The sequence below is a fragment of the Gouania willdenowi genome, chromosome 12 (assembly GCF_900634775.1).
Source record: "Gouania willdenowi chromosome 12, fGouWil2.1, whole genome shotgun sequence".
NCBI classification, from domain to species: Eukaryota; Metazoa; Chordata; class Actinopteri; order Blenniiformes; family Gobiesocidae; genus Gouania; species Gouania willdenowi.
The window spans coordinates 13,361,778-13,505,956 of NC_041055.1; the positions used below are offsets into that span (position 1 = coordinate 13,361,778).

The 144,179-nt window shown below is 41.0% G+C and overlaps 1 protein-coding gene and 1 pseudogene across 1 annotated transcript; one reads left to right on the top strand and one right to left on the bottom strand.

The window, feature by feature from the left end:
* Positions 1-10,971: 10,971 nt before the first annotated feature.
* On the top strand, positions 10,972-116,669 carry LOC114473685 (uncharacterized; annotated as a pseudogene).
* A 22,460-nt stretch (positions 116,670-139,129) lies between these two features.
* LOC114473687 (serine/threonine-protein kinase pim-2-like) lies at positions 139,130-140,230 on the bottom strand. The gene has a single exon (XM_028463453.1). It carries the CDS (start codon positions 140,228-140,230, stop codon positions 139,130-139,132), a length of 1,101 nt encoding a protein of 366 aa, XP_028319254.1.
* Between the last annotated feature and the right edge of the window lie 3,949 nt (positions 140,231-144,179).

Here is a 144,179-nt window from a genome sequence, read left to right on the forward strand (position 1 = left end):
TTCCCATCACTATGAACATAACTTACATCATCAGTGACTGCTGCACCACTGCAAACATTTCCACAGTCCAACGTAGTGAGAAAAGGGGAAACACAACATAGACACCTTTCAAAATAAGAGCGCACATTTCAAAATAAAAGCATCAGTACACATTAGTCTACAACTTGAAGAATTCTTAACAGATAGCATGTCAACAGGCAAAGCACCAGGTCCAGATGGGTTCCCTGCTAAATTCCTAAAACATTTCTGGTCAATGCTGGCTCCGCTCTTTTTCAGAGTAGTAACATAGATTAAAAATAAAGGTTTTGTAGGAGGCCAAATGAATACAGCAAACATTAAATTATTACTTAAACCAGACAAAAACCCCATGTTACCCTCAAGCTACCGTCCCATCTCACTTATTAACACAGACATAAAAATTATTTCCAAAGCACTCACTTCCAGGTTAGAGAAAGTCGTACAGTCAATTATATACCAAGACCAGACAGGATTTATTAAAAATAGACACTCCATGGACAATGTTAGAAGACTGTTTAATTTGATCAACATGGCACAGAACTCTAAAAAGAAAACAATAATCTTCTCACTTGACGCAAAAAAAGCATTCGATAGAGTCAACCGGTCGTTCCTCCTTGCTGTCCTTGGCAAATTTGGCTTTGGAGAATCATTCATACAATGGATCTCCACCCTATACTCTAAACCTAAGGCCTCAGTAACCACAAACAAAATAACATCCCAAAGCTTCACATTACAGAGGGGAACCAGACAAGGTTGCCCACTCTCACCCTTGCTTTTTGCAATATTTGTTGAACCTCTCGCAGCAGCTGTTCGTCAGAATCCTGCTATTAAAGTAAGCCACTCATCCATTTCAGAACACAAAATTAATCTTTATGCGGATGATGTGTTACTTTAGCCAGCAACCCAAAACCCACAATACCCCTCCCCAACAAAAATACAATTAAATATCTAAGCTTAAATATATCACCAAACCTAAATGAATTAATTAAACTGAACCTAGGTCTGCTATTGGATAAAGTCACAGAAAATCTGTGGAGATGGAACAATCTCCCCTTCTCACTCCTTGGCAGAAAAGCCTCAGTTAAAATGAAAATCTTTCCTAAAATAAACTATCTGTTGACTATGACCCCGCAGAAACCACCAACGCAATGGTTCAAAAGATTAAATTCTGCAATTACAAAATTCTATGCTAGGAATAAAAAACCAAAAATAAGCCTTTCAACCCTTCAAAAAAATAAAAGCAAGGGTGGGTTGGAAGCCCCTAATTTCACGCATTATTACCTAGCAAACCAAATTCTACATTTAACAGAATGGCTAAAACCAAAAGAATACCACAACACCCGGCTAGAAATAGAACAGCTAGACTGCAAGCATATTAAACTCTCTGATCTAACTGCCTGGTGGAAAGCCCTGGACATTACAAATGTTCAATTAAAAACTAGCATGCTGTCTCCAATCTAGCACAACCCCGACTTTAGAAACAGAAAAACACCGCTTTATCTAAAAACATGGGAAGAGAGCAGAATTATTCATCTCCAAGACCTCTTGGATAAGCTCAGGACATATAACAATCCAAACCAAACATTCAATATAAATAAAAGTAATTTTCTTCAGTACTTACAAGAAACAGAGACAATTAAGAAAAATACCGCAATAGATTTAATCACCTTGCAACCTCCAGAACTGGCCATATATATGAAAAAAATCTCAACAGAAACGAAAAAACTCTAAAATATAAAGAGCACTCTTGAACACCAACTCTAATCACTTACCAATCGCTAAATGGGAAGCTGAACTTTCAATTACTACGAACACAGATTTCTGGACAGAAATTTGTTGTAATACTTTTAAGATGACTAAAAACACAAATTTTCAGCTAATTCAATACATGGTCCTCCACAGATCCCACATTACCCAACAGAAACTGTATAAAATAGGCTTCTCTGTAACAGACATCTGCTCTCAGTGCACCCAGGGAACAGCTGATTCATATTTACATGCAGTATGGCTTTGTTCGCCAGTTCAACAGTTTTGGTTTCTAATCACTGAAAAACTGTCCTCCATTTTGGACTGCAGGGTTCCTCTATCTCCAAATCTATGTCTGTTAGGAGACCTGACTATGCTTGATCTTCCAGCATCCTTGCAGCACTCTCCATAGCAAAAAAACAATATTAGTGAATACAAAATCGTTAAGCATAAACCAATGGCGAAATGTCCTCATAGAATTTATTTCCATGGAAAATATGTCTGCTCTCAGAAAAAATAAAATAACCTGCTTAAAAAATAAAATAACCTTTCTAATTGCATTGAATCTTGATTTTTCATTTTTAGCCTGATGATCTAGCCTGCAAGCAACTGCCAGCACCACTCTTTACAAACACACTGATCTAACTGTAGTCCTGGACCTCCATGGGCTTGTGGGGTGGCCTTGACCTGGGTGGCTTGAGTGGGTTGCTGGGGAGTTTTGGGTGCCTCTGAGGGGGCGTGCGTCCCTTTCAGGTGCTCTCGTGGTCCCTGGGCGGTTTGGTGTTGCTCTCCTGCCCCCTTCGTGCACGTCTGGGTGGCCCTTGGGGCCTGCGTGTTTCTCTGCCACTCTTTCCTCTTGCTCTCTGTCCCCCTGTCTCATCCTCTCCCCCTCCTCCACCTTCGCTCTGCGCCTGCTCTCCCGTTGGGTTTTGCGTGGGGGGCTCCTGTCGGCCCGGGATGCTGATGGGGGGGCTGTGGCCTTCGCTTGGGAGGCGGACATTGTTGCGCCGGGTGGGTAGCTTGGGGGTTGGCTCGTCTGGGGGCCTGGGGTTCAGGGCTTCAGAGCGGGAGGGTCTGGGGTGGGGTCGGCGCTGGGGGTGGCTGCTCTTGGGCGAGGCGCTTGCGTCCTGAGTTTTCGGGTGGCGGGGTGTTGTGGTGGGTTGCTCCGCCGGCCGGTCTGGGCGCCTTGGCCTGGTTCCCTGGGGTGCGCCTTCGCTAAGGATGCCACTGGCGCGGTGGGCCGGCGTCTCGGGGCGTGCCCCCCCACCACCTGCCCGGGGACTGGCCGCGGTTCAGCGCCGCCTTGGGTGGGGTGGGGTTGGTGGCTGGTACCCGCTTTCCTCGGTGTCGGGGGTGTCTCATGTCGGCGCGTGGGCGATTGGGGGTGGCCTCCGTGTGGGGGGGGCTCTGCTGGCAACGTTGGTGTGGGGTTGCGGTGCCTGGCTGGGGGTGCATGGGTTCGACTGCCCATTGGTCCGTGGCTGACGGAGTGGCCCTGCTTGGGTGGTTGTAGCGTCCTCTCTTGTTGGGGGGGCCAGGGCAACCCACCTGTGGAGGGTGCTATGTCGTGGTGTCGTGCGGGCCTGTGCTTGCCCTGGTGTGGGAGCTGGCCTTTCTCCTGCTCGGCCGTCACTCTGGGCCAACTGGCGGCGAGGGTCGCCTCCTGGACTGCTGGGGGATGTGGCTGGTGCCTGGCTCCACCTGGGGGGGGGTCCCGCCGTGCTCCGTATGGCTGGCATGGTTCACACCACCCCCGGAGGGTGGGACCACCACTTCCACCCTTCGGAGCTATTGCACCACATACACATATACACATAGGCTGCATGGGGAGCACCGCTCCCCTCCATCCACCCTTTTTTAATAGCACTTCATACATTCACTAAACACATACATTCACTCAGGGGATAGGGTGGTGGGTAACGTCACACACTTGGGCCTGTCGGGTGGGGGTTCGGCCCCTCTGTTGATGGCTGGGCCGCCGTGTGGGGATCGGGAGGGTGCTGTCGGGCGTGGCGGGGGGGTGGGTCTCTGGGGGGCATGGAGGGGTGTTGCCGGGCTGGTGGGGCGTGGGGGTGCCCCTTCCCTACAGGTGGTGCTTGTCTCGTCTCCTGGTTGCCTTGGGGGCGCGCCTCGCAGCGTGTTGGTCCGGGGCGGCATGCCCCGCCAGTGTGGGGGGTGGGCGCGCTGGGGGGTGCTGGTGTCTGCGCCGGGGTTGGGCCTGTGCACCGCCATCTTGAAATCACGTGATTGATGACGTGGTTAGCCTCGGTTAGCACATTGTGTTCTATTGAAGTGAAGCATTCAGGATCATTTAGCAGCTTTTTCAGTCAAAATGACAACTTGTGCTGCTTTGGGTTGCTCTAAACCATCAGTAATGACATTTCAAAAGTTTTAGGCCACATTTGTAAAAACACTGGAGGATCTCTTTAACAGAACAGACTTCAGCCTGTCAAGTGCCAATGTGTCCTGTTAAATGCATTGTGGAGCATTTATATTATGACCTTTTTTGCAGGGTTAACCAGAGAGAGGACAGGTGTCTTCTTCCACAACCTTATTTACTTTGACTGTGTCATTCTGTTTAAGTTTTTTCTTCCCACTGTCGCTAAATGCTTGTTCATGTGGATCTTGTTGGGTTTTTTTCTTTTTTACTATGGACTTTATATTTTGTTCAGCGCTTTGAGATTAATTTGTATTTTGCGCTATATAAAAAAAGTTGAATTGAATTGAATCTAAAAAGATGACCACAGCTCCATTCATCCGCGATGCAGATTTAAAGCTGTCGTAACTAACAACTTTTCCCACTGCCAAACTGGCCTCCTCCACAGAACAGTTGACAGCCGGGACCAGCCTGATGGCATGACGGCGTATCACCCTGTCAAACCGGCCCTCGGCCTCAATCACGGGCATAATGCCCACAGACGCACACACACACACACACACACACACACAAAAAAAACACCTCAACTCCTCACCACTGACTACACAACACTTAAAAACAACAAAAAAAAAATGTTTGGACTCACAAACAAACAAAAGTTTGTGGTGGCTCTGCTCTGGTGGACAATTTTATTTATTTATTTTTTTCTCTTGTCTGCTCATGCTGTCAAAGGTCAACACTACAAGAAGTGCAATCATTATGAGACAGCAATGCATGTTTTGTTATTGCAATAAAATAAATTGATGTATTTTATTTCTTAATTGTGAACATCACCAGCCCTCCCTAAGGAAAGGTAAGAAATCTTTTATTATAGGGAGGATATAAAAAGGGAGAGCAGTGTTACACCTAAGTGGAGGGGGAGGGGGAGGGGAAAGGGAGCAGGGAGGAGAGACTCAAGATAGGAAAAAAAAAAGGGTGGGGAAGAATAGATTGTTATACAGTGAGGGTGAGATGTGAAGTTGTAGAATATATTGTGCTTATTATGTTGTGTAATCAAGCCAGTATAGTGACAAGTGTGAAGCTTAGCAATAATGGTGGTGGCTGTGGACAGGGGGAATGAGTGAGTGGTAGTACCTAAAGGTATTTGGGATTAACGTGTCTAAAGTTAAGCCCAGTATGAGTTTTATCCCACATCCCAAGGCGTGCCAGTGCATCGTATACCAGTATATGTGCAAAAACCGTTACCGCAAACCCAGGAACTGCCGAGCAACCCCCCAGACGCCCCCAAAATCCCAGGCCGAAAGGCAGCCACCGCCCCCACACACACATCCGAGGAAGCCCCGAGCACCCAGCGCATCCCGCCACCAACACCAACCCCAAGGCCCCCCGCCAGCATTCCGCCCCCCCCTACCCACCCACACCCAAGCACCCAACCCCCGAGGGAAGGGCTCAGAGAGCCCCCCGCCTGAGACCCCAGCAGAGGAGCCAAGGCCCAAGCCCAGCAGACGGCCAGAGCCGCGCCGAACGGGCAGCCAGCGAGCGCCGGCCGGACCCGGAACAAAAGCAGAACCGAGAGTAGCGCCCCCAGGGACAGCGACCACGCCCACAGTCGCCGAGGGCAACAAGGGGATGCTGCGATTGGGGCGCACCAACCAAGCACCCCAGAACGCACCAGATTGCCTTTCCATGATGCCGCCCGCGCGATAAGCCCTAGACCTGGACCTGATTCTGGAATCTGACTTGGTATTCAACATCTTGGCTTTTTTTTCAAACTTTATTTCAAAACACTGTTATACATAGACAAACAAAACAACAAGACCATAAACAAACACAAGAGAGCATCTGGATCGAGTATGCACAAACAAGTACAGTCTGTCATCTTAATATTAACAAATGAAACAAGAATTTAATTTATAATGAGGTACTCATTTTTAGGTCTATTTCTCCCAATACTCTTCAGCAAATCCCATTGGCAAATCATCCCCAAGTATTCTCTGAGTTGCTTTATTCACTTCTGACCCCCAATTTCCACTGGATGGGGCTCCGCTGCGTTACGTCACCGCGGCGTCACCGGAGCTGATAGGTTTCCATTTTAGTCAATGTGTTAATTAAGCACATACCCCGCAATAAAATATCGGGTTACTTTTCAAAATAAAACACCAGATTATATTTCAAGTAAATACATCACCAAAACATCATAATGTGTAAAAACAAATTCACATCCACTATATTGATTCCTCTCATACTGTAACTACACTGTAAATTGCAGCAACTTTGATTTAGTTCATGTTTTACTGGTGCAGTTTTATCTCTTTTCTGTTGGCTGTTGCTAAAAAATGTGTCTATGACAAATCCAGAGTCTAACCTTCTTGTTCTCCTTCGTTAGGAACACTGACCTGTTTATCTGTTTATTGTTGTGTTTATAACAATACATTTAACCGCGTTCTCGCGCGATTATATAAATATTGTGAGAACTGCTCTGTCTCGTGACGTCACACTCGTTCAACCGGAGCGCACCGCGGCGCACTCAAAACGCAACCGGTGTGAATTACTGGACGGCGGACAGCGGTGAAATACCGGATCGGTGCCGTGGCGCAGCGGAGGCGTATCCAGTGGAAACCCCGGGTTACAAGTAGGGGGAAATCCTGACGTAGTCCCAAAATATTTTAAAATGTCCTGCTTTGATATTCCCACAATCTTTCCAACATTGAGCTTTACCTGGATTATTGCCCAAGGCCAAGGCAGGCTGACTTGATAATACCGTATCATGTTTTTCTGCAGTCAATGCCTTTTCTTCCCCCTTCTCTCTCTGCTCTGTTTCAGGTGTCATGAAGCTGATGATGGCAGTTCCTGATCTGTGGTTCACGCCTCAACTAGTCTGGGACACTCTGATGTTCTATCTATCCTGTTCTGTTAGTCCTTCTGTTCACTAACCCCATCCAGTCGAGGCAGATGGCAGCCACCTCTGAACCTGGTTCTGCTGGAGATTTCTTCCAATTTCTTCCACTGTCGCTAAATGCTTGTTCATGTGGATCTTGTTGGGTTTTTTCTTTCTTTTTATGAATTTTATATGTTGATAAGCACGTTGAGATGATTTTGTTGTAAATCGCGCTATACAAATACAGTTGAATTCAATTGAATTTAATTGAATTGCACTGCCAACTCTTGATATAAGGTGTAACAAAAAAAAAAAAAAAAACACAATATTCTTTGATGGAAATTCCCTCCATAGACCAGAGCAGGAGGTAGTCATAGTAGTTTTGCATATGTTAAAGGCAACATATTATGAGAAATTCACTTTTGCAGTCTTTTTGAACACAAATGAGATAACTTGAGTGTCCACACGGCACACAAAATGTGAAATAAATCCATCCAGTTGTTTGTGGTCTGTGTAAGTCTTACAACACAGAGAAAACTGCTCCGTTTCAAATTTTCTACATTTGTGATGACACACTTAGTCAATGCATTTGACTAAGAACTGGCCTTTTGTTGCAGCCAATATTTTCACTCCTGGAAACAGAGGGCATTTTTGGCACAGGAGGAGAGGTCTACAGCTAAAATCTCAGCAAAATGTTTGGCTCTGTTTTTGATTCACACCATCACCATTATTTAAGCAGCACGCTTGCCAACACTAACTGCCTAATTAAGCATTCGGCATCACTTTAACTGACTTTGAGGTCATTTTCACTCTGGCTCCAACAATGCAATGATTTAATTTTTACAGATAGTACATCACCACACTATTGTTATGGATAGCAGCTCTTTGAAGGTGCTTCGTGAGGATCATTTAATCACAGAAATTAAACAGTACACATTATCTACAGTCAGTTTTTATAGGAATCTAATTGCCATACCATATCAGAGCTGGCTTCTCCAAAGTACATCTTTTGTGCTGGCACTATGTCGCAAATCACTAACAGAGGTTCTTGGCTGTTCTTGTTTATACTTTTTTAGATGTACAGTGAGGAACATAAGTATTTGAACACCCTGGAATTTTGTAAGTTCTCCCACTTAAAAGTTATGGAGGGGTCTGAAATTTAAATGTTAGGAACATTTCGACTGTAAAATACAGAATTAAAAAAACTGACCTCATACAAACTGGATACTGGATTTTTTTAACTGTAATCTGTTACAGTATATTAAAAAAACATGTAATTAAATTACCAGTATATTTTATAAAATTGGGTATGTGTGTATATAAATTGCAGCTGGGGGACTTGAGTTGTGGGTTGAGTCTTTTCTGTGAGCAAATTGAAAAACAGGGTAATTGGGTCTTCTCAGTATGGGCCGAAGTTAAAAACAGTTTCTGTGTTTCTGTCAGGTTTTGATTTTCAGATATAAAAAAAACTAAAATTGATAACATAGATACCCACCTTGTCCAGAAATGACAATCATAATGTACATTCAAGTATAGGCCTCAATTAATGAAAGGGTTACATACACAGTTAATTTTATTTTACTGCTGTTAAATGTAAAGAGTAATGTATACATCTATCTCCCATCATCATTGAATCTGTTCTTAATCCTTGGTGATGATTTATTAGATGCAAAAAAATAATAATTGCATATACGTGGTACATTTATCTTTGTATATCATTATATATCATAATAAAGTTGTATATATTTAAGGCTTAATAATTTGTCAGTTTTAAAGCACTGACACATTATTATTATTTTTTTTTTTAAAGGATTTTTTGGGCTCTAGTGGCCTTTATATGACAGTTGCTTGACAGGAAGGGGGTTGGAGAGAGCAGGGAATGACACGCAGGAAAGGGTCCCAGGCTGGGAATCGAACCTGGACCCGCTGCAGGTGAGGAACTATAGCCTCTGTACATGGGGCGGGCGCTCAACCCACTGAGCTACACACCACCCCACTGACACATTATTAATGAAATACAGTGCTGTGAAGTAAACTGCTGAAAACTTAAGAACGCACATAAGTGAGCCTATCATAAAATATATTGCCACACCTTTTGGCATTTTGCTGTTTTAACATTTTTAAATGTCAGATAAAAACAGCAGCAACAACAACAATGGTAATTAGACAGAAGAGCAATGCTTCTTCTTGAGGGGGGTCTGAAAAGTATCTAAATATAGCGACTAACACTGATTATACACCCTATTTGGAAAAAACAATGGAGAAGGATTTAGTCAGAGTTCAAGAAGAAAACCGCTTAATGATTCACTCAGCATTTAACAAGAAATTATAACAAATAAGGTTGACATTTGACGAAGTAATTGCAAATCTGACCAATTCATCGCGATTAATCGAATCTTCTGAAATTAGAAATGAAACCCTGTATCATCAAGTTATTGCACAGAAATGTTCTTTATCCCGAAACAGTTAAAACAAAATGTAAGTAGAATTAAATTTGTTTTCACAAAGAAAAATGTTGAGTGTGGACCATGCAAACTTCAAAGGTTTGGGCTTTGTTAAAGGCCTGTCATTACCAAATGTATAATGTATCTTTTTTTTTTCTTTTTAAATACCAAGATAAACAAATAATCTAATTTATAGATTAAGAAAATTTTATTGTCAAAATGAAATAACTGCAAACTAAATTTGAGCCTTGAACATTCAAAGCTGTTTCGACACAAACTATTGTACTGCTTAGGCACAGCAGTCTGTCCACATTACTGGAGGTAAGAGCAGCTTTCTATTTTATATGTATATTCCTCTTCTATTATTCAAAGTCTGGAAGTGTTGCACAGGAGTTTCTGCATAGATTCACTGATGGTCAAAGCAAATGGCTGCAGACGCCTGTCAGCAGGCCAGCTGGCAGCTTTGCTTGGGTCGAGGACGAGATATTGTAGATAAAATGCAGGATCGCTCAGATCAAGTGTCTGATAATCAGTCTCTGATCCTGTGACGCTCCAGCTGGCTCTCGTCTTTCTTACCGGCAGCCTGACTCTTTCCTCTTTCCCTCCATGGTGGGACAGTGGGCTCTTCCCGCGTCGCTGTCACATTACTACAGCTGGATCTCTCTTGTCTCTGCCTCATCCTTTCTGACGGTTTCTGCCAATGATAGCATTTCATGTCAGGCATTTATGTAAGCAAAATCCATAAGAGCCCAGTTATGACATAAATTTAGTACATCTTCACTGTCTTACCTGCATTTTCATGATAATGCAAATTGTTACTAGTTTGCCAAACTTTCTCAGTCTTGTGCATTTTTCAGTAAAATTCTTTTAAAGATTAATAATTGGTCTTAACAAATTAACGCAAAAAGTTAATGCAATATTATTCAATTGCCTAGATAATTTAGGCTTTTAAGTAAAAATCCTTTCTGTTTTAATAGAGAAGAAAAGTACTAACAATTATGTACAATCCATAGCAATTACCAAATAGGTTAAGAATGTTTTATTTTAATTTTTTAACTACACCAATATTGTATATTGGAAAAGGCAAATTCATGGAAAAACGGTCACAGTTGAAACAATTTACACTAATGTTTACTACAGCTCTCCACTACTCTCATTAATATATAAGCTATGTTCATACCCTCTAAAAACTTCAGCAGATTTTCCCGGATCTGGCAGCTGCTCTATTTTTTTTTTTTTGTCAAAGCCTCAAAACCCAACTGAGACATTTAAAGGTATAGAGGATTTTTCTGAAGTTTAGACAAGAAACGCCCTCTGAACATGCGCAAAACTCTACCTGCTCAAGAGGGAATGCCTATGAGTGCGAGAAAGCGAGCACGTGTCCAGTTTTCCTTGTGCACAGCTCTGTTTAAAAGTTGGAGTCGGCATTGCTCATACAAGCTTTCAAAAGAAGATTTGCACTTTTCCCATTATGTCAAATAAGTGAAAATCAATTTTCAAAGGACCCGATGCTCACCGGGCACAAGCACGGCCTTACGTAAACATATCATCAGAATGATTGACAATTAGAGAACCAATGGTTAAGATGATCCACCCGGAAGTTGAAGCCAAAATAACATTGTCTACAATACCTTTAAAATTCAGTTTTCTGAAACTTGTCGCCTCTCTCTAACACTTGTCTCTGGAGGAAAGATGATATTTAGGGAGACAGCTATTTGACAGCTTCCCCTAGTTTTCATGCATATTTATGGCAGACCAATTTGTCGTTAGGGCAAAAAGAAAAAAATTATAATTAGAGCCATTTTTAGGCATTTATGCTAACCCCTCCTAAAATAATTTCCAGACCCATAGACATCATCTGGTGTTATCCAAGATCTACACTTAAAGTTTTCCCTAAACACACCTAATTCAAATATACATACAAAGTGTTTTCTGTTATTAGCAGTTTTGAAACTTAATAATCATAGTTAAGGTTTGACAATAGAACAGAAGCCATTCAAACTGAAACCCCTCATTAATTCTGCTCCTCCCCAATCACCTCTGTTTTATTTTCTGGACACACCATTCCCCTCTCTCCCTCTGTCACGAACCTGGGGGTTAATTTTGACCCCCACCTGTTCCTTCGACAGTCATGTCACCTCCATTTGCAAAACTTGATTTTTTCACCTCTGTAATATTTCCAAACTGCGCCCCTCCCTCTCCCTTCCTGCTGCAGAGAAGCTCGTCCACGCCTTTGTCTCTTCCAGGCTGGACAACTGTAACGCACTCCTCATCGGGATCCCTGGCAGAAGCCTCCAAAAGCTCCAGTATGTGCAGAACAGTGCTGCCAGGGTCCTGATGAGGGTGCGGAAACACGAGCACATCACCCCCATCCTCCGTACACTACACTGGCTCCCCATCCAATCCTGCATAGAATATAAGATCCTCCTGCACACCCATCACTGTCTGCACGGTGTGGCCACCACTTACCTCGCTGAACTGCTCACACCACACACGTCAACCAGGACCCGGTCAGGCTAACAGCACCGTCTGGTCACGCTCAAGACACGGCTCAAAACAATGGGCGACAGGGCTTTTGAAGCCACTGCCCGACACCTGTGGAACGCCCTCCCAGACCACCTCAGGGCCCCGCAAACGGTTGACATTTATAAGAAAAAACTTATATATCACCTTTTTACAGAAACTTATTTTGACAGTTATTGTCTCTTTTTAGTCCTGTCTTTTAATATATGTTGTGTTGTATTGTTTTAATCCTGTAGCACCTTGGGGTTTGGCACCAATAGTAAAGTGCACTACAAATAAAATGTAGTATTATAATTATTGACTGAAGAAAAACATTCAATTAAAGCTGTAAATACACTTATCACAGGTTAAAGAATAATAAGTCCAGTTCTTGAAGCCAAGGACTTTGAACAATACTTTAAAATTTTACTCATGCTGATTTTTCATGTTTTATTGTATTAAATAAATTTCACACTGTGTGAAAAGCATTTAATGAATGAAATAAATGATGATAATGATAATCTCACTATAGCCCCAAATTGCTTATCGTGTGACATTGATGAAAGTAATGCAAATTTGCATTATAAGACGAAGAAAAAAAAAACTTCTTTTAACTTAATGTTGGATGATTGTCCCACTATAGTTTGCGGTGTGAGAGTTGAACATTTTATTTACATTGTGAAAATGAACAGAAACAAACAAAGTAAAAACAAGAAAACATATTTAGATGTGGCGACAAAGACAAGATTAGCTTTGTTTCTAGTAGTGCTCACTGTTCTGCCACCATTGATGTAGATTGTGTACTGATGTCTTACAAAACTGTATGTTGAGCTTATGTCTACAAGCACACGTATATTTAATGTCGATTAAATCAGCCAATGTCTCCAATTTCATAGTACTGTGAGTGAATATGATCATATACACAGCACTCCGAATGGTGCCTTTTTCATTTATTGTTGTTTAGAAGGAGTCTTGTTGGCTGCCACAATGGCTGTTGAGCTTTGAATCACTGGTCAGTCGAGTGATATAAATATTTTGGTTATCATAACCGCTCATTACGCTGTTAGGCTGTAAGCCATAATACATAATAAAGGATCTCTACGGAAGAAATGACAGCGCTTCACGTTTGGTCACACCCTGGGCTTGAATTTTAATCACCCTCCCATTACAAGTCATTAAAAGCAAAAAGTGATGTTTATTAGACAGTGGAGAAAAATAAACAAACCCTAATTGGCTCGCATTGAGTGCGCCGCTCTCTCCTTTGGCCCTGAGTAGAAGAATAAACCTCTGCTCAGGAGTGAGATGCAAAACTCAAGGAGAGAATAACCTTCAGAATTTTTAATTACAGTAGACATTGTAGACATTATTGGCATCTGAGATTATGACCAGAGTGAAGTTTGTCATGTTATTGAAGCTAGAATTTTTTATCTTCCTCATATCACTTATATGAGGAAGATAAAAATACTAGCTTTGCTTTAAAAACCTTTATGACTGCATTTTGTGGCCTTCAAATGTGGGGGTAAAAAAATGTTTTTAGTGACAGAGAAGCCTCATGGGAGAGCACTTTAGGGACTTTTTCTTGCTGAATGTTTCACAAATGTGTGTATTGTTTATCCTTTTAAAAACTACACGAAATAAGTGACATTATTGCATGAAGAGTCTTTGGGGCATGGCCCCACCAGATGTCGCTGTTGTGCAGAGGAGAATTATGCACATCTGTATTATACACAAACTTAACTTTGTTTGCCAAATAAAATGTTAAAGATTTCATTTGTAGTGTATTTCTTCTCTCGACTTTTTTGCATTGCTGTTCTGTGTTGATTTGTCTGTGCTGCTCGCCTGTTTCCACTAGATGGGACATGGCAAGAGATGGCCCTGTTTGCAACAATCTGAATTCAACACACTGCTGTGTGTGCATGCGCCTGCTCAACGTGCACTTCAGTTTGACTAGTGGGGCCTGACAGCCAGGGCCCCAGACGCTTTCCTATTGGTAGATTTGGTGTGAGGGCGGGTACTGGGTATTGCTAGCTTGTCATGTATTGCCCGTGTGCCTTTTACACCATGAGTTCTGCATTGTGTTGTTATTGTGATATTGTTGTTTCAATATTGATTATTTGATCTTGGGAGAGGTTAACACTGCTCTTTGGTGCTGGTGTTGATATAGGAATAGGCTATTAAGTCAGAGTGTCGTCATTATTGAGCTGGGATTTTATCATCAAATGGGTTGTGATCTCTCTTACCGCACTTTATATATTGTGACAGTATAGAGTGATAATATGTTTGATTGCATCAGATTTTCTTGCGTGAATATTGTGTGACCCCACCAAAATTTTGATACCAAAATTGATACTGTACATAAAAGATGGCATGTGGAGACACATATAAACATGTCTCAGGGAAACAATACTCCATCAGTGGGTGAGATTAGACTAGCATCAAACACTAAAGCACATTGTACAATGTCTGGCATTTTGATTGGAAAGAACGCATGCAACATTTGAACATACAACCTATTTTGAGACTATTAGACTAATGAAAATGATTGTTGCGTTTTCATTACATCAATCAATCTCATCAATCAATCTTTTATTTGTATAGTGCCAAATCATAACCAATGGTATCTCAAGACACTTTACAGTAGAGCAGTCTTAAGGACGGACTCTTCATTTTATGGATACACACATATGCATATATACGTATATACACATACATATGTATCCCACACCCAACATGAATTCATCATGGCGGCAAGGTAAACCTTCTGTTAAGCAGCAGGAACCTTGTGTGGATCCCATTCCTATGATGAACAGCCATCCACGTTATGCTGTGTTGGGTGTGTGGAGAGGAAAGGGTGGAGACAGAGTTGTTGAGACTCTGTAACTCCACACTGAGGATCCCACGGACCTACAAGACAAAAGCCAGAAGGAGTACAGGAGCAAACACACAAGGGAAGAAGCAGACATAGAGGGAGTGTTCGAGAGAGGAATGGGACCCTCTCCGGTCCCTCTCTAACCTAAATGACCTCTCTCTTAACGCCCTCTCCAACCTCTCTCCAACAGAGCATGCCAGACCCCCCCGGCAGTCTATGCCGGGGGGGTCTGTGTATTTCTGAAGGGAAATCACTTTATGTATACACACTTAATAATATAAATGTTGTCATTTTTTTACTCCCATAGAGAAGCTGATGGCCAAGTCAAAGTGCACAGATTTGGTAATTACAATGGTAAAGTAATTTATTTTATTACTGTCGGATTATTACTTGAAAAACCTGCATTGCATTAACATACATTGATTATAAAATGTCCACATTTTTCTTTCCATTTAATTCATAGTTAATGTTGTAGCACATTTTCACATTATCAATATTGATATGTAGGTTATGTTGCATAGAACATAAATGACTGTACTTTTTAAAAGATTAATACATGTATATAATGAAATAAAACAAGTTATATGCATTTAACCCATCCTCAGAGGTTGAATGAGCCTTTATGGTGGAACCTTTCCACCTCTTCCGTCAGGCAGCAAGGGCCTGAATAATAACTAGGATACACCGATTGGATCGGTCTGGCCGATATTTGGTATTTTGACGCATATTGGCTCAAGGCTTTTTTTTAATCCGACGGCCGATGAGAGATCAATTTAAATCTGTGTTATTTGCTCGATGCGGCTGTGCCTCTATGTGTGCAGTCACTATTGTCTCCAGCATTTTTCTACCCACAGCACCAACTGATTGATTACATGCAGCGCCATGGCACGGGTAACAGGAGCCAATCAGCAGTGAAAGCTGTGCATGCACAGGGCTGCTCAGAAACACAGCGGAGAGAGTGAAAAATTTGGTGGAGTGGAGAAGTTATGGAGACCAGATATAGGTGGGCGAGGGGAAAATCTGATTGTAGAAGAGCTTAGCTTAAACGTACAAAAAACTCCAAATTAATCTCAACCTGTACAAAATGAGTCTCCGTAAATTCAATGATGGCTTGTTCAAAGCAAGGTCGCAATACTTTTCTGAAATTATCACTAAAAACATCAATAACTCTCACATATTGTTTTATGTAATAGAAAAGCTACAATGCCAGAATTTATTACAGTGAACCCAAAAACACTAGAGGAAACTGTTCAGCAGCTAAATCCATCAATGTGTGGCCTTGACACTGTCAAACTTCTTTAAAACTGTTGTAAAATCAATTGTGATTGATTTGTGTCAGATAATTACCTGCTCATTCCAGTCAGGCACCGTACCAAAATCCCTGAAAGTAGCTGCTGTGAAACCTTTGTTAAAAAAGAGAAAACTGAATGCCTCTATACTGGCTAACTATAGGCCAACCAGCAACCTTCTTTTCATGACCAAGATCTTGAGAAGGTCATCTTCAACCAACTGAGTCAATTCTTAACCTTCAACAGAATATTTGATATATTTCAGTCAGGCTTTTGTTCTCGCCACAACATAGAAACCGCTCTTATCAAAGTGCTAAATGACATAAGGTTGAACACTGATTCAGGAAAAGTGTCTGTTCTAATTATATTTGATCTAAAATTATGTTACACAGATTACAAACAGGGGTTAGACTGAATGGAAAAGTACTGCAGTGGTTTAAGTCCTACTTTTATAAGCATTGGAAACTTGCAATCTGGCAGATTAACAATGTCCTGTGGGCTTCTTCGGGGTTCTGTTCTTGGACCCCTTCTGCTTAGCTTTCATATGATTCCTTTAGGACAAATTCTACAGAACTGTATGGTTGATTATCAGAGCTACATAGACAACACAGAACTATATCAGTCTGGCCCAGGGCAGCTGTGGCTACAATACTATTGCAACAACACATCATCAGTAGGGTAAAACTAGCCTGTCTCACGACGGTCTAAACAAAACCATAACAAATATTTCAAAAAAGGAGACAAAATGAACTTGCTGGAATTATAACAGGAATATCTCTCCGTTAGCTGTTTCCAGCCTGGCTCACCATGGCTGAGTATGGAGTGAAAGATTAATGTCTTAATTTTGTAAAGCACTTTGAGTGTCTATGATAAAGCGCTATATAATACCCAATGCATTATTATTATTATTATTATTATTATTATTATTATTATTATTATTATTATTATTATTATTATTAGTAGTAGTAGTAGTAGTAGTAGTAGTGGTAGTAGCAGTAGTAGTGGTAGTAGTAGTAGTAGTAGTAGTAGTAGTAGTAGTAGTAGTATTATATCTATCACTGAATCCAGATAACTATGGTGTTGCGTGACTGCTTAGAAAACTTCCTATAACTAAATCATGACAAGATGGAGATGAGTATCTTGAATCTTGATCTTTAAGCTAGTCCATGCTTTTATTTATATCTGGACTATTGTGAAGGTCTTCTGACAGGAATCCCCCAAAAGAGCATCAAACAGCTACAGCTGGTTCAGAAAGCTGCAGTTTCAAGTCTTAACTAGAACAACAAGGTACGAGCACATTACTCCACTTTTAAAGTCATTACACTGGTTCCCATTCAGCCTCAGAATAGACTTTAAAGTTCTGCTGTTGGTGTATAAATCTGTGAATAGGTTCGATTCAGAATACATCAGTGAGATGTTGGTCAGGTATGAACCCAGCACGTCTCTCAGATCGGGACAGAGGTCAGATAGTGGAGCGCAGAATTCACAGCAAACATGGTGACACTGCTTTTAGTTGTTATTCTGCAGAACTGGAACAAACTGCCAGCAGAGATGAAGTCAGCATTCAATGTGAACATTTTTAAATTCAAGCTAAAGAACCTGCCTCTGACTGAGAGGTAGATTTTCAGGCCGGGCGACCGGACTCAAAACGCCACTCACTTTGTTCTTCTTCATGTTGTGTACACTAGTTAAAATCAATACTCCTCTGTTATTTGTGAACGGATTGGGCTGAAATTTGGTAGGTATAATCTATGGATGGGTACAAAAAATAAAAATAAAAAACTAAAGTCGATTTCTTACTTATTTGCCAAAATGGGGCCCATTACTCCGTATGTGCCCCATTTTTCACTCCTCCGTTAATGCTAGTTGAATCGGGCTGTAATTTATTCTATGAGCGGATGTCAACAGCCTCTTGGACACCTTTTTTTTTACCATATTATTGATTATGCAATGTTTTTACTCCTGATTTTAATGTTCTTATTGATATTTGAAATGCTAAATGTTTTCTGATGCACTTTTTAATTATGTAAAGCAGATTTAATTGACTTGTGTATGAAATGCGCTATACAAATATATTTGCCTTGCCTTGCCAATGTAACACCAATAATTTACCCTTGGTGATCAATGAATGATATATTATTTATTTTTGCTAGATTACATTTCAATTTTCAAAGTATATGAGTTATTCACCTCTACAGCTATTTTAGACTCCTGAATAAATAACTTGTTTATGATTCTATTTTTCCAAACTTGCTTTGATGTAGAATCATTAAACATAGGACATGATGTTTAACCGTCCTTTGTGCCAAAAAATGGTGTAGTCAAAACTTGCTTTGATGTATATTGTGATCCTTGTCTTTTGGGGATTATTATCTATAGTTGGCCTGATATTTTTTTTTCCTGCACATCCCCTTCCTACTGCAGTTAAGACACTGTGAAACAATACATCATAAAAATTGGCTACACCGCCAGTTGTAGCTTTAACAAATAGCTTAATCATGTCTTTATGTTCTTTCCCCCTTTCTTGAAACTAGACATGATGCATAGAGCAGTATTCCACAGTTCACGTTAAGTTCGGTTTATCAAATAAACCCAGTGAGGTGGCCCAGCAGCTTGCCTCCAGGTGGCAGTATTTCAAAGGAAAGAGGGTGTCTCTTACTGATTTTTGGTTAGGCATGAACAGAGACAAAATAACATAAGTCTTGTTGAGGTGAGCAGATGTATCACAACTGCCAAAGATTCCTGTGGGAATAAAGAAAACAAACATTTCTTTCCTGGTGGACAGTCGTGTATTGCGGATCTAGAAAAAAATTCAATCGGGTGGCAAGAGGGGGGCAGGAATTTTTTAGAGGTTGCAACATATAGCAGACATACATAAAGCATAGTGAATTATATAGCCGGGAATCGTCAGGTACCTCACGCTGCGATATATCACGATATTATCGCGATAATCAATATATTGCAGGAAAATTAAACCACGATACATCACGATAACTGTCACTGAAGAAATTCAGAATTTATGAACTGCATTGAATCCATTTCAAAGGAATTACAAAACATTGTCAATCAATTTCACTTGAATGACAGCCAAGTGTACACAGCACAGTATAAGAAGTCTGAATGCAGTTTTATGGCCTGGTTAAGATGAGCCTGTGCAATATTTGCAGTTAAGAAGGGTTATGGTTCGGGTTAACCCTAACCATAACCCTTCTTAACACACACTGATAACAACTAGTTTTTAAGGAAAGCCTGATACAAAATATTGCTTCACCAAAATATTGTTAATGTTTGTGCAAATTAACTTTAAATCATTAAAAACAAAATGAATGCGGAAAATACTCATTTCAGTGCTAATATTATCAACTTCTCTGTAAACATGGACACATATCATTGCTGTATCTTCACCATGTTTTCTTTGACAGACATTGATTTATAGACACACATAAGTGAATGGACATGTATGGAGTGCCAAGTGTAAAAATGTTGTATCGCATTTTCATTATTTATTTCACTTTTCTCATATTTAGCCCATTTTCCTACATTTAACACAACATTTAACCACATATATAGAGGTAAAAAAAAAAGCATTAAATCTAAATATTTAAATCTAAATCTAAATGGTATATGTTATATCTAAATGTTAAATCTATATCTAAATTTTAAATCTAAATCTAAATGTTATATGCTAAATCTAAATGTTAACTCTAAGTCTAAATGTCAAAATCTAAATCTAAATATTAAATCTAAATCAAAATAATATATGTTACATCTAAATGTTTAAATCTAAATCTAAATGTTATATATAAGCAACACAACGCACAGGTTCTCAACCTGGTGAGACACAGGAGGGGCCATGCCCGGAGTCACCCCATAGTGCCCGGAACCTCCAAGTGTTAGAAGCTATTCCCTTGAGCATCAAGTCTGACAGGAGGTGGATCAAATGGCCGGCAGCTAGCATGACTTCAGAATGGAAGAAGTTTGATGATGACGTAGACCAAATTCTTGACGCAACGGTAAAGGGGGAGACTGACAGGAAGCTACAAGGCTTGACAACAATCATTGTCAGTATTGCAGCTGAGCGGTTCGGGGAGGAGGAGAAGAAAAGATCCGGAACAACTTACTCTAAAAATCAAAGAGCTGTGAGGATTCACAACATCAGGAAGGAGATGAAGGTACTGAAGTCCCATTACAAGGAGGCCGTAGACGAGGATCGCTCTGGCCTGGCTCAGCTAATGTGCATCCTACGGGAAAAGATCAGGGTGCCTCGCCGGGCTGAGTAGCATCGGAGGCGGTGCCGCGAGCCTTTATCTCCAACCCCTTTAAGTTAACCAAGGATCTGTTGGGGCAGAAGCGCAGTGGTAAACTTGCATCCTCGCAGGAAGAAATAGACCAACACCTGAAGCAGATGTACAGCGACCCTGCAAGGGAACAGGAGCTTGGAGAATGGAACATCCTAATAGACCCCCCTGAACCTGAGGTGCAGTATGACACATCTGAGCTGCAGCTAAAGGAAGTCAGGGATGTTGTTCGCAATGCAAGGGTAGGCTCGGCTCCGGGACCAAGTGGCACTTCATACAAAGTGTATAAGAACTGTCCCAAACTCCTGCTGCGTCTGTGGAAAGTCCTCTGAATTTTCTGGAGAAGAGGGAGGATCCCAGATCAATGGAGAGGAGCTGAAGGAGTGTGGATCCCAAAGGAGGAAAACTCCACCCAACTTGACCAGTTCCGCATCATCTCCCTGCTGAGTGTTGAGGCTAAAATCTTCTTCAGCACTGTTTCCAGACGGCTGAGTACCTACCTGGAACAGAACACCTACATCGATACATCTGTCCAGAAGGGCGGTCTCTCAGGAATGCCAGGCTGTCTGGAACACACTGGTGTGGTGACACAGCTGATCAGGGAGGCAAGAGAGAACAAAGGCAACCTGTCAGTGCTGTGGCTGGACCTGGCTAATGCATTTGGCTCCATTCCACACAAGCTGGTTCAGCTCACTTTCACAAAATATCATGTCCCGAGCAAGTGCAGAGACCTTATTGCTGATTATTACACCAATTTCAGGATGAGGGTCTCTTCGGGAGCAATAACATCACATTGGCACAAGGTAGAGATTGGTATTATCACAGGGTGCACTATCTCTGTGACACTATTTTCCCTAGCCATAAACATGCACATCAAGTCTGTTGAGCCAGAGTGCAGAGGACCCCTATCGAAATCCAGACAGCGGCAACCCCCCATCAGGGCATTCATGGATGACCTCACAGTCATGACGGAATCAGTCTCAGGCTGTCGGTGGATACTGAAGGGACTCGAAAAGGTAATGGACTGGGCCCGGATGCGATTCAAACCAGCTAAGTCAAGGTCCATGGTGCTGAGAAAAGGAAAGGTAGAGGACAAGTTTCGTTTTAACATCACTGGCACAGCCATCCCAACCATCACAGAGAAGCCAGTCAAGAGTTTGGGCAAGGTTTTTGACAGCTCCTTGAGAGACACAACTTCTATCCAGTTGACCTGCACTGCATTGGATGGCTGGCTGAAATCCGTGGGCAAGTCAGGACTCCCGGGAAAGTTCAAAGCCTGGGTATACCAACACAGCATTCTACCCAGGATCCTGTGGCCCCTCCTTGTCTATGCAGTCCCCATCTCAACAGTGGAGAGCTTAGAGAGAAGGATAAGCATCCACCTCAGGAGATGGCTTGGATTACCGAAGTGCCTGAGCAGCCTTGCTCTTTATGGGAACACTAATAAACTGCAGCTGCCCTTCAAATCCTTGGAGGAGGAGTTTATGGTCACAAGAGCGAGAGAAGTGGTTCAGTACAGGGACTCACGTGATCCAAAGGTGGCTAAAGCAGGGATCAAAGTGAGAACTGGAAGGAAATGGAGGGCAGAGAACGCAGTTCAAGAGGCAGAGGCAAGGCTGCGCCAGAGGAGCCTGGTGGGAGTGGTCACACGAGGCAGAGCTGGGCTAGGCTCTTTTCCAACTCCCCGAACAAATACCAGCGGGAAGGAAGGGCGCCGCCTTGTCCAGGAGGAGGTGAGAGCTGCTGTGGAAGAATCAAGAACCATCAAGGCAGTGGGAATGACGCAACAGGGAGCTTGGACAAGATGGGAGAACGCGGTCAAGAGGAAAGTGACTTGGGCTGAATTGTGGAAAGCCGAGCCCCACCGCATCCAATTCCTCATCCAGGCAGTGTATGACGTACTCCCAAGTCCATCAAACCTGCACACATGGGGCGTAGCCGAGACATCAGCATGCCCACTGTGTTCCAAGCGAGGAACTCTGGAACACATTCTCAGCTGCTGCACCAGGGCACTTGGAGATGGGCGGTATCACTGGAGGCATGACCAGGTTCTTAAGACCATCGCTGAAGTTATCAGCGAAGGACTTGTGTACGCGAAGCATGCCCGACCCTCCAAGGAAACCATCGCCTTTGTCAGAGCTGGGGAGCAGCCATCCCCGGCCAGAAGTACCTCTGCAGGAATCCTAACCTCTGCAAAAGACTGGCAGCTGTTGGTGGATCTTGAGAATCAGCTGAAGTTTCCCGGCCACATCGCAGTGACCACCCTGCGACCAGACATTGTCCTTGTGTCTGAGGCCAGTAAGCAAATAGTGCTGCTGGAGCTGACCATCCCGTGGGAAGATCGCCTGGAAGAAGCCTTTGAGAGGAAGCTCTCCAAATATGCGGGACTGGTCAGTGACTGCCAGCGGGCTGGTTGGAGAGAAAGGTGTTTCCCAGTGGAGGTTGGATGTAGGGGTTTTGCAGCCCGTTCCCTAACCAGAGCACTCAGCTGTTTGGGCATCGAGGGAGAGAGAAGGATGAGAGCCATTCGCAGTACCACCGACGTGGCAGAGAGGGCCTCAAGATGGCTGTGGCTCAAGAGAGGAGAGCCATGGAGTCATGGTAGCTAGTTAGCCATCTGGACACGAGCCGGGGCCTGATCAGCCACGGCTGGGTCACCTGGAGGAGGGCGTATTATGTTGAAAGACCCGAAACGCCCGATGAGACCAGGCACATAACTGATGATGTGTCCAGAGGCATCAGTAGATGTATGTACACAGTATATCATATCTAAATACTTAATCTTATATCTAAATGTTAAATGTTAAATCTAAATGTTAAATTTAAATGTTAACTCTAAATGTTAAATTTAAATGTTAACTCTAAATGTTAAATGTTAAATCTAAATGTTAAACTTAAATGTTTTAGTTCGAGCCCACTTTTTAATTTTGTCTTTTTGGGAATGTCTAGAAAGTTGTAAAAATTGACGTCGTCTCAACTTCGGGTCATCACGTCGTTTCAACGTTGGTCTGCTCAGCAGACGTATTCCAGACATCCCAAAAAAGACAAAATAAAAAAGGTAGCCCATGGTGGGATTGATCCTAACACCTTATGTTTTCAAGCACAGTGCCTTATCTATTCAGCTACCATAATCACTTGTAAACAAGGGCAGGGGTTCTCAACTCCTCTCACCCTGTGACCCACATTTTGCCTCGGTCATCAAATCGCGACCCACTTTTTTGTTTTTTAATTCAACCAACCAAATTTAGTTTTTTCAAAGATAGCTGTTGAGAACCCACATATATAATCTTTTTTAAAACATAAATCTATATATTTTGCGGTTTTTGCACTGTTGTGTTGGGAGTGTACTGTGAAGGGCAGCTCGTCCACCTGCCATAACCCCATGCTCGATTTCCGCCGCACGGAGAGAACGAGCCATACCTATGCATCGTAAAGGGTGAAGAGGTGGGTGGGATCGGCTGTGTGTGTCTCTGCTTGTGTATTGGTTGAGGTTACAAGGGGCGGGGTCAATTAGCATATGTGCAAAACATTTAAGTTCAACATTTAGATTTAGATTTAACATTTAAGATTTAACATTTAGATTTAACATTTAACATTTAGATTTAACATTTAACATTTAGATTTAACATTTAACATTTAGATTTAACATTTAACATTTAGATATAAGATTAACCATTTAGATATGGTATACAACATTTAGATTTAGATTTAAACATTTAGATTTAACATATATTATTCAGATTTAGATATAACATTTAGATTTAGATTTAATATTTAGACTGGAAGAAATAATTTTTATTTTAATATATTTTTGAAAACTATAGGGAGCCATTACAAAAAGAGTCAAAGAGCCACATGAGGCTCCAGAGCCGCAGGTCGCAGACCCCTGGACTAGCCAATAGCTGGACACTGTTAATATTTACTGTCATGGAGACTAACATCCACACAGAAAAACAGCTTCTGTCTATGAAAATAAACAGGACAATTGTCACATCCATCACATTGAAGAACCATTCTGTAACCAGATGGGGAAAAAGTGTCACTGCCATGTTATTACTACATATTATTATGTTTGATGCCATACTGTTATATAACTAAGTATAAAAACTTATTTTAAGATGTCTATGATGAAAAATAACTACACCATTTACTTGTTTTTTTGATTTGGTTTTAAAACGGAATAACCAAAGAACGAAGGGTACACGGATTATGATGCTACATATACCTATGCTCCCCAAACGTGTGCACTCTCAGCACACACTGGACACACTCACGTCAGTGCACATTGCCTCACACACACTCAAACCTACACAATCCGTGAACACACAAGCCGCAGTGCACAAAACACACTCAAATGAGCAAAACCTGTGCGCACACACACTCACCGATGTCTAAAGGCAGTGGATCGTCACTCACGGAGGGAGGGAGGGAGGGGAGAGAGAGTCCAGGGTCGTTACTCCGTTTTGGAACGATTTTGTTTCTGATACAAATACTGATACTTCCGCTTCTTCTTCATTGGAAGCGGCAGCGGGGCATTACCGGTCTGCGGACCGGTACTGTGCGAGACAAGAAGTATTGCACAGACAAATCATAAAATCATATCATAATTCCATCCATTTTTCAACCCGCTTGGCAAGGGTCTGCTGGTGCCTATCTTCAGCTTTCGTCATGCGCTAGGTGGGGGTACGCCGCGGACAGTGTAGCAGTGGGTCATATTTCACAAATAAATACTGACCTTATTCATGGTTGAACATACCTGTCAAGTTTTGGATTTGAAAATAAGGGAAATTTTCTTGCGCCCGCTACGAGCCGTCCCACCCGCCCAACCAAGCTCCAGTGTCCCTTATATTTTCAGACCGGTGTGCAAGAAATCTAAAATACCCACTTATCAAACACTTACTAAATACAATTATGTGATTAGAATCTGGTAGGTCAACCTTTATTAACATTAAAATGCTGTGAACATTCCTACTGGGCAATATGGACCAAAACTCATATCTCAATATATTTTCTCAAAATGTGATATATGATATAAATCTTGATTATTTATTAAATAAAGTCTGACCAGAAACACAATTCTGGGTTAAATTTGCTGATGCAAAAATCTACATATGCTCATTTATGAACAAACAGCTGCACAATATGTGCAATCCATCTAACTGAGCTTTACATGTTGTCTGAGAAGTAAAAGCAGCAATTCCTAAAACTAGTATTTTGTTTCATATGATATATGGCATATTATAGTTTTCTATATCGCCAAAATAGAAAACTCGATACATTTTGAATCTCGATTTATCGCCCAGTCCTAATTCCTAAATTATAAAACAGCCTAAATAAAAACATAAATGTGTATATGAAGCACATGTGTTTATTTAATATACTTACAGTTCATATACAAGTCAGCACATTGCATATTTACTGTTAATTTCACATTGCTTGTCTTTAAGTTAAAGATTAACATTTTGTTTTCATTGTATATTTTCTGATAATTTTTCCTGCTCACTCATGTGGTTCTCTGGTATTCACTAATTAGACTTATTAGACACATTTGTTGCAGACTTTACATCATTTAACACGTTTTTAAAGCAGTGTATATTTGTGGAGCTTGTGATTGGCTTATTTTTAATGGTGACTTACTTGTTCCTTCCTCTGTGGTAGACGTTAAAATCTCAGTTATTATTTTAACAGAACGTGTAACTGTGTCCCATCCTGCTGGTCTTTAGGAAGATAAACTCTGTCACATTTCACAACGTATTTAAACGAGTTCTTTGTTTTTTTTTCCTTGAACGTCTTCATTCACTCATCATCTCTTTTTTGAGTTGTTTCCGGGTTTGTTGCCGCTGTTGGCACCAATCTCGCGCAAACTGCCACTCAGGTCACTTCAGATGGCAGTTCTCGCAAGGTGAGTGACGGCGTTCAGTTTAGTAAGGCATCTTTTAATTATTATTACGTTAAAATACGGGACAATTACGGTAAAATACTAATGCGGGAAGATGGCGGGAAGGAGGGGTAAAATATGTGAGATTCTTGGCCAAAACGGGATACTTGTCACAATAATCTCAACAAAAGCGAAAGATCTACAGGACAGGATAGAATCAATTTCCTTCTACTCCTTTTGAAGGAATCACTGAAGTATTTGTATGGCTTTGTGTTTTTTTTGGACTGATTATAACTCTCTATAACGCACAATTACTAATGAATTGGTGGCATTTCCGAAGTCCTTACTACAACATATACGCATCACAGACAAAGGCGGTGGGGATTTCCGGACTCCAGATTTTATTTTTTATTTATTTATTCAGTTTATTTCCGACATGGTTACATTCACTTTTTTTTTTTTTTCACATTTTTTTTTTCTTTTTGTACATGCCGAAAAAGGAGACGAGAGAAGCAGTTTGCTTATCTGGGCCCCGTCCCCTGTTTTACCATCGCAAATTTACATGGGTTTACATGTCTCTCTGGTCAAACATTCTTGAGTTGTTCTGAACCGTCCTTTTTTGTGTATTCTCATCTGTAGTCAGTGTTGTCCTCCTCTCTATCGTTGTTTGTGTTGGCCTTGTTCCCTGCCAGACGTTGTTAGCATTCCTCCAGTTCAAGAACAGTTCCTCTTTCGAAGGTGTTTGGAAGGTTTTTCCCTTTTCATCCATAATGTCACCACTTGGGAATGTCTCTTTTGGACACACAAGTTTGCAGCTTGTTTTGTCTCTACATCAAGGCTACTCCAGCTGTTGTCAGCTCTATTGGCAGTGTTGTATTCTCCACTGTCAGATCCAACTTGTATAAACACATTATTATATCCTAGTTCACAAGCAAGGTAGTATTTTAATGTATTATATCTTAGTTCATAAGCGCGTTTCTAACTGCTGTTGTTAGTTTTATTGGCAGTGTTGTATTTTCCACTGTTAGATTTAACTTGCATAAACACATTATTATATCTTAGTTCATAAGCAAGGTAGTAATTTCATTGTACAAGAAAACGTGTTTCTAACTGCACATATGACAATAAACACTTTGAATTTATATTTAATGTAATCCTTAATCACCCCACCACCTAGCAATTGAAATGAATAAATGACAGACCTTTTTTACTCTTGGTTTCCACATTTAACTCAGTCTCCGTAAAATAATCACAGTCTGAGTTTTGTTTCCAGTGTTTATATAGATCTGGGTCCATATCCATGATTACCATCAGTAGTGTTGTTGTTTAGGTGGATCCTTCGTATTTTCCCAAGTCTTCCTTCGTTTTGATGAGAATTGGTTTTCCGTCCTCTTCTTCCAGGATATAAATCCTGCAGTTTTTTGACCACGTCCTCACAATTTTTCCTCCTTTTTTTATTTGGCGTGCCTTCCATGCAATGCTTGCATTTTGTTTCGTCAGGTTTTCATTGATGTACACCTTCGTTCCCTTGAGTTTATTTCCTTGCTTCAGTAGTTGTCCTTTGAATTTCATATTCGTGAAGGTTATTTTTACAGCTCTGTTATCATTTTTCTTTGGCAGGAGATGGCAGGAGTTGATGTTGTCAGGGTTCAGGACAATGTCCTTCGACTCCAGGTAGTCAATGACCTGTTGTTCAATCGATTTTGTTTCTTCGTCACTCGCGTAACTCCTGGGTTTTATCTTTAGGCCTGTGATGATGACATCTTTCTCGCTTTCCTTTTGTTCCAGATGTTCAATCCTGGCGTTCAACAATTTTATCTCTTCAGCATTTCTTTCATTCTTTTCTTTCAGTACCTTTGCTTCGCTTTGTAGGTTTTCCAGTGAGTTTTCCAGCGTCTTTTCCAACGACTTTATCTCGGCAGATAGGTTTCATCTCCTTGACCTCTTCCAAACCCGAATTTGGTTCTGAAGGGCCTCCCTGCGGTTTTTTCACCATTTTCCTTCAGTCTTGGGCCCAGTTTTTCAGGCTGTTCAGCTGTAGCCAGCTGTAGCCAAGGTCGTGTTATCGGAGCGAATGAAAAACACGTCTTCTCTCTAAAGACCAGAGAATTATGATTGTTTGCCCTGCAGTTATGTAGTAGAGAAGTTATTGAGCACTTATGCATCCAGTGGAAATCCAGTGGAAATCATACATCTTGTTAGCGTCAATTTCACATTTAAAGAAGTCCAAGGGTACCAAGGATCTGTTTATTGATTGAGGTTTTTTTTTAAAAATATGTATAATATAACAATAAAAAATCCAAGCATCCACAGCCACAATAGGTGAAGTTTAGATTCATTCAGATTTAGAAAAGCCAGGATAAAATTTATATTTCAACTTTTGCCTAAATCCTCTAGGACAGTGGTTCCCATTTTTTTTGTCCTTTGCATTTTTGTCAACTCATAAGTACACTCTCCATAATTTCATATGATGGAGAGTGTACTCCATATTGGCTGTTTTTCATTTGTGAAACAGCCGGTTTTCCTAAACCTAAATGCATCTTGAACTTCAGTTACCTCAGGCTTAATCTAGAAATGCAAAACAATGTGTGCAATTTAAAATAGTTTTTTTTTTTTTTTTTTTAATTACCAATGCAACTTTTATGTGATTACTTCAATAGTAAGAAAATGTGGCTTCTATGTAAAATGTAGCTAATTATTTTTTCCTATTGTCAAAAGTGTAATAAAATGGCCTCTAATGCATAAAATAATCCTGTTTCAATAAATTACAAGAAAATAAAGTTTTTTTATTTATTTTTTATTTTAGCAATGTACTGTTAATTTGTTGTGAATTTATACAAAAATAGGCTAAAAGAGAACTAGGAACATTTCCTGATTATTTTTTAATTAATTTTTAAATTTTTCTGAGTACCCCCTGCAATGCGCTTCTGTTCCCCTAAGGGTGCGCGTACCCCTGTTTGGGAACCACTGCTTTAGGATTAGATATGACCACATCCCCCTCTACTCACCTAATAAAACTGACATTCCAGGAAAAAATCAGCGATGGCTATACTCTCCCTTTCCCACATTGGCTGCTAAACTTTTTGAAGCCCTACAGTGACAGTACCCTGCAGACAACTTTAGGAGAAAATCATTACAATTCATTTTTAATTATTCAAAAAGTAATAAACTACTTTGCGTTGTGTTGAATGAGGATTAATTGCGACCATGGTTTAGATGGCAAGGGGTCATCTTCTAGTCTTGTGGTTGGGGGTTCAATCCCAGTGCTATACCTGTCTATGCATGGCAGCTTTGTCCCATTGGTTTGTGAATGTGAGTGTGAATGGGTGAATTAGCTAGTATTATGAGGGGCTTTTGGACAAACATGGTGATTTTAAACCACTATATGAATCAAGTCAATTTAAACATTTGTGCTCTCTTTGTAATCCAAGCAAATATGTTGTGAAACTGAATAATTTCTGACAGTAAAGTATTAATCTGCTTTCCTGATCCCCTTACTCTGTATTACTCCCCCTCTTCCAGAAAACATGATAAAAAAAAATAAAAATATAATAGACTTTGAATAACTAGAAAGCACTCGGAGAGCGCAGACCCCCACCAACCATCAAATATCCTCTTCACCAGTTATTGGCAGTTATCTCGATCAGTGATCCTGATCATGGTACCACGATCATTCATACTTTAAAAGCTTGTATGAAATTCCTAACATGTGGCTGTGCTGCTGTATCTCAAAGCGGAGGTGAAATGGAACTCACGACCAGACCACATAATGTACAAAGTCACCAGCAAGAGGACTAAACATAGGAATTTATGGATTATCTGATAATTGATCCAGAATCAGTATGTTTATCTGGATCTTACCCAAAATATATTCAGTTGTACCTTATCCCATTTGGAATACTTCCTGAAAATGTTATAAACATTTGTGTATTAGTTTTTGAGTTTAACTGTTGAATGTTCTCAGACAAATAAATTAAAAAAAACAATGCCAGCAAACCTTCTTGATGGAGTTATTTTTTTGAAAATCTGATCACAACTTTCAACGATTAAACAGAGTTTGTGAATTTGTAAACGGCACACTGAATCATCAAGTTATTAGACATATCAATCAATCAATTAATCAATCTTTTATTTGTATAGCGCCAAATCATAACCAATGGTATCTCAAGACACTTTACAGTAGAGCAGTCTTAAGGACGGACTCTTCATTTTATGGATACACACATATGCATATATACGTATATACACATACATATGTATCCCACACCCAACATGAATTCATAAATTGTTTTCACTCTGAAACAGCTACATGTATTGTGTCTAACCACGTTAAAAGCCTCTTGAAATGAAAATTCAGAAAAAAGGTTTGGCCTTTGTAATGCTTTTTTAAATATTACATTTAAAAAGAAAGTCTGTAAAAAAGAATTGATTACTTATTTTATTGCGATCACAATATTTTTTGGCAATATTTTATAACAACGATGTTAAAACGTATGTTTCATGTGCCATTGATAAGTTTCTGCCGGGTTAACTTTAACAGGTGTGAATATTTAAGCAGTTAAAATAAGAGTCCAAAATGTGTGATTAAAAATAGAAAAAAATATTGTTTACTGGAAAAATAATTGATAGATTAGCAAAAAATAATCAATAGTTGCAGCTCTGTAAAGCCACATGGCCCACATATTTGTATTCTCAAATGTAAATAGATATAATTCCCCCTAGTCAATTCACTCCCCCATCTGACAGAGATGAGTAGGTCACTTAACCTTGGGCATTAGGCGGTAGCTGCATGGCAGTGAGAATCTCATCTGCTGAGAGTTCAGCTCCAACTGGTAAATGTGCTCAGAGTAATTATAACATTATGCTCTGTAATTACCATCTCTGGTCCCGTGTGGCCCAGGGGAACAGAACAACAGCTAATGGGAGCAATTCTTCAGGTTTACAAAGCAGCTGCAATGACCAAGACCGACCCAATTAGGTTTGCACTTTTGAGAGGAAAGAAACATCACAGAAACATTTTCTTCACCAAACATTAATGTTAAACCCACATGGACAAAGTTCATCCACTGGTCGTTGTGTAGGAGTGGTGATTGAAGTTTACATTTGCCCACAAATTGTAAAGAATTCATTTGAAGATAAAACGTGCAATCTCATCACTGTTTGCTTACCATTTATTTCAATAAACAGAAAACAACTTGCTGTGGATGGTTCACTTTCACAAGTCTCATGATTAGTTCAGCTCATTAAAACAATTCTTACACTGTCATCTCATGCCAAGCCAACTACTTAGTTGTTTTACCCATTGGTAAGAAAAAAAAAGTCAGATGTTCTAAATCTAAATGTATAACATCATTTTAAATTTAAATGATACATAAAATTTCAATGCAAACACATTTCAAAATGTTTTTTTTTTTTTTTACCAATTTTCTTGGTGTTTTTGGTCATAATGTCATATTTTAGACCAAGTACCCCCGTTCTATTACTGTATTTCAGAATCAAAGTATCAACACACATCTTCTCTTTTGTTGAGGACCGTGAGAACACCAGGCCACACATTAATTTTTAGTGCTCTACAAGTCCATGCTATTGTTCTGACCAGCCACCTTAATCTGCTGAATTCCTTTACATATAATTACTCTTGTACTGCCGCTACTGCAGGTGGTTTTCTGGACTTGGCCACTGTCTTGTGGTCTCTGATTGGACCTTACATTTTCTGTTGACTTCTAGTAAACACTGCAACAAATTTTTTCTTTTGCATTTTCATGATATTGTCTCCCGCTTGCACAGCAATGTTTTTGTGACTTCTTGGGCCACTCACTCTCTGAAAGCTGAAGGAGATTTAAACCCAACTGGCACCAGATTCCTCAGTTAGGTCATCGGGACTGGCCGCTCAAGGGTATCTCGAGTGTATCTGCAATGTTCACTGGACCTGGAATCCAACACCAATCTCGACTGTTGCTATTGTTCTGGATCACACCAACTTGGTAAGCGTAAAAGGTTTTTGTTGCATTGTGCCCAAGATGGTGTGACTATTAACGTGATGGTCCCACCTCTTGACTTTGATTCGGCAGTATCTCTGGAAGTAGTTTTTCAGCCGGGCTGCAAAGACTGCATTGCACATCTCCGCTTTCACAGGGTCACCCTTGTGGTCAAGAGGGGTCAGCATGATCTTAGACTCCACTAGCCTTACAACGACACCATGGGTGCAGCTCCAGTGCTAGTACAGTACAGCAGCGTATGGGTGCTCAATGCCATCAGAGAAGGTGATGCTACTTGGTTTTGCATGATGATCTGGTGGTGTCCGGGCTCTGGTGAATCTGAGTTGGCTCACGTCTGTGTATTCTTCAAGGAGCTTCATGGTGTCTTCTTCAAGGTATTTGGACAAGGCAGCATCCGAGGTGTCCTCTTTGCAATACAATACTTTTGCTTCTTGAAAAGCACTTTTTATCAGGATGGCCCCCTTCTGTTTTGCTGAAGCTACAAGGCTACATGTGGATCATAGAGACCAGAAACTTGTATTCGTAATTCTTCTCTCCCCAAGTATTTTTATATTCTTCTTGGAGCAGTTCACTGCAACCATGACATATAGTTTGTCATCATCAATGGTGTAACCCCGACCAAGGATTTTGTTATCCCCTTCAGTAAGCTGGTTTGGCAGGATCATAGTCTCTGAATTCATCTCCTCACTTTTCTGACCCTTCCTCCCACTGTGATCGGAGTAGACCCAAGGCTTCATGAAGAATCCTATAGCTTTAAGAATCTGCTCGATGTTGAACGTGAGGACTTTCAAGTAGTCAAAGTTATTATGGGAAGTCAGGAAGTGTTTGACATATGTGTCTTCCTCCAGCACACATTTTTCTTCCTTGAAATGGCTGAATGGAGCCAAATTGGCGGTCTCTTGGATGGTGACTTGGGCTATGCAACCACCATCTCTGATCTTCAGCAGGACATCTCTAATCAGGTTTAGGACATCAGGTATGTCATTCAAGTTCAGACCCCTGTACATTTGGCTGCTGTTCCATACTAGCCTTACTAGGGTGGTGACTGAATGCAGATTTGGTGTGATAGAGTGACTTATGTAGCACACTGGTCCAGTCCAGCCCTGAAGATCGTCTTTGGACAGTTTCACTGCAGCATTGCAATTAACCATCAACTGCTTCTCCATTCTGAGAAATGTGGCTTCAACTGCTTTCTTGTTTTTGGGTAGAGATGCTAGATCAACTGTCCACGAATACTCGGTGTGCCAGCGTGGTCCAGGACTGTGGCAGTCTCCGTCTGCATACGCCAAGCCAAGCCAAGCAATTCGAACAGCGACATCCACCACATCGGATCACACAAGCAGCTCCAATGCTTTACCACTTCCACTACTTCAGAAAGTCTTTGCTGCTAGTGGTTGTATTGGACTGGGTGTGGGACTGATCAGGAGACAGTATATTCACTATAATTGACTGCTACAGTTCTCATGGATCTTGGAAAGTGTGTTTTTGATGTTTGTGGTTACTTCGAAGAGGTCTGGGTGTGCACCTCCGTTTGTTTTGGCAAGTGGGCCATCCCAGATCACCGACTGAACAAACTTTCTGTGGTACCAGCAGGCCTTCTTTGTGGCTGATTAGAAGCTGTATTTCACTGGGTTTTAGGTCTTTCAGAGAAACATCCAGGAAGATCTTCTGTAACTTGGAAGCTGGAACATGTCTGTGGACTTCTGCAATTTCATCAAGTCCATAACAGATTAGCTGGTGGGACTTAAGAGTACCTCTTGGAGTACTGACACGTATCTCTCGCATGGTCTGGGGTTGGTCCTGGATCTTCTGCAGAAAAACTGTTTCTTCCTGTGCTGTGGGTCGCTGCTGGATAAGCTTCTCTTTTACACGCGATGTAGGTTTACAAGTGATGTATCCCGTCTGTTCACATTCTCCCTCAGAAGCCAGTACATGGGGCATACCCTGTGCAGTCATGGGGATCTGCATGGATGCAATGCAGTCCAATCATTATGAGCTCACCGGTGACCCTTTAGTTTTGAGTCCGTTCGTGCAGTGCACGTTTCTGCTGTTCTTAGCTCCTTTGTGCACAGCCAAAGGCAGGAGTAAAAAACAACGTCAAAAACAGAGGGTGAAGCAGCCTTGAACATGGATGTGACTGGATCCCTCCCTCAAGGGCCGGCACCAGACGACCCAGGAAAGTTGAGGTGACATTGTTGGAAGTCCCTGATCAAGGATGGGGACTGGATTGGAAGGGATTGATATGACTGACATGGAATGTGGGGTGGATTCTCCACGCAGAAGGGAGTCTCCACCCGCACAGCAGCAGGGTTAATAATTTTGGACACTGGAAAAGGGCCTTTAAATCTGGGAATTAACTTACGGCACCCCACTCGAAGAGGTAGGTCTTGAGAAGACAACACTTGTTGGCCTGGCTTGTAAGCAGGCGCTGGTCTATGACAGCGGTTGACCTGGGTGCCGTAGCTATCTGAGGAGCAGTGCAGCTGGACAACGCAAGCAATGCCACACAACCGCTTTGTTTGTCCATTGGACGGGGTATGCTACGCCGAGTACAGGATGACCGTGGCCCCTACTAAAGAGCAGAACTCCTTCCAAAAACTGGGGAACGCAGGTCAGAGATGATGTCTGAGGGAAAACCATGCAGACGGACATTGTCATCTAGGAGATCCTCTGCTGTCTCCTTGGCAGAGAGCAGCTTTGGCAATAGAATAAAATGCACCATCTTTGAAAAGCGGTCAACCGCTGTAAGGACAGAAAGTAGGGATGGAGAGTCGATTGGGAGGCCTCCTGGGTGGCTTCAGTTCCCCGCCAGCGGCCTTGCAGATTCTGGATTCTATTGGCCAGCACAAGGCACTGACCAGAACAGAGGAAGAGAGAATATTAGTGGGTTCAAAAGAGGATTCATGATTGCCATTAATGTGAGAAGGAGCATCTGGATTACTGTTCTTGGAGCCTGACACTATAACAAGGTGAAAGTGAAGCAAAAAAAAAAGTGCACACCTAGCTTGTCAAGTGTTGAGTCTCTTAGCCGACTGCACATACCCAAGGTTGCAATGGTCAGTCCCAACCTAAAAGGGGTAAGTCACACCCTCTAACCAATGCCACCACGCTTTCAGTGCTACCTTAAGAGGAACGCACAGGGGTGGAGCTTCTTGTCTGCCGGTGATCACTGGGACAGAATTACTTCTATGCGCACTGAATCCAAGGGTCAGGCTGGGTGAGGATTGAGGCAGACATAAAGGCTGTCTTAAGTCTCCCGAGGAAGCATCAGTTGATCCTCAAGGTTTTTCCCAAGCAGTTTGCTCCTTGGCTCTGAAAAGGATCCCAGCATGACTAAAAAGTCTCTTACAGGCTGCAGAGACAGGCAGGCCGGTGTTGAGCTTGACTGACAATTGCTTACCTTGGAATGAGTGTAAAAGCTCCAGAAGTGATGAGAGTAGCCAAAAACAGTACTCGAGTAAAAGTAATGTTACATGTAATTTAAATTTACTGAAGTAAAAGTAGAAGTATGCCTCAATAAATTTATATATATATATAGTGTCTACAAAGTTGAACAAACTTTGTAGGCACTTTTTAGGGCTGCTTGGGCAACAAAAAATCAGCAGAAGCCTGGAAGACTGTCAATGAAATAAGTGACAGGAAAAGCAACAACAGAGCCAAGATAAAAGCCTCCACCCAGGAGGAGTGGTTACAACTGTGGCAGCAACACTTCCAAGACATGCTCAGTAAGCCACCTGTGATCTCTGCGGTGGAAATAACACAAATCTTCACTGAAGAGCTCAACATCAAAAGAGGCCCCTTTTTGCTGAAAAAGGCAGTAGACTCCACCCAAGATGGGAAAGCTTACTTGGGATGTGCAACATGTTGTATGGATGCACAAAAGGATGCTGATAACCCTTCCCAAAAAAGGGCAATCTTGTGATCACAAAGAACTATCGTTGCATCACGCAAACAGTAATCGCGTCGAAGAGCTACAATCTGATGTTGCTAAAACAATATAAGACTCAAAGTCAATCCAGTGCTGAGAAAAAAATCAAAATGGCTTTAGAACCAATAGATCAACCTCAGGACCGATACTTACCATCGAACGTATCTTAGAGGGGGTAAACATGAAGAACTTACCAGCAATCCTCCTGTTTGTAGACTTTTCCAAGGCCTGCGATTCCATCCGCCGCGGGAAAATGAAGGAGATTCTATAAGCGTATGGGACTCCGTAGGAAACAGTAGATGTCATCATGATGCTTTATAAAACACCCTGTCGTTGGTACGCTCACCTGACGGCGATAACAATTTTTTTGGTATCACTACTGGGGTTCTCCAAGGAGACACCTTGGCTCCAAAATTGTTTAGCATCTGTCTTGACTGTGCTAAGGAAAGCTCTCAACGAAAACTTAGAGCTTGGATTCACCCTTATGTAACAAAAGAACAGACATCATGCAGCTCAGAAGAAGTGCAGAGAAAACTGAATTAATGTGCCTTAACCAGGATGCATCCGCAGGCATGAAAAGTCTTAGCGGTGGTATGGTAAAGCAAGTAGATGATTTCAAATATCTGGGCAGCTACATTGCAACAACCAAACCGGACGTAAACATTAGACTTGGAAAAGCATGGGGAGCACTGAATAGCAGTGACGTGCAGTCAGGGTAGGCAAGGTAGGCAGTGCCTACCCATGGGTGAATTGATATTTTGATTATTTGTTTTAATTATAATATAATTATAAATTATTTATTTTTCCATTTCCAATAGCCTACAGTACCTATAAGTTTGAAAATGTCCGCATTTTGTGCATTTCATAGCCCATATTACTAAACAGCGCTAATACCTGGAATGGTTGCCGTCTCACTCCGCTGTAAGGCAGGAGGAGGCCACGCCCCCTCTCAAAGGCACGTTGCTGCTCTGCCTCTGTTCTCATAGCGTGTTTTTATGTGTTTGCGCATGCGCAGTCAGTTCTCCAAGATGACAACCAGCTCTCTTCGCTGCCTTTGGATGTAACCGTGCTATGCTAAATGCTATACGTAAGTTCACAGTACATTAGTGAATTGATTCCATGTGACCACTGTGAGTGGGCGGGATAACACTACAGGCAGGATGACAGCGCTAGAGACAATAGAGAAACTTTTTTTTTGAGGAAAAACAAAAGCTTTTAAAAGATGGGAGACAAACACCTGAGCTACCAGACCTTCAGCAAAGGTGAGGTCAGTAAATGTTTCATACTTTTCACAGTGAATGGTACAAAAGGAAGGATTGCCTTTGTAGATGCTCCTCACTGAGGCTGTTCTGAGTTGTTGTTGTTGTCATTTTCTCCATGTTTCTGTGTTTTCAACACAAACAACGGATGCGCTGCCGTGTCAAGAGATACATCTTGTTGGGAGAGTATGGAGGCTATATTGAATAATTGTTTATGTTTCTTTCATGGTGTTTTACGATGTTGATTTTGTTAGATGGCTCAATGCTTGTTCATGTGAATCTTGTTGGGTTTTTTTCTTTCTTATTAGGAATTTTATATTTTGATAAGCACATTGAGATGACTTTGTTGTAAATTGCTTTATACAAATACAATTGATTTGAATTGAATTAACACTTGCCAGCAGAAACATATAAAATTGCCATTAGTGGTCTCGATTTGCAACGTGCCTACCCAACCCTAGTGGTCACGGCACGTCACTGCTAAATAGAATGGACCAAATCTAGTGTTAACTACATATGTGTAGAACTGTACATAGAACTGCAACATGGTTCCCCAGAATTTTCATGGCAATTACAATTACAAAGTCAATTATCTCAACGTAATTACAATTTAATTATGATAATGACAGCAACAGATTTTTACAATTACAATTATAATTATGAAATAATTGTAATCAATTATCAATTACGCAAATACAGTTACAATTGAAACCAATCCTGACTGCAGCTCTATTATGAATGCTACAATCAATTAACACCACAAAATAGAGCAATGGAATCCATTCAGATAAAAGGAGAAGAGGAAGCTTCAGCAGTGATATACAAAAAGCAAGGCTGGTCTGACTTTTTGCAAAGTTCAATGTGTGGAAAAAGAGCCAAGCAGGGTTTGTAAATAAGACTCTACTCGAAACCATTTGTGCATTCAAGACAAAGCTAATAAAACAATGAGCTTTCAAATAGATGTTTATTAGCATCAAAGCACCTTTTCTTGTCATTGCATGGTGATATATTTAGGTGGTATTCCTAGTTTAATTAATTATTAGACTTGTGCTTGATTTGATTTATTGCTTATAGACTAGCATGGCACATAATGACATTGGCAGGAAATAATGAAGATCAAAGCTAACTAGATCTTTGTGTACCTGTTTGGGCATTTCACAAACAGTCCTTATGAAGTCACAGCAGACTATCTGCTCTGAAATGAGATGGATAAAAATTGATTGTGTCCCTGCACCGTAAAAGCTACTCTAAAGGAAATTGCACCAAGCCTGGCAAGCAAAAACAATAATTGCAAAACAAACATGTTTACTGCCTTTATGTTTGGCCCTTGTGCATTTTAGCATGCTGTCCTTGACAGGAGCTGCTGTTTATGTGATAAAATGGCAGAAGAGCTCAATCAAACCAATGACCAGAATAATTCAATCACAAAATAACCTTAATAAAGGACACTTATCTCTTTTAACCTTGCTAGGGTACGACTTGAATTATGCTTTTAGCTATATAAGGTAGAACTTCCCGGTTTTAATATTCATATATGGTTGTATTGAGTTGTTTGCATTGTTAAAATCATGCCTTTGGTAGCTTTGATACTGCATGAAAAAAAGAATGTAATTGTAAGCTGCATTTATACAACTCCAGGTTCCAACTTGAACATCTTCTGGGATTGAGTTGAAGAAACATTTATAGCTTCTTGTCAGAAGGTCTTGTTTATCTGTTGGGACTTTAAGATTGATCAACTGAACCCAAAAACAATATTGACAAAGCCTATGAAACATTTTTATATAACTTCAAATTATTATATGACAGAAACTGTCCAATAAAGAAATAGTATAAGTATAAAAACAACATGAAAAGCATTTGGAACATATTGAATATTGTCATTAGAAACAGCTAGAAACATTTTACTAATAATGAAAAGAACATTGGTAATATGAATGATGTGGTTAATGACTTCAACAACTATTTTGTAAATGTCGGACTGAATCTGGCAGAAAAAAAATAATAATCCTGGAGCAGATGATGGTTGGAAAGAAACATTAATTAATAGGAATCCAAACTCAATATTCCACAATGCAGTGGAGGAGAGAGAAATAATAGACATTGTATATAAATGTAAAAACAAGACGTCACTTGACTGTGTTGGTATAAATATGACAATAGTCAAAAAGGTTTTTGATGAAATTGTTCATCCTCTAACATACATCTGCAATATGTCATTCCCAATCTGGTAAATTCCCAAAAGAAATGAAAACTGCGAAAGTCATCCCACTTTATTAAACTGGAGAGCAACACCAATTCAATAACTACACACCTAGGCAGAAATGGGCATTCGGCATGTTATAGACCTAAAAAAAGCATTTGACACAATAAATAATGAAATTTAATCAATAAACTGCACCATTATGGTATCAAGGGTGTGGTGTGGATGAAAAGTTATCTAAGCAACAAGCAGCAGTTTGTGAAAATGGAGGATTTTCAGTCTTCATGCTTGGACAATGTTTGTGGTGTCCCCCAGGGGTCTGTGTTGGGACCCAAACTATTTATTCTTTATATAAATGACATCTGTAAAATCTCTGAAATACTTTATTTTGGTGACAACACAAACATTTTCTGTACGGGGAGAACTGAGAACAGCTCAGCAATGAAATCACATCAGAATTAAACAAATTAAAAAAGTGGTTTGACCTGAATAAGCTATCGCTAAATGTAGATAAAACTAAATGTATGGTGTTTGGTAAGTATAGGGGAAGACTGATATAAAAGTTATAATAGAGGGTGTAAAAGTAGAAAAGATTAAAGAAATGAAGTTTCTGGGTGTGATAACTGATGAAAACATCTGTTGGAAACCTCATATTAAACATATTCAAACTAAATATATCCAAAAGTGTTTCAGTCCTCAGCAATGCAAAATACCTCTTAAACAACAAAGCACTACATATTTTATACTGCTCACTAATACTGCTTTATTTGAATTACTGTGTGGAAGTGTGGGGCAACACCTAAATCATCACTCTGACCGTTGTGCACACTCCAGAAAAGAGCCATCAGGCTGGTTCATAAGGCAGGATTGCTGGGCCACACTAATGTCTTGTTTATTCATTCCGGCTTACTAAAACTCCCAGATCTGGTGAAATTTGAAACAGTTAAATTAATGCACAAAGCAACTACCAGACTACATACATACACTTTTTACTAATAGAGAGGGGGATTATAACTACAGGAGGAATCTGAACTTCAGAACGAAGAGTGTTTGAACAACTGACTTCAGTCAGTGGAGTAAGGACTTGGAACAAACTCAGTCAAGACCTGAAACAAAGTCCAAGCAGACTGTTTAAAAAAAGGCTCAATCTTAAAATATGAAACGAATACAGGTATGAAGTACGGTGAAGAAACTACAGGGTGTCTCTTACACTGCAAATGGGATTATACACTGGTGACTGTAGATATAATTTCACATATAGGTTTTGGGTGTTTACAGGCACTGTATGAATGAATGTATATGAATGCAAACTTGACATTTTGTGTTTATATGTGTGTGTGTATATATATCTAATAAATATGTATATGTGTAAATATGGTATATATATACATATGTATATGTATATACAAGTCATCTATATTAAATAACAATCTTACTGTTATATTTACATATATAACACTATTTTCAATACAGAAAGACAATTATAATAAATAACTATTAAATATTGGAAAAGGGGTAGGATTTGAAGTTTACTTCTTCCAATATGAGATATGTATGTAGGTTGATAAGTATGTGTGGGTCTAATTAAACATAGTTTATATATATGTTTTGTAGATATAATGAATTGTATTTATCCAACACACATCCAAATATTTTTGGATGTGTGTTGGTATATGAATATTTGATATATATGTGATTGCACAAAATGTATTAAATGTAACTTTCCTGAAAAAATAAAATAAAATAAAAATAAAATAAAAGGTAATTTCTAAACCATGAAAACTATTCAAAAAGTAGGTTATTGTTTTATGCCACACAGTAGAATTCCAGTTAATAATTGTGCCTCTCAGGTAAAAGGTTGATCCAACGTTCACCATTCATGAATTTAAAATAGACTAACTCTTTTTCAGAACTGTTTTTGGCTTTATGCGGACCATGCATATGCAATGATTCCCCCAAAAGTCAACAGAAGGCCCTAAAGCTCAGTTTTAGCAAAGGTGTACATAATGATCATGTTAAGATTGATATGTACAAGTTAGCATGTTTAATTTAATGAGAGGTTGTTAAAACCATTTCTCATTTACAGTAGCTAAGAAAATGGCTGGTAATTGATTGGAGCACCTCACGGACCATTTGATGGATAACAAATCTCACCATGTAGTTTGGCAGTATTCGGGGCTCCGTATCTTGCATCGGGCCCTCGCAAAGCTAGAAAGGGCTTTGCTTGTTTTATCAGCAGGGTCAAGGGAAACACAGTTGCAGAACTTCCATTATTTACTTAAAAGGAAATTGATACTACAAACACATATTTGCAGCATCAATCAATTTTTTTCTCATTTTGGCTGTACCAGTCCTTCATCCAAAAGCACTATCATCAGATACCTCGCCAGACCTTGATCTTTAGGGGGCCATGTAAAAAGAATTGGTGGGCACAATTATTAGTAGACTTTTTTTAGCATCACTGACACAATTACATACTTAATGAAATGGGATTGGATATACAGTATACAGAGGCACCAAGTAGATGCACTTAAATATTTTTTTAACAATTCGCTTTAAAATAAATACATGTTATACTATGATGGATGTTGAAGTTCATCCAGGATACCCCTAGAAGGGTGCCAGTCCATCACAGTGATGTGCGCACACACACACACGCACACCCGCACACACAATTTGATCTTATTTTGAGTAGAGGCGGCGGCTGCGGCGTCCACTCTCCAGTTCATCCGTGTCAGTAAAGCGGGAGCATTGAACCTCCTTATCAAAATTTCCATTCTACTCAGAGTTCAACTGGAGTGAGCTCCTTCTCAAAAGCAAGCTGAATCAGCTGGGCCTTGCGTTTGGGCAGCATTCTTTGCCGATGCTCAGAAAACAAGTTTTTAAGTGTTGAAAACAAGTTTTCACATTTGGCTGATGATGCTTCTAAGGTTATAGCATGGCATTAGGCTGTTAAAACAGTTGTCATTGCTTGAAGTGCACATTTAAATGTGCTGAGGACGTTTGCGATTGTCCATTTGCCATCTTTGTGGGGAACATGTCATTTCCAGCTAGTTATTTCATCATGTACATGATGACAAATACAAAAAAAAAAATCCTGTTCAGTGCTTGTCTAACTGGGGGTTTCCACTGGATACATCTCCGCTGCGCCACGGCACCAATCCAGTTTTGCCTCGTTGTCCGCCGTCTGGTAATCCCCACCGGTTGCGTTTTGAGTGCAACATGGTGCACTCCTGTTGGACGACTGCGGCGTCACTAGACAGAGGAGTTCTCACGCGAGAACGCAGTTAAAGGTTTGTGTCATAAACAATAAACAGATCAGTGTTCCTAAAGTTCCTACAAGAATGTTGGACTCTCTGGATTTGTCATAACCACATTTTTTAGCAATAGCCAACAGAGAAGAGATAAAACTTCACCAGTAAAATGTGAACTAAATCAAAGTTGCTGCAGTTTACAGTGCAGTTACAGTATGAGAGGAAACAACATAGTGAATGTGATTTTGTTTCTAAACATTATCACGTTTTGATGATGTAGTTACTTGAAATATAATCTGAAGTGTTTTATTTTGAAAAGTAACTGCATATTTTATTGCGGAGTACATGCTTAATTTCCTGTTTAGTTTCATTTACTTTGTGCTGATTGATGCATACAGAAATAGAAGTCCTGCGTATATCTGGCAGAGCACACAGGACTGCCGCAGCTGGGAAGGAGCAGACATGCAGCGTAGCAGACCCAGTGGAAATTAACACATTGACTAAAGTGGAAACCTATCAGCTCCGGTGGCGCAGGAGAGGAGGATGATTAATTATAGGTCAAATTGGCGCAAGGCATAATGAAGACAGACAAGGGAAGACATTTAGCATTTAAGACTTTTTAAATTTCTTTTAGTGTTTTATATATTGCCTAAAGCAGCGAATCTCAACTGGTGGGTCGTGGACCTGTACTGGGTGGGTCGCAGACAGCTGGTCAAAATTAAATAAATGCTTAATGGACTTGATTTATATAGCGCTTTATCCCCACACTGAAGCAGTCTCAAAGAGCTTTACATATCAGCTCATCCACCCAATCACGCTCACATTCACACACCAGTGGGACAGGACTGCCATGCAAGGCGCTAGTCGACCACTGGAAGCAACTTAGGGTTCAGTGTCTTGCCCAAGGACACTTCGACACATAGTCAGGTACTGGGATCGAACCTCCAACCTCTCGATCAGAAGACGACCCTCTACCACCTGAGCCACGGTCGCCCCAATTGATGTTGCTCATGTTGTATTTAATTTTGAAATAAACTTTTCTCTTGATAAGCATGCTGTGAAATGCATGTTACACAGGAAAATATGTAGATTTATGTGTTTTCAACAGCTATTTTTGAAAAACAACATTTTGTTGTTGGTCCGTGGCAAAATGTGGGTCCCAGGGTGGGACCAGTTGAGAAGCATGCCGACATCTGATTCTGATATTAACGGTATATTTCTGTGAATTTCTCAAAGATCTCTGCTGTGAACACAGGGCGGCAGATGTCACCAATGAGCTCCTTTATTCGGTAGCCGACAGGTGCAAAGGTGCAGCAACCAGCAAAACGCTGCAAACACAGGGATGCTGCAAAACTTTACCTTTAAGTCCAGTTTTCACACTATCAAATGCAGAAGACTTTAATTCAGAATAACTAATTATGAAATAAAAAAAAATCATGTTACTGTGGCTAATATGGGTGGAAACGAGCTACTTGGCAGAGGTCTGCTCTCCCCGAGTGCTTTTCTTCTTTAATGTGTTTTTATGTAATTTATTTTGTAGGCTGTTTGTAGGATAACTACAGTGAAACAATCAGTTTAATGTGGACTGTGCATGTCCCACAAACAATCTTTCTAATGAAGGATTTTATCGTTACATCAAATGGTTGCTGCAATCCTTAAAATGTCTTAAATCTGTGCACCTCAATTTACATCATTTTCAGATATTAGTTTGTAATTTTCCAAGAGTTGTTTGGTCAGGCAGCACTGTGCTGCACCTGCTGATCTGTTAAACTTGCTCCAGACCAGGTTAAGAGTTGAGAGTCATTTAGAGAAGCACATCCGTTTCTTTGTGTGTGTGATATCTTTTTTTTTTTTTTTTTTTTTTTTTTACTAGATAAAATAAATTTGTGATGAACTGATGGATACATGTAGCAAAAAGTTGAACAACTGGTAAAGATAGGAGACTTGATCCTACTGACTTTTATGTACTGTTGTTTTGTGTTTCGAATGCATTTAATATTTTACATTTGATTTGAAAATGATATACTGTTCATCTTAAGACGTTCACATTTTTAATAAAGTGAATCAGCTTTTTCCTTTTTGTTTGGATCAAAATTTTGTAAAATTGACTTACTGGAGGTTTTAAGCAGTGTTGTGCTAGTTACTAAAAAAAGTTATTTAGTTACCATTTCGAGTTACTTCATTCACAAAGTAACTCAGTTACTATTTTGATTACTTATGTAATAACCTGATTATTATCAGTGTTAATGTCAGTATTATTGTTTTCTTTTGTTTGGAGTTATCGTATTGAATGCCTGATTATAGCAGTGTCATATTAACATGGTTAAAACTAAGGGAACTTTAATAAGTTAAAGATAAATAATTTTGTAGTGTGGATGAGCCGTGAAATAAGGGTTACTGAAGCCTTGTCAGAATTTGCTTTTTAATTGCTGGACAAAGGAGCAGGACAATCGCACACAGTGCTCCTAGACACCATTCACGCTGTCAGGACATGCACAAAACTCCTCCTCCCGCCAAAACTCACCAACTCTCGCTCCACTCCCGCCAACCACAAACCAACGCGAGAGTGAGGACACAGCCCAGAACAAGAGGAACGCCACAATCACATTCACTAACTCAGGGTGGCAAACACACACGGAAACACCCAACATGGCAACCCAAACATGGCAACACAGAACAAACATTAAAGGGGACATATCATGCTAAATCCACTTTTTTAGCCCTTAAATGCATTTTGATGTATATTTAGATTGTTTAGAAGCACAGAAAAGTTCAAATTAATCTCTTCAGGTGCTCCGTTGATATCTTTATATTCTGTTTTGGTCATATTTTTCAATCTGTTTCGATTTTTCGATTCTCTATTACGTTTTTTGAACAATAACGTCAGAGGAACTGCCAAATTAGGACATCGACTCCAGGCCCAACACTTCGAGCAATCCGCCATTTTTATTTCTCGCTTTTATTTTGTAGTCCAAGCTCCAGGATGCAGAAGTTACGAGCAGAAATCAAAATGTTTGGTTGTTGGATGTAGTAACCCACACGCTTCATTACAACGTCTCCCAGCATAAGAACCTTTTCAAAGTGCCTGGTTGAGTTTTATTTTTTATGGAAATGTACCCACGTCTGTGGGTAAGGTCATTTTTGTGTGCGCGCAGCACTTCAAGGATGACTGCTTCAGCAACCTCCGCCAGTATAAAGAAGGATTTACCGAAAGACTTTGTCTGATTGAGGGTTCAATTCCTTCTATCTTTGGAGACGACGAACAGAGCACTTCGGTAAGCTGTAAATAACGCTAAAAAGTGTGATGATAAGACGTCCCTGTCATTGTTTTGTTAGCATTAGCAGTTGCACTGTCTTCAGACTTCATATGTTAGTGCTGTGTGCTCGTTTTAGATCCTTGATGATATGGCCTACGTGGTTTAATTTAAGTCTAAAGTTTTCATTAGTCATTTCATTTTGCCGTTTTTGTCTTTGAAAAGACTGTATTAAAATGCATTTCGTGACGTTAGCTTGGCGCTAGCGTTAGCTTGGTGCTTGTGTTAGCTCACTTGTTCGGGTTCTGCAGGTTCATCATCTTCATTTTCGTCTCGCTCCGCTCGGTCGGACTCTGGCTCAAACATGTAAAGCTGGATGGACAAGTCTTCCGTTGTTGACATTGTGTAAATAACGTGTGAATAAACTTTTTCTGCACCGCTACATAGCCATATCTCTTCTATCAAACTACAAAAATGGCCGAGCAGGGTGGAGTTGAACCTGGAGAGGGGTCGGGGTATGAAGTGTCTCATTTGCATTCAAAGAGACCGCATCAAAATGAGTTGCTCTTAGAAGCACATCAGAAAAGGGGTCTGTGGAGCTATAATAATGAGGAATTCAGACCCAAGCATTGCAGTTCCGCTTTATATAGACCACAACTGTATGATTTATATCTAAAAAGGAAGGATTTAAAACCATGATATGTCCCCTTTAACACTAGATTCACCGGCATCACAATATTATTAAACTGCATTAATAAGTTCATGTTAAAATATGTACATTTCATGTTTAAATAACTTTGGAATGGCTTTAAAACTACTCTGGACACTTTATATTCACATAGTTTGTGACACTGCATAGTAAGAGGAAAAAGAGTAGTAGAAGAAGAAGAACGGTGCGCGAGAGAGCTGCAACGAGTTTGTGAGAGGAAGCACACGTTTGCCTTGGTTGTCCTGGATTTCATTCCGAGGCTGGATTGTTGATTGTTGTCGTCTACCACGCTGGGATTTGCGTGTGTTTTGGACTGGTTTGCTGCCGACGGAGGGTGAGCACTCAGCTGACAGAGGAGCTAGCTTGAGCAGCTACATTGTCACGCTGCCATCGGACGAGGGACGAGGCCTGCTGATCCATCCGCCGTGTCGAGGTGTGGACGAAGGACGCCGTTTTTTCGCTGGACGGGTGTGTGCAGTTACCTGGTTGTTCATCGTTGCAGTGCTGTAGGAGAAGGAGGAATACCGGAGGGATTTCTGTATGGCAGGAGACATCTCCATTCGCAGAAGGGAGGTAAAGCTTTCCGTTTCCTTCATGAGCTCCAGCTTTAAAGCGCGCCAACGAAACTAAATGCAAGCTTGCTGGGACAATCGGTACAGAGTACTCTTGTTTAAAACTGACTAAAATATATCTTCCTAAACTCCAGCGAGGAGGGTTATTTTCAACAACTCTGTGTGTTTTCTGTAAGGTTCAACAATGTCATGAAGAACATTTAAGGTTGTTAATACACCTGTCAAACTGAGCGACTGTGTTGTGTTGTTTATTTCTGTGATTTAAGGTGCATAGGTTTCCGTTAAGGTATAGTAATAATAATGTCTGTTAAAATTATATAAATATAATTTAATACATTGATATTTAACTTACCTGAGTTCCCTGGTAGCCTCATATGCTATGTTCAGGAGAGTGAGAATCATACTTTACCCTAGATAGTTATTTTACAATGGGATGTCTCTTTCGCCACTAATTTAAAAAGATAGCAGCTCTAATATTCTGGTGAATATAGTGTCTTCTATTTGGCAGGCCGTGGTGAAAGGGTTACACTTAGACCAAAAAGTAATGCGTTACTGGAAAAAGTAACTTTTGAGTTACTTAGATTTAAAGAATGTAACAATTTTTTGGGTCATTTGTGTCCGTACAGCTTCATATCAGTGCTGTAATAATATAATAATCCACTGTTGATCAACTGTGCCCCTGCATTAACATTGCTTTAGATAAAAGCCTCTGATAAATGACATGTTATTGTATCCAACCCTACAGTTTCTACTAATTTACATTCACTTTAGCAATAACTGAGGCGCATCACGTTGGCGGTGTCAAAAAAAAAAGGTGACCTGGGGCGTTCTGGGGCCTTGGGCTCCCTGGCCCCCGCTCTTCCTGCTAATCTGGCTGCGTCCTCGAGTCCGGGGCAGCTCTTGGGTTTGCAGTGGCGGTTTCTTGCACATACATCGGTCCACAATGCACTAGCATGCCTTGGACTGTGGGATAAAACTTGTAGTGGGCTTAACTTTAGATACGTTGATCCCAACTACCTGTTTCAGGTATTACCACTCGCTCCTTCCCTCTGTCCACAGCCACCACCATTATAGTTAAGCCTCACGCCTACAACTTCACATCTCACTCTCACTTTACAGTAATCAACTATTCCCCACCCTTCCGTTTCTCTACCCTGAAGCGCTCCTCCCTGCTCTCCTCTCCCTCCACCTCCCCCCCCACCCCCCTCACCTCGGTGTAACACTGCCCTCTCTTTTAATATTCTCCCTTTCATGAAGCGTTTCTTATCCTTCCTTAGGGTGGGCTGGTGATGGTCACAATTATGCAATAAAATAATGCAATTTATTTAATTACAATAACAAAAAATGCATTGCTGTCTAAAAACAATTGCACTTCTTGTAGTGTTGACCTTTGACAGCATGTGCAGACAAGTTAAAAAAAAAAAAAAAAAAAAAAAACCTCTACAAAACGGCTTAAAAGTTACACAAATCATCACAATATTACCTACAACGTTTCATGATCTATGGTCATCTATGGTGACTTTAACCAAATATTGGTGGTGTCATTGAGGCTTGCTTCTGTAAGGGTTTCCCTACCTTCTTCCCGAAACTTTTGATTAAACAGCTCCAAGGACAGATGAAAAGAGTAATATAATTTCAATGAGGTTTATTCATTAGCAATGTTAAGCAGACTAAGCCCACACGCAGGTGGTAGAGGAAGACGTCTGTGTTCCTCCATGGCTATGTCTCTCTCTGCATCTTTATCCTTACCTGCCTCTGTCTGTGTATATCTCTATCTGTCTGTTCAACAGTAAAAACCACACACTGTTATCTTCTTTCTTAAAAGAAAGTTTGTCCCCAGTGGTCAATCATTATATACAGTACATGCAATTATTTATGTAGATAAATTTATTCATACATTTTGAGTGATTCATAGTCATTCCCAAGGGCCACAAACTTCCCAACAGACACAAAAATTCTATGAATCACATTTTATGTGGTGAATAAACAGCGGCCTGTGATTATAAATCGTACAGTAGGTGGTTTCCTGTGCACATGAAGCTTCGAGAAATGAGTCCTTTCTGGAACCAATTGGCTCAAGTGGTACGATGCCTTATGAGGCTTCTTTACTTTCCAGATTTTACACAGATATTATGTATCTTAAATCTAAAACAATGTTCTTAATTCACAGATATATATATTTGCACAAAATAAAAATATGTAAATAAAATGAGGATAGTCTACAGCAAACCTATACCAAAAACAAATGGGTGTGTGAGACATGTAAAACATGCTGGACTGCACCCCTTGAGAATCATTATTTAAGACAGCTGCATTACGCGGTTGTCCACAAAAAAGACGATACAACTGACATTAAACCAACAGCTTTCTGAACCACTGACTCACACAGAATGAATTTCTTATGATCTATCTTGTTTTTATCCTTACAACCCTAAGGCAGTATCATGACCAAACACCCACAGCCCTCAGAAAACAGCAACAAAAAGTGTCAGAGGATCAGTAACTTTAAAAGTGGTAATAGATTTATGTCAAGATTTCAGATCAAAAACGACATTATCCTTGCTCCAGGCACAAGCCTGTGAACTTGCTTATCAGTAAACCAGACTTCAGCTCAGGAAATGGATTGAAACCGGCAATAAATTCATAGAAATGTTCACCAGAGGACAACAGTATGAAAAACATTGTATCTAGTTCATAGCTGTGTTTGATGAGGCGTCTACTCAATAATACTGTATATGTATATACACACAAACACACACACTATTTCACAGTGATCATAAGCTTTTTAATGATGACTTTGGTTCAAAATAATGAATTTTGTAAAGTGTGGAACACCATTTCTACAACACAACCAGTCCCACAAAGTAAGGGGACAGGGATTTACACACTAAATTTAGCTCAGAATCAGAATCAACTTAATTGACCAAGAATGTATGTTATACACACGAGGAAATTGACTTGGTGAACTGTGCTTTCTCTAATAGTGTAAACATTAAATAATAACAATCAACTAGAAAAAATAATAATAAATATAAACATAAATATAAACAGTAGTTAAACTAGAATGTGCAAAACTAAATAAAATAACAAGATAATAATAATAATAATAATAATAATAATAATAATAATAATAATAATAATAATAATAATAATAATACAAAATAAAAATAATAATAAAATATAATAATAATAAGATAATAGTGCAGTAGTGCATTGATGAGTAGTGCAGGAGAACATTTAATTTAAATTAAATAGTATGTACATGAACATTCTCAGTGACAGATTGATCCAGGGTTGTTTTGTTTAGTTACAGGGTTATTTCACAGAACCAGGTCTGACACTCTTTGACTGTTTTGTGTTGATCAAAGTGACAGCCTGGGGGAAGAAACTGTATTTATGGTGGGTTGTTTTGGCGTACAGTGATCTGTAGCGTACCCTGGACAGGTATAAGTCTTGGATGGAGGGCAGATCGACACCGATGATCTTTTCTGCAGTCCTAATTATTCTTTGTAGTCTGTGTCTGTCTAGTTTGGTTGTAGATCCAAACCAGACAATGATGGAGATGCACAGAACAAACTGAATGATGGAGGTGTAGAACATTATCAGCAGCTCCTGGGGCAGGTTGAACTTCCTCAGCTGACGCAGGAAGTACATCCTCTGCTGTGCCTTTTTCCTGGTTGTGTCTATGTGGGAGGACCACTTCAGGTCCTGTGAGATTGTGGATCCCAGGAACCTGAAGGAGTCCACGGAAGCCACTTTTCTATTCAAAATGGTAACGGGGGGAGTGGAGGGGGATTTCTTCTGAAGTCCACTGTCATCTCCACAGTCTTGAACGGGTTCAGTTCCAGATGGTTCTGACTGCACCAAAGAGCCAGCTTTTCCACCTCCTGTCTGAAGGCAGACTCGTCCCCGTCTTGGATGAGACCGATGACGGTGGTGTTGTCTGCAAACTTCAGGAGTTTCACAGTGGGGTCCCCTGAGGTGCAGTCATTGGTGTAGAGGGAGAATAGCAGTGGGGAGAGAACACACCCCTGAGGGGCGCCAGTGCTGAGTGACCGGGTGCTAGATGTGATGCTTCCCAGCCTTACTTGCTGCTTCCTGTCAGTCAGGAAGTTGGTGATCCACTGACAGGTGGAGGCTGGCACTGTGAGCTGGGTGAGTTTCTGGTGAAGGATGTCCGGGATGATGGTGAACGCAGAGCTGAAATCCACAAACAGGATCCTAGCGTAGGTCCCTGGGGAGTCGAGGTGATGCAGGATGTAGTTCAGTCCAATGTTGACTGCATCCTCGACAGACCTGTTTGCCCGATAGGCAAACTGCAGGGGGTCCAGCAGGGGTCCTGTGATGTCCTTCAGGTGGCTCAGTACCAGCCTCTCAAAGGACTTCATGACTACGGACGTCAGGGCAATGGGTCGATAGTCATTAAGTCCTGTGATGGCAGGTTTCTTAGGGACTGGGATGATGCTGGAGCTTTTGAAGCAGGAGGGTACTTCACACAGCTCCAGTGATGTATTGAAGATCCGTGTGAAGATGGGGGCCAGCTGCTCAGCACAGGCTTTCAGGCAGGAGGGAGACACTCCGTCTGGTCCTGGAGCCTTTTTGATCTTTTGTTTCTTGAATAGCTGGCACACATCTCTTTCATTGAGATCAGGGCAGGTGGGGGGTCAGAGGGTGAGGTAGGGGGGGAAGTGGGGGGAGCAGGAAGGGCAGAGTCCAGGTGATGGGCTGATGCTAATGAGCTGGGGGGTGGGTGTGAATACCTGCAGTAGAAACTATTCAGGTCTTTAGCCAGTCTTTTGTTACATGCAGGGTGGGTGGAGAGTTTCCTGAAGTTAGTAACCTCACTCAGGCCTTTCCACACTTCTGAAGAATCTTTGTTTGAGAAGCTTTGTTTTAGCTTCTCAGTGTAGCACCTCTTGGCTACTCTGATCTCCTTGGTTAGTGAGTACTTGGCCTGCTTAAACAGGACCCAGTCCCCACTCGTGTAGGCTTCCTCCTTAGCCTGACGCAGCATCCTAAGTTGAGTTGTGAACCAGGATTTGTTGTTGTTGTATGTGCAGAAAGTCTTGGTCTGCACACACATGTTCTCACAGAAGCTGATGTAAGATGTCACAGTGTCAGTCAGTTCATCGAGGTTGTCTGATGCAGCTTCAAAAACACTCCAATCAGTGCAGTCAAAGCAGTCCTGTAACTCCTGCCTTGACTCCTCTGTCCACCTCTTAACAGTCCTTACTACAGGTTTAGCAGATTTAAACTTCTGCCTGTAGGTCGGGATGAGGTAAATCAGACAGTAATCAGAGAGCCCCAAAGCTGCACGGGGAACAGAGTGATATGAATCCTTTATTGCAGTGTAGCAGTGGTCCAGTGTGTTAGCACCCCTGGTGGGGCACTTTATATGCTGTCTGTGTTTTATTTTATTTGCCAGAGAGCGGACATTCGCCAGGTGAATGGATGGATGCGCAGTGCGTAATCCCCGCTGCCTCAGTTAAACGAGCGCGCCTGCTCGTTTACCCCGTCTGCGTCTGCGGCGTCTCCGGCAAATTCCATAAAGAGCTGCTGCACCTGCGGTGAGAATCTCTGCATAACTTTTTGGTTCAATGAGAACCGGTGAAAAAAGATCAGCAGAGGACTGTCCTACGTGTAATAGTTCTTCTCTGGTGAAAGAGACGAGAGAAGGGGAGCAAGAAACTACAAAAATAAAGAAAAACGCAACAACTACAAGAGAGCGCAGTACCGAGGCAACAATCCGCGGCACCAGCTTCACCCAACCTGAAATTCCTCTTGAACACTGTTATTTATTTATTTATTTTTTTTACCCCAAAACAAAGCAAGAATTGTTTTTTGTTTAAAAGTTACTTTATGATGTCAATCTTAGAACAATATACTGGTGTTAAAGTTATTTGGTTATTACAACTGTATAGCCCAGGGATCTGCAACCTTTACTCTCAAAGGAGCCATTTTGCCTCATCTCACCTGGATTAAAGTCCTCCTGGAGCCAAAAAAAACCTTCTCGATGAAGACAATACAGTGTATTGAATTCTATACAGTTAAATTAAGTTTGATTTGATTTATATTGATCATGTAAATGGAAACTTAATAACAGGTTAAAATAAAATAAAATAAATTGACATCAAGAAATAACATAATATCTTGCATCAAATTTGTACGCATCTCAGTTTACATGAACACAATGTTGTATAAAGTAGATTTTCTTTTAGTTAATGTATTTAGCATGCATGTTTAACCTGCACATTGGTGGTTAACTGCATCTGTTCCCACACAATTAAAATTTCTTTTTTTTTCCAGAATAGTGTTTTTGTTGGTTTAGTTATCTTACCGTGGATTAAAAACTTAAGGTTAGCCACAGGTGCAGGAAAGTTGATGGTCTGTAGATGTTGCAGGAGGTGAAGTAGGAAGGTGCTGTGTCATTGCACAATGTGATTTATTTTAGGTTGACAAATTGTTATATCTTGATTTTATTTGTCATTAATAATTAATAGCCTCTGTAAAAAAATAAAAAAATAAAATATATATATATATATATATATATATATATTTCAATAGTTTTTTAAAAAAAAGATATAGGGAGCCATTGCATAAGAGTCAAAGAGCCACATGAGGCTCCAGAGCCGCAGGTTGCAGACCCCTAGTATAGCCAATACCCAGGGTTATTGTTTTGTTCAAATAAAATTATTTTGTGTTGCGTTGATGGCAAGGAGCGTCAGGCCAGAATCTGCTGACCACCGGCTTAATTACGCAGCAGTGGCAAAAGGTTCCCATCTTAGCATGTGCGTGAGTGTTACTCAGGAGCTCAGATATGCTGTGTGATATTCAGTAGATCATCTTAAATTGCTGCAGACTGATTTCTATGTTGCTGCAGTAACTCTGATCAATGGCATCAACAGATCAACAGGACGGTTTCTGTACAAAGCTGTTCCTGTTTTCCATTGACTGTTAAGAGCAAAGTTACAGGACTTCATGGAGCGGCCACATTAAATTAGGGGGAAAAATATTAGGGGTTTTAAACTTCATTAAACAGCATTTTTTTTATTATTTTATTTTGTTTTCTACATTATTGAATTGTTGTGCAACAGATAGAGGGCTCCACCTGCCTCCAATTAACTTCTTCAAATGTAATTTTGTGCTTCTGTGTACTCAGCTAAAGTATAAATATTTTTACTAAATAGTTTATATGTGCAATACCTCTACAAACTGCAATTGTTTAAGTTGATGTGTGTTCATTACTGCAGTTCCAGTATTGTTTTGTTAAATCTGGAAGTTTTGCATCTTTTCACAAAATGTGAATGTCAATAATAAAACATTTTAGTCATAAGTGTTTAAATTAAAAAAAGAATACTTGATGAGCCAACCCACTACTATCTATTTTTATCTGTATCTTGTTTTTGTGCAATGCCTTACTCTAATAATATGAATAATTTGTATTTTGAACGTGTTACTAAGATATTTAAATGGGATTTTATTTACTTGTTTGTGTTCTTTTATATATGTATGTGAACCCCTTTTATCAAAGTTAAATAAAATGTCAAAAAAAGTACTTTTGCTTATGTTTTCTCCTAATGTAAAGCCTCTTTGTGGATATGGTGAAGACCACTATGTGCCACTTGGACAGGAATGATGTAATCATGGAATTGATTATCTGGTCTTTCTTCGCTTTTGGTCAAATTTTTCTACTTGAAGGACGGACAATGGGAGAGTTCACAAGTCCTGAGGATGTGGAAGACATCCACCACCAGATTGGAATGTATGATATCGGGTCTTACGCTGATTGGATCTGGCATTTTCCTGAATTATCGCAAAAATTGGATTATGTTGGCAGCACTATTGGAAGCCGCAGTTAACGAAGAAAGGAGCCAAACTCTCCGAACTCTCTCAGATGGATTCCACCGAACTTTAAGAGGAGGATAGTTTGTCTCACAGGATTTGGCCACACTATTGGATTACTTATCGAATTGACCAGGAACAGTAGGGCTGGCAGCCATGTTATGGCTAGCCCGTCTCAAAACACCTTCTCTATTCTCATTCGCCCCCCCCCCCCCCCCGAATGAACAGCCTGTGGTCTGTTTTCTTCTCTCCAAACTCTCCTAGGACGGAATGTTGATAAGACGCTCTGACCTTTCCCTCACTTTTCATGTACACCTGGACCCGGCTCTGCCAACAAACTCTCAAGGTCATCTCTATGTGAGAGTCAGCAGCAGAGTCTGAGTAAACAGGCTTATCTCAACGAACACTTTCACCCCCCCCTACATCACTACATATCCTATATTTGTCACCGTCTCTTCTGGCTCCAACCCTCCTCCCTCCCAGCGGTTGGTCAGTAGGAGGCGCGCCATGAGGGCAGTGCCACACTGTGGCTGACCTGCGAACTACCCATCCTAAAGACCCATCCCCTGTGCTAACGTTCTGGTGTATTGAACTGAATGTTGTGTTTGTGGGTTTCTGTCGCAATGTTGCTGAAGAGTTTTTTTTCATGATCCCAAACTCTGCCCCTCTCTACAAGGGCCTAGTTTGTTTTTTGCCTTTTTTATCTCTTCTTCCTCCCCATCGTTGTTATCCCATTTCTCATCTGAATAAGGGGCGCCGCCCTTGTGGCGAACCGCAGTTCTCCCGCTCCTGTGCTGCCATGTTATGATTGTCTTTTCATGTTTTCTTGGACGGGATGAAACTGAAATGTAATTTTGTTGCTCTGTAACATGTGCAATGACAAATAAACTCAACTCTAACTCTAACTCTACTCTAACAACCCTACTTTAAAAGCCAGTTAAATTCATGTCTAAATTCTTGCTTAGCTTTTTTTGGTAACTTTAACAGCAACAATTTATAACAAAATCAAATCATGCTTTTCATATGGTATGCCATTTTGATTTTGTTGAACAACTACTAGCTGATTCAGTATGTATTTCAATATGTATTCTGCTCAAGCAAAAACAAATCCAGAGTGCTTGCTCGGATTCTCTCTCTCACTCTCGACTCTACACTCTGCTCTTGCAAATTTGCCAGTTGCTTGAGCTCAAAACTGAACAAGATTATCAGCCTGTATTTTTAACCAATACAGAATTTAGACTAAGCAGACTGATTACAAGGATTACAAGCTTCAAGTCACATGTGATGCTAATTCCAGGACATGACACACCTGAGTTTAATCAAATGCCCTTCATTCAAATTACAGGTTTGCATAGTCACATAAAAAGATAAACGTCATTTTTATCTATTTGGAGGAATTTTGTAAATTTAAAACAATTCTGTTGAACAATACATTATAAGCAATTATTTCTTGATCTGCAAGAAAATTATATTTATTATCAATGTCAGTTTCTCTTTTCAGGTACCATTGTAAATCTGTGGTAGTTTTTCCCTAAACAGGATGTCTTATTATATCTGTTTGTAACAGTAATAGTTACAAGAAGTGCATTTGTTAAGTTAAGATATAAGAGAGCAGCTCAAATAAGATACTACTTTTCATTTATGTTACCATATATACTGTTTACCTTATAATAAATACATTGTTTATGATTATATTTGGTGGAATTTATTAACAGGATACAAAATAGAAAACAATAGGTAATTAATACAAACTTTAAACATTAGCAGATTAATACAAGTTTGAAATGACATTAAGAAATACGAATTAAACAGTGTTCTCATACATGAATAATGAAAGTAAGTACGTATCACAACGTAAGTTTATGTGGAGATGGGATGGGTGAAGCTTTGTTTCCACCAATCAGATTATTTGTTGTACAGAGGTGGTTGATTTTCAGTTTGACAGTGATGGTTTTAATGACAATTTGGTGTTGATCAAAATTGAGTTATGCCTTATTTGCCAGCAGTGCTTGGATGGAAACAACTTAAAGTGTAGCTACTCATTCTAATATTATATTATACTTACATATAGATCTATCTGTTGATCTATATATCAATAGTTTTATAGTACAGAAATTACGAAGAACAAAAGACCAAAGCCAGTTCTAAATTGCCAGTTTGTCGTACAAAAGTTATGGTACTTAAGTTTGTGTTTTGTGATCAATGCAGTCACAGTATTCTTTATTCATACTGCACATTATGTTAGCACTCAGTGATGTAAATAATCAACACAATTTTGTTGTTAAAGCTCATATATTGTTATCATTGATGCAGTCATATACCAACATTCATTTAAAAGAGCATAGGGCAGGATTTGAGAAAAAATGAACAATTTTAAGTGTATTAATGCTAATGGAGATGAAGCACTCTAAACCAAAGAGACACATTTCTCCCTATTGCCTTGAAAATATTGTTATACATTTTGTACTGCTTTTCCGGGTCCAATTTCCTCGTGCAGTTCTGCGGACGTGAAGTGAAATGACACAGATGGTGACATCAAATGACGCCAGTGCATGTTTTTGATGGCTTGGAGAGGCATCCCAATACCAGAAATAAAAAAGAACAAGAAGCAGACGGCTTGGAGACTGAAAAAGAAGACAAGCACGGTGGACTAAACTACTGTTTAGATCCACAGATGTATGCAGAGGCATATGCGCAGGTCTTGCAGTAAACAGTCACATGAACGACGAGTAAATAAACCACATCACAGTTGGAGGGAAGATCGAGCCGCATTTTCTTGTCCGAGTCCAACCCAGAGGTGAAAACCTCATATTTTTCCTCCAAGAAATTACATATGCCCCTACATTGGGTACCGTGGAGTTGTACAGAAAAACACACTGCACAAAATATACAAACCTTTAACATTTAATTAATAAAGTGTAACTGTAGACCTGTATATAAATAGAAAAAAAAAATCTTCATTAGAACCAAAAATCAATTTCCATACCAATCACACCGTGCATACCACACATATTATTATTTATAACCTAATAGGAAACAAATGCCATCTTTCTAAATAAAAGAATGTTGCCGGTTTGAATCCATTGTGGGCAATCACTGTGAGAGTCCTTTAACCCTAGTTTCCAGGACTCTCTTGCGTTCACAGCGACAGACCCTAGAGAGGTTAAAACGCTCTAGGATTCATTTGGTCAGATAATCTGTCTCGTTTGGGCTTGTGTGAATACGCAAACAAAGTCAAGAGCGGAACAAGCAGGCAAATTATAGAGTGATTGTGTCTGCCGGTCTCAAAGTGTTTCAAACCGAAGTCTAGAGCTATTAGGTGCGCACGGCGTAGTAGGTTGTCAGGAGAGCCGACAATGGTGCAAAACAGGGCATTAAAGCCACCAACAGCACTGCGACTTGTTGCTGCTCTATTGTTGAATGGCAGATGTTTTTGCGTACTCCAGTGTGAAAGCACCCTTAATCTTAATGGAACTTTCCTGGTTAAATTAAGGTTAAAAAAAAAATAAAAAATCCTTTGGTAAATAAAAAATGTTTTGGCATGAAACAGATTATTACACCTCATATGTTTGCAGATATGAGGAATAGCATACACATGTTTTAGCTATTTAATGATTTTTGGAAGATAATGAAAGAAACACTGTTGACAGTTCTTTCCAATATAATTCCATCTACAGTATATACAGTATCTCTGCAGGATATCAAAGGATAAAATCTATTAAGGGGAAAGAGTGTTATAGCTTTTCCTTTTAAATGTCATTTTATGGAGGAAGGGTTAATTTGCACAGTACATTTGGATCTGCCCTGAAAAGGAATGCATCTTTCTCTCTTTGTGTGCGGGGGAAATATATTACTGTTTCAGCTACACCCCCAACATAATCAAACGTGAATGCATTTCACTACATGTCAACAAGGAAGAAACAGATCACTGAAATGGTGCCTTAGGGTGTATGCCTCCTGGTTCACTTTTTTCAACCCAGTCTCACTCCCAACTTGTCACATATCGATGTTCCGGTACAACTTCAGCGTCACTCTGTGACGCTAAGGGTCCATAAGCTTTTTTTCACTGCAACTTTTTTAAATAAGACTTCTAAACCTAACCTAACTTAACCCTAACCTAACAAAACATAACCATAACCATAAGTTATGGGTACATTTCTCACAAGATATGTCATAAAAACAATTGTTTCCAAGGGCCGACCCTTGGAAATGTGTTGCTTTTTAACAGAAAAATTAGATTTTGGGAGTTTTTATTTTATTGTCTCCTGACACTTCTGAACAAAATCCTTGACCCCAGATCTTGATCCTTTAATTAAAAAGTAGATTTTTTCCACATTTATTAGTTACAATTTTGAATATATCTGGCATTAAATGACTTTTAAACAATTGCAAATTACAGATTCAATGTTTTATGAAAACTTAAAATGTATCCAAACCAAGGGTTAGATGTTTTAAAGTTTCAAAGAGATTCTACTTTTAAAGTCACAATGCATCCTACAGATCCAGATTTGTACATTTAAAAAATACATTTACATTAATGTGTTTAAAAAAATCACGTACCTAAGCATGAATGGAGCAGAAGCTCGGAACAATGTTGTAAAGTAGTGACTGTACCTTTTTTTTGTATTGTCAATATTAAACTAAGAAAATAATTCTAGGGCATTAGGTTAGCAGATGATTACACGTATAAAATTGCTAACGTTGTTAGGTAACAACTAGACCCACTTTATTCTTTCTGTTTAAGGGTTAGTGGAAGAAGAGTGGTGTTATATAGAGAAGGCCTCTATGTCTTTGTGAATGCAATTTATTTTTTTTCCCCCTGTCTGCACATGCTGTCAAAGGTCCTCACTTCAAGAAGTGCAATCATTATGAGACAGCAATGCATGTTTTGTTATTGCAATAAAATCAATTGATTTATTTTATTGCTTAATTGTGACCATCACCAACCCTCCCTTAGGAAAGGTAAGAATTTTTTTATTATAGGGAGGATATAAAAAGGGAGAGCAGTGTTACACCTAGGTGGAGAGGGGGGGAGGGGAAAGGGAGCAGGGAGGAGAGACTCAAGGTAGGAACTAGAAAGGGTGGGGAAGAATAGATTAGTTTACAGTGAGGGTGAGATGTGAAGTTGTAGAATAAATTGTGCTTATTATGTTGTGTAATCAAGCCAGTATAGTGACAAGTGTGAAGCTTAGCTATAAAGTTGGTGGCTGTGGACAGAGGGAAGGAGTGAGTGGTGATACCTAAAGCAGGTATTTGGGATTAACGTGTCTAAAGTTAAGCCCATTTTTAGTTCTATCCCACACCCCAAGGCGTGCCAGTGCATCGTAGACAAGTAAATGTGCAAAAACAGCTACCGCAAACCCAGGAACTGCCCCAGGCCCGCAGATGCAGCCAGGCCAGCAGAAAGAGCGGGGCCCAGGGAGCCCCAGGACACCCCCCCATGGCCGAGCAGCCCCCCAGACGCCCCCAGGATCCCTGGCTGAAAAGCAGCCACCGCCCCCCACACACACATCCGAGGAAGCCCCAAGCAGCTGAGCACCGAGCGCATCCCGCCACTGACCCCAACCCCAAGGCCCCCTGCCAGCATCCCGCCCCCCCACTCCCCCACCCACCAAAACCCAAGCACAGAGAGCCCCCCACCTGAGACCCCAGCAGAGGAGCCAAGGCCCACGCCCAGCAGACGGCCAGAGCCACGTCGAATGGGCAGCCGGTGGGCCCAGAGCCAGCAGACGGCCAGAGCCGCGCCGTCCCCCAAGCGAAGTCCACAGCCCATCCACCAGCATCCAGGGCTGACAGTAGCCACCCTCGCCAAACCTAACGGGAGAGCAGGCACAGAGCGAAGGCGGAGGAGGGCAGGATGAGACGGGAGGACTGAGAGCAAGAGGAAAGAGTGGCAGAGAAACACGCAGGCCCCCAGCCCCAAGGACCACCCAGACGTGCACAGCGGGGGCAAGAGAGCAACACCAAACCGCCCAGGGACCACAAGAGCACCCGAAAGGAATGGACGCCCACCCATAGGCACTCATAGGCACTCCAGCATCCCACTCAAGCCACCCAGGTCAAGGTCACCCCACAAGCATGGATGTCCAGGTCTACAGTTAGATCAGTGTGTTATTAAAGAGTGGTGCTGGCAGTTGCTTGCAGGCTAGATCATCAGGCTAAAAATGAAAAATCAAGGAGAAAGGAGTCCAACGCTCCTCAAAGCAGGTTATTTTATTTTTTCTGAGAGCAGACATCTTTTCCATGGAAATAAATTCTATGAGGAGATTTCGCCATTGGTTTATGCTTAACAATTTTTTATCTTTCAATTCACTAATATTGTTTTTTTTTTTGCTGTGGCGAGAGCCGCAAGGATGGATTGTGATTTGTTTACTGGAATATCAAGTATAGTCAGGTCTCCTAACAGACATAGATTTGGAGATAGAGGAATCCTGGAGTCCAAAATGGAGGACAGTTTTTCAGTGATTAGTAGTGTTGTGGTGGTCAAGACCGGTCTTGGCCTCGAGACCAAATTTTAAAGGTCTTGGTCTTGTCTCGGACTCTGAAGCATTTTGACTCAATCATGTCTTGGACTCGGGCTGCCCGGACTCGGGATTTTCCGTCAAGACCGTTCGAGACCAGCACTAATTCCTGCTATTTTTAAACTTTCTTATAATGTGATAATAACACGGAGAAGAACGGGATAAAACAATCCTTTATTCATTATTTAATCCACCTCATATAATGACCACAACCTTCCTTAATGTGACTGAGTGACGTGTGTGACACACTCATACGTGTGTGGCTACGGTGTCAGTTTGGACCGCGGAGCGCAAGAGAGATATGAACTAATCACCGGTATAAATCCCAGTAAAACTCCAGAAAACAATCACCATGAATAAATATTATCTCCCTGGTAATGACAGTAGCTCTAATAACTGGTAAAATGATAAACTGATGATATTACAGCCTGTGAAGGCTGGATAGGGGACGCACTTACTCTGCTTCTGGGTCCTAGTGCCAGCCGAGCGGTGAAGTCTGTTCTGTTTACCGTGTTTACTGAGGTCCGTGTGTGTTTAATAAGTCTGTGTGTGTTTAATAAGTCCGTGTGCGTTTAATAAGTCTGTGTGTGTTTAATAAGTTCGTGTGTGTCCGTGTGAAAGTCTGCATGTTTATGCATCTGTCCATCCACTCTTTTCATTATATCCTTGTCTTTTAAGGCTTTATTACATAATGTCGGCTGTCTTCCGGGCCGCCGCCATCTTGGTTTATGTCGTCACCAGCGCGTCATCGCCGCAGAGTTGCACTAGCCCAGAATGACTCAAATAACTGTAAAGAGGTCTTATATTAGTCTATTTTCTTTATAAAGTGGTGTTTTTTTGTGTCTTTAGACTCCAATTACATGTATGTATATAATATGTTCCCCACAATATAAACAGGTTCACAATATAATTATTTTTTTATAGTTTCTGTTTCCACTGTATCCAGAATAATAATAATAATTCTCAACAAGAACTATTGATTAATTTGTTACATGACTGTTCCAGGGTTTGAGTTTGTTTTATTTAGTTTCACATCTACCTGTAGCTCTATGTTTTTTACACTGATGACAACTTGTTTGTAGTTTTATTTCAGAAAGTTTCACTTTTACAGTTACAGTTGGAAACCTTTGTGAATTGAATATCCTAGTTATATTACAGCAACCAAATTAAACTATATCAACTAAGTGAATTAATAAAAATAACCTGTGTAAAGGCTTTTTCAAACTAAAAAAATATCTTGTGAACTCTGTGACCTGTTAAACCTGAACAACTGAAAGAATCAGAATCAAGAATCATTATTTCTTGGCAGAAATGCTTTTAAACACTTGCTGTACATTAAGCGGACATAAAAATCTTGTTTTCAAATATGTAGAATAATTGCGAATTTATCAGTAGCAGTAGTAGTTTTAATATTTTAGTTAATTTTTTGCAGGCACCTTTTTTGTCCGTCAAATGTATTTAAAATAAACTAAAATTAATGAGAGAATGTTATTTAACTGTTGAACCTTGCCATAATTGTATTTATTTATATATTTTTTTAAATTGAAAAAAAAATGTTTATGGTCTTGGTCTTGGTCTCGGTTTGTCTCGGTCTTGGTCTTGACTCAGTCTCGGCTCCCGAAAGTCTTGGTCTTGTCTTGGTCTCGGTGCATTCTGGTCTCGGGCAAGTCTTGGTCTCGGATAGTGTGGTCTTGAACACAACACTAGTGATTAGAAACCAAAACTGTTGAACTGGCGAACAAAGTCATACAGCAAGTAAATATGAATCAGCTGTTCCCTGGGTGCACTGAGAACAGATGTCTGTTGCGGAGAAGCCCATTTTATACATTTTCTGTTGGGTAATGTGGGATCTGTGTTTTTATTCATCTTAAAAGTATTACAACAAATTTCTTTCCAGAAATCAGTGTTCGTGGTGATTGAGAGTTCAGCTTCCCATTTAGTGATTGGAAGTGATTAGAGTTAGTGTTCAAGAGTGCTCTGTATATTTTTGAGTTTTTTTGTTTTTGTTGAGATATTTTTCATATATATGGCCAGTTCTGGAGGTTGTAAGGTGATTAAATCTATTGCCGTATTTTTCTTAATTGTCTCTGTTACTTGTAAGTACTGAAGAAAATTACTTTTATTTATATTGAATGTTTGGTTTAGATTGTTATATGTCCTGATCTCATCATTTTCGAAGAGGTCTTGGAGATTAATAATTCCACTTTCTTCCCATGTTTTTAGATAGAGCGGTGTTTTTCTGTTTCTAAAGTCGGGGTTGTGCCAGATTAGAGACAGCATGTTAGTTTTTAATTGAACATTTGTAATGTCTAGGGCTTTCCACCACACAGTCAGGGTGGAGACAATCAGTGGGTTTTTAAAGCAGTTATGACGTTTGAGGGTCGCAGTGATAAATGAGAGATCAGAGAGTTTAATATGTTTGCAGTCTAGCTGTTCTATTTCTAGCCAGGTGTTATGGTATTCTCTTGGTTTTAGCCATTCTGTTAAATATAAAATTTGGTTCACTAAGTCATAATGCGTGAAATTAGGGGCTTCCAACCCACCCTTGCTTTTGTTTCTTTGAAGGGTTGAAAGGCTTATTTTGGGTTTTTTATTCCTAGCATAGAATTTTGTAATTGCAGAATCTAATCTTTTGAACCATTGCGTTGGTGGTTTCAGTGGGATCATAGAGAACAGATAGTTTATTTTAGGTAAGATTTCCATTTTAACTGAGGCTATTCTGCCAAGGAGTGAGATGGGGTGACTGTTCCATCTCCGTAGATCTTCTGTGACTTTATCCAACAGTGGATCTAGGTTCAATTTAATTAATTCTTTTAGGTTTGGTGATATATTTAAGCCTAGATATTTAATTGTATTTGTGGGGGAGGGGTATTGTGAAAAAAACCACTTCACCAGTATGTAACAGGCTGACTACTAAAAGAAACTGACCAATGTGTTTGTTGTGCTCTAGTGCACACTGTAGACAGATTGAGAGGAATACAGTGGCTCCTGTGATTTCCCCTTTCCAATGTTTTATGTTGAATGTCATGCTGCCTGCTTTGATTGATTATGTTGCCTTTTAACTGTATGTCCCAGTGTCCCATCACTACCTGGAGGACAACATACATAGTCATACGAGGAGTTGGGTGGTCTGTAACATTTAGAAATTGCTGCCCAGTTTTTGTTCTTGATGCATTTTTTTTCATTTCACTTCTTCCTGCCCATCTCCCCTGCTGACAGGCACATGTTTATACAAGCTAATATTTCCCTCAAGACCTTCATTTTCCAATCTTGGGACTGCATTTGTAATGCCTCTGAACTTCCCCCCATCCACATCCCAGATGAGTTCCGATGTACCTGCTCACCCCTCTCCAGGAGACAACCTCAGGAGATTATGTTGCCCTAATCGTTACTCAACAGGTAGCCTCTAAAGGGCAAGGTTGTGTCTTTTCAAGTCAGTTCCTGAGGTGGATTTTTCTTTAGGTTGGGCAGTCATTCTTTGTGACGCCAGCAAGCTCAAAGGGATAATCCATCTAATACATGCATCCTTCTGTCAAGAACAGAACTGATATAAATTTGTGCCACTATTTTCAATGTGAATCTATGGCTTGCTATGACTGATTGGGCTTAAAACCTAATTATGTTTGGCTGTGATTGAGATTGTTGGTACATTGATTTACAGACACCATTAAAGCACCCAGTAGTGAGAAAGACAAAAACTAGCTTATTGCTCATAACTCCACAAGAGAGCCAAACAGTATCAATTGACTGATAAAGTTTAACAGTTCGATATTAAGCTGAATATAAGTAACAAAAAAATATTGGCTTGTGAATCAGAATCAGAAACAACTTTATTGACCAAGTAATGTATGTTATACACACGAGGAATTTGACTTGTTGAACTGTGCTCTCTCTAATAGTGTAAACATTAAATAATAACAATCAACTAGAAAAAAATAAAAAATAAATATGAACATAAATATAAACAGTATTTAGACTAATTTGTGCAGAACTAAATAAAATAACAAGATAATAATAATAATAATAATAATAATAATAATAATAATAATAATAATAATAATAATAATAATAATAATAATAATTTAAAAAAAAAGAAAAATACAATATAATAATTAGATAATAGTGCAGTAGTGCATTGATGAGTAGTGCAGGTGAGCATTTAAATTAATAAGTATGTACATGAACATTCTCAGTGACAGATTGATCCAGGGTTGTTATGTTTAGTTCCATGGTTATTTCACAGTAACAGAAGCAGGTCTGACACTCTTTGACTGTTTAGTATTGATCAGAGTGACAGCCTGGGGGAAGAAACTGTTTTTATGGCGGGTTGTTTTTGCGTACAGTGATTTGTAGCGTCTGCCGGAGGGGAGGAGTTTAAACAGATTGTGTGCAGGATGTGAGAGGTCTGCAGTGATGTTACCTGCCCGTTTCCTGACCCTGGACAGGTATAAGTCTTGGATTGAGGGCAGATCAACGCCAATGATCTTTTCTGCAGTCCTAATTATTCGTTGTAGTCTGTGTTTGTCTAGCTTGGTTGCAGATCCAAACCAGACAGTGATGGAGGTGCACAGAACAGACTGAATGATGGAGGTGTAGAACATTATCAGCAGCTCCTGGGGCAGTTTGAACTTCCTCAGCTGACGCAGGAAGCACATCCTCTGCTGTGCCTTGGGTATGACACAAGCCATTCGTAAAAGTAAAGTTCAGTGGCAGATTTTGCTATGGGCGAAGTGGGCAGTTGCCCAGGGCGCAATCCGCGTGGGGACACATCTTGCATGTGTCAGGTATGGCTTTTTTACGCGTGCTGATTCATGACGGATACAAATTTAAAAGTGGAAAAAGCTATCAGGTGCCCAGTTCAGAACCGAAGGAGAAAACAAGAAGAGTAAAGGGCAAAAGATAATGGTATGCATAATGCTTTCATATCATCTTTAATTTGAATTAGTACTTTCGTATGCATTGAAACAGATAACCATAACTCCGTGAATTAGTGTTAATGCCTCTTGTTATGTTGCTGGAACTTGTACGTTAATTTATTGTTAAGCAAGCTCTGATGATGGCAGCGTGATGTAAAAACATGATAGCATCATTTTACTTTTTCCATTATGAATTAGCAGTTTACATTAAAACTGTACCTGTCTATATAATAAAATATAATATACATTTTGTAAGCTCTGCTAATTGTGATATAGCCTTTTGAATAATTTGGAATGTGTTATGCTTAGGTAACTGGATGTTAACTATTGTGGTGTGTGTTGCGAAAGTTCAATAGGGAATGTATGTTTATTCTAATTGGGTTAGTGATGCATGTTCAGTGTTCTCCTTCTTTGTGACCATATCAGCCTGTCATTGTCTGATCTTGTTAGATCTTGGAAGCTAAGCAGGTCTGGGCCTGGTTAGTAGTTGGATGGGAGACAACTGAGAATTCCAGGTGCCACAGTGGGGTGGCAGTCACCCCAGTGGTATCTGTCACTGTGTCCCTGGGCAAGACACTTAACCCACATTGCCTAGTATGAATGTAGTGTGTGAGCGAGTGTTGGTGGTGGTTGGATGGGCTGATGGTGCAATATGGCAACCTTGTCTCCATCAGTCTGCCCCAGGGCAGCTGTGGCTAACAATAGTTGCTAACCACCACTAAGTCTGGAGTGAAAGAATGATCCCTTTATTCTGTAAAGCGACTTTAAGTGTCTAAAAAAGTGCTAAATAAAATTGATGTATTATTATTATTATTTTGGAGCACCCTTGGCAACCAGTCAGAGAGAGGAGTCATGTACATACACAACCACACAGGCCTCTCCAGAAATGGTACTGAAATCTCACGAGGAAGAGCTACTTTCCTTACTGTCACTGTTGATTGTTTGGATGAAAACTTGTGTGTGTGTGTTCTTGCATTTCACTTTTGTAAATATGACTAAATATGAGTGACGGTGATCCTCCACCACTAGAAATGCTATGAATGCCATGGGTATACTAATTACAATGTACTCTTCTTTTCATTAGAAATGCCTGGAACTGAATCCCTACCAAATCCTACTCCAGAGGTTGAGCCTCTCTCTACCGACCCTGCTAATTGGCCTTCACTTCTGACTGACATAATTCGCACCCAGCTGATTTGCTGAGGACCAAGTAAAGTACCGCCTGACTTTGTTTCCCAAAGGAACAAGAGTGATGGAAGGAGTTGCCATCACCAGTATTTCAAGAAAACATTGGTTTGTGGTGAAAAAAATCCCAGGAGATGGTTAATCTTTTCAGAGAAAATAAACAGCCTTTTCGCTTTCTTTGCAGTCTCAGTTAAAATTGCATGAATTCCTCATGCAATTTTTAAACTCAATTGTACTCAGACTTAATGAAAAGTGTCCGCAGAACACGGCATCAGGAGAAGAACACCTCAGATTGTCTCTGTTGAAAAACTGTTGGCTCAGTGTTACTGTGGGATAGTTGTTGTACTGTATGGTTCCTGGATGAGGACCTTTCAGAAGCACAAACACTTTCCTTTTTTGTGCCATCACAGGCTGCAATTCTGGTGGAATCCCAGTTACTTCCTCTCAGTTGTTCTGCTCCTCTTTCTCTCAGCACAGCAACGTGTATTTTTTTTTTTCATACAGTTCACAGGTGTTATTAGTCTTATCAGTACTCAGTCTCAGGTATCCTAAGGACAGCAGGACAAAGAAGTAGTCAGTTTTCAGGAACATCTTAGCGTCCACATTCTGATGTATAAAAGTACATCTGCTTATCTCCAAACAATCATCCTACAACCAGTCATTCTATCGATAAATTCTCCACCAATTCAACTTGCAATACTGCTAAAACTATATTTAACATTACTTAACGGTAATGTTCTATTTCTATATCTGAAGCTTTTCTGCTGTGCAAATGACCCTCATGTCTCTAAATCCAAAATATTGTCAAATTCCACTGGCATTAATTCTGTTAAGTCTTTATTTATCTTTTTTAACTTACACACCATGGCAACCAGTGACCTTGTTCTCTCACACTGATTTGTTTTCTAAACAAAACACAGTGCAGCAAAAGATTTCTCTGTTAAATTGAAATCGCCTTTCAACAAAAGGGAACTCTGATTAATAAAAACAATTCCATGACGTGAAATGCAGGTGCACAGTGCTCTTGGATCTCTTCAGATGGACCAGCAGTATCGTAAACACCCCCCTCTCCTCGGTCTCCAGACATCACTCAATGACCTTCTTAATCCCAGGAAGGTTTCAGGTCCCCTTCTCTGAGAAAAATAGTTTTGTATTAAAAACACATTTCAATTTGTTATTAAAGTGTGAAAAAACTTTTGTTAGATAATTGTTTTTCTTTTCTTTTTCTTATTTATGAATTCAACTTCCCTTTTTCCCTTGACGTGGACAGGGTGGGTATTTAGGATTGGAACTGTGGCCTCTAGAGCTGAGAAAACAGGACAGAAAAAAAACTAATTAAAAACTTGTTATTTCCTTAAAATGTTTCCTTAAGTATATTTGTATGTGCATACTGTATTATTTTTATATCCCTTGTGATATGGCTTGTTTTGGAGAAGCTCTGAGTTAGGACTCTGTTCTGAGAAGTAAAAGCAGTGACTTTTAAAACTAGTATTTTGATACAAAATAAGCTTTTATATACTGTATAATAGAAAACTCGATACATCTTAAATCTCGATATATATCGCCCAGCCCTAATTCCTAAATTATAGTAAAGCCTAAATTAAAACATAAATGGATATATTAAGCACGTGTTTATTTAATATACTTACAGTTGATAAACAAGTCAACGTTACATATTTACTGTTAATTTCACGTTGCTTGTCTTTAAGTTAGACATGTACGTTTTATTTTTATTACATATTTTATTTTAATTTCTCATGCTCACTCATGTGGTTCTCTGGTATTCACTAATGACTTATTAGACACATTTGTTGCTGATTTTACATCTTTTAACACTTTTTAAAGCAGTGTATATTTGTGGAGCTTGTGATTGGCTGATTTTTCATGGTGACTTACATCACTCCTTCCCCCGTGGTAGACGCTAAAATCCATCCATCCATCCATCCATCTTCTCGCGCTTAGCCGTTTCCGGGTCGCGGGGGCAGCATCCTCAGTAGGGAGGCCCAGACTTCCCTCTACCCGGCCACTTCCTCCAGCTCTTCCGGGGGGACCCCGAGACGTTCCCAGGCCAGCCGAGAGACATAGTCTCTCCAGCGTGTCCTGGGTCTTCCCCGGGCCCTCCTTCCGGAGGGACGTGCCCTGAACGCCTCACTAGGAAGGTGTTCAGGGGGCATCCTAATTAGGTGCCCGAGCCACCTCTTCTGGCTCTTCTCGATGCGGAGGAGCAGGACTGAGCTTCTCACCCTATCTCTAAGGGAGAGCCCAGCCACCCTACGGAGGAAACTCATTTCGGCCGCTTGTACCCGTGATCTTGTTCTTTGGGTCATGACCCAAAGTTCATGACCATAGGTGAGGGTTGGAACGTAGACCGACCTGGAAATCGAGAGCTTCGCTTTTTGACTCAGCTCCCTTTTTACAATGACGGACTGGTGCAGACTCCTCATCACTGCAGATGCCGCACCAATCCGCCTGTCGATCTCTCGCTCCATCCTTCCCTCACTCGTGAACAAGACCCCGAGGTACTTGAACTCCTCCACCTGGGGCAGAACCTCATCTCCAACCCGGAGAAGGCACTCCACCTTTTTCCGGTCGAGAACCATGGACTCGGATTTGGAGGTGCTGATTCTCATTCCGGCCGCTTCACACTCGGCTGCGAACCGATCCAGTGAGAGTTGAAGGTCACGGTATGTTGGAGCCAACAGGACCACATCATCTGCAAAAAGCAGTGATGCAATACTGAGGCCCCCGAACCGGACCCCCTCAACGCCCTGACTGCGCCTAGAAATTCTGTCCATCAAAGATGAACAGAATCGGTGACAAAGGGCAGCCCTGGCAGAGTCCAACCCTCACCGGAAACGATTTCGACTTACTGCCGGCAATGCGGTCCAGACTCTGACTCCGGTCATACAGGGAACGAACAGCTACTATCAGGAGGTTCGATACCCCATACTCCCGGAGGACTCCCCACAGGAATCCCCGAGGGACACGGTCAAATGCCTTTTCCAGGTCCACAAAACACATGTGGACTGGTTGGGCAAATTCCCATGACCCCTCAAGGACCCTGCTTGTAGAGCTGGTCCACAGTTCCACGGCCAGGACGAAAACCACATTGCTCCTCCTGAATCCGAGGTTCAACTATCCGGCGGACCCTCCTCTCCAGTACCCCTGAATAGACCTTACCGGGGAGGCTGAGGAGTGTGATCCCTCTATAATTGGAACACACCCTCCGGTCCCCCTTCTTAAAAAGGGGGACCACCACCCTGGTTTGCCAATCCAGAGGCACTGCCCCCGATGTTCACGCGATGTTGCAAAGTCGTGTCAGCCATGACAGCCCCACAACATCCAGGGCCTTGAGGAACTCCGGGCGGATCTCATCCACCCCCGGAGCCCTGCCACCGAGGAGCTTTTAAACCACCTCGGTAACCTCAGCCCCAGAGATAGGAGAGCCCACTCTCGGGTCCCTGGGCCCTGCTTCCTGATTGGAAGGCGTGTCGGTGGGATTGAGGAGGTCTTCGAAGTATTCCCCCACCGATCCACAATGTCTCGAGTCGAGGTCAGCAGCGCACCATCCGCACCATACATAGTGTTGACGGTGCACTGCTTCCCCCTCCTGAGACGCCGGATGATGGTCCAGAATCTCTTCGAAGCCATCCGGAAGTCGTTCTCCATGGCCTCACCAAACTCCTCCCATGTCCGGGCTTTTGCCTCGGCGACCGCCGTGGCTGCACTCCGCTTGGCCCGTTGGTACCTGTCTGCTGCCTCCGGAGTCCCACAGGCCAAAAAGGCCCAGTAGGACTCTTTCTTCAGCTTGACGGCATCCCTCACCCCCGGTGTCCACCAACGGGTTCGGGTATTGCCACTACGACAGGCACCGACTACCTTGCGGCCACAGCACCGATCAGCCGCCTCAGCAACAGAGGCACGGAACATGGCCCACTCGGACTCAAAGTCCGCCGCCTCCTCCGAGACATGGTTGAAGTTTTCCCGGAGGTGGGAGTTGAAGCTCCTTCTGACGGGAGACTCTGCCAGGCGTTCCCAGCAGACCCTCACTATACGTTTGGGTCTGCCAGGTCTAACCGGCATCCTCCCCCGCCATTGGAGCCAACTCACCACCAGGTGGTGATCAGTTGACAGCTCCGCCCCTCTCTTTACCCGAGTGTCCAAGACATGCGGCCGCAAGTCCGATGACACGACTACGAAGTCGATCATCGAACTGCGGCCTAGGGTGTCCTGGTGCCAAGTGCACATATGGACACCCTTATGCTTGAACATGGTGTTTGTTATGGACAATCTGTGACGAGCAAAGAAGTCCAACAACAAAACACCGCTCGGTTTCCGATCAGGGGGGCTGTTCCTCCCAATCACGCCCCTCCAGGTCTCACTGTCGTTGCCAACGTGAGCGTTGAAGTCCCCCAGCAGAACGAGGGAATCCCCAGAAGGAGCACTCTCCAGTACTCCCTCTAAGGAATCCAAGAAGGGTGGATACTCCGAGCTGCTGTTTGGCCCATAGGCACAAACAACAGTCATGATCCGTCCCCCCACCCGAAGGCGGAGGGAGGCTACCCTCTCGTCTACCGGGGTAAACTCCAACATACAGGCACTAAGTCGGGGGACAAGAAGTATAGCCACCCCGGCCCGGCGCCTCTCACCATTGGCGACTCCAGAGTAGAAGAGAGTCCAACCCCTGTCGAGAAGGCTGGTTCCAGAGCCCTTGTTATGTGTCGAGGTGAGACCGACTATATCTAGTCCGAACTTCTCCACCTCGCACACAAGCTCAGGCTCCTTCCCCGCCAGAGAGGTGACATTCCACGTCCCTAACGCTAGCTTCTGTAGCCGGGGATCAGATCGCCAAGGCCCCCGCCCTGGACGACTGCCCGATCCACATTGCACCGGCCTCATATGATCCCTCCTGCGGGTGGTGGGCCTACGGGAGGGCGGGCCCACGTCGTCTTTTCGGGCTCTGCCCAGCCGGGGCCCGTGGGCAAAGCCCCGGCCACCAGGCGCTCGCACTCGAGCCCCAACCCCGGGCCTGGCTCCAAGGTGGGGCCCCGGTAGCGCCAATCCGGGCGACGTGAACTGCCTTTGTTGTTTAATGTACATATATGGCTATTGAACCGCTCTTAGTCGGACCCGTCACCTGGGACCTGTTTGCCTTGGGAGACCCTACCAGGGACATTAAGCCCCCGACAACATAGCTTCCAGGATCATTCGAGTACTCAAACCCCTCCACCACGTTAAGCTGGCGGTTCATGGAGGAGTGCTAAAATCTCAGTTAATAATCTAATAGAACGTGTAACTGTGTCCCATCCTGCTGCTCTTTAGGAAGGTACACTCTCTGTTCCAGTTTCCAAGGTATTTACACCAGTTCTTTGTTTTTTTTCGCCGGAACGCCTTCATTCATCATCTCTCTTCTTTGAAGGTTTGTTGCCGCTGTCAGCACTAATATCGCGAGAACTGTCACTCAGGCCATTTCAAATGGCAGTTCTCGCGAGGCCAGTGACGGCATTCAGTTTAGTAAGGCATCTTTTAATTATTACTACATTAAAATATGGGATATTTACGGGTAAATGCTAATACGGACAATGGCGGGAAAGAGGAGTCAAATACGGGAGTTTCCCGGCCAAAATGGGATACTTGACAGGTATAGTCAGGTCTGAAATGTCATATACTGGTATTACCCTCCTAAATCAGTCTGATCTCAATGTACAGATGCATTATTCAATAGTAGTACTTTTAAATTCATATTTCTTGTCATTTTATTTGTATCTAATTGTTTTACATTCATTATTTTATTTTAAGGCTTCCAACCTTTAAGAAGTGAATAATACTTGGAACTGTATTTTGATCCACTATTGGATTTATTGAGATAAACACTTTTCACCTCTGTGAGAGGGTTTGGTTTTGTTTTTGATTTCAGTTATTCCTGCTTGATATGATGCCATTGACAATTCAAATGAACCTTTTATACTGTACATTTGAATTTTTGTTTTTGTTTTTGTATTACTACCTAAAGCTTCCAAAAGTGGGTAAAAAATGACCCGCATGCATTTCCTATTGAATCTCATGAGATCTTTTGATTCTAATCAAGTCTATGGACCACGGACACAGGACACAGACACGGCTTCGCAAGGGTTAAAATGTTCTACAAACGGTTCTACGATCTCCGTGGTTTGGGAGATCGTCATTATGTTTTAATCCTTAGTAATCTAATATTGTCAGATCGCACACTCAGTACAAACGTGAGTGAGAGAAAGAGAGACACACAAAATTTTTAGATTTTTACACAAAAGTAAACTAACACTATAACACACACGTGGGGACATGGACACTTACACACACACACACACACACACATACACACACACACACACACACACATTTTTTTTATTGCTATGTTATGTGGAATCAATTTTCTTTGTTTTCAATTAATATTGGTGAAAATGTTTGAACATGTTCCAAATGTTAAAAACTGAAAAATAAAAACAACTCAAACATGAAATCATTCTTGTGTGTACAATACAAAACATAAATAATAAGTCTTACCAAAGATGACGAAAATGGCACAAAAACGCATTGATTCTAATACGGGTCCAGAGTGTAGGGTCCAGTCACTCATGCATCTAAGGATTAATCTTACTTTAATTATGTTTTCAGAAAATGTAAGAAGCCATATGATTGGCTGAAATCAAACACACCTGATTGGCTGATGAATCTGTCAATCACTTTTATCAGCCAAGGGTGACGTTCGTTGACCTGCGACGTCAGGGAAGTCTCAAAATTCACTGCACACAGATTTCTCTCACAAATGCACAGAGGTTTCACAACACAGAAGCAGTTTGTAAATGCACATTCAGCATTTTGCATTCTCTGTAGATTAATATTACAAGTGTGCCTCAAAATAATATTTGGGAAGTAGAGCTTGTGCATTTCAAAATTTATGTTACAAGTTTGCATAAAATATATGTGAAACAGATCTTGCGCATTTGTGAATCTGGAATACAACTGTGAAACAAAGCATGTGCATTCGTGAAAAATCCTGCAAGAGTTCATTCATTATGATACTGTTCTGATTCCATAGCTACAACTCCAAAATAAATATACACCAAAAACAGGTTTTGTGTAGCTTTGAACAAATAAGTAAGGACAATTGCAGTCACAGAACTGTTTCTTTGTTGTCATTTTGTGAATTGCTGGTAATATTTAATATTATTATCATTTTGAACTAAAGACAGGGCTGCGGGAAGTGGGGGTGCTCGGGTTTTTTTTTTTTTTTTTTTAACTGGCATGTTGTACAGTATTATACAACATGAACTACTGCACATGAAATATACTTTGTGCACTGCTGATTAATCAATAATTATAGTTTTTTCTTCGTTTGTTTTCCTTTCTCAAGACAATTACAGAAAAAATGCCATACACAGTGTGAGTGTGCACGTGTGTATGGGGGGTAGATCACTTCAAAATTCATGCGCACCAGTCTAACGCATGCGTACCTGACTGCCTAACTTTCACTAAACCTACCCAATTTACGTAGTTAGGTGTAATGGCAGGTGTGACGTGATTGAAGCCATAGTAATCAGGTGCGCTTTATGAACGTAAGATATGTTGCAAAATGTGAGAGCTTGTAGAATGTGATGTGAAGTTGTAAAATGTGATGTGAGAGCTTGTAGAATGTGATGTGAGCTTGTGTATCAAAAATCCCCACATAAATTTAATGTCACAAATGATTAGAAAAAAGAGACTGATATTTACACAAAGTTACAGCTGTAAACATTTATTCACATGTTTTTTAATTACTTCTCAATTCTGCCGCTACAGATGCACTACTTTTTCTCGTGTCAATCTGCGCTGCTTGAGTTTTGCACAGAGTCGGGGCCAGATAACATTAACTGGGGGGGCATTAAGAAACCTGCGGGGGGCACAACAACACTCAGTTCCGAATAGCGGTTTAAAAAACCAAACAAGCAGTGTTTTTCTGTTTTAAAATTAAATCTGGTTCTGTTTGTGTGATATTTGGATATTTAACACTAGAAGTCCCAGGGATTTCTATATCCCCCCAGAAGTCCCAGAGCAGGGTCAAATGAACTCTAGGACCAAACTGACGACTCTGATGGCTACAATTTGCATCTATTCATTTGTAAATGAATCACCTGAGAAATCAGCAGGGGGGAGAGCCTGACTCTAACAATGGAAGTCTGGAATGTTAGGGGGAAGTGCCCTGGAAGCTAAAGTCACAATGCCCCGTTTATTAACTCGTTCTGCTTGATGCTGGGGGAGAACAAACACAGACTACAAACATTGAAAGAAACAGAGTCACCTCTTCCAACACACCTGATTCAAATGATTATCAGGCTTCTGCAGAGCTGGATGATCATTTGAATAAGGTGTGCTGATTAGTGGCCCTCGAGGACCGGAATTGGACACCCCTGGAATACCATGTTGTCATGCAGCCTTTTGTGCTGTGGGGAATAAATAGCTGGCTGCTTCCACCTGCTGACACTCCACACTTATTCTACTCAAAATGCAGAGAAGATTTACCACTCAAGAAGCGTTGGAATTGATCCTGAACAATGCAAACCCTTGTGACTCAGATGGGGAGGACATAAACCTTCAGCCAAATTCGGATTCGGACTCTGAGCTGTCTTCAGGTTAGATTTCCCAAACATCCTATTTTCATTTCCTGACTTTATTTTATTTAAAACCGAAGAAAAGAATAATTTGAATTTGTTCACATTGCAGATGACGAGACTGCTCCTCATCTGGAAAAGAGAGCTCGGTTGGAGAGTGAGCCCACAGAGACGGCGAAAGAGGGCACAGTGTGGCATGAAGAACATGTGGGTACAATTCTCCGTTTCACTCCAATGGAACCGTACGCTGCAGATGGAGAGCCAACAGCAAAGGCCAGAAGAAGAATCAGGAGTCGCCTTCAGAGCTTCCTCTGTTTCATTACTGTTGGCATGCTCCGTCCCATTCAAGAATGGACTATTCAGCATGCACGGCAAACGGAGCAGACGGACTGGTTCATGATCCTCCATGAACTAATGGCATTTATTTCTGTTATTATTTTGAGGGGGGTGACCAAGGTTCCATCTCTGCGTGACAGCTGGTCAGCATGCCTGGGAAACCCACTTATCACTGGAATTATGTCACGAAACCGTTTCCAAGACATCATGCGTCACCTACGATTTGATGACATGTTTACGCGCAGTGAGCGAGTGCAGACAGATAAGTTTGCTGCAATTTCGGATGTGTGGGGATCGTTTGTTACCAACTGCATCACATGCTACAACCCTGGTCGACACATCACAATTGATGAACAGCTTTTCCCATCGAAGACTCGCTGCTGTTTCCTGCAGTACATTGCAACAAAACCCGACAAATTTGGCATAAAGTTTTGGGTGGCTTGTGATTTGAAAACAAAGTACATCTGCAATGTCCTCCCATATCTTGGAAAGGACCCCAGTGGTCCCAGTGAGGAGAGACTTTCTGAGAGTGTGGTGATGAAGCTGATGGAACCATTTATGGACAAAGGCAGGACGGTCACCACGGACAATTTCTTTACATCACTGACACTTGCACGACGACTGCTCAGCCGAAAAACCACCATCCTCGGGACAGTCAACAAGATTCGCCGGGAAATTCCTCAGTCAACTAGAAAGATGGACCGCAAGGAATTCACCACTCAGGTATGTTGTTGGTCTTTTTTATTCCATCAACACCTCTGAGTGTGTCATTGTGTTTAAAACCGCTATAATAACAACAATTTCTTCTTTTTTAGGTGTTTTCCACCACTGGTGCCACGCTGACGGTGTATGCGCCCAAACGAAAAAAGACCGTCTACATTCTCAGCAGCATGCACAGCGTGGTTGAGACTGAGGAAACCATCAAAAGGAAGCCAAACACCATCACCCAATACAACACCACAAAGTGCGGAGTGGATGTGATGGACCAGATGGTGCGGGAGTACAGTGTGCGCACAGGAACACGGCGATGGCCAGTCGCCGTGTTCTACAACATGATCGACATGGCGGCACTCAATGCACATCTGCTTTATCAAGCATGCACCGGGGTGCAGGAGAGACGGGTGGACTTCCTGGTTCAGCTAGCAAGAGAGTTGGCTAACTCTCATGTGAGTGAAAAGAAGGCACTCAAAGAGCAACTGCGCCAACAACAACCGCCTACACCTGGCCCTGGGAAAAGGGCTAAGTGTCAGATCAACCATTGCTGCAAGAGCAATCGCGCAACTGTGCGATGTGTTCATTGCCACAAATACACATGTGGCAAATGTAGGAGAGAGATACCGTGGCAGTGCCAAGTATGTCACGAGTCTCAATAAGAGGATGAAGGAGATTCTTCTAAATATGTGCACAGTTGCTTTGTTATTATCGTTATTTTTATTTATTTTGTTTGTTTTTTTTTTTTACACAAATAAAAACCATTGAAAACAAATCACAGTTCTTCTTTTGCACATTTCTCACACCACACTGTCATTAAAAATAAATAATTTTTGTGTTCTCTTTGGGTCAAATGACACCTCTCTGGGTTTTATAGGTAAAATTTCATTTGACACCTCTGTGGGACTTCTAGTGTTAAGGGTAACTAGGACGACAGCTTGATGTTTTAATCTTATCACACAGAACGACCGACAGACGGAATTTTATTCTGCGGCGTTTGATAAAAATGATCTTTTATAATATTGTCCACCTCACACTGATGACAGAGGTGTCAATTGTGTGTCAATGACGTTTCGTTAAAGAGTTATTGATGCTGGAAGTCTGAATCTGTGAATATCTGATAACTTTATCAATCAGTGTTATGGTCCAAATAGTATCCAGATAACCTGGTGACTTTTGCACCCGCTCTGGACATAAAAAAAAAGCAATGCATAAGTCACATTACAGGTGAATTGAAACGTTATTAATAAATAAATAAATCAAAACCAAAGAATGGATGTTACGTAAAACATGCACCATCTACTGGTGCATCACATTTCTTATTATCAACTTTCCCTATAATAAAATGTTTCTTACCCTTCCTTAGGGAGGGCTGGTGATGGTCACAATTAAGCAATAATATAAATTAATTTATTTCATTGCAATAACAAAACATGCATTGCTGTCTCGTAATGATTGCACTTCTTCATAGTGTTGACCTTTGACAGCATGTGCAGACATGAGGGAAAAAAAAAAAAAAAGAAATAAGGAAATAAGACAACAAAGCCGACCAATAAAGCGTAACTTTTCCAAATATGGTACCCTTTCCTGGCGACAAAGTCCTTCCCTGTATGCCTTTGCATCTATAACGCATTTTAAGGAGCTTTTCTGTGGTTTATCCATCACAGTGCTTACCTCTGAGTGCCTCCAACATGTATTTTTTACCTCCGCTGGCCACCAACATGGCCGTGCATCCGGGTTACTGCCCAGAAAGTGACAGTGAAAACCCTCTATATAGTCGCGTGACATAACGTAGATGGTGCAGTGTCTAAGGTTCACCTCAGCTGACCAAACCATTGTTATAGCGTTATTGGGAAGTTTAACTAATAGCACATACTGTATACATCTGAGAACTGATGATGTCTGTGAGTTACAGACCCTGGATATGTTCACTGAAGTGTATAGGACAATAAAGTAGTGAATCTCAATCCATTTATGTATTTTTAAAATGTGTTTTAATAAGGCTTATAGGCTCATAGGTTTTAACAGCTCCCCCGTTCAAAATTATTTACTAAAGAAATAAACATTATAAAACCCCATATTTTTAATGATTTAATTTCTTTCTCTCTCTCTTAAGTACCCCCTGTAGTGCCATTGCATACCCCTAGGGGTACACGTACCCCAATTTGAGAAACTCTGGTACATACAATAGAGTGAGTGAGTGTGTGTCAGGTTATTATACGCTTTTGTTTTGTTTTTTAATTTTGTTTTTCAGATTTGACCTTTTTTTTTCTCTTAGTTTTAGTTATCTTAACAAGTAATTGAATAAAAACGGGAGTGAAAAAGGAAGTGGTAATTGACTAAACATAATTTAAGACCTGACAAAATATGATTTAAGACCAAGTTTACCAAATATGGACATATTAAAGATTTGACACAACTTCTTGATGTTCACTTGTTCATGTTACTGGTGTGTGTGAAGGAAGTTGTTTTTTTTGTCTCCTTTCTCTGTGTGTCCTTTACCCCTTTTTGGTGCTTGGTTTCACTGTTTGTGTCGTTCGAGCTCTGGAGAAGTTCAAACAAAGGCCTCGCCAGTTGTAAGAAGTCTTGGATTAATGATCTGTAATAACTGAGAAAACCAAGCAATGTTGTAAGCTCTCCGACTGTGCGGGGTTTCTTTTCTTTTGGGTAAATCTAAACCTCTTCGCCTGACACTAGCCTACCAAGGTAGCATATTTACTTTTTAAACAGTTCACACTTGGCTGGGCAAAGTTTTATACCATGCTGTCGCATTTTACAGAGGACTTGTTGTAGATGATATGCACTGCCCTTGTCCAATATGGAGAACCAGGTATTTCCTCCGGGACTGTCCGAGAGATCTTGTATCCGTGGGAACGGATACACACACACCACCGGTGACGAATGAGTTGACAGATTTTTGGATCCAACGGGTGTGTTGTCAGTGGTGTTGATCTTTAGCTGTAGTCCAGGAATACATCCAATATCCCCTTCCTCACGAGCAAAAACATCGAACTGTTCATAGAGCATTTGGCAAACAACTTCCTGATCACTTTCTGAGAAATGGTCTAAATTGACATCTGGGTGCCATCTCAGATGTGAAGAAGCAGTGCTAAAAGTCTCTTTTTCCTCACTTTGACTGTCACATGACACTTGAGCTGTACAACAGAATGACTGGTTGGTTGACTTGACATTTTCAGGACAAATGTTTACAGGTTTGTACTCAGACACCTCTTCAATGAGTCTAGTGGTTAAGGACGCTGGGCTTGTAATCGGAGGGTTTTTTTTTTTTTTACTTGTCTGCACATGCTGTCAAAGGTCAACACCACAGGAAGTGCAATCATTATGAGACAGCAATGCATATTTTGTTATTGCAATAAAATACATTGATTTATTTTATTGCTTAATTGTGACCATCACCAGCCCTCCCTAAGGAAGGGTAAGAAATATTTTATTAATGGGAGGATATAAAAAGGGAGAGCAGTGTTACACCTAAGTGGAGGGGGAGGGGGGAGGGGAGGGGAAAGGGAGCAGGGAGGAGAGACTCAAGGCAGGAAATAAAAAAGGTGGGGAAGAATAGACTGTTTTGCGGTGAGGGTGAGATGTGAGGTTGTAGAATAAATTGTGCTTATTATGTTGTGTAATCCAGCCAGTATAGTGACAAGTGTGAAGCTCAGCTATAATGGTGGTGGCTGTGAACAGGGGGAATGAGTGAATGGTAGTACCTAAAGCAGGTATTTGGGATTAACGTGTCTAAGGTTAAGCCCAGTATGAGTTTTATCCCACATCCCAAGGCATGCCAGTACATCATATACCAGTATCTGTGCAAAAAAAAACAAAAAAAAACGCAACTGCAAACCCAGGAACTGCCCTGGACCCGCAGATGCAGCCAAGCCAGCAGAAAGAACGGGGGCCAGGGAGCCCCAGGCAACCCCCTCGCGGCCGAGCAACCCCCCAGATGCCCCCAAGATCCCAGGCCGAGAGGCAGCCACCGCCCCCCACACACACAACCGAGGAAGCCCCAAGCAGCCGAGCACCCAGCGCATCCCCCACCGACCCCAACCCCCAACCCCAAGGCCCCCGGCCAGCATCCAGCCCCCCCCAAACCCACCCACACCCAAGCACCCAACCCCCCGAGGGAAGGGCCCGGAAAGCCCCCCGCCCGAGACCCCAGCAGAGGAGCCAAGGCCCCCGGCCAGCAGACGGCCAGAGCCACGCGGAATGGGCAGCCGGCGGGCCCTGAGTCAGCAGGGTCCGGACCCCAGGCCAGAAGCACCCGGAACGGAAGCAGCACCGAGAGCAGCACCCTCAGGGACGACGTCCACGCCCATAGTCGCCGAGGGCACCAAGGGGATGCTGCAAGCTGCCCCGCCGGCCCCCAGGCGCACCGACCAGGCACCCGAGAGCCCGCCAGATCGCCTTTCCTTAATGCTGCCCGCGCGATGCGCCCTAGACAGCCCCCCCCCCCCCACCAAAGGGCCCAGCCACACCGCAGAGCCCGGCTCACAGGGCGCCGCCCAGGAGAGAGGGACCCCAATGGCACACAACCGATGTGGAGCAGCAGCCCCCAGCCAAAGGTTCAGAACCCACCTACCCGCCAGACCGCAGATAGCAGGACAGACCTACCAAGCGGCCGATACCGACCTCAACCCCCGGGACAGCTAGAGTTTCCCCCCAGCAAAGAGCACCACCCCAGAGCGCCAAGCAACCCCACCCCAACCCCGGCGCAGCCGCCGGCACCCCCCAGCGCGCCCACCCCCACACCGGCGCGGCGAGCCGCCCCGGACCCACATGCCGCGAGGCACGCCCCCAAGGCAACCAGGAGACGAGACAAGTGCCAAGCCCCACCCGACAGGCCCAGATGTGTGAGTTTACCCACCACCCTGTTATCCCCTGAGTGAATGTATGTGTTTAGTGAATGTATGAAGTGCTATTAAAAAAAAAGGTGTATATATGTGTATGTGGTGCAATAGCTCCGGAGGGTGGAAGTGGTTGTCCCACCCTCCGGGGGGTGGTGTGTTGAGGTGTAATTAAAATTGGAGGGATTAGTAGGGCAGCCAGAGGTGGGAGTGCCGCCCCCGCGCCACTACTTAGTAGCGCAGGCGGCGGCCCCCTCCACCCCCAGCCCCACCATCCAGCCCCCCAAGGGTTGGGTATGTGAGTGTGGTGCAACAAGTGGGTGAGCCAGACCAGCTGGGAGTGAGTGATGTGAAGTGTCCATGTAGGAGGCCTGTCTGGTAGGAGCCCGGCCCGTCCGCACAGCGGGCCACCGGAGAGGGCAGACGGCGCAGACGGGCACACGGCACCGCGGGCCCCAGAGACGTGCCGAGCAGCACAACCGGAGACCCCCCGCGGCACCCCCCTGTACCGCGGCGGCCATACGGAGCACAGCGGGACCCCCCCCAGGCGGAGCCAGGCACCAGCCACATCCCCCAGCAGTCCAGGAGGCGACCCCCGCCGCCAGCCGACTCAGAGCGGCCCGCCCCTCCAAAGCAGGCTGCGACCACGCAGGAGAAAGGCCAGCCCCCACACCAGGGCCAGCACAGGCCCGCACGACACCACGACATAGCACCCTCCACAGGTGGGCGGCCCCGGCCCCCCCGAGGAGAGAGGACGCCACCAACCACCCAAGCAGGGCTACCCCGCCAGTCACGGACCGATAGGTAGGAGAACCCATGCCCCCCCAGCCAGGCACCGCAACCACACATCAATGTCACCAGCAGAGCCCCCCCCACCCACGGAGACCACCCCCAATCACCCCAGCGCCGACATGAGACACCTCCGACGCCAGCACAGCCCGGAGGACAGCGGGCCCCAGCCACTAGCCCCACCCCGCCCAAGGCGGCGCGGCACCTCGCCGTACCGCAGCCCGTCCCCGGGTAGACGGTGGGGGGGCGCATCCCGAGACGCCGAACCCAGAGACCCACCCTTAACCAAGTCCCTTAACCTCAAACTGCTCCCCAGGCGCCGCAAAATGGCTGCCCACTGCTCCTCAGGGATGGGTTAAATGCAGAGGACAAATTCCATTAATGTAATAACATTACATGGCCAATTAAAGGCGAAAGCCCCGATTTAATCTTAATCTTTTTCCCAACTTTCACGACTGGACTTTCTGGTTCTTTTTCAGTTGACTTGGTGTGAACGGCAGACATAAGTGACTCAACACTGCATTTCTGGATCTTAAGAGTCTCTGACAACAAGTCCACTGGGCTGATGTTGTCACTTTTGTCACTGTTTCCTATTATTATTTTTTGAATGACATTAAAGCCCAGCAATGGAGTGGTTACACTTTGTTGGCTGACAAGTGTTAGAATGTTTAAGGATACAGAGGCATGTTGTGAACTTGTGATCTGGAGTAGAACTTCAAACCACCTTTCAAAAGGAACATCTGTCCCATTTGCTGCAGTGACTTTAAGCGAATGATCAGAAAGCAAACTCTTGAGTGGCTGTATTTTCACATTTGGTAAAGCTGTTTGTACCTATGACTTTTCAATAATGCTAACTTGTGCCCCACTGTCCAATAACATCTGTAGGTTTTCTCCATTTAGCAGACAACTTATCATACACCTACCACCTGTAAACTATGCCACACGCTTTTTGTTTGTTGCCATGTGTGTTTTCTGGGACTTAGGAGTAGATGCTTGCTCAGGTTTCAGTTTCTCAGTGTTGTGGGACTCTGCAGATGGTCTAGTCACTGGTGGGGTGGAGTTTCCAGACACACTGCTTTTCTGGAGGCAACTGATGGCTCTGTGGCCCTCTTTTCCACATTTAAAACAGAGTGCAATGTTCATTGTCTTGAGCAATACACTTTTGACACTTTCCTTTGACCTCGGACTGCGTTTGCGTTAGGAGTTTTTGACTTTAGATTTTGTCCCAATCTACTCTGTCTCTCTGCATCTTCACTTATAGCTTTTGTTATGAGCTCCAAAATGAAGTCATCTGTGACACTTGGGTCTGAGATGTGAGGTTTAAGTTCTCGTCTCACATATGAGCATTTATCATTCATACCCTGATACAGTGAATGAAGGAACACACCCTGTACCAACTGGTTATCATAACAAAACCCACTGCTGTTTTTAGATGCAATCAGCACACGCTGTTTTAGACCCACGGCTGTGGTGTTCATTTATCATTTTGCTTGGCATTGCTTGGTTCCTGAAATAATTCAGTACTGCTTTTCTCACGTAGGTGTGCCTTTAAGAAACATTTTAACTGAGCTACAGTAAGGGTATCTTTGGTGACAAGCATGTCTTTAAAAGTAGAAGGCTTGATTATCTTTAACACCGTTCTAATAATCTCAGCCTCGGTGAATCCTTCAGAAATCCGTTTACACAACACATTGTAACTCAAATCAGAATCAAAATCAGAGATTTGACCACCATGAATCTTATACTCTCTGTGCGGTAACAGTGACTTGAGTTCAGACAGCTTGACCAAACCTGTAACCGGATCAGCAACTACTGATGGTAAGAATGACGACTTCACTGTTGTGACCGTGAGTGCAGCAGCCCCACTGGTCACAGGCACTACAGTAACCTCTTTCAGGTCGGGCAAACCCCCAGCGTCTTCTCCCGCAACTAACGTGGGCAACTCTAGTTCTCCGATGACGTTGCGGAAAGCAAGCAGGCAAGACATCCGCCTGGTCCTTGAGGGCCTTCATTTGTGGACTTCTCAAAAAGGCAACGATGAAGAGGTAATTCATCTTCCACCTCACCTTTGAACGATTCTACCAGCTTGTATAGAAGATCTCGGTTGCGGGCACTGGTCAGCTGGTGGAGCTCTTGCTGGATATCCCATCTCAGCACAGCCATCTCTGGTTAACTGGATTCTGTCGCTGTTATCATCGGCTCAGGAACAGGTGATCAGCTTCCCTTGGTTCTCCAATGATTAGTGCCATCCAGCAGGTGGCGCTAATCCTGGACGAGCCCCCAAATTGTTGCTCCTCTGGGGTTCAGAGGGCATATGTGTGTGTATGAAGTACTCAGCTTGCTTGTGATAAAGAATAGAGACAGCACGTGCGTGTGTTTGTTTGACCTCAGTTGGTGAGTCATTATTTAAGGGCCTACCATGTTAATGACGATAATAACTTTAATGAGAGGATTTACCAGTTACAAATGTTTTATAAATCGCACAATCTTCATTTCTTAAGACCAAATGTGCACTGAAATTTGCACCCGTTATCATGTAAGATTGATAAATGAGGGCCATAGTGTGTGTCTGAGTTGTTGTGTCACTGACTGATTATTTATTATTTGCAGCTCATGTAACTGCAAATGGTTTAAAAAGAATAAATGTTACTTTAATAACTATAATATATAATGCAAACAATGGCATGCAGTAGCTTTACTCCCAGTTTTGTTGGTAGTATTAGAGGTGGTGAGCTTATCTTACTATCTGCCTCTGGTCTTGCCTGTGGCAGCTGGATATGGCTTTTGTTGATAATTAATCAAGACAAGTTCTGGCATGGGTACAGTATCCCATTCTGTTCAGGGTGCAGTGTGTAGTGACCCATTGACTAATAAGATCCCTTGAGGTGAAACTGCATCAGAGCGTTTTAAAATTTTAAATCTCACACTCCTTTCCACCATCCCTAGAGAGGAAGTAGCAACAAAGACTTGCATGCCTATGATTTCATGAATGTAATTTATTCATGCTACTGTATTTAATTTCTCTGTCAGTCCCTTTTCTGAATTGCTGTCTATTCACGCCTGACCTGGAATTGGACAAAGTTACAAAATGCAATCAGATGTGTAGAGTTTTGAAATTTCAAAAGAGAAGCATTTTATAAATGTACACGAATACATATGAAATAGATAAAATTCAGAACCCCTCATTCCCTACTTTTATCTATGAACTCTTCTTGAACTCTGTTCCGAATGTACTGGGCCCTGATACTGGATGAACTGCTAGACCAAACCAGACTTTTTCAATCCCAGAGCAGCTGTACAACGAAGCTGGTTATCACCATGTTAATTGAAGCCAGGAGTTTCCGATCTGGATCAATGTGCGCTTACATAAAAGAGATTATGTTTGCATCTGACAAATAGCGCAAACAGAGAAACCGTGCAGAGCAGCCTATGTTACCAGTGAAATCCGTAAGCCAGACCTAAAGCAACACTGTTGCTGCAGCAAAAACCAGGAAGGAAGAAATGCTGTCAGACTATTTCTGTCTCTGCTGAAGCGTAAACTTGTGAGATAAGACATCATTAAATAACAGGATAATAAACTGAGAGTACTCTGATAGTCAGTTTCACTTTATTACGGCACAGATAATTCCACAATGTGATAGCACGCATAGTTGTGCCTTCCATTAATCCATGTCCCTGCAGTTGGAAGTCAAGCATTGTACAGTATATCCATGTACTGTATTTTGCGACGTATAGGATGCTATTTTTTTTTCCTTTAAAGTTGAGGGTGTGGTCAATGTGGCGGTGCACTCTATGTGAATTGTCAGTTACACACGTGTACAGTGAAAGCAGGTGTCGGGAGGCAGAATCTTACTGACAGTCCCCTACAGCTGAATAAATTAAGGTTCACAGTCACTAAACTAGGGGCTCTCTTTGCGGGGTCTCTCCGGGCGGTGCCGGCCTGGTGGGGCGTGGGGGTGCCCCTTCCCTTGGGGCTTGGTGCTTGTCTTGTGTGGGTCTGGGGTGGCCTGCCGTGCCGGTGTAGGGGGTGGGCGCGCTGGGGGGTGATGGCCTCTGCGCCGGGGTTGGGGTGGGGTTGCTTGGCACTCCGGGATGGTGCTCTTTGCTGGGGGCGGCTCTAGCTGTTCCGGTGGTAAAGGTCGGTATCGGCCGCTTGGTAAGTCTGTCCTGCTATCTGCGGGCTGGTAGGTGGGTGGGTTCTGCGCCTTTGGCGGGGGGCTGCTGCTCCGCATCAGTTGTGTGCCGTTGGGGTGCCTCGCTCCCGCGGTGGCGGCCGCCGATCGCCCTTGTGCCGGGGGGGGGAATTGCCCCATGGCTTGCACTGTCCGGTGGGGGGCGGGGCCTGGGCTGCTGTTCTTGCACCGCCTGGGGCTGTGCGGTCTTGCTGGGTTGTGGCCTGTTCGTGGGCTGGGGTGGGGGGGCGCCCCCCACGGGGGTTCCCTGTCCCGCGGTGGTGCCTTTGGGGTCCGGCGGGCCTGGCCGGCTGGTGTGGCTGGGCCCTTTGGTGCGGGGGAGTTGGTGGGGGGGCTTTCTAGGGCTCATCGTGCGGGCGGCGTCAAGGAAAGGCGATCTGGCACGCTCTAGGGTGCCTGGTCGGTGTGCCTGGGGGCCGGCAGGGCAACTTGCAGCATCCCCTTGGTGCCCTCGGCGACTATGGGCGTGGTCGCGGTCCCTGGGGGCACTGCTCTTGGTGCTGCTTCCGTTCCGGGTCCTTCTGGCCTGGGGTCTGGTCCCTGCTGGCTCTGGGCCCGCCGGCGAGTGCTCGCTGGCTGCCCGTTCGGCGCGGTTCTGGCCATCTGCTGGGCGTGGGCCTTGGCTCCGCTGCTGGGGTCTCCGGCGGGGGGCCTGGAATCTTGGGGGCGTCTGGAGGTAGCTCGGCTGTGGGGGGGTGGTCTGGGGCTCCCTGGCCCCCACTCTTTCTGCTGGCCTGGCTGCATCTGCGGGCCCGGGGCAGTTCCTGGGTTTGTGGTAGCGGTTTTTTGCGCATATACTGGTATACGATGCATTGGATGTGGGATAAAACTCATACTGAGCTTAACTTTAAAAAAAAAAATGAGGAGCAAATGCGCACTGGACTCTGAGCCTGACATAACTGCTGATGTAACACACACGCACACACACACACAGAGAGAGAGAGAGAGAGAGTGTGTGCTGAAACACTCCAGATAAAGTGAAAATTAGCCGGTAAATGATAGAAAGAAACAACAGCATAAAGTTGCCAAATAACCACGTTACACTTGTTCAGAAGCGATCGTGTACCGACTCTGAGTCCGAATGACGTGATCACTGCTGAGGCGATGGTGCACGGGAGCTGTATATCAGTTTGCTTCCATGAAAAAGTGACCATAAAAATTTGTAAATGGACTGATATGCAGTTCGCGGGGCAGTGAGGATGTGATTTTTTGTGGAACCTTGTCTGTTGAAACTTATCAGAATACACAGAAATCTCTGTTAACCGGAGTACAGCAGCCCGCCTACCTGCCCATTCTGATTGGCCGAGTCTTTTGAAGGGCACTCTCATCAGCCTTATGTGACTTTCTCTGACTTTGTCTTCCAAAACTGCTTAATTATTGGAATGCGGCCAATATAGCGGTGTGTTCAATAGCCCAGGAAATATAGTATATACAATATTTTGTTTACATATATTACAAATGGGTATTATATATAACCTATATTATTTCACCAGCCATCGTATAAAACCCCTCTTTGATTGAATGTATGAGCAGGTGGCCAGGGAAAACCTTAAGATTTTAGTGAATTTATCTTTAGGGTTGTCAAGTCCTTCAACACGTGCTTCTCCGTAAACAATAGCTAGAACCTATGGCTAGTGTACGAAATAAAAATAGTTTTTTCTCTTTATCTGTGTTTCTAGGAAAGACGTTCCAGGAAGGCTTGTGGAAAAGTAACTCCAGTTGCAGAAATCAGACTGCTATTTTATTGAAATTACACTTTTAGCTTTAAATTATGTAAAAATATAAAACATGTTTACTTCCTGCAAAGCAGTTTGCAGTTTAATCAGACTTTAATCAGACAGTATCTTCTTTAATGTGCTTATCATATAGTGATAATGTTTATCACTTCTACTAAGCAGGTGACCAACTGTCTTAATAGTCTTTTGAGGCTGTTGCTGCGTTGAGCTGCAATCAATTATCAGCAAATAACAACTCAACTCATGTCCTTGGCCTAAGGAAAAAGCCAGTGTCAGCCTTATGGATCACTAACCATTGCATCTTAGCTGAAGAGATGGGGAATCTGCTCTTAGATGTGAGAGAAGCATCTGTTTGACCAAGGCAGTAGCACGGAGCCCCAAATATAGAAAACCATGCAATGTTGAGTTGTTGAATGTGTGTCATGTTATGGTAAATCTATTACTAACATCAGTGCTAAAACTGTAAAATGACTGCAGAACTAGATGAGACATTGGGAAATCTCTAAATGGAAGGAAATGTTGAAACATTGCAAGTAATTTGTGTTAGGTTTGTCTATTAGACAGGACTTCAGGATCTTTATAGTATAGAATGCATTGTGCCGCAATGAGTCTTTAAGGGTGATAGACCACAGACATCTTAGCATATGTTGGCTTATGTGCACAAGGGAACAGCAAACTTTCGAATTTATCGTAGGAAAGAAGGGAATGAAAAGTCACCTTGATTAAATTAGTTGTCTATGAAAATGAGGTTACTCCTTGTGGGAGTACATGACAAGGGCTTATAAACCTCGCCTTTCACAAAGCTGCTCGGATGACTTTTTAATGTTCTCCTTTTTATCTTAAGTTATATTTTCTCTTTGTCCCACTGGACATTTGTATGAGTCTATTAGCGACACGCAAAACCCTCTGAAACTTTTTCCTCCATTTTCTCCCTCTATTATGCTTCTTTTGCTTCTCATTCTTCTTGTTTTGTGATTCCGTGCGACATCTTACTTGTCTTTTTCAAGAAAAGGAAATGTTGAATTTTCCATTTTTATATCTGAAATTGATCAGTACATCTTTTCCAGGTGTCATATTTGTGAATCCAAGCCAAAGTGGTGTAGTCATCTATGTTACAAATGGAAATAATCACAGACAGTGAGTTTTTAGGAGTAACTAAATTAGCTATTCACACAGCTTTTAATGCTGATAAAGGCAAAAAGACATTGCTATAAAGGTTGTCGCTGTGAAAGAATCAAATTAAAGCCAGCACACAGTGGCAGTAGTAGAATTTCTCATGTTTTACCCCCTGCTTGCTAAAATGAGTAAAGTTCAAAATGTTTGCTTGCACTCTGGCAAACATTATTTATCTCCCTAGGGACATTGTCTTGAAGGTAAAGTCCGCAATCTTGTTCAGAAAAACTTTTTGTTATACTGGGTTGTATCAAACAATTACCCTGAGAGTGTTAACTGTATTATGTATTCAGAAAAAATGAACCAAAAGAATCTTTAGCAGCTGAAATTCTGTAAAAAATCTGACCAATCCCTCCTATTCAGTCCAAATGGAAGGAACCAATCAGTTGCTTTCATGTCTCGTCCTGCCCACCCAACCATCTCTCCCTCCCTTCTCCCGCGTACACACTCATCACGTGACACAGTTTTTGGGAAGGGAAAGGATTGAGAGTGCACTGTGGTGTTACAGATATGCATATTGGGCCCTATTCTCCGGTCCGGTCAAGCAGCAGCAGCCGAGGCACAACTCGGGTGCACACAGCTGTCAGCTCCACAATGCAGGACCTACCGTCTCTGCAAAAATAGGAGTGGACGGCATCGATAAAATATCATTAAATGTATCACAATTTTGTCTCATCTAGAACTGTTAAATGTGAACATATTAAACCTTGTGACAGTGTGACAGTTTGACAGTGTAACAATGTGACTGTTAGGGATGAGCGAGTAAAATGTGATGAAAAAGAGTTTTCATACTTAACATAACTTTCTTTTTTTAATTTTTTTTTAATGATCACTCTTTTTTTTTTTCTTTTTTTTTTTTTTTGTTATCAATTTATTTTTTTAATTTCAAACAACAAAAACACACTAACATACATACACAAGTCCAGGACAACAAGAACACTACATGACGAAACACACAATCTGCACTCAGACAAAAATTTAAATTACAGAAAACATGACTTAAGTTCTTTAATTGCACTATCCGACATATTGGTTGTGCTCTCCTTAGCACCTTGTGTCCACGCTGTGGAGAGCTCCAGGTAAGCAATGTCAATAAATGTCACTGTCAGTGAGACAGCGAGTGAGGGGGCTCCCACCTTGTGGCGACCATGTCTTTGGCAGCCGTAAGTCCCGCTAAAAGGACTCTTTGTTTTGCCCTGTTCAGTCCGAGCCGAGAAAAGTAATTCAGAAGAAGGACCAGGGGAAAGCAGGGAACCAGGCACGACAGGAGGATGGACAGATTACCAGCCACCATCTCCAAAAATACCTCAGTCAAAATCAATGGATGCGCTACTGCTTCATCTGAAGATCAAACCACATCAACTGAACCATCATACCATACCATAGAGGACACAGTACAAAAGCCCAGTGATATAATTTAAAGTTTGGAAGTGACAGTCCGCCTGCAGCTCTGTTACGTTGCACTGTGGACAGTTTAGGTGTGGCCATTTGCCCTTCCAGATAAATTTAGTGATGACACTGTGAAGCCTGTCCCAATAGCATGCTGGAGGTGGAAGTGGGATCGTAAAACTGAGAAAATGTATGCGGGGTAATAAGTTCATTTAAACTATTGAAACACGAGAATGAAGACAATTTGGCAGAGAAGACCAAGAGAAGACCACCTCTCAAGGTCAGCAAAAAATTTTAGACAATGCACCTTCATAATTAATTTTAACCATAGATTGCAAAGATGAGGCGATTTCGATTGCCAGGTACTTAAACTGTTTGACAATCGAAATTCCAGCGGGTAGAGTTCTCCATAGCTAGATATGTCACTAAAGTTAATAAATATTCATAACAAATTGGGGATTGACTGAACATTCTCCACATACAAAAGAACATTGTGTGCATATAAGGAACTGTAATGTTTCCTTATACAAATTTCAATTGGAGCGATGTTATCAGATAAATGAATAACTTGGGCCAGGGGCTTCAAATAGAAGAGGGCTAAGAGGACATCCCTGTCGAGAGCTTATGGCAAAAGCAAAGGGTGAAGTACACTTCTTGCTGGTGAGTACGATTGCTGATGATAAAGGACCTGGACCATTTTTATGAAATTTGTACCCATGCCAAAATATTTTAATTTTTTTTTTTTTTTTTTTTTTTTTTTTTCTACGATGTAAAAGAGAGAGGGCAGTGTTACACCAGGGTGAGGGGAGTGGGGGGGGGGGGGAGTTAACAGGGAGGAGGGATACAAGATAGGAAAACGAATGGGTGGGGAATAATCAATAAGTTTCAAGTGATGTGATGTGAAATTGTGGTTGTGTATATTGTGCTTATTGTTGTGTTATCAAGCCAGTCTGGTGACCAGTGTGCGGCTTAGGAATAATGGTGGTGGCTGTGAGCAGAGGAGGAAGTGAGTGGAAGTTACATAAAACAGGTATTTGGGAACAACGTGTCTATGGTTGAGCCCAGTATGAGTGTTATCCCACAGCCCGAGGCCAGTGCGTCCATGACAAATGTGATTCCAAGAGCCGCTACTGCAAAACCCATGAGCCGCCCCCGGGCCCGAAGAAGCAGTCGGGCCAGCAGAAAGAGCGAGAGATCTAGGGGCCCCCGGCGACCACCCCACGGCCAAGCAGCCCCCCGAACGCCCCCAAGGTCCCAAGCCGAGAGGCTGCCATTGCCCCCCCCATACACACCCGAAAAGCCCCCAAGGAGCCAAGGACCAAGCGCACCACGCCACCGACTCCAACCCCCAACCCCCAGGCCCCCCAGCCCCCCACCCCCCCACCACCACCCACACCCCCGCGCCCAGCCCCCCGAGGGGAGGGCCCAGAGAGCACCCCGCCCGAGACCCCAGCGGAGGAGCCAAAGCCCACGCCCAGCAGACGACCAGAGCCACGCCGAACAGGCAGCCGGCGGGCACCCGCCGGTGAGCCCAGAGCCAGCAAGGACCCGACCCCAGGCCAGGAGGACCCGGAATGGATGCAGCACCAGGAGCAGCCCGCCCAGGGCGAACGACCACACCCCAAGCCGCATAAGGCACCAGGGGGCCGCTGGGAGTCCCCCCGCCAGTCCCCAGGCACCCCAACCCAGCCCCCCCGGGCGCCCCAGATGCTGATGCCGCCCGCGCCACGAGCTTCAGTTCTTTAAAGCCAGGGCCCCCTCCAGAGGCCAAGCCAGACCGCCCCGCCGGGATGTGGCCCCCTAATCCCACCCCGACACTCTGCCTCACGGGGGACTGCCCAAGCAGGGGCCGCACCAGAAGGTATGCAAGGGCGCGGCACGCGCCACCCGCCCCAGAAGACCCCCGCCAGGACCGGCCCGGCCAGCCGGCCAAGCACCCCGGGCCCCAGGAGTACCCCCAGGTACTTAATAAAGACTACAGATACTGCCACTCCAACCTGTCAAAAGCCTTTGAGTGAAAAAACCCCTCCTGATAATTTAGTTATTGAGGTGCGATCAATTATATGCAGTAACCTCCTCATATTGTCAGCAGCAGTCCTTGACTTTATAAAACCTGTTTGGTCGCATATTACTAATTTTTGTCATAAAAAGCTGGAGTCTGCAGGCTAATAATTTAGCAAAGATTTTCAGATCATCGTTCAACGGTGAGAGGGGCCTATAACTGGAGCAATCCTGTGGGTCCTTTTTTTAAGTAATAATGAAATTATTGCAATTAAGTTTAATCAGATCGTCTTCCGATAGCTTGGGTAAATGAGCAGCATCTAAAAAGTTCTGGCAAACATGTTCACTGTGTGCTAACTCTGAACTATATAGTTTGGAATAAAAAGAAGAAAAAACAGAGTTAACACTTGTTGGTTCACCCAAAACTAGTTCATTAGTATCTTTAACAGAGGAGATATCAGAGAAATACTTGTCAGCCTTAAGCTTAAGAGCAAGTAAATGGCTTGGTCTGGCCCCAAAAAAATAATAGCATTTGCTCAGTTTATGTATTAAAAATTCTTCACAATGCTTAGGGATATTGTTGATTTTCTTCTTCACCAAATCATACTGTATTGAGAGTTCTTCATCAAAACATAGTTTCAGTAACTTATCAAACACTTTCAGTTTGCTTTGCAGCACATGCAGTCTGGACATCCTGGATTTTTTAACATGTGGAGCATATCAAATAGTATTGCTGCAAATAAAACATTTAGTTGCCTCCCACAATATTCTGGTATCATCGATAGAGCTCTTATTAATAACAACATATTAATTCAACTTTGAAATGAATTGAGATTTTAAATTGTCATTACATAGTAAAGTGGTATTGAAGCACCAGGGAGGAGCACGTGGAGGGAATTATATCAGTGACGCATCCACAATCATCGCTTTGTGTTCAAAAAGGGTTACAGTATTATGAGAAACTTTGGAAATGCCCTGAAAGCAACCTCTGGAAACAAACAAATAATCAATTCTAGAAAATGATTTATGTCTGGCAGATCTGTGAGTATAATTTCGACTACCAGGATTCATCATACGCCATAAATCAATTACTCTGGTCTCATTAGCCCAGCGGTTGAGTGCCTCTGTAGCAAGACACTAGATCTGTCAACCGCAGGGTCCATCACTGCATTAAAATCTGCACCCACAATTAGTTTAAAACTGGAGAGTTCCAGTATTGTTTTGGTAATTTGATCATAAAACTCTTTCTCAAAAATATTAGGGGCATACAAAGATATCAAAGCCAAATTTGTCCTCCCTATGTTCAATTTAAAAACCACAATCCTGCCTTTATCATCGAACCAACTACCCAATTGCTTAAACTGCAAATTACGGTGGGCGAGAATTGCAACACCCTTGGATTTATTGGATGCAGAGGAGAAAGCAATAACCTTAAAAAACGTATTGGCCAAGCGGTTTATATCACGTTTTACTAAAAGGGTTTCTTGTAGCAATGCGATTTGGATCTTTTCACTTAGCAGGTAACTTAAAATGGCAGACCTCTTAATCGGGCCATTCAATCCACCTACATTAAGGGACAACATTCTTAACTGAGTGGGACTAGTCATTTACACTGTAAAATAATATTTCGTACAAATTACACCATAGTTGAAAACATATGCCCTCGACATGAGCAAAAAACACTATTAAAAACAAAGAAAGGTGAACAATACAATAATACGAACATAAACTCAGGAGAAGACCTGAAAAAATCAGACCTAACACTCCTATGATAACTAAACAAAAAAAAAAAAAAAACTTTTGCTTCTCCTAAATGCACCAATTCCCCAAAAGTGAAAGCACACAATAATGGTCAATGAATAAAAATAGACCAGGACCACCTGGATATGCATCAGGTCAACTCGCAATTGGCCCAGAGTAACAATCTGGCACAACAGGCGCAAAACTGAAAAATGACAGTTCAATAAAAAAAATAATAAAAATAATAAAGTAGGAGTGATAGTTGTCCAGCAAAAAATAATAAAAATAAATAGCATTATAGCTCTCTTTAATTAAAATTTAAAATAATCCTAAATGTTTAAATGTAGAAAGCTTTTAGTAAAAAACGTCAAAATGTAAATTTCACTTTCAGTAAATTTTATGTGTAACAATATTAACAAAATAATCTGACACATTGCACATAGAAAACAAATCCAAACAATAGCTTTGTTAAAAATGTAAAAAAGGTTAATGTAAAATTCTATTTTTGAGTCTTGTCCTTTGAGTTTGTGGGTTTATGAGACTATAACGTCACATAGCCCCCCACATTCTCCAAATTGAGTGAAAATCGTCCAAATGTTTTTTACTACATTAGTGCTGCTTATGCTGAAAAAAATAAATAAATGAACTCAAACACACCAAAGATCAGATTTGAAAAACTCTTTATTTGAAAGTCTCTGTGAAGCAACATTAAGTTGAGACGTGAGGAAGGAACAAAGAGCCCAGGATGTCTTGAAGCTGTGAACACTGACAGTCTGGCCCAGATACATGGGGAGAAAAACGATCATATATCATAAAAACCAAAGCAGCAAAAATGAAAAATCTTTCAGCACAAACCATCACTAATGCCGCACTAATGATTGAGACTATTTTTGTTCAATTTGGATGTTGTGCGGGGCTGAGTGATGTCATCACCTTACATAAACTTGTTATATCTTAAAAATGAAAGCAGCACAAACAATAATTTTTTTGGTACAAACCAGCACTAATGCAGCACAAATGTTTGGGACTATTTTCACAGAGTTTTGCGAGGGGTGGGGGGCAAGCTTCACTTACGTCAACTACGGTGCACAGTGCCACCATGTTTGTCCCTGTGAGATGGCTAAATGAGCTTTTACTGTGAGACATGGCCGGCTACCGTTTCGCTTCTTTAATCTGCCAGGTTCATCTTACTGAGCTATAGCCCTGAATAATGAGGAAGTTTGGTGTGTTTTAGGAAGGTAGGCAAGAAAACGTCATAGTATAGAGCATATGCTGGATAAACTAATCTATATAGAGTCAGAATACGGACACAATCGCTTCTGTACAAACCCAACGTGGTTATTTGGCAACTTTATGCTGTTTATTGTTTCTATTCTATCCTATACAAGCTGATTTTTACTTGATCCGGGGTTTTTCAGGCAGCCCTCTCTCTTTCTCTCTCTCTCTCTCCCAAGCGCCATTATCCCTTATATTTTAAAATAGATGTACAAGAAATCTAAAATACCCACTTATCAAACATTTACTAAATACAATTATGTGATTAGAATCTGGTAGGTCGACATTTATTAACAAACAGACTGATCAATATGTGCACTCAGAAATCCATCTAACTGAGCTTTACATGCTGTTCTGAAAAGTAAAAGCAGCAACTCCTAAAACTAGTATTTTGATACATAATAATTATTTATATATATATATATATATATATATATATATATATATATATATATATATGAAATATTAGTTTTCTAAATCGCCAAAATAGAAAACTCGATACATCTTGAATCTCGATATATCGCCCAGCACTACTTCCTAAATTATAAAACAGCCTATATTAAAACATAAATGTGTATATGAAGCACATGTGTTTATTTAATATACTTACAGTTTATATACAACACGTTGCATATTTACTGTTAATTTCACGTTGCTTATCTTTAAGTTAGACATTTACATTTTATTTTCATTATATATTTTCTGATAATTTTTCATGCTCACTCGTGGTTCTCTGGTATTCACTAATGACTTATTAGACACATTTATTACAGACTTTACATCCTTTAACACTTTTTGAAAGGAGTTTATATTTGTGACGCTTGTGATTGGCTGATTTTTCATGCTGACTTACGTGGTTCCTTCTGCTGTGGTAGACGTTAAAATCTCAGTTATTAATTTAACAGAACGTGTAACTGTGTCACATCCTGCTGCTCTTTAGGAAGATGAACTCTCTGTCACATTTTACAACGTATTTACACCAGTTCTTCTTTTTTTTTTTTTCGCCGGAACGTCTTCATTCATTCATCATCTCTTTTCTGAGTTGTTTCCGGGTTTTTTGCCACTGTCAGCACTAATCTCGCGAGAACTGCCACCAAGCCAGGCCATTTCAGGTGGCAGTTCTCGCAAGGCTAGTGACGGCGTTCAGTTTAGTAAGGCATCTTGTAATTATTATTACATTAAAATACTGGATATTTACGGTAAAATACTAACACGGGAAGATGGCGGGAAAGAGGGGTAAAATACGGGAGTTTCCCGGCCAAAACGGGATACTTGACAGGTATGTTTCTGATAAACCTAACAGTAATTTGACAACTTTATGCCGTTCATTAATTCCTACTATTAAAAATTGGCTGAGATATCTTGCATTTCAAATCTCGATGTACTTTTTATATGCTCTTCTGAACGTAAATGGACACAAGCCAGCACTGCTTCCCGATCAACAAACTTCAATGTATTACTGGAATCTAAACAATCAGCATTCTTATTTTATATATAAATATAAATATATAAATAAAAACAAATATTCAGCAGATGTATGACTTCTGCTGTCACGCGCTCCAATGCAATTTCCCTCCATGATCAGATGCCATCCTGCGGACCATGTTATTAAAGCTGTGACAGAATCACTTTCCCACTTTATCCAAAGCTTGTTTTTTTAACGTGCAGTTCACCGTAATGTTCAGTGGCTGTTACAGTTCAGTCATTCTGCTGTTGTGATGACTGTCAGTAATATTCTGCCTCCCGACACTTGCTTTCACTGGACACGTGTGTGACTGACTGAAAAATCCACACATAGAGCGCACCGCCGCATTGGCCCCACCCTCAACGTTAAAGGAAAAAATTGCATCCTATATGCAGCAAAATACATTTTTCTCTCATTTATACACATTTAAAAGAGACCGGCACTATTGGTGGTGGAGGTGCAGTTTGCGTCCATATCACGGTTTGTGTTGGCACTGTGGATTGCACAATGTCATTTTTTCTCTCACAATCATTTTGAGCATCTGACCCAAAAGTATATATATATAACAATACCCAGTGCGTTACTAATTAAACCAAAGACAACCAAAAATTGTAATTTCTACTGGACATAGAACAATTGGGTTTTTTTTTTTTTTTTTTTTTTTGTCATAAAGTTTATTGATAGGTGATGTAGTCAGGCAGTGTTGATGACCTCTCCTGTCCTCTAACTCTAATACACTGGGCCCATACTTAATAGAATTTGCCCTCCAAGACAACTCATTGCAATTAGAGCAAAAACCAATGAGGGATAGTCCAACCATCACAGCAACTGAATTCAGAGCATATTCTGCTTCAAATCACTCATCATATACCTGTGAATTTTAATGTATTTATGAAGATTAGAGGGCTGTGTTGGTCCAGGTTTAACAAGACCAGTTCATTGCTAGTCAGTCAGGATGGAGAATTTAAAAAAAACATGCTTTTTGAATTTCATGATGAGGACAACCAAATTCTCCTACACTCAACCCAAAATAACAATTTATTTAACCTTGCTTCTTGACATACACTGTGAATATTGACTAAGAGCTTTAAATTTTTCTGCAGTTTCATTATTTGAATCTAAATTATCTTTCACAAAGACACTACACAATATACAGCCACCCCCAGTCAGTGGAAAATAAATGTTTTTGGTTTCCAAAGGTTTGGCATTGCCTAATGCGAGGTTTCTAATTTGTGCTCTAATGACACTTCATTGATCGCCAATCTTTACTTACTCTAACAGTAACTTAAAGTTCATTTAACTGTCCTTTCGTCCTTGCTTCATTTGTTTGCATCCTTGTTCAGATTTTTACTTTGTAACTTTAACTGTTACACATTGTTACACACTCACATACTGTATATATACAATGCGTGCGTGTGAATTCAAAAAACATTTTTTTCAGCCTTTCAACCTTTAGGATATAAAAGTTGCATATTCCAAATTGCCCTAAGTGTTTTTGGTGCAATGCTGCCTTCTCCAAAAAAAAAAAACGAAAGCATATTGGGTCAATTGGAGTTTCTGAAAATAACTGTTGGAATGATCAAGATCAGCACAATCAGACCATCCCGAGACCTTGTATTGAAATAACTGGGTGCATAATAGGAATGAATCAACTAATGTTTGATTCATTTTCTGTGTCTAAAGGCTGCCTTTAATTTGCATGAGTCAGAGAATAATTCTTAAGCTTTGCTTCTAAAAAGTAGGTTGTAAATTTACCTGCCAGGAAAAAAAGTATGCTCCAGAGAAAATGTACATGTTTTTTTTCACTCTCCTTTATTTGCTTCCTATCATATACTTTTTAAGCTCTCAACTCAGACAGTATCCCTGCATAACAACATGCAAGGTGTATTTCCTGTTAACACAATGCAACATTGCTGAGGTGCCGGTGGTCTGCTGGTGCCCATCTCCAGCTTCCTCCAGGCACTAGGCGGAGGTACACCCTGGACAATACTATATTTTGGATTCTAGTTTTGAGTTGGATTTCTTTTTTTTACAACCACTTTTCAAAAACATGTCTCTACTGCTAAACTTAGATAGATGACTTAGTATTTCAAAGGTAATTTTAAGAATAAATAGGCCTGCTTGTAACTTTGTAAGCATTAGCTTCATACTGCTGGGTCGTTGACCTGTCCAGAGTGAATTCTGTAAGCAACATTAAATTTGATTTATTAATATGTTGATTCCCCCTTCCCTTCTAATCGTAATTTACAAAGAAGATACAGAAACATGTCATCTAAAAAAGCCACATAAGCAACCTTGTCAAAGCAGTTCATAAACATAATGGACTATGTTGCCTTTGGGTTTATCTATCATTCCTAAGTCCCTTATACCCACCACAGTATCTTCGTCAGCACACCCCTGCCAATGTGATCGCACAGGCCTTTTACACTCTCCTGATAGGTCCAGGCATTAACACAAACTGAGAACACAAAGGCCACAGCCTTCTGTATTATCTCGCTCTCACAGAGTGGAGAAGCAGGGCATTAATCACTGCAAAGTCACACTTCAACACAGGCACACACACATATACCCAGTGGTGCTTTAAAACCAGGACTGATTCAGTCAAGCACAGAGTATATTAGCCCAGTCATAGTCATTATTAGTATTTGTTCAATTGATCTGACCTTCTTTGCACAACTGCATATCCCAAGGTGCTAATAGTTACTAGTTTAAAAAAACACCAATTTAATTTTTTAGTGGCTGCCTAATTACTAATTAAAAAGGACAAATGGTGAGTGCAAAGTCATCAACTCTCGAGGGGAATCCTCTCAAGCACGCATTTGACTTGTTTTAATGCACAATTATCTCTTAACACCTTTGGCTCACACAAAAATGCGTCTCTTAAAAGATAAAATCCCAGGCTTGATGAGAACAGGTTTACAAATGCATTAATTTCAGTGGCCATGCAGTATTTTTAAGTTAATATGTAATTGTAAATGTATGCTGCTTTTCATAATTTATTACAGTTTTGCATAATGACACCTTATTATGTTTAATGCAACATCATGTTTTTTTTTTTTATTTCTCAATTATGTTTCTGGCTTTCTTGGATTAACTGACTAATACATCTTTTTCAAGATACTTATTGCAAAAAAAATTCTAACAATGCAAAGCGGTCCTTGTGTTTCTTGAGATGTATTCAGTAAGAACTGGTGTTTTTACTGAATACATCATTAGGCACATGCTGGTATGTAAATTATCCCAAGGATACTGCTGACTTCAGGTAAAATATTGAGAAATGGGCCTCTGATGAAGACCTTGCCGGGGGCTGTTTGGAGAATTTATGTCCTATTCTAAGTCCTCTTCATCCTTTACATTTTGGATAGGAAGAAAGAAGAGGGACAAAAGAGGAAGAGGAGAGATGATGCTAAGGAGGAGAGAAAGGAAAATGTTATTAGGGAGTTGTCATGACAAACAGTCAAGTCTTATATCCACTATACAGAAGCTTTGGGAGAAATGCCAACAGCAGGCTCTCAGCATATAGCTTTGCTGCACTGAGCCTCCCAAAGAACTCATATTAATGTTCACAGCTGGGCTGCACAGTCACAGCTCAAGCACTTTTCCATTGCACTGACCTTGCCCATCATGAGTATTATATCGCTTTATGCATCCTGATCCCAAACTCATGACCCTGTTAGTGTAATAAGAACCTGACCATCACTCAGGTTGAAGATGTATTAATTTGATGCTCTAAAATAATGTTACTTTGTTAGTATTGTGATATGTAGTCGTCCACTAACCCTCTATCTAAAACAGGAACAATCAACTTTTTAGTGTTGACATGTCTGCAGAAGTACACAGAAATGGTAATATATATCTGTGCTGTCATGTTTTCCTCCAACTGCAAACTAAGGTTCAGTCAACACACTGTCACGCTCTTCTTTGCTAATCACGCACTTTCATTTCTGCATCATCTTGTGTATTGCCTGGGGAAATCACTGCTACCTCATATGCAGAATACAGAGACCATGTTATGAAAAATAAAGTCATTATTTGAGTGAAAAGAGGAGGGAGGCGATGGATGTGCATCATTTGATTTGCTATCCCACAGAGGATCAGCACCACCAAATCTACTAATGAATTCATTCTTCTGTACAAGTGTCTTTGACGAGAAAAGATTCTTGAACCCTTGAATCTTTTTGTACTGCTTTGCATGATATTGTTAAAGGTGCAAATATCTATGAAGTTCAGTGCCTAGCATTGATAGAATTTGAGTTAGTAAAACGTAACATCACCTGTTTGAGAAACTCAGAAGTTTGCTGCATGAGGTGCTTTAGCAGACGAGATATTGCAAGAGATCTGTAACAATCATATTGGCTTTGTAGTCAGCAGCACAAAGTCAATCAATCAATCAATCAATCTTTTATTTGTATAGCGTCAAATCATAACCAATGGTATCTCAAGACACTTTACAGTAGAGCAGTCTTAAGGACGGACTCTTCATTTTATGGATACACACATATGCATATAGACGTATATACACATACATATGTATCCCACACCTAACATGAATTCATCATGGTGGCAAGGAAAACTTTCTGTTAAGCAGCAGGAACCTTGTGTGGATCCCATTCCTATGATGAACAACCATCCACGTTATGCTGTGTTGGGTGTGTGCAGAGGAAAGGGTGGAGACAGAGTTGTTGAGACTCTGTAACTCCACACTAAGGATCCCACGGACCTGCAAGACAAAAGCCAGAAGGAGTACAGGAGCAAACACACAAGGGAAGAAGCAGACATAGAGGGAGTGTTCGAGAGAGGAATGGGACCCTCTCCGGTCCCTCTCTAACCTAAATGACCTCTCTCTTAACGCCCTCTCCAGCCTCTCTCCAACCGAGCATGCCAGACCCCCCCAGCAGTCTATGCCTATTCAATCTTAACTATGAGCTATGAGCTGGTTCCTAACTAAAAGCTTTACCAAAGAGGAGTGTTTTGAGCCTAACCTTAAAGGTAGAGAGGGTGTCTGCCCCCCGAACCGTGGTTGGTAGATGGTTCCAGAGAAGTGGGGCCTGATAACTGAAAGCTCTTCCTCCTATACTACTTTTAGAGACAAATGGAACAACGAGTAGGCCAGCATTTTGGGAGCGTAGTGTTCTGGGGGGATTGTATGGCACTACAAGCTCCTTGAGATAGACTGGTGCCTGTCCATTTAGGGCTTTATAAGTGAGAAGAAGAATCTTGAATTCTATTCTATATTTTATGGGAAGCCAATGCAGAGAGGCTAATACAGGAGTAATGTGATCTCTTCTCCTAGTTTTAGTCAGTACACGTGCTGCAGCATTTTGAACCAGCTGAAGTGTCTTAAGCGACTTGCTCGGGCAGCCTGCTAAAAGAGAATTACAATAATCCAGTCTAGAGGTAACAAAAGCATGGACTAGTTTTTCGGCTTCGCTCTGAGACAGGATAGATCTGATTTTAGCAATGTTACGGAGATGAAAGAAGGCAGTTCTTGAAGTTTGTTTTATATGAGAGTTGAAGGATAAGTCCTGATCAAATAGAACCCCAAGTTTTCTAACAGTTGTGCTTCGTGCCAGAGTAATGCCATCTAGGGCAGTTAGGCTAGCATAGGTTTCTCTAAGGTGTCATGGGCCCAGTACAATGACCTCAGTCTTGTCTGAGTTAAGAAGAAGAACATTTTGTGTTAAAAGCTCTGTGTTGGTAGGAGACAGACAAGATTTATGCTAAAGTTACACTAAATATCAAATTAAGGACCCCATCCTTTATTACATGCCCCAAAACATCTTTGTGTTCTGAAAATAATTTTATATAAACTAGTGCAGTGCCTGTCGGAAGTATGCATTCATGTGGGAGCTTAAGTAAAGTTAATTATGGCCAAATGAGTATGTGTTTGAAGGTTGGATGTACAAAGAGGTGTATATACTCTGTACTCTGTAGTGTTATAAAGGGGTTTATTTGTGGGTGCAAAATAAAACCGCGTGTGCGATTTCCCTGGTTTAATTCTATGGACATGAACATGATAAATGTGTTTGTTGTTTTTTTTTACTCACTTTTATATTTTTTGTTTGGTGTATCTTTTTGTAATGTATGTCTTTTGGAGTCATTATGTGTGTTTTTTTTATTTTTCAGTTGTCTTTTTGTGCATTTTTTGTGTAACTGTTTTTGGTTGCCATTATAGAATGATTCTGGAGTCATTTTGTATACTTTTTGTATAAATATTGTTTAGTTTTTTGTTTTATTTTACTCATTTAGTATATTTTATTTGATGTTAGTTGTATTTTTCTGTAATGTATATTTTTTGGAGTCGTGTATTTTTTTTGAATCTTTCAGGTGTCTTTTTGTGCATTTTTTGTGTTTTATTTTACTCATTTAGTATGTACTTATTTTTTATTATAAATAAATAAATACCTTGTGTGTGTTCCCGTGAAACTCCATAGACATTGTAGCGCCAATCAGAAAAGTAATAAAACTGCAAAAAACAAAACGTAAAGCTCCACACTACATGAGTGAGTAAGTAAATTAAAGTATTATGTACAATTCGGCTGTCTTTCTTTAAAAAACAAAAATAATTTTTTACCTTTAAACCGAGTGGTCAGAGCTTAGCTTCCATGCACGGCACCACAGAGAATCTGCAGTTTTCCAGATGGAGAATTGAACGGGTTGAGGTCAATACCGACTCTAGTGAAACAGCGCGACTCTTGCTCGGGTGAGGAGCTGTGCAGTGAAATAGATATAGATGGTGCGCTAGCGCCCACTCACACCCTGAGGTCAAAAGTTGAATAGGTTTCATTTTGGGGCTGTCCAGAAGTGAAATAAAATTAAATTTAAATGACCAAATTACTCCAAAATAACTTCTTTATCGCTCGTGTGTTTACAGTCCACGTCTGCTTGGCTGTGTGCGCAGCGATTGGCTCTGGCCGCACACGTGACTCATGCTCGGGCGAGGAGCTGTGCAGTGAAATAGATATAGATGGCGCGCTAGCGCCCACTCACACCCTGAGGTCAAAGGTTGAATAGGTTTCATTTCGGGGCCGTCCAGAAGTGAAATAAAATTAAAATAAACATTTTGAAATGACCAAATTACTCCAAAATAACAGATACACACACTTGGGGTATTTGGAACCCGTTGACCAAGTTTCAGGTCGAACTCGCATCGCGTCGTGGAGATATTTGCTCCACACACACACACACACACACACGCACGCAAACACACACACACACACACAGACATTCCTTGCTTTTATAGGTAGATATTATTATCAACATTAGTTGTCCCAAGGTCCTTTGTGTATGGGTTGTGGTTTTAGTTTGTTAGGTAAACTTGGCAAACCCAAAAGAGGTTTCAAATGTCAAAGGGACTGAATTAAACTATTTGAATCTCCAATATGATGTTATTTTTCTTTGCAATCCATGGTTGCATCAATTTTTTCATCCATCCATTGTCTGACCCGCTTGTTCCTTTTTTTTTTTTTTTACCTTGTTTGCACATGCTGTTGAAGGTTAACACTACAAGAAGTGCAATCTTTTAACAGCAATGCATATTTTATTATTGCAATTAAATAAATGAATTTATTTCATTGCATAATTGTGACCATCACCAGCCCTCCCTAGGGAAGGGTAAATACTTTATTAAAGGGAGGATGTAAAAGAGAGAGGGCAGTGTTACACCAGGGTGAGGGGGGTGGGGGGGGGAGTTAACAGGGAGGAGGGATACAAGATAGGAAAACGAATGGGTGGGGAATAATCAATAAGTTTCAAGTGATGTGATGTGAAATTGTGGTTGTGTATATTGTGCTTATTGTTGTGTTATCAAGCCAGTCTGGTGACCAGTGTGCGGCTTAGGAATAATGATGGTGGCTGTGAGCAGAGGAGGAAGTGAGTGGAAGTTACATAAAACAGGTATTTGGGAACAACGTGTCTATGGTTGAGCCCAGTATGAGTGTTATCCCACAGCCCGAGGCCAGTGCGTCCATGACAAATGTGATTCCAAGAGCCGCTACTGCAAAACCCATAAGCCGCCCCCGGGCCCGAAGAAGCAGTCGGGCCAGCAGAAAGAGCGAGAGATCTAGGGGCCCCCGGCGACCACCCCACGGCCAAGCAGCCCCCCGAACGCCCCCAAGGTCCCAAGCCGAGAGGCTGCCATTGCCCCCCCCATACACACCCGAAAAGCCCCCAAGGAGCCAAGGACCCAGCGCACCACGCCACCGACTCCAACCCCCAACCCCCAGGCCCCCCAGCCCCCCACCCCCCCACCACCACCCACACCCCCGCGCCCAGCCCCCCGAGGGGAGGGCCCAGAGAGCCCCCCGCCCGAGACCCCAGCGGAGGAGCCAAAGCCCACGCCCAGCAGACGACCAGAGCCACGCCGAACGGGCAGCCGGTGGGCCCCCGCCGGTGAGCCCAGAGCCAGCAAGGACCCGACCCCAGGCCAGGAGGACCCGGAATGGATGCAGCACCAGGAGCAGCCCGCCCAGGGCGAACGACCACACCCCAAGCCGCATAAGGTACCAGGGGGCCGCTGGGAGTCCCCCCGCCGGTCCCCAGGCACCCCAACCTAGCCCCCCCGGGCGCCCCAGATGCTGATGCCGCCCGCGCCACGAGCTTCAGTTCTTTAAAGCCAGGGCCCCCTCCAGAGGCCAAGCCAGACCGCCCCGCCGGGATGTGGCCCCCTAATTTAACCTGACCCGCTTGTTCCTGTTTCCAGGGTCGCGGGGCAGTTTTTTCATGTTGTACATTTCTATTCTGTGTTTTCGAAGCACATTGAATGCACCGTCAATGCTTAGCATTTTGTTTTGAACACGGACTGAAAAACCGGGAAGCACCGCTACAAAGGTACAACACAGAGGTCTGTGAGAGCAGCAGCAGCTGCTATAGATGAGATTTATAACGCACCTAAAAACTTTAAAACAGGTGTCGAAAAATGGTAAACTTGACAAGAATCATGGGGTTTGTAAAGAATGCAGTGCTGCTAAAACTGAGGGGCTCATTCGTATCGATACGACGCTGCCGCTCTACGCCCCACCCCAGAGGCAGATTGGAATCAGAGCTCCAGCAAAACTGGTGATAAAAGTACCTCTAATAACTTTGTCCAAGGAGGTACTCTGGCAGCTCCTTCTACCTGTGATATCAATCAATCAATCTTCATGTCAGACTCACAAAGGTCCATAAAAAACATTTTAAAAAGACAGACAAACATAACAGAGAATATCACTATTATAGTCCATAAAAGCACTTTCTCCAGTGCCTCCAGAGCTCCGAGCTGTAACTGATAATTCTTCGGTCAGTCCTTATAAGAGCAATTATGATTTCATTATATGAGTCCATGAGCCTTATCATACTTTTATAAACAACATTTCTTTCCCAGCGAGGGACTTTCAAAAGAATCCTGAAAGCATCGTTGTATGCTCCTTGTAGTTCATGGTATTTAGCCTTTGTGTAGCAGCGCCACAAGTGGGCAGTGTAGAGTGGTGTGCAGTTGGCTATTTTTACATTTGCTGTACACATACAAACTTTTCACGCCAGCATGTTAGCTTGTGCATACAATTTACAGTACTGCCTCTGAATGTCATCATTATCAGAAAGGTCACTCTTGATGATGTGACCGAGGTATTTTACTTTTTCCACAACCGCCAGCTCCCTTTCTGACAAGTGGAACATAGGAAATACAGCCTTACACTACTCCTTAGTCCTCATGATCATCACAACACTTTTTAGGGTTAAACTTGATGTCATATTGTTCACCATATTCAGTACACACTTTGAGCAGTTGCTGCAGGCCTGCAGAGTAGGGTAACATGATGACCAGGTCATCAGCGTAAAGTAGATGGTTTAACAGTCTTTCCCCTATCTTACAGCCGGTATTACCGTTTTTCAATCTTTGGGAGAGATCATCCATATAAAGGTTAAAAGCATAGGTGACAAGATCCCACCAGTGACGTGCCGTCAGGGTAGGCAAGGTAGGCAGTGCCTACCCAAGGGTGAATTGCTATTTTGATTATTTGTTTTAATTATAACATAATTCTAAATTATTTATTTTTCTATTTCCAATAGCCTACAGTACTTATAATTTTGAAAGTGTCAGCATTTTGTGCTTTTCATAGCCCAAATTACTAAACAGCACTATTTCCTGGAACGGCTGCACAGTCTCACTCTGCTGTCAGGCAGGAGGAGGCCACGCCCCCTCCCAAAAGCACGTTGCTGCTCTGCCTAAGTTCCCATAGCGTGTTTTTATGTGTCAGTTCCCCAAGATGACAACCATTGACGTCCAAAGGCAGCTGTCTACACTGCCTTTGGACGTAACCACGCTATGCTGAATGCTGTACCTAAGTTCACAGTACATTAGTGAATTGATCCTATGTGACGTTCTCTAGCGAGTGGGCGGGATAAGACTACAGTCAGGATGACATACAAATTATAGTTTTTCTTTTGCACAAGCAGTTGTGAATTACCTAATTATGAAAGGTTATTATTATTTGTTATTATTTTAAAAGTTAATTTATTTCTGCTCCTCACTACTGTATTAACCCAACACCTGCTGAAGAGTTCATGTTAGTATCTGTGTGGCAGACAGGAATATGGACATTGGACTATTGAAAGTGTCACTTTAAGTGAGAGTGATGTTGTCTCACTGTTTCCTGTTTAAAGCTGAACTAAGTAATTAGCGCTGCCTAAAGGTCACTTTTGGTTATGTCACTGTCGTATGCACTCCGTACCCCCTTTGCCTGCCCGACCCCACAGCTACATGCGCACCTTTGCTCTCCTTTGATGGTAGAAGAAGGATAACACAAAGAAATGTCTGAAGAGGTGGGTACTATTGAACATGAACAACGCCAAGTCTGCGTCCAATTTACAGCCTTCTAATGAGGCTTTTGTTGGCTCAAATAGCAGCCATACTAATAGCACTCATGCTAATAGCAGGTTTCAACGTTCATTGGCCCCTGCTATGAAATTAGTCAAACAGTTGGTCCTAAATGTGTGAAAATGTTCTAAATCATATCGAGTCATTTTCTTTATTTATGCTGTTAGTGTTGGAACAAAGGCAAATGTTTAAGGGGCTCTATATTGCTCACTTAGGTCTTTGAGGCCTAGCGCTACCCGAAGCCTGTAATCCTTTTGACCCTGATGCTCTTTTGCTCTTATAAGGCCTCTGCACGAGATACAGACCTAAAACTTGAACTATGAGGTCATATTATCATATAATGGTGGTCTCATGGCCTCGTGCAGGATTACATTATTAATAATCTTATTCTACTTGATAAAAAGTATTGCATTAGAAATACGCCTTAGAACAAGAATAGTTGTGTCAGTGTGACTGTTATTCATGCTCATTTTGGCAAAAAGCAGGGCCTCACAACCACACCCCCCCCTCTTACTAACAGATTCTTTAGAGTTATAATAAAAAAAATTAAATGACAATTTCTAGTTGACTTCCCTTTTAAGCATTTCAGCTAGGGGTACCCACAGAGAAGGTTGTTGGCCATTTATTTTTTTGATATATACATACACGAGTCCAGCCCAGCAAGCACCTTACCGTTGTAGGAGGTCATGTCTATGACAGATACCACAGCACACTTTTTGACCACTTTTGGTTAGGAACAGTGTCTTCCTTCTTCCTTTCAATCAGAGACAAAAAGCTGAGAACAGGAATTTACGACTGTGTTCTCCCCCTGCTACTTCTTGAATAGCACGGCATAATCTTTTCCATTTTTGTTCTGCTTTTCTCCAAAAATGAACAGAAACATTTTAAAAGGGTAGACACAGACCTTTGATAAAAGTTTGAAATGTACTCTTCTACACTGTCTATATTGTTTTATTCACAGGAAACAAGGAAAACCCTTAGAATAATTGTTTTTACAGTTAAAGTGTTCTTAAGGAATATCTCATTTAACTTTACATAAAGCATATCTTGTCTAGTATCAAATTGTTCGGGAAAATGTTGTTATTGTTATGAAGGTTATAATATGACTGTGTTATGAGCTATTTTATAATTTCCTTTCCAAAGGGGTTTTCATTCATCCCCTCATTCACACCCACATGATAAAAAACACAGCCCACATGAACCACCCAAACAATCTAATTGGCTCCCGAAAACACGTCGACCAATAGAATCATTTAGACTATGATAAAACCAAAAGCGCAAAATTCAAACCATTGTTTTTTTGGTAGTGCTGGTAGCTTTGGTCCCACTGCATTGTGCGTTTATTATCGTTTGTCAACTTTTATTTTCTTTGTAACCTCAAAGTTTTTTCTTTCATTAGAAGAAAAACCTCCTGTTCCATCTGCAAGAGCTGAAACACTGAACTAACACAAGGACAAAGGCCTGCATGATCTGAGCTGAGCGCTGAAGAAGTCCACGCAAGGTCAGTCCTCGACCCGTGCTGAAGAAAACAGTGGAAACCTGCTGACTGAACGAGCTGTGAAACGTGCTGAACATGGAACAGGGCCATTGGTCCTACCACAAGCCAGAACCACACTTTGCTCCTCAGGCTTTCCTTCAACAACTTGTCTACCACTAGAGACGGACCACCAACCACAAACCCATCAAAACCGAGGTACTCTGGATCTCAAATTCTAATCTAAAGTAACTACAGGGACATGGTTCCACACTGATCTTATCATAGTTCTCTCACACACACCCACACACACACTGAAATCATGCTACTTTTCTTTCTTTCTTTCTTTCTTTCTTTCTTTCTTTCTTTCTTTCTTTCTTTCTTTCTTTCTTTCTTTCTTTTCAGAATTCCTTTATTAATCCCAGGGGGAAAATGCTCTTTTAGCTTTATTGTGTTAGTAGGTTTGAACTTGTTTGATTAATAAATGTTTATATTTTGAGAAGTTGTCTGTAGTTTATGAAAACATTACAATCATAAGGTTTGTTATATGGAGAGTAGACAGTTTTTACAAGAGTTCACAATCCTAGATGACAAGCTATTAATTACTAACTAAGTGATCTGAAACACTTTATCTCAATTTCAGATGGCACCTCCGAAGGCAAATTACTGTAATATCAATAATAATTAAAATTATTTTTCTTTTCACTTCCGCTTCAGTTCCCCCTACACTGTTGTACTGATTCCACTTTTGTTGTGCTGTTTGAGTGGAGGTTTGGTGACAACTATTTAGTGTATTGGCTTAGCATTCAATCCCTGATAAGACAAACATCAAATATCTACCGTAAGCAATTAGGGTTATGGGACTTGGATTGGATTTGAACCATTATGCCACCACTTAACAAAAAGAGGACAAAATTATGCGTGTGTGTGTGTGTGTCTGTGTTGTCCAGGTGTTAAATATGACAAATATTAGGCCTATAATTTGTACCTCTCTTAGTGCTGTTCTGTGCCTTTTTTGCTTTCGCTCAGTGCAGGTGTGGACAGGGGGCACAACCTCAACATTTAGCTCTGAATAGTTGGCGGTTTGGAGCAGCAAAGCAACAGTGCCAGCAATACATGAGTAGTGGTTTGACATAAGAATGACAGGGTATGAATCCCAAGCACTGTTTATAGCAAAAAATGTTTACAAACTTAACACTGATTTGATGTCATATAACAGTTTAGTTAGGTTGCTGGGGGAAATGTTACCTAAATTCAATAAACTAGTGCAGTGCCTGTCGGAAGTATGCATTCATGTGGGAGCATGAGTAGCGTTGTCAATTATGGCCAAATGAGCATGTGTTTGAAGGTTGAATGTACAAAGAGGTGTACATACTCTGTACTCTGTTGTTATAAAGGAGTATATTTGCGCTTGCAAAATGTGGGTGCAATTTTTGTGCATTATAAATGTGTTTGTTTTTTTACTCACTTTTATATTTTTTGTTTGGTGTATTTTTCTGTAATGTATGTTTTTTGGAGCCATGTGTATTTTTGTATCTTTCTTGTTGTGTTTTTGTGCATTTTTCATATAATTATTGTTTTTGTTGCCATTGTAGTGTGATTCTGGAGTCATCTTGTGTATTTTTTGTGTAAATATTTAGTTTTGTGTATTTTTTGTATAAATATTTAGTTTTGAGTTTTTTCAGTCGTTTTCATATTTTTTGTTGTATTTTTCTGTAATGTATGTTTTTTGGAGTAATATTATGTGTATTTTTGTATCTTTCAGCTGTCCTTTTGTGCATTTTTTGTATAATTGTTTTTGGTTTGCCATTATAGTGTGATTCTGGAGTCATTTTGTGTACTTTTTGTATAAATATTGTTTAGTTTTTTGTTATATTTTACTCTTTTAGTATATTTTTATTATAAATAAATACTGTGTGTGTGTTCCCGTGAAATGTTTGAGACGCTGATAACCAAACTCCATACGTATTGTAGCGCCAATCAAAAAAACAGCAAAACTGCGCAAAACAAAATGTAAAGCTCCAAACTACATGAGTGAGTAAGTAAATTAAAGTATGTTCTACAATTCGGCTGTCTTTTTTTTTTCAAGAAAAATATTTGTTTACCTTCGAACCGAGTGGTCAGAGCTTAACTTCCATGCATGGCACCACAGAGAATTTGCAGTTTTCTAGATGGAGTATTGAAGGGGTTGAGTTCGATACCGACTATAGTCAAACAGCGCGTTAGTGAGCAATTACACGGACAGTTATATGGTTTCAACAATGGGAAACTTGTCGGTAAAAGACTCACCAGTGCCTGACGGTTTCAAATGACTTATACAGAGAGCTTCCGTTTTTGAGATGCGACGACAGCATGGCAGGCACAGAGATGGAGGCAGAAAAGGAAGTGTACTTGTGTTTGGAACCCGTTGATTAAGTTTCAGGTCGAACTCATACCGTGTCGGTACACACACACACACACAGACCTTTTTTGATTTTATAGATAGTCTAGTACAGTGCCCGTCGGAAGTATGTATTCATATAGTGGGAGGAACTTAAGTAGAGTTGTCAATTATGGTCAAATGTAGGTGTACATACTCTGTAGTGTTATAAAGGGGTTTATTTGTGGGTGCAAAGTAAAATAGCGTGTGCGATTTCCCTGGTTTAAGTCTATGGGACATGCGCATGATATATACAGTAGATACAGGTTGCACCAATGTTTGCTGGACTGTTTACTGGTAAATAAATAATAAAAGTACCAGAGCATCCCCTGTCTTTAGACCCTACCTCGGCAAAGAAAAACACAAAACCCAGTGGGAAAATGTACATCCAACATACGACCATAGAGAAGACACACAGAAAACTGCTGGGTTTTACACTAAAGGTGGCCCTCTCTTTTTATCCAGGCTTTGGACTGGCACACAGGAACACACTGAGTGAATCCTTTTGCAGCTGGATTCCCACCACCACACCATGTTACAGGTTAGACTGTTAGTGGGTTATTTCTTAGTAGTAATAGTACGTAGTATCAGTGTGTGTGCCGCTCAGATGCTCCTCCCTCTCATGTCTTGTTTGATGTAATTTGTGTTGATTTCAAAATCAAAATAAACATTTTGAAATGTAATTATTAAAGAAGTTGAAAATAAGAATCTAGTAACTATAATGTCATAAAAAAACTATATTATTAATAATAAACAATATTAAATAATGATAAAGTCATATAATGATAATATAGCAATACTAATAATACAATGAGAATACCAGTAACTATAATATAAAATAATAAAAAAGAATATAAGAATATAATGGAAATTATAAGAATAGCAATAACATTAATGCAGTAGTTGTACAATTGTATAATAATATTATTAATAATAATGGTAATAAAATAACATAATGAGAATCCAGTTACTATAATACAATAAACAACATAAAACAGCAAGGTAATAGCAATAATAATAATACCAGTAACTATAAGATAAAAGAATAATTAAAAATAATAATATAAGAATAGCAATAACAATAATACAGTAGTAGTACAATAAGATAGGGATATAATATTAATAGTGAACGTAATAATAGTAATATTATAATATCATAATAATTTTAACTTAATATTGACACTAAAATATTTCGCAAATATATCTTGAGTCACTGTCAAGCTTTACTTCATACAAAACTACAGTACGCCAGTTAAGTCAACTATTCATCATCATGTATGTCTATACTGTACACCCCCTCGACCAACTGAGAAAGTTGGTCACATCAGTGCCACCACTGGATAAGTTTGTTTAGAGCCCTGATAATAATAAATATGTTGATAGGGATATGATATTAATAGTGAAAGTAGTAATAGCAATAAAAGTAATGTTATAATGATAATAATAGTAATAATTGCTATGACAAAATAATATAATATACACTAAAAACTAAAAACAATATTAATAATAAACAATATTAAATAATTAAAAGGTAATATAATGATAATATAAAGCAATGCTAATAATACAATGAGAACACCAGTAACTATAATAAAAAATATTAATAATGAAAAAGGATAAAATGGTAATTATAAAAATAGCAATAACGTTAATACAATAGTAGTAAAATTAAACAATAACAATAGCAATAAGAAAATATTATAATGAAAATCCAGTAGCTATAAGATAAAAGAATAATAAAAAAAAGAATAATATAAGAATAGCAGTAACAATAATACAGTAGTAGTACGATTAGATAGAGATAATATCAATAGTGAAAGTAGTAATAATAGTAATGGCTATAATAACAATAGTAATAGTAATAACAGCAGTAACAAAATAATGTAATGAATACCAGTTTATAAGATAAAACAATAATAAGAAAGACTAATATGTAGTCACATTATTCATCTCTCCTTCTTTGGCTGCAGCAGTCAATGCAGCGTCTACGTGTATAACCTTGAGCACCATGTGATAAGCTTTAGTTTAGCTTTCCTAACTGCCGACATTAGAACGATGTGCATGTTAACACTGACTTTGCTGGTTTTTCCGGGGATCACCCCGTGCGCTATAAAGGACAGGACTGCTCCTGTGTGTGGTGCTCTGCTACGGAGTAAAAGCCTCACGCGCTTTTGTTTTGCTTACGTGGTGAAAATATGAGCGTTGGTCAGGATAAACATGCATGTTTACTTACCAGAATAGTACGTCCCACTTTTCCACTCTAAAAAACTGTGACACACAATACAATTGCTGGTTACATAAAGCTGGTTCATCTGCAACAAACACGTAGTTTGACAAACAATACTAACAAAATAGTGAATGATATGTTATTATATACAGACATAAAGTGACAATAACAAACTTACAACATTCCCTGCCGATTGATTAACGTGGATGCCGATAGATCTGTCACAGTTCATCTGTTTCGCCATCAAGATGGATGCCAGAAGTTGTCTCTCAACAGATGGTGCGCTAGTGCCGTCTCACACTCTAAAGTCAAAAGCTGAATAGGTTTCATTTCTGGGCCGTCCAGAAGTAAAATAAAATTAAAATAAACATTTTGAAATGACCAAATTACTCACATACACACACTTGGGGTATTTGGAAGCTGTTGACAAAGTTTCAGTTTGAAGTCACACCGCGACGGGGAGATATTTGCTCCACACACACACACACACACACACACACACACACACACACACACACACACACACACACACACACACACACACACACACACACACACACACACACACACACACACAGACACACACACACACACACACACACACACACACACACACACACACACACACACACACACACACACACACACAGACCACAGACCATCCTGAAATTATAGTATAGATATAATAACAGGATGTGCACAGAGACCTGATTGATGAATCCATCCCTAACGTTACAATCAGGCTGTGTGGTTTCTCGTTTTCCTTCACTGACCTGTGACAGGCTGCTCAGATGCTAACATCACCAGTAAGCCTGTCTTTGTTAGATACTGATGGAAGGAAAGTGACACTGTCATTAAATATTAAAACTGGCAAACACACAGCACTAGATAACTTGGCATGTGGTAAGTAAAGGTGCACTTGTCTGTGAAATTAGCTTTAGCTACTGGCTAGACAGTGACAACACAACACAAATAATTAACTGAATAATGAACTGTGATATTTCGACAAGAAATAGATGCGCTACTCAATTCAATGTCTTTATTGTCATTATACAAAGTATAACAATATTTGCGAGCTTCTCTTGTTCAAAGTGCATAACATGTTGAAAGAATACAAACATTTACAGTTAGTAAAAAAAAGTGCAAGTTTAATAACAACATAGGGTTAAAAAAAAAGATGATATTTCTATTTAGGAAGAAGAAAATGTTTTGCACAAAAGTAGCGCCTTCCAGAGGGCAACAGCTCACACAGTTGAGAGCCGGAATGTGAACTGTCCTTGATAATGTTCTGAGCTCTGCTGAGGCACCAGGTGGAGTAGATGTCTGTCATCGAGGGCAGGGGCAACCAACGATCCTTTGTGCAGCTTTGACTGTCCTCTGAAGCCTGGCTCTGTCTGCCTCAGTGCAGCTACCGTACCAGATGGAGACGCAGTACATCAGCAGTCTCTTGATGGATGAGCGGTAGAAGACAAGCACCAGTTTTCTTTCCAGATTGTTAATCCTGAGGACTCTCAGGAAGTGTAGACACTGCTGGGCTTTCTTTATGACAGCTGTGATGTTGTCTGACTAGGAAAGGTCATCAAAGATCTGAACTCCCATGAACCTGAATGTGTGGACTCTCTCCAAACATTCGCCGTTGCTGTAAAGGGGGAGAGAGAAGGTTCTGTTCCTTCTGAAGTCCACAATGATCTCTTTTGTCTTTGCATTGTTCAGAGCCAGGATGTTGTCTGAACACCAGGTTGTGAGTTTCTGGACCTCCTCTCTGTATGCTGTCTCATCTTCCCTCAAGATCAGTCCAACCACTGTGGTGTTGTCAGCAAATTTGATGATGATAATATTTTTGTGGGCTGGGCGTAAGTGTAGAGGCAGTACATGAGGGGGCTCAGCACACAGCCCTGTGGTGAACCAGTGCTCAGTGTGCAGGTGGAGAAGAGGCGTGGGCCAAGTCTCACAGTTTGGGGTCTGCTGAAAATTCTTGATCCAGGTGCAAGTGGGAGGGGGATCCCCGGGTATCCAGTTTGGTGATCAGAACGTCCGAGACGATGGTGTTGAAGGCTGTAACCACAAAGAGCTTCCTGGCATAGATCTGCTGTTGTTCCAGGTGGAACAACCCATACATACTCTCGTAGTCACAGATGTTGGAGGAAACATAGTTTGAACCTCCTCTCATCTTTGGTGGAAAGAGTTTTAGATTAAATCCTGCAATCGTCCTGATTTTTGGTAGCTCCTGGAGGCATCTTTTGGAAAAAAAAGCACCATTGTAAATCCAGATTTAATCAGAAATAGATAGAAAATAACTGCTCCCTGTTAACAAATTTCCAAATATAAAATTAGGTTTAAAAAATACATGCATTTAAGCTTCTATTGAGTTCATAAATTTGTGCATCTGAGTCATTCATGTGCACATATAGTAAATCAATAGGAACAAAACACTCCCTGCAGGGTTTACAAATGCAATTATTTTTTTAATATATGAATACATTTACAACATATTTACCATCAAATATGATGTTACTTTAAATAGCACATGAAATGATGATCTTCATTTAATATAACATATTCTATAGTTCATATGTGTTCTAATAAATCTATTAAATTACACAGTTCAGGAGGCAGATCATGCTACAAAAACTTGCACAATGGTATTTGTATTTATTTGTAATGGAATGCATTTGCTAAAATGCCAACATATTGCAATGTAATGGCTTGCAATTGCTAACATGAATGCTAATGGAATGCAATTGCTAAAAAGCTAACAGTAAGCTAATGATATTTATATAATTCCTAATGATTGGAAGGATGATGGTTACCATACCAGTTTAGTTGAAGTCATTTGTGACTGACATTTATCAGCTGTGTTTGTATTGTTTTTTAACGTTCACCTTTAGATTGGTGGTTAATTGTTGTGAAAACACTGGAGGGCTGCAAATCTGCAGGTTTTAAGTGTCTCACTACTGCTAAACCACATAATCAAATGAAGGTATAATTATGCTGCTAACCTGGTAACAAGCAATAATTAGTAATCAAATGTGTTGGAACAGAAAAATGCCAAACCTGAAGAGTTGCAGTCCTCCAAGACTGAGGTTAGACATTCCTGCTGTCTTTTTGCTGCATCTAATCAATAATAGTCCTGTAGTCAGACACCTCTGGCTATGTGTCTTGTCAATTTTTTTGCTGGTTGTCTGCTCTCTGATTTCATCTTCTCTAGATAAATCTTGTTTGTCTTTTGTGTCTGTGGACTCACAGTCTGAATTTAGTTCAATGTTTTCATTAGTGTATTGTTTACAATTAACCTTGAACTTTATATTAAAACTTTGACTTTTTTCTCTGAAAAAAACACCCTCTGTTTCTGTCTGATCTGTGTACCAAAGCCCTACATCACCTCGACCTCTCCAAACAACCTAAAAGCTGTGTGAAACAACCCAAGAGCTGTGAGCTGAAGCACCACAAATGAAAAAACTATAGACTTTGAAAAAATACAATCTGGTTTTGAGCTTCCCACCAATTAATAACTCCTAACATATGACAGCAATTAGCACAGTACTTTTGCCTTCATTTCTGCTAATGAAGTAAAAGGTGCTATCATTAGTGGTATATTGTTTGAACAAAATTTTTACTTGAATGAACAAACTTGCACAGTCCTCGAGTTGAGTATTCTTTATTCATCCCGCAGTGGGGAAATTTACTGACATGACAGCTCAATAAAAAGTGCAATAAAAAGGGCAACAGAAGGCAACACACAAAAAAACACAAAAGACACCCGAAAAATAGTGCAATGAAGATAAAATGAAATAAACACTACAATAATAGAAGCTATACATAAATAGAAATATAAATAGCAAAAAAAATAATAAAAATAGAATACAGATACATGCATATTAACAGGCAGGGGAAAGTGTATGGGGTGCAAAGTGTAAAAATATTTGGCACATTTTCCATACATTTTAATAACTCTGTTGCCCTGTTGTGTTGGGAGTGTAATGTGAAGGGCAGCTCGTCCACCTGCCACGACCATGCACTCGATCCCCGCCACACGGAGAGAACCAGCCATACATATCACCCAGCCAAGCATCGGTGAAGAGGTGGGTGGGAGCAGTTTATGTGTCTCTGCTTGTGTATTGGTTACAAGGGGCGGGGTCAATTAGCATATGTGTGAAACATTTAAGTTCAAAATTTAAGTTCAACATTTAGATTTAGATATAACATTTAGATTTAACATTTAATATTTAGATTTAACATTTAACATTTAACATTTAGATAAAAGATTAAGTATTTAGATATGATTTATAACATTTAGATTTAGATTTAAACATTTATATTTAAAATTTAACATTTAGATTTAACATTCAACATTTATATATGAGTTAACATTTAGACTGAGATTTAACATTTAGATATAACATATGACATTTAAATTTAGATTTAAAATTTAGATATAGATTTAACATTTAGATATAACATATACCATTTAGATTTAGATTTAAATATTTAGATTTAATGCTTTTTTTAACCTCTATATATGTGATTAAATGTTGTGTTAAATGTAGGAATATGTGCTAAATATGAGAAAAATCAGATAAATAATGAAAATGTGTTAGCTAAAACTTTTATACTAAATTTTTACACTTGGCACCCCATACAAGTGTGAGTGTAATCTACCTTTGAATGAGCTGCTCAGACCTTCCACAGTCTGATCCAGGAGGTGAGAGGTGTCATCCATGATGGATGTTAGCCTGACTTCCATCCTCCTCTCACCACCTCCTCCAGCAGGTCCAGGACATCACTGGGCCTCCTGAACAGCTTCTTCAGTCTCTTTCTGTCCCAGTCAGTGCTGCCCACTCCCCAGCAGACCACAACGTAGTGGATAGTAGAGGCTACTACAGAGTCATAGAAAGTTCAAAGGAGGGGTCTACTGACCTCAAACAACCTCACTCTCCACAGGAGGTGGACACCACTCTGGCCCTTCCTGTACACAATGGCAGTGTGGTGAGTCCAGTCCAGTTTTTTTGTTCAGGTGAACACCCAGGTACTTAAAGCTGTCCACCTGCTTAATGTCTAAGCCATGGATCTTCACCGGTGTGTGTGGTGGAGACCTTCTCCTTCTCTGGAAGTTGATCATCATCTTACTGGTGTTTAGCCATCAATGGCTGAGTCATCAGAGAACTTCTGGAGGTAGCAGCTGCAGCAGTTGTAGGTGAAGTCTGCCATGTACAAGGTGAAGAGGAATGGTGAAAAGACTGATCCCTGTGGTGAACTGCGATCACAATAGGGGACAATAGTGAAGGTAGCCGCTGGCCAGGAGAAGTGTGAAGAGAAAGGGGGAGGGCTGTGGGGGGGCTGGAGGTAGATGAGGAGGGAATGAAGTGGTGGCAAGGACAGGCTGGTTGGGCGATGGTGTCCGCTGGGTTGTAGATGTGTGAAGGGGGGTAAGAAGGGAGATAGTGGGGGGGTCACCCATGGTTTATTATTAGAGAAGCTCCATACCCTCTGGGTTGGCACAGAAGGGCTGCAGAGTGTCTCCCAGTCTGTAGTCTGAAAACAGTCTCGGAGCCTCTGATAGGGCTTTTCCACCAAGAACACAGAGTTTTCGTTTGGAGCTAAAGTTGGAGCTAGAGCTACTTTAGAGCTTCTCTTGTTTAGCTGAAGAACCAGTTTGGTTTTCCACTGCGGCAGTGGCAAGTTGGGGCCATGTCCTTAAGTCGCCACAAAACGTCAGTACGTCACTGATTACGTAGCAGTTTACCCATGAGCAGTTGCGCTATAATGAAGTCCATACTTTGAGGTCTTTGTTGACATTGTATGAATACTACCCTATCCTACATCAGGATTCAGCCTAACAACTCTACCCATCTTCATTGGAGTCACAGGAATCTGCAACAAAGTTTGTGAACACAGGTAATTATCAAAGACGCTTTATTGCTTAACAATGACTGTGTTGAGGTTAGCCTTTGCTAAGCTTCTTAGCTTCAACTATGCCTGCAAAAGTACAGCAGATAAAGGCAATAAGTTCATTTGGATAAGTTTATTATCATTATAGATGCCCTTAAGGCCGACTGTCTGTGCACGTTCGTGATCGCGCTCAATACAACCAGAATATCAGTGCAAGTTTGTGTCAAACTTATGTGTCCTGATGTCATTCCATTCATCTGCGTTTGGACCAAGGACCTACTGTGTGTGACTGAAGGGATGCTGTATTTAAATAAACATATGTTTGTGTCCCCATCATGCTGTTTAACTTGTTATTAATGATCAATGACACGTGACACCTTATTGACTCCCACACTTGTTTTATACAGTACATATTGTATGCTGCTGTTTGTTTCAATAAATACTGATTTGAGGAAATCTCAATTGCATTCTATTTAAATGTCCTACTCCTTAGTATTGCATGAACTATTCAATTCTATAAATGTATCAAAATAAAATACAAACCTAATAGTATGCTGCTACAGCAAGGCAAGTTATGTTTCTACATTGGGCAAACAAAAAAAAACAAATGCTGATGTTTGAAACTCAAAATGTGTGAATGTGAAGAGCAATTAAATTATCTGAAAAAATGTGCGCGCTTACGCGTATGCATTAAACAATGAACAATAAATAAAGGATAGGTAACTGTATCTACACAAAGTAAAAATAGATCAATATAGATAAATATTTATTTAAAAAAGGATTCTGGGTTTTCTATTACAAAGGGCCAAAGCCTGCCTCTATCTGCTCCAGAATCAACACCAGTCCAACCAGTGCTGTGGAGTTCATCATGAGCTGGAAGTTATGAACTATGAACGTAATCCTGGTCCTACTGGTTCTGGTACATGAACCGTGTCCCGAACTGCTCCATGGAAGAACATATTTCTCCATTTTTTCTGCATTGAAGCATTAAAAATATTTGAATTTTTGAAGCAAAGCTTATACACACCTACCCTATCACAACAAAACTAAACAAGGTTCTCTACATAACATCACACACACTTAAATATTTAGCTTATGTTACTATTTTCACAATACACATTCAATACATATTCTACACAAGTTTTATTTATACAGTTTATACATTCACATCAAACATATACATGTGTACATACTCGCGCACGGGGAACTCCAGAGGCGGAGGTGTGTGCTTTTTAATTAATCAATGCTGGTGCACGGACAATTCCATTTTTAATCAAACATGTACTGAAAATTTGGAATGCCTTGTTTTAAGATGTTTTTATCTTCCCTTCTCTGCAATTATATTATGTGCAGTTTACATTCACTCTTGGGCAGATTTAAATGACATGCTCAATGACTTGAGTGACATCCTGCACAAATGTGAGAGTGCTCATCCCAACGCTGTGATCATAGTAGCTGGTGACTTTAATAAATGTAACTTAAGGACTGTCCTTCCCAACTACTATTAGCATGTGACTAAGCCAAGTAGAGGTGCACATATTCTGGATCACTGTTACAGCAACTTAAAGGCAGCATACAAGTCCTGTCTCAGACCTGCTTTTGGGAAGTCTGATCACTCTTCTGTTCTCCTGCTACCTTCTTATACACAGAGGAGCAGACTACATAAACCAACTCGCTCGGTACAGTGCTGGTCTGAAGAGGCCAATATCAAGCTCCAGGGCTGCTTTGATGCCACTGACTGGTCCGTTTTCCAGTCTGACAATGTGGATGAATTCTGTGACGTTGTTACGGGAAACAGAAACTTTTTTAGTAATCAAAAAAACACTGCTGTCAGAATCCATGGATGAACTCTGACGTAAAAATTGAAAATACACGAGCGCGCACTAGCGTTTCAATCTGATGATGCGGTTGCTTACAAGCTGTCCCGTTACACTATAGAACGCTAAATAAAAAATGCAAAACGTTCCTCTGGGGACCTGTTAGAGAACTACTTTGAAGAGGATGAACCCTCGACGCATGTGGAAAGGAATAAAAACCATTACGTCCTGGAAACCAAGTACTGGAAGAACTGTTCCTAATTACAAAGCTCTGCGAAATGAGCTCAACAACTTTTATTGTTGCTTTGAGTGTGTTGATCCCTCGCCTGTTGTCTTCTCTGAATGCATAGAGCGTGGTGCTTTTAAGACAATGCAGCGGGAAGTTTAGGGTGTCTTGTGCAGTACCTCGGTCCGGAAAGCCCAAGGTCCGGACGGCATTCCTCCTCATGTACTGAAACTGCGCTCCGAGCAACTTGCCCTGTTTTAACGGATATCTACAACTTGTCACTGAGGAACTGTATTGTGCCAGACAGCTTTGAAAAGTCCACCATTATTCCGGTTCCTAAGAAATGTCCAGTGACGTGTCTGATGAAGACTTTTGAGTGGCTTGTACTGGACTTCATTAAGAGCCAGATCCCTCCGTGTGTCGATCTGCTCCAGTTTGCGTACAAAGAAGACAGGAACGTTGAGGATACAATCTCTTTTGCTTTGAACTCTGTATACCCACATTTGGACAATGCTAAATGTTCATTGATTACAGCTCTGCATTTCATGATCTTTTCTCAAGTAAACTTGTTGAAAAACTCACGTCTCTTGGTCTGAGTGATACTATGTGTATGTGGATTTTTAGCTTTTTAACTGGTAGATCACAGAGAGCAAAAATCTATGACTGTCTTTCTGATGAAGTGTTTGTGAGTACTGGATCTCCTCAGGGGTGGATTTTAAGTCCTTTGCTTTTTACTCTGTACACTCATGATTGTGCAGCTTCTTTTGACTCAAATTTGATCATCAAATATGCTGATGATACCACCATTATTGGTCTCATCACTGAGAATAATGATTAATCTTATAGAGCAGAAATCAAAAATGTTGTTCAGTGGAGTAAAGAAAACAATCTCCTGCTGAACACATCTAATACATGTGAGCTTGTTTTTGATTTTAGTCATGGTAACTCTCACATGCCTGTTGTCATTGATTGACTCTCAAGTGCAAATTGTTGAGGAGTGCAAGTTTCTGCATTTAACTTTGTCTAATGACCTGAGATGGGACAAAAACACAAATCGCATTGTCAAGAAAGCTCGTCAGTGTCTCTTCTTTTTGCAGAAACTTAGGGAATTTACAAATAACTCTAAGATTCTGCCTAACCTTTATCGCTGCACCAAGAAAGTCAGCTTGTTAGCTCTGTGACTGTGTGGTTCGGTAACATCACAGCCAAAGAAAAGAGAGTTCTGAACAAGGTGGTTTGCTCTGCAAAAAGGACTGTGTGCTGTGAGCTGCCTGTTCTGGAGGCCCTGTTTTTACCTCGCTTCATAATGTGAAATGTTTCCCTTTGAAATTATGTTAATTTATTTTGTCTATTTTGGTGTTTGTTGTTGCTGTCTCTGGTGCATACTGGTGTATTTTTGCACAAATATTCCAATGTGGTTTCTTTTCACCGCAAATGGCAAATAAATTGAACTTGAACAGTTTTTCTATTTGTTTTCTACTATTTTCTGAGCACTGCACTGCCCCCTAGAGGTAGTTCATACTGTGCTACATATTTTCGAGGTAAATCAAAACTGAGTGCCTCAGGTAGAAAGTGCACAATGACTAAATAACCTTTTTTTTTTTAACACCATATGGACAGTGTATATTGCTATTGCAAAGTTTTGTCCATTTAATTCAACTTTATTCATTTATGTTTATTAATTTTATTTTTATTTCAGTGCATTTTAAAGTGCTTCCTAAAGTAAAAATATATTTGTATTTATTACATTTAGGTTAATGTATTTATTTTTGTAACCCATAAGCTCTGCACGTTGTACAATTTTGTATTCAAATAAGTAATAAAAGCCCCACTGTTAAAATTTGTAAAACAAGCCGACGTGTGACTTGGCATGACTTGATCACTTAGTTGTGACTTGACTTGACTTGACAAAGAGCATGACTTGACTTGAGTTGACCCTTACAATGAAATTACCTGACTTTCACTTGTAACGTTAAGACTTGGTCTTGACTCGAGACTTGCATTTAGTGACTTACTCCCACCTCTGGTGAATATATATGTATTAATACTCTAATCAAATATCATTGTATTGATATGTTGCAGGATGGATAGATTGAAGAAGAGGCTAACACTTGATTCCCCACAGCTAGTGCTTCCACTTCTCAAGCAAGCACAATATACTGTATGTGAGCTGGTTTTAGTTGAGGCACTTGCTGCAGCAGTTACGTGCCATGAGCAGTAGGGTTGGGTAGGCAGGGTGTTACAAATCAAGACCACCAATGTCAACACCAATGACAATTCCATATGTGTTAATTCAATTCAATTCAACTTTATTTGTATAGCGCAATTTACCACAAAGTCATCTCCATGCACTTATCAAAATATAAAATTCATAATAAGAAAGAAAAAAAACCCAACAAGACCCACATAAACAAGCATTTAGCCATTCAACAAAATCAAGAACGTAAAACACCATTAAAGAAACATAAACAATTATTCAAGAGCAGCCTTCATACTCTCCCAACAAGATATATCTCATGACACGGAAGCACATCCGTTGTTTGTGTTGGAAACACAGAGAAAATGACAACAACAACAACAACTCGTAACAGCCTCATTCTTTGTAGAAAATACAAACAATTTTCTGACCTTACCTGAAGGTCTGTTAGCTAAGGTGTTGGTCTCCCATATTTTAAAAACTGTCGTTTTTTCTCAAAATAAAGTTTCTTTATCATTTCTAGCACTGTCCTGCCTGTAGTGTTAATGAGTGATAATCCCGACCACTTTCTAGATAATACACCAGCAGCGGCCATGTGATATCAATTCACTAATGCACTGTGAACTTACGTATAGCATTGAGCATAGCACTGCTACATCTAAAGGCAGTGTAGAGAGCTGCCTTTTTACGTAAATGGTTTTCATCTTGGGGAACTGAATGCACAATGCGCAAACACATTAAACACGCTGTGGAAACAGAGGCAGAGCAGCAATGTGCTTTTGGGAGGGGGTGTGGCCTCCTCCTGCCTTAGAGCGAAGTGAGACTGTGCAGTTTCTCGGCCATACCAGGAAATAGCAATGTTAAGTCATTTTCTTTACTTGGTACTGTAGGCTATCGGAAATGAAAAAAAAAATAAAAATTTACAATTATATTATAATTAAAACCAATAATCGAAATATCAATTCACCCTTGGGTATGCACTGCCTACCTTGCCTACAGTGACGGCACGTGACTGTGCTGCAGATAACTGACTTCCTCAGCCATCAGGTACAGAATCTACAGAGTCAACTACAGAAGTAAGCGAAGCAGAATGTGACACTGAAAACAGACAGTGCAAAATCTGCTTGCTAAACTAATGAGGACACAAGGACACTTTAGTGTGCAGCAATTATCTTAAAAAGGTTCCTATGCGACTCCCCTGGCATGTCATGCTCATGGCCCCCCACATCTGATGATTTAAATGTGACTGCAGCAAAATGTGTTGTGCCACTTGAACTGTATAATCTGATTGCTGAGATTATAGGTGCTTTAGAGGAACCCACATGAGCATGTTTTGTCTATATAAGTCTCTGTGTCACAGTCTAACTGTTGGCCATCTAACAGGTTCAACACAAGTTGTGTCACTATTAAGTAGACTAGCACATTGTGCTTCATGGGACACAGATTTAGCTACATGGAATTATGTTTTTGACAGTGATGGGAATGATTAGACAAAAAAAAAACATAAAACAATCCATTGAACAAAAATATACAGATATTATGTTATGTAATTATGTACATGCATTATGTTATCATGCATATAAATGTCAATTTGTGAGAAAGTTTGTGTTGCTAAAGTGAATGTTTATGAATAAAATAGGTGAATCTAGCACCATGGAATTTAGTAATTCTATATTTACTGTATATAGATTTATGGCTTGTGGCAAAAAAACTACAGGATATTAACCCAAAGTCCATTAGGGTCTACTGCCCAGACATTGGAACCAAAATCATTTTCTAGCCATTTTTTCATGGTTCACCTTATGGCCTAAACCACGGCGTCACAAACACGTCAGATCAGCAATACGAGGCAATATAACAGGTACTAAAAATGTGTCTGCTTCCTGGTGCTTTACCAAACCACAAGACGCGCTGGAAACCACAAAAGCGGAGTTCACCTCCGCATGAACAAATAGTTCTTACACTACAGTGTACGTTCACTGTGGAGGCGCAGCACTGGCAGCAGGCAAGTTTTGTATTTCATTTTACCGGTAGCCATCACTCCTTCGCTAGAGAGAAAAAACAATGGCGGACTTTCGCAAATGTTTTCATCAGGTTAGGCATGGAGTTCATGCGTAGAGATTCCAATCGAGGGGAGGGTATTTTTTTTTCCCAGTTTCACTTGTGACGTCACAAATGTAAAACATTTGAAACGGAGCACTTTTAAGACTTACACAGACTACAAACAAAGGACTTAATGAATTTATTTCACATTTTGTGTGCCGTGTGGACACTCAAGTTACCTCATTTGTGTTAAAAAAGACTGCAAAAGTGGATTTTTCATAATATGTCCTCTTTAAATTCAACACATGCACATGTTTAATAAAGCAGAGAGAACCTGTTGTCAGATGTGTGCACATAAAGCCCATCGTATGGATAAAGAATGTAACGTTCAGCCTCAGGCAACTCAAAGTGGTTGCTGTGCATGGCACCTGGGATTCCTGTCTCACAGCAGGTTTTGGCATGGTGCCGACAACTTCTCTAAGAGCCAGGTGTTGTTTTATTTATCTGAAAGCACTAGTGACCTTTCTAAAAGATAGCCGCAGCGAGCCCTGCCTCAAAGAACTATCTGCATTCCCTCCTACACCTTGTGTTTTGTTGGAAACCTTGGAGTAAAGCCAGGCCTATCTACAGTTTTTACATTACTGTGAAAATGTTGAAAATCACAAATTACAAAATATAATGTTAGGATGGTCTTGACCTTTATTGGTAAAACTTTGATTAAACCTTTGTTATATTCTATAGGAAAGTTTCCCATTACACCATAGATGTAGGAAAAACAAGAGGACTTGTATTAGGGCTGTAACGAAATAGTTAATTCACAAAACAATATAAAATATGATATAGGGCTTACAATACAAAATACTCACAATACAACAAATGCCAAATATTCCCAGTGAACAGTAACATATGTCTATCAAATCTTTTTTGAAAAACAATTTGACTGCAAACATTGAAGAATAATGTATGAGAACGTTTTACTTCACAAATAAAGAATGAAAACGAATTTACACTAACATTTTTTGATATACACATTTCCACTACAGGTACGACCCATTAGGTTACGAGGGGTCCTGAAAATTTCAAGCTACATTTTAGACCTGCCAAACTAAATTCAAAATGCAGCATGACATGTTCGGCACCCCCTATAGCTTAAAAGAGATATATATTTATTTTAATTTAATTTAATTTAATTTTTTTTATATTATTTAATTTACGCGTACCCCCAGGGGTACACAAATTGTCACAGGGGGTAAAAACATAAAATTGGATAAAAAATTTAAAACAGCATCACAACATTGGAAACTAGAATATAAATAGATCAGCAGGTAGGAGCCTCCGTGCCATTGTAAGACTGTCCTTTAGTGGTGAGCGAATTCATTACATGACCAGTCGCCCTGCTCTCGCAGACTTACGTTAATCTAATTGATTGATTTACACCCGTGAGTGACTGGTGCTCATTTCACCGCCAACCATTAAAAAGCCGCAACGGTCACAGATTGTTTTTGGGTCACAGACTTTAGCACAACACCGCCAGCCCCTGGGATGCGGGACATGCTATAGAAGCTAAGTAAACCCAGGAACACAGCTGCTTCGCCTACCGAGAGTCTACGGTAACTATTAAGCCCAGAGGCTTCCTGAGAACAACGTTTAGACTTTGTTTGAGCTGTTTTTACGGTTGCTTCGTCTTCCTTCACCGAAGACGGTGTTGTGCCAAAATCTGTGATGCTTCAGTGGGTGAAGTAAATGCAGACTAGAGAAGAATTACAATTGTTTAAGGGGGAGTAAATGTTCACCGAGAAGCCGCAGGGATTGGACTGTCTCCGGTCACAAATTTTTTCGTGTCACAGGTTTTGGCACAACACCGGAAACATCCAGAAACATTTCGGATACAGAGTAAATTCTGCCCCTTACTGCATGTTCAGGCTGTAATATGACCAAGTTTATCATTGTAGCAGTTGTTAGAGCTACTATCTTATTCATGGTTATTGTTTTACACAGTTTTACTTGGCTTTATTTACCGGCGAGTAATTCCTACTGCATATTTATAAGTTTATAAATACTGTTTTATTATTGTGCATAGTTCCTGTTATGAACATATATGTAAGTTACAGCTGAATGAGGTAACCTTTTAAATATTAATAATTAAAAATAATATTAATAATGAAAATACAACTGGTTTACAAGGGTTAGCGAGCAGTAGGAGCTAAGTTGTTTGCATCACCTCAACATACCTGTCAAGTTTTGAATTTGAAAATAAGGGAAATTTTCTGGCGTCCGCTACGAAACGACCCACCGGCCCAACCAAGCTCCAGTATCCCTTATATTTTAAGACAGATGACAAGAAATCTAAAATACCCACTTGTCAAGCACTTAGTAAACACAATTAGATGACTATAAAATGTGGTCGACCTACCTTTGTTGACATTAAAAAGCTGTGAATATTCCTACGTTATAATACAGCCTAAATGAAAACAAGAGTATATAAAGCAGATTTTTTTTATTTAACATACAAGTCAACACATTGCATATTAACAGTTCATTTCACTTTGCTAGTATTTAAACTAGACATCTACATTTTATTTACATTACATATTTTTGTTATACTTTGTCATGCTTACTCATGTAGTTCTCTGTCATTCACTAATAATGTGTTATACCGATTTGTTGCTGACTTTGCATCTTTCAACACTTTTTTGGAAGGAGTGTATTTGTGGGCTGGGCCAAAATGGTTTATTTTACATGACAGTAAAGCACAAACAGTGCTGTTGTCCAATGACATCCTATTCTCAGTAACAATCTTCCTTACCATACAAAACACCCTTTCACTACTGGCATTGCTGTGGGGAATGCATAGTAAAGCCTTCATTAGTCTTGGCAGCTCACTGAACCTCACATCCTTCCCTACCAGTCCCCAGAATTTGTCAATTTGGTTTTCTTGGGGGAGTAGCTTGCCATCTGTCACCTGGTAGTCAATGAGTTCCTCTCTCAGCCTATCTTTACTCAAACTCAACTGAGGAAACAAGGCACCTAGCCTTTCCACTGGAAAAGTGTTTGACTGAATATTGCAGATCTAAACTATACATTACAATAATTAATTCTATCAATGGGGAAGTGACTAACATCTACCTGTCCCTGGAGTAATGTTGAGGCGAGCAGCACTCAGAAAAAGGAAGTAGGTCTTCATGATTGGATCACGCAGATGTCTTGCCAGATCATGCACTTTGGCACTCCTCTCCACCTCCTCATGACTGTTAAAGTAGGCCTATAGTACATCGGGACACAGAGTCCAATTCATGGTTAAGTTGGAAACATAGCATAGTAAGCTGTGTATACATCTGCTGGAGTTACCATCCTTACCTGTAGTGCATCCCACTGGTTCAACACTCTCTGAATGCAGGTTATCAGACTCAGCCATCTCGTGCTGCAGTACCTGAGGAGCTTCAGGTGGTCTGAATCAGTGAAATCTACAAAGTCTTTGTATATTTCACAGCGTTTTGCACTGAAAGATAGAAAACAATTCTTTTGGTGGTTGGAAATGTATTTGTGTTTATAAGAATATCAACTGCATGCCTATTTCATTTATATGCATTTACCTTTTATCAAAGTGAGTGTATATCTCCACGAGGATGCCTTCGACTGGTACCTGGGCTGCTGTGATGCCACAGCCAGTGGCCAGCTGTACAAGGTGACAAATGCAGCCAAGGTCCTGGACGTGGGGCTGGCTTATCTTCAGTCTGTTGAGAACTGAGTTGTGTCTGCCTTTCATGACACTCGCATTATCAGAGTTAAAGGCTATCAGGTTCTCCCATGGGATGCCTCTTTTTCTATTGCAAGCAGGAAAAACATTCAGACAAAATATAAAGTTATGATTAAATGCAAACTACAACACACACCAACACAACTGCAGTTCCCCTACCTCAATGCTTCACTCAGCTTTTCATACAGATTTTCAGCATTTCCCACGTTGCATGGAGCCATCGCCATAAATCGTGTAGTGACCTGCATAGTGGCCTCATCATAGAGTCTAGCCAGGATGATAAATTATTTTTCTGTTTTTCTGTTGTTCGATTCGTCGCACAAAAGTGAAAAGGGCTGAGATCGACATGTTTTGGCCAACTCGTCATCCAGTTCTGCTGCTATGGCACCTGTTGAGTGAGTGCCCAATTAATATCATCCATTTTCTACCCCACGTAGCCAGTTAATAATGTTAGGTAAAAATACAATATGCATGCAGGACATAATCATTCATACTTAATTTGACTCAATTTACCTTTGATGAGTTGCGTAGTTTTGGCTTTTCGTGCTATAGCAGAATCTGGGAACATCTGAGCTACACACTTGTTGAAGTCGTCACAGAAGGTGAAAGCAACGTTGTTTTTAGCACACAGCATTGTCATTTTCACCTCTGCATTATTGACCTCATCTTCCTCTTTGGGATTTCTTGTCACAAATGACTACATCCCCTGAGCATGTTTCTTTGCCTCCAGCCGGCGCTTGTGCTTAGTGGATTTTTCGTGTTGATTTACGTCGCTCCTTCCTCAGTGGGCGATGCTAAAATCGCAGTTGCAATCCATACAGAATGCGTAATTGGACCCCATCCTGCTCTTCTTTATAAAAGTAAAGTCACTGTCCCATCTCTCAATGTATTTACATGACTTTTTAGTTTTTTTCACCGGAGCGCCTTCTTCACATCCATCCATCTCTCCTGATGTTTTCCGGGTTTTTCCCGCTGTTGGAAGTTGCATCTACTCTCGCGAGAAGTGAACTGCAACCTAGGTCACGTGAGGCGGCAGTTCTCGTGAGGTTTGTGATAGCGTCCAGTTTGAAGAGGCGAAGGAATGTTTTTATCTATCTTTTATGATGATTACATTAAAATACGGGATTTTTCCCGGGAAACATAATAATACGGGAAGGTGGTGGGAAAGGGGTATAAAATACGGCCAAAACGGGATACTTGACAGGTATGCACCTCAACCTCACCCTTCCCATTATAATTGCATTTTACAATTTCATTATGATAAATATTTTGCATAATTGTTATACGTATGTTAAATGATTTATTCCTCAACAGGATAGGTAAAATTCAGGGATACATTTCACTGTAGGGCCGGTTACGTTGGATATGACATTTGAGTTGCTGGAGTAGGGAGTACATGGCTTCAGGTTAAACGTCTGACGGGCAACGCGACTGCAAAAAGTTTGGGAACCACTGTTTTACATGATATATCATACAACACTCAATACATGTGCTTTAATATGCTAGATATACAACATGGAGGGATACACTGTCAGTTGTAAATCACTGTTAGACAACAAGTAGGATAGCATAAAAAGGGTACATTGTGAGGATCTGGGGCGGGGCTGCAGCAAGGAGTCATCAGGAGGTCCGCGCACCTGCATCAGCACAAGTTCGTTTGTCTACCTGAGTAGTATTTCCTGCTGTCTCTCTCGATAGATCTAGAGCATACTTTTGGAAACCAGTGTCAGTGCTCAACTCACCACTCACCGGTATCTCATTTTCTCTCCCTCCAGTGTTCTCTGTGCTAACTCCTGCGCCTCCCAGCCTGCCTCTGCTCTTCCGCTCCTGGCTTTCCTGGAACTCTTCACCACCGCAGCTACCAAGATCAACTTCACTTTGCACATTCAATGAATCAATCCACTGTCAATACTTACTCCTCCGTCTCGCTCTTAGGTCCCAGTCCGTTTTTACAAGTTGTGACAGAAGAAACTGGCCAGTCGTGGACCCAGCCGACACTGCGAAAGACGCCCTCAGCTCACAAGGAGTGCACAACCATGACGAGCTGTTACACAACCTGCTGGAGATGCTCAAGCACCTAATTATACAGGCACATAAAATAGACTTTCAGGTCTCTTAGGCTGCTGCTGGGCATGCCCTCTCTCAGTATGTGAGTGATGTTTCTGCCTCAGTTTTTCTCCTTTTTCACAAGAGCCTTTTGTTCCTACCCTTGAGCCTTATTCCAGTGAGCTTGGTTCTTGTAGCTGTTTTTTGTGAAATTGCAACCTTGTTTTTGAGCAGCAGCCCTCGAGCTATCCCTCTGATAAAGCAAGAGTAGCTTATGGTATAAATGTGTTACAATGGAGGGCGGGTCAGTGGGCCACCAGTATATGGGACAGACAGTCTGTGGTTTTGAGTTATTTTTCTTCTTTTTGTTTAGAGCTGCATAAGGTGTTTGATCACCCAGTTCGGGGACAGGAGGCAGTCAGCTTCTCTCATTAAGACAGGGCTCACAGCCGGTAGCCCAATTTTTGATTATTTTCCACATAGTAGCGGCTGAGAGTGGGTGGGATGAGCCAGCTTTGATATTGGTGTTCTCTCGTACCTTAACGGAGGAGCTTAAGAACGAGCTAACTACCAGAGATGAGCTATTCTCGCTCGACCAGTTAATTTCTTTGGCGATTAGGATCAATAATCGTCTGAGGAAATTAAGGAAGAAAAGGACATTCCAAGTAGATAGGACAACCTCTTCCATTGCTTATTCAGCCCTGATGGCGGGCACAGTAGTTACGCCTCCAGAGAGGTTAGAGGAGTCCATGCAGATAGGGAGGGCATGTCTTACACCTGCTAAACATTGTACACGCATGAAGGGAAGGTTGTGACTCTTTTGCGGCCAAGAAGGACATTACACTATAAAGTGCCCGTTTACATTAAACAATCTGGCTGATCAGTGAGGGAGAAGGCCCTGGTGAGTCAAATATCTCCCTCCCCCTACTCTTCTATGCGCACCTCTTTACCCGCAAAGATCAGTTGGAGCTGTCAAACCAGTCAGGAGATCCCCAAGAATGTAAATTCCCTGGATGGGAGGTTAATAACTCGCATCAATGATCATCATCATTTTACCAGATCCAGCCAAGATTGATGCTGTCACGAGTTGACCTACACCTGAGAACCATCGTGAGCTCAAGCACTTCCTTGGCTTTGCCAACTTCTACTGCCGGTTCATTTTGGTGGCCGAATATAAGGAAAGATGTACAGTAGTATGTTGCTGCCTGCTCTGTTTGTGCCCAGGAAAAGGTCTCTCACCAGGTTCTAGCTGGTCTGCTGTGCCCGCTTCCTAGTCCTTAGTCTCACTTTGCTGTGGACTTTGTTACAGGACTTCCGCCTCCCGACGGTAATACCACTATCTTCACTATTGTTAACTGCTTCTACAAGGCTGTCCACTATGTTACCTTGCCTAACTTGCCTAGGCACTGGAGACAGCCAAACTTCTGTCAGTACATGTTTTCAGGCTGCACGAGATCCCCATTGACATTGTAGCGGACCAAGGTCTCGGACTGCCTAAAGAACACGTTGGCTTGTATCCAGCCAAGCTTGGACTGACTGCGCTGTTTGCACGCTTGCTGTTTCAACCGGTGTATCACTACACACAATTGACTTATAAGTTGACGGAGCATCCATGATGTCCCCCATCTTGTCAACAATGCAGCCTCTGAGCTGATACAGGAAGCAGGAGGGTCAAATGTCATCGCACTTCTTTACAATATTTTTACTTTATTTTATGTTGTGATCCTTTTAATTTTATTTTTTTACCACCAAATTTCATTACATTTCTAATGTACTGTATCTCAAATATTAATACAATTTTAAATCACAATTCGATCATATGGGATTATTGTTACTCACTATACACATCCAGATATATAAACAGGAGGTTTATATCATCATTAAAGGTGAACTTGTCCTCTTTTACAAAAAAAGAGAACATCCACATAATCATACAGATTGGTGCTTTAAACCGTGCAAGGTAGGGTGATGCCCTTTGGGGGTTGGGTCCAGACCACCCCGTGTACCTTGGACGCAAAAATTCACATATGTTTGCCAGTAGGTGGCGCTATAACAAAGGTCAACGCATTTTGGCCAATAACTCCCACACCGTTTGTTGCAAATTTAAAACCTTCATATCCACAGATTCCTTGAATAGCACTGAATCACCTGGGCTAGACCACGCCCTTTTCCGCCTCAACTTTTCTGGGAGCAAAATCGCAAAAACTGGAAAACCTACTTTTTCGAACTCCTCCTTGGGGTTTTGTCCAATCAGTGTGAAACTTGGCACGTAGAGTCTTCAGTTGGACGTAATCTCCAGTTAACCCTATGAGTTTGTTCGGGTAAATGATGCGCAAATTATTAGCGAGAAAAGTTTTCTAGCTCGCTATAAAAATGCAAACTGGCACTTATCTCGGTCAAAATAAATGCTAACAACACCAAATCTGAGATCCTTAGTTGGCATGTGACTGTGAGGGTATGTGCCAAATTTTAATGATGTAGACCACTAGGGCGCGCTACAAATAATGAATATTTATATCTCTTAATTGGCACGACCAATTGTTACCAAATTTGGGCGGTATGATGTTGGGTCCCTCCTGAGGCGATATCTCAAAGTTATTCACGATTGGTCAAAGTGGGCGTGGCTAATGACATAACACATAAATAAACAAACATTTATTTCTGTTGAATTATTATGTTGAGGGCAGTGAAATTTACAGGGTAGATATAGAAGACCACACAGACCATCCATACCAAAAATTGTCCCACTAGGTGGCGCTATAATTGCAAAAACATTTTGGCCTTAAACTTTCACAATTTAATTCACATCTTCATAAAATTCATATCCACATGTTCCCTACATAGAGTCGCATTTTCCTACATAGGACACGCCCACTCCCACAGCACATTGCTCTTTGTAAGTCACTACATATCACAAACTTACTTTTTCAAATTACTCTTTGGGGTTTTGTCCAATCGGCATGAAACTTGGCACGTAGAGTCTTCATTTGGACGTGATCTAGAGTTTAGCAAAAAAATTTGTTTGGGCAAAATATTAACGAGTTAAGTTTTCTAGCGAGCTTTAAAGGCACAAACTGTTGCATATCTTGGTCAAAATAATTGCTAACACCACCAATTCTTAGGTTGCCATGAGACTGTAAGGGTATGAGCCAAATTTTAAAAATTAGGCCTCTAGGGGGCACTGCAATTATGAGAAATTTATATCTCCTAAATGGCACAACCGATTTTTATCAAATTTGGTGGGTATGACCTTGGTTCGCTCCTGGGACCATATCTAAAAGTTATTCGCAATTGGTCAAAGTGGGCGTGGCTTATTACTACATAACATATAAATAAACAAACCTTTATTTCAGCTGAAGTATTATGTTGAGGGCTGTGACATTTACAGGGTAACTATAGAAGAGCACACAGATCACCCAGACCAAAATGTGTACCACAAGGTGGCGCTATAATGGGTGTAAATGGATTTTGGCCTGTAACTTTCACACTTTAAATCACATCTTCCAAAACTTCATATCCACCTGTTCACAGCGAATGGCACGTTGGCCTGTGTCCTGACGCTCGCCCCGAGCCCGTCATCCTTCATGACGTACTTCTACAGGCTCCGTGAAACCTGGGGTCCGAGTCACGCGAGAAGGCTTGGCCCCCTTTCATAACTGCTTGCAGTTCAAGTTATTATTATGTTTCTTCCGGTAAAAGTGATGCTTCAGGCTAAACCGTGCAAGGTAGGACGATGCCCTTCGGGTGGCTGGTCCAGACCACCCCGCGTACCTTGGATGCAAAAATTGACATATGTTTGCCAGCAGGTGGCGCTATAACAAAGGTCAACGCGTTTTGGCCAATAACTCCCACACCGTTTGTTGTAAATTTAAAACCTTCATATCCACAGATTCCTTGAATAGCACTGAATCACCTGGGCTAGGCCACGCCCATTTCCGCCTTCACTTTTCTTGGAGCAAAATCGCAAAAACTGGAAAACCTACTTTTTCAAACCTCTCCTTGGGGTTTTCTCCAATCAGTGTGAAATTTGGCGCTTAGAGTCTTCAGTTAAACTTGATCTAAAGTTGACGAAAAAATTTTGTTCAGGTAAAGTATGCGCAAGTTATTAACGAGTAAAGTTTTCTAGCTAGCAATAAAAATGCGAACTGGCACATATCTCGGGCAAAATTAAAGCTAACAACACCAAATCTAAGCTCCATAGTTGGCATGTGACTGTGAGGGTATGAGCCAAATTTAAATGATGTAGACCACTAGGGGGCGCTACAAATAACGAATATATTTATCTCCTAAATGGCATGACCAAATTTTACCAAATTTGGAGGGTATGATTCATTTGGATTTGTTCTACAGTTCAACAAAAAAATTTGTTTGTGCAAAATAAGCGCAAAATATTAACGGGTAAAATTTTCTAGCGAGCTATGAAAACGTAAACTGTTGGATGTCTCGGTCAAAATAATTGCTAACACCACCAATTCTGAGATCCTTGGTTGGCATGTAACTGTGGGTTTAAGAGCCAAATTTGAATAATTTAGGCCTCTAGGGGGCACTGCAATTATGAGAAATGTATATCTCCTAAATGGCACAACCGATTTTTACCAAATTTGGTGGGTATGACTTTGGGTCGCTCCTGGGACCGTATATCAAAGTTAATCGCGATTGGTCAAAGTGGGCGTGGCTTATTACTACAAAACATGTAAATAAACAAGCCTTTATTTCAGCTGAAGTAATATGTTGAGGGCTGTGAAATTTACAGGGTAACTATAGAAGAGCACACAGATCACCCATACCAAAAAGTGTACCACTAGGTGGCACTATAAAGGGTGCAAACACATTTTGGCCAGTAACTTTCACACTTTAAATCACATCTTCCAAAACTTCATATCCATCTGTTCACAGCAAATGGCACATTGGCCTGTGTTCTGACGCTCGTCACGAGCCCGTCATCCTTCATGACGTACTTCCACAGGCTCCGCGAAACCTGGGGGCCGAGTCGTGATGGAAGGCTTGGCCCCCTTTCATAACTGCTTGCAGTTCTAGTTATTATTATTATCAATCATTTCTTATTCATTCTTTTTTATTTTCATTAAGTAAAAATGAAATGGTTAAATGTTCTGATGTATGCAGTGACGTGCTGTGTGGCTCGTGACTGGTGAGGTAATGACTTCTCTGGATTCAGATTCACACATTTATGAACCCAATAGAAGCTTAAATGCATTTTTTTTTTTAAAAACATCATTTTAATTTGTAAATAGAGAGCAGTTTTTTCATTGTAGTTTTACTTTTATTCTGCCATTGCAAGATAATTTTCTAGCATATATTGTATGTTCTTGCAGTAAAATGGTATGACTTTGAATGTCGTACCATTGCGTCCCTCCCCTGTTGTGACTGCACATTACTGGATGTTTTTACAAAGTAAAATTTTAAAGGCATTAACTGATTATCTTGATGAAATCCATACACTCAATTCTCACTTTATTTTTTTTGGTAATGCATTAAACACATTTTTGTTATATATATGTCCACTACAGATACCCTTTGAACAATTACTGCTTCATCTGTTCATGATTTCTCAGCCCAGCGCTGCTGTACTCTCTTTTATAGAGCAGCCACGATGGTCATATGGATAAAGTAGAATGTGTGGTACCGCTTCTTTGACCTGGTTTTTTTGGTGGTACAGTGATACGAGAGAATACAACAGATCCAACAGATATTCATGAAGATAAAGATGACCTTTATTAGTCCAACAAGGGGAAATTTACACACATTCAGCAGAAGATAAATGTAAAAAACAAAACAAAAACAGCAATAATAAAAAATAGTATTTGCACCACCTTTGATGTTCGGGCACTAAATGGTCACCAAACGTACAGTCAAAAAAACTTGAAAGATACACAGACAGACAGAGCTATGCATGTCCTATTACTCATTACGTTGTATTACAGCGATGGTGTTAACAGACACTTGGGCGGGGTGGTGGTGGTGGTGGTGGTGGGGAACTTGGCGTGGTAAGCCAGGGATGTCTCAGAAGCTGAGACAATCGCGGTCGCTGCCTTGGGTCGATGTTCAGGCACTGGTTAAGGAAGTCTTTGCATTCATAAGACAGGTGGTCACATAGGGGCTTTCGTTTATTTATGAAGTCCATGGTGTGGAAAGTTTCTTCACTGTAGAGGCTGTACAGCATGGCCCCTATTTGCCAAACTGTAGTCGGCTCTGCGCTGTACTGCCTCTGTAGATAGTACTCTGGTGGTGCGAAGTCATAAGCACCAACAAGTTGTGTGTAGGGCTTTTCTTGGTTTGGTCTAAAAGTGGCACAGCCAAAGTCAAGCATCCAGATTGAGATGTTTCCTTGGACCATGGAAACCAAGATGTTATCTGGCTTTAAATCACGGTGAAAGATCCCGTTTCTGTGAGTTAGCAGGGCAGCAGTGACTAATTGTTGGAAGATGGTCTTGGCCTCGTACTCTGGGATCTGTCCCTCACTCATCTCATAGAAGTCATTGAGGTCCATTGCTTTTAAGGGTCGCTCCATAATTATCAGAACTTCATCCTCCAACTCGTAGACATCCAATAGTCCGATGACACCGCGGTTTGCCCAACTGCCATTGCAAAAGAGACCGGCCGCCTGGGCCATGAGGACCACCTCAGATATCTCTTTACAATAGAATCCGTTCTTTTTCACCCACATGTATTGGACTTTGTCAATCGGAATATGCTTAATTGCTACAAGTTTAGAGTCGGAGAGGCGTATTCCTGCAAAGACAACTCCGCTGTGGCCTTTGCCGACTGCTTTGAATTCCTGATATTTCTCCTTAAAGTCATTAGTATTCCTGTTGACTTTGACAATGTTTTCCAACTTCATCATTTGTGGTTTTGAGGAGGAGGAGGATGAAGTTTCTTTGAGGCAGACAGGGTCAGACCAGTTCAGGGGTGTCATGGCAGCATTCTTGCTGTCTGTGCTGCTGGTTGCTCCTGATAAGGTGAAGGATGGGTCGTCAATGTTGGACGTGCTTTTCTTGCTCTTCATGGTTCGAACCATCTTACCCTCAGCCATTCTTATCTGTGCCTCTGTGAGAAAGACCACTTCAAGATGATGAGTGAGGTTTAGTGGGATGGATTCAGTGTGTGGTTTTATGAATAATAGATGATTAAGATGATGCCAAAGTCAACTAGTGAGCCTCCACGGTGGAACATGAAAGCCAAAAGTAGGAGATGAATGTTCCAGTGTTGCCATGGTGAAGGAAGTCCAAACATTCTTTCCTGTTTTAACCCTTTAAATTCAGCAAGTGCTATTTATGCTTTACAATCACAACCACTTAAAAACTGACATATAACTGACTTTATTACTGTTTTATTTTGTTTCAGGTTGAATTATTTTCAGTTTTTTTTTATATTTAATATTTTACCCTATAAATGCACTGTTATGACATTCAGAGTCAATATTAATTATCATCAGAGCCGGCCCTTTATATAGGCAAATGCTAAGGGCACTATACAGCCAGGGGGCACTAAATTGGCTGAGTGATTTATTTATTTATTTCATTTAAATAAATGACCAAAGCGCTGATATTATTAGCATACTAAACTTTATACTATTATTAATAACTAGTTTTAATGTAACTAAAAAAATTGTTTTACTCCCTCCCTCCCCCCAAATTGATTGACAGGTTGTCTGAGGCGTGACCAGGCGGCTCGTACTGGTAGTTTACTGTTTACTGCTGTAGCAAATGGTGTCATTTCTAAACAACCAAACTAATTGTCTGGTGCCCAGGGAAGAAAAAAATGGAAAAAAAAAGAGCAGGACAAACGTTCAAAAGCCAGAGGTAACCCAGTGTTTGACTATCATGGAATAATGAATTGTTGTGCTTTATCAAACAAGCTAGCAGAGCGACCATGCTAAGGTATGTTAGCAGCTAGCGCTAAACAGAAACAGATGAAATACTAGCTTAACAAAAACAATGATTACATAAAAACAGTGGTCTATTAATTTAATTCATTGTAGTTTAACATCATTTTAGGAGAACTATGTCGAAAAGTTTATTTGAATATGCTGAACTCATTATTATGGTTTATGTGTAAATCTAAGAATCATCCCTCATGTTCGTCCATGTCATCACATATACACACACCCACAGGTGTAGATGTTGCTGTACGAATCTCTTTCCCTGGTTTCAAATTAATGTGTTTAGTCTAAAAACAGACATATTTATCCTGTTAAAAGGAGTGGCACCCTGGCAAAAGTTGAAGTAATATTATTAATCATAATTAATATTCTCACTCATATAACCCATTATTAATAACCCTTATCTTCCTACACCAGAAATTTTATATATATTTTTTTAAATAGAAATCAATCTATTCAGGAGGCATAAAGAACTGTTTTATTCAATTTATTTACAAAAGTAGTTTTTTTTAAAGTGTGTTACTCGTTCATTCCATCATTATTCTCTGTAGTTGCTTTTTTCACAGTATTCTGAGCAAAATGTTGTTGTCGGACAAAGGGGGTACTTGGATTCAGAGATAAAAGAGGGGGTACATGAGTTAAAAAAATATGTTTGAAAACCACTGAGCTAGATGTTAGTCCTTTGAATCTTCTAACCAACCACGGCAGGCATTACGCAATAATAAACCAATCAGAAGCAACGTAAGGCGGGTCTTGACGAGCCGTTTCTAACTAGTAACTTTCATACACAACACGCGTCGAGTCGTCGACATGCTTTCAGAAAGAAAGTAAGTTTCTCGAGGACTGACGCCATCTGAGACAGTATGTAATTTTGTTCACTGTTTACATTGCTGTGTGTGTGTTACAGTGTTAGTTTACTGATCTAAAAAACTAACATTTTGTGTGTCTCTCACTCACGTGTGTGTCTGTGCTAGACATTAACTTAAATTAACTAAAACTCTTATTCAGCTACTAGCAGTGTTATGAACACTGCTAGTAGCTCAATTGCACTTGTAGGTTATATCAGCAGAAATACATAGTAAATGAAACTGTTCTTATTTGATTATTTTTGTATGTAATAGTGTCTTTCTATGAACATTGAGTCTGGTGCTAAGGCATTCATTCAATCAAAAAACACTTGATGTTATAATGTTTTTTTTTTTTTTTTTCTTTTTTTTTTATACATGATTTGCTTTTTAATGACCTTTCTGTTGCAGACAAGGAGAGGTGAGGTAAAGGTAACACTGCCTTGTGCCACAGTGTTTTAAGCCTTAATGCCTCTGTCATTAAGGCATAAAAATATGAGACAAACATCTACAACATGAGACATGTCCCCAGCTAAATGATGGAAAGTTGGTTGGAATGAAATATTGATAAATAAATGTTATTTGTCCAAATTCTTGTTACAGTTTTTATTTCTAACGCATCATGTCACTAAAGTCTAACTCTTGTCATTTTCTGAAACTTGGCAGCCCTGATTTATATATATATTTTTATTATTAGGGGGCCAAGCCCGCGGGGCCAGGAAACCACGTATGTAAGCATACGCGGTTCCTAGGACCAGCAGTGCTCGGAACCCTATTGTAATTGTAAGGATTATTGTTACCTTTTATTTTTACCCTGGTAAAAGTAGTGCTGCAGGTTAAAAACTGATTACATTGAGATATTTTTTTTTATTCTCTTTTAAAGATGTGACTTGTACTGAATGAAACTGTCTGGCTGTGTAGAAGGTACTGGTTATTCATTTGAATCACATAAATAATGTTTATAAAGACAATGACGATCACAATCTAGTGATTCTAAGGCGGAAAATGCCACCAGAGAGTGCTTGAACTGACATGGAATGTTACTGTTGTAAGAGTAAGAATATGAATTCATTGCCAACTGCTTGTTGGCTGTATTACAGCTACACTGAATCTGTATGGAAATGGAATTCATTGATGGGAAAATCTACTGGTATCTCTGAGGACCAGCACCTAAAGGTGACCTGACAGATAGATTCCAATTTCCAGTCAATACTTAAGTAACTCCAGAACATGCTGATTATTTTTTTAAAAAATATGCTCTGACATTACAATGTCTCTGCACCACTACCAGTGTGAGAAGGAGGCAACTTTGCGCTAGCTGTGTATATCTGACAGATCAGTTACTTAGTACCTGTGGCTGCTTGACAATGACGAATGTTACCTGAATTTACTTCTCGTAATAAACATGATCTTTACTACAGGTATCATGTAACTCATTGTTGTATTGGCATTGGTGTTCTGTACCCATTGCTCTGATTTCCTCCCTCAATCTGTTTATACTGGTGTAAAACTGATAGATGTGTGCTGAACCGTAAACAATAAGGCCATTGCTACGGATCATAGTCCATTGAATAACATAATACAGTAGTCTTAGGTCAAGTGGACAAAGATTTTGAAGGAGTATGGTCTTCATAGTTTTCCATATTTAGCAGTCAATATTTAGATCACAAATACAGTAGTATCCATTGTGTAGAACTATTATTGAAAATTGAACATTACACTTTTTTAGCATCACTGATTTAAGATCGGTTACAGAGTAGCATTTATATAACTGGATCATTGGAGTGTGTGAAATTACTTTTCTTTTGAAGTGAGTAAGCACTTAAAGTAAATCTTGCAACACAATAATTATTAAGGCAAAAATGCTTCCTAATACATTTAGATGGTTAGGGAGGTTTGATTCCAGGTACATCAGGGTGTCACTGGGGTGAATTCACACTGAGATGATGTTGCATTCTAGCCTTTCACAAGACACACACACACACATACACACAAAGATAAATTACAAAACATTTAGAGGTTGCTATGGCAACATTGCCTCTTTGGTACATGAGAGGGCAGCTACTTTCACAAACAGGAACATTGATTTTACATTGTTAATGTAAACAATGCTCTCTACATCCTGCAACATGTAAAAATAGAATTGGAGCATAAGGGAATGATAACAATGATAATTAAAGGTTGGTGATAATAAAAGGTCGGAAAATCGATGTTTCTGCATTTTGGTTTTATTTGGTCAAAAATCCAGAATCATC

What these genes read in the sequence shown, in the direction of transcription:
- LOC114473687 (XM_028463453.1), bottom strand. Translation starts at nt 140,230, where the DNA reads ATGGCTGAGGGTAAGATGGTTCGAACCATGAAGAGCAAGAAAAGCACG.